Source organism: Phycodurus eques, chromosome 6 (genome assembly GCF_024500275.1).
Source record: "Phycodurus eques isolate BA_2022a chromosome 6, UOR_Pequ_1.1, whole genome shotgun sequence".
Lineage (NCBI taxonomy): Eukaryota > Metazoa > Chordata > Actinopteri > Syngnathiformes > Syngnathidae > Phycodurus > Phycodurus eques.
This window is the reverse complement of record NC_084530.1, coordinates 15,964,445-16,108,623: the sequence shown is the minus strand read 5'-3', so window position 1 is coordinate 16,108,623 and position 144,179 is coordinate 15,964,445. Positions and strand designations below refer to the sequence as shown.

The 144,179-nt window shown below is 41.5% G+C and overlaps 1 protein-coding gene and 2 long non-coding RNA genes across 9 annotated transcripts; 1 reads left to right on the top strand and 2 right to left on the bottom strand.

Annotated features, from left to right (window-relative positions):
* Positions 1-37,597: 37,597 nt before the first annotated feature.
* LOC133404271 (axin-2-like) lies at positions 37,598-59,413 on the bottom strand. Of its 7 annotated transcripts, none has more exons than XM_061680015.1 (11): positions 59,388-59,413; positions 51,129-52,067; positions 49,296-49,436; positions 46,775-46,877; positions 45,312-45,452; positions 43,845-44,260; positions 43,573-43,722; positions 43,254-43,487; positions 43,034-43,135; positions 40,948-41,073; positions 37,598-37,860 (listed from the first exon to the last, which is right to left on the bottom strand). In XM_061680015.1, the coding sequence occupies exons 2-11, from the start codon at positions 51,959-51,961 to the stop codon at positions 37,734-37,736; spliced, it is 2,373 nt and encodes a 790-aa protein (XP_061535999.1). In that variant the 5' UTR covers positions 51,962-52,067; positions 59,388-59,413; the 3' UTR covers positions 37,598-37,733. The 7 variants fall into 7 exon arrangements, with proteins under 7 accessions (XP_061535999.1, XP_061535994.1, XP_061535996.1 ...); XM_061680010.1 differs by lacking the exon at positions 59,388-59,413 and adding an exon at positions 53,468-53,689; XM_061680012.1 differs by lacking the exon at positions 59,388-59,413 and adding an exon at positions 53,088-53,186.
* LOC133404281 (uncharacterized) lies at positions 48,477-84,566 on the top strand. The gene is made up of 3 exons (XR_009768797.1): positions 48,477-48,689; positions 64,036-64,169; positions 83,473-84,566. It is a non-coding gene; the product is annotated as an uncharacterized LOC133404281 (long non-coding RNA).
* Positions 84,567-107,324: 22,758 nt separating this feature from the next.
* On the bottom strand, positions 107,325-135,556 carry LOC133404280 (uncharacterized). The gene is made up of 4 exons (XR_009768796.1): positions 135,285-135,556; positions 121,814-122,046; positions 107,592-107,775; positions 107,325-107,411 (listed from the first exon to the last, which is right to left on the bottom strand). It is a non-coding gene; the product is annotated as an uncharacterized LOC133404280 (long non-coding RNA).
* Between the last annotated feature and the right edge of the window lie 8,623 nt (positions 135,557-144,179).

Genomic DNA, 144,179 nt, shown 5'->3' with positions numbered 1-144,179 from the left:
GTATAACAGTGGTCTAGATTGTTGTTTTCCCTGGTAGGACTGTCAATGTGTTGCTTGTATTTAGGGAGTTCGTGGTTGAGTTTAGCTTTGTTAAAGTCCCCAAGAATAATGAGGGGTAAAAATTAATTTGGTAATTAGCTCTATTACAATATTTGTGTCTCTTTACTGTAATGCATAACAATACTTCTGTGTTACTTTCCTCAAAACACCTGCAAAAGTATGACAGTTAATCACTTCGGTAAACACTGTCCCTGAATGTAATATTTTTTCTGGGTGCTACACCGACAGTGGGACATCATGAGCAATCAAAGTGCTACAAAAAGGATTGACTGTTGATTGCTCAAGGATTACACAAATCAACCATGGAGTCAAAGAATACATGCTGAGTGAGATAATGGGATACTAGATGATTTGGAAATGCCTTTTTGTCGGTCCTAAAAAGCAGAAAAGAAAAAGGGTGCTTGAGATAACCAAAATAATTTAACATGTGGTCCTGGGATTGTATTGGGTGTAATGTTACAAACATTGGTGATATTTCCAAACATAACTGCATCACATTATTTCCAGCACTGTGAAACTGAGACTTTTGGGCTAGTCTGGAACCTTGGGTATTTTGTGCCATATCATGTGTAAATGTGTGTTGGTATGACAATTTAAGTCCTTGAACAGTAACAAATGTGTGTCTCTGTGTAAATTCTGTCCACTATTGCGTGTATGACAGATTAAGTAAGGCTAAATTAGGCAAGATACTTGTAGAAGTTCACAACCTCAACTTTACAGTTCTTTGCCCGAACTCCAATTTGCAGGGAGAAAACTGTAAAGTTGTGAAGTATTTTGAGAAGACTCTAAGTGGGTTATATGCTTCTCTGACGTTGGAACATGGGGGAAAGAGGTGAAGTATAAGGAAAGAGGAAAGGTATGCATTGGGAGGGGGGTATAGGAGGCCTTTTGTAATTTTACATGTGACAGCAGTGAAACGAGGGATGGAAATAGAACAATGGAAGAAGTGCTGAGCTTCTGAGGAGGCCCTCAAAGGCTCCCATCTTAGAAGCTGATAAAAGCCCCTCCACTTCATATCGCTGCGCTCCTCTTCTTTGGCTCAGACACATGCACACATATATACACGGCTCTCTGAAGAGGAAATCTTCAAGCTTTGTATCCGTGTGGCTGAGCGACAGATCGCCAGGATGTGACAAACATGACGGTTTAAAGCCGAATAGATGTCTTGAAAGAGAGTCACGGCAATGTCACATCCTGATCGTGGCACGATAAAAGTAGAGTAAACATGGTAAACATACCAGGGAATTTTGGTCAAAACTCTCAGTTCATATCAATTCTATCCACAGTAAAGTTGACTGCCTATTTTATTGGTCGCTTCAATTTTATGGTTTTACCTGACTCCATTGGAATGTTACGTAGTATTTTATTTTGTGAGCCATGCTGGGAAATGTAAACTATTCAGAACACGGGTTTTATTATTTAAATAAACTTTGAACATTAACAATGCAATGTTGACAATACGAATCTGGCAGGGGACTCAAACACAAGTCACTAATTCAATGTTTTTAATGTTTCAAGCAACAATAAATTGCAATTTCGCATTTGGATGGAAATAAAAAGCACCACAAAATTTGTCTATATTATTGGTGGACCAGTGTAGAGTCTGGACTCCTCTCGTGTTGTGTTATACCAATGGTGTTAACATAACTGTTGTCTAAAGGGTTTGAATTTTGTCTTAACTCAAAAATGATTTGACTATGTCAGCATTTGTGTACAGTCAAGGGACAAACGTATCCAAAAAAAAATCTTGGAATGCTATTTCATTGTGTACAGACTTTATGATCTTTTGTTGACCATATTCATCCATCCACCCATCCATCCATCCATCCATCCATCTTCTATACTGCTTATCCTGTTCAGGGCCGCGAGGAGCTGGAGGCCAGAGCCTATCCCAGCTAACTTCGGGCGAATGGCAGACTACACCCTGGACTTGTCGCCAGTCGGTCGCACATACTGTATAGAGACGGGCAACCATTCACGCTCATATTCACATTGCCACGGAGTGGGAGCTGAATCCGTGTTGCCTGCGCCAAAAACAGCCAAATTAATGTACCAATACACCATCAGCGACTGAATATATTAAATCTGATTCAATTCATTGTTTTAACAGGATTAAATTAAATTTGTAAAATCTGGGCAAAAAAAAAAAAAAAAATCATTCTTTTGTGCAACCAAAATGGAGGTCACTGATGGTACACCAGTGCCCCATCAGTGACCATGTCAATGTGAGTGTGGTTGTCTATCTGTTTATGTGCCCTATGATTGTCTGGCAACCGGTCCTGGGTGTAACCCACCTCTCTCCTGGTGTAAAAAATGGATGGATAACTAAAATGGATTTATTGTAGCATGTAAAAAAGCTCGTAATAAAACTTTTTAAAAAAGAGACAATTGTTGTAATACTATGAATTCTCAAGTCAACTCCTTCTAGTAAGTAATCTACCGTTGTGCAGGTCTCAGATCAATTATTACACTACGACCTGATTGGAGACTGAAGGCAGACAGTTTAACAGTGATTACCTACCTCATTCAATGTGAGACATCTTCTGAATAGCACTGTCATGTGAGGCTAATCCACACTTTTTGATCTTAAAGACGAAAAGGGGAAAGTCACCTTACTCGTCTCATATCGCACACTGATCTCAATTTTTGTAGTTCATCATTAAAAACTTTTTTCACGGTTAAACTAAAGTTAAACTCAAGCATCTGTGACTGTCTGTCTATTTGCAGGTTTTAAACAGTTCGTGGTCACTAGACGACCCGTTCCACCAACTGAGCCACAGCTGCCCAAAAGAAAGCTAAGAAAATAAGCAGTGACATAACCTCTAACCTTCCTTTTAGCCTGTCAAACAGAAGCTTGAAGAAAGTCATTTCTGACAGAGCACTATTAAGGAAAACCTTTCAATTAATAGCGAAATGCAGTTCCCATACTCCAGCATTACATTAGAAAAACAATAAACAATCAAAATAATGAAATGCTAAATGGTGTACTGATGCATTACAAAGGGGACACGCCCCCCCACACAGACACACAAAAATAACAAAAAATAAAAAATAAAATAAAAATACTACAGTACCAAAGATGAGACAAGATTTTCCTAAGTTATATTTTAGTCTTCTAAATAAAGTAAACTAAAACAAGATTCAATTAGCATCTTAACAAAATGCATGGAAATATATTTTTGGATGTCATTCCATTAAAAACAGCCGCTTCTTAGCTCTCACAATCAAGCCAATTAGCAGGGACTAGTGAGAAGGTTTAAACTAGTGGAGTTGGAGGGAAAATCATTGAATGTATCAGTAAGAAGGAGACATGCTAAAAAAAAAACAGCTGAGCAGAAGAAAGTATTTTCTTCTGCAGTGGAAAAGGGCCGGCCATAAGTGCACTCAAGTGTGTCTCTATTCGCTGATAGTATCGTTTCTGTTTCTTAATCTTTTTTTTTAAATTCTGGTTAACCATCTATTTGACATGATCAAATTACATTATATAAAACGAAATAGAGTATTTAGTATTGGCTGATTGGTTGCCTAAACTCTGGAAATATGATTTAGAAATGTTGTTGCTAATCAGGTTTGTTCTTTCCACGACCCAAGATTTCAAAGCCTAGAATTTCCATCAGGATTAATAAAAAAAATCTACCTAAACCCAGGTTCAGGACTCCATCAGGATACATGTGTTGACTCATTCAAGAAATGAGTAACAATTTAAATAATATAATCTATAATCTAATGTGTAAATCAATTTAACAAACAGTTGTATTCTTCTCGATTGGTATCCTCCTTGTAAAACACGTTGAGAGTGGCAAGTTGGAAGTTGAGTAATGGGGGGGGGGGGGGTGGGGAATAGTTCACAGTCGTGCTCGTGCTTCAGTGATTTATTTGGACTGTCACAGCGCTCGGCTGGGTGTCATTGCACGATGACAAATAAAGGATTACATCGTCTAGCTCTAAGTCACCCCCCCCCCCCCAGCAATGCAGACACAATTGCCCGTCCCACATCAAAGTACAAAAGAGGTACATTAGCATTTTTAATCAGAGGCGAGGGAGGTTGCTGTGCAGGCTGTCACCCAGCGATGGATTGTTTCTCGATTCATTGGCAAAAGGCGGATCTCACCCACGCCCCATCACTACACCCACATTCACTTGTATGAAAATGTCATGGGAAAAAAAATTGAATTGGTGGCTGAAAAAAACAAGTTGGCAACACCTCATTCACCATTTCAGTAGTGACGTTTCGTTCGGAAGAAGAAATCTTTTTAGTGAGAGAGAGAGAGAGGTGATTACTTAGCTTAAGTTTTTTTTTTTTTTTTTTTAAATCTCGCGCCTTTCCTAGTTTACAATACGTGACAGCAACAACACATAGTCCTTCGGTGAACGTGAACCTCAGGGATGGATCATTAGCTGAATGAGGAAGCACTTGAATGATTTGGTGAACAAATCTTTTGAACGAATCTTTTTAAAGAACTGATTTGAATGAATCAAGCAATCTAATGTGTTACTATTTAGAGATCAGTAATCTGACTAAAGTTACTTTTTAAATATCATCGTGCGTTACTACACTGTATAAAGGATTCACTTCAGAGATGCTGAAGAAAAATTGACATCAGCTGAGGCCATTGCAGACAATCGCCGCTAATTTGCAGAAAAGAGCAACATGTGGCAGGTCAACAAACAGGACACATCATTCACTGACGGTACATATCGTAAGTTGAGACCGACCTTGTTATATAGCCAGTCCCCTCCAAAGGTATTGGAACGATAAGGTCAATTCCTTTGTTTTTGTTGTATACTGAAGACATTTTGGTTTCAGATCAAAAGATGAATATGAGACAAAAGTTCAAAATTTCAGCAGGAGTAGCACGACTGACCCGTACAACACTCGATTCTAATGTGTCACTGTACTAGGTATATGATTTACTTTCCTCATCTTGTTTACAGCTAGTGCTTTGTCTTCTGTTGTCTTCTTTTCCTATATTATTAGCTACCTTTCACTCCTTTTTGTTGTTTCTGTCATCAAAAATGTTGAAATGTAAAATTTTGTCTTATTTTGCTGTTTCTTTTGGAGTAGAAGTAATTTAACACTCTTATCACATGCAGGTCCAGAAGTAGTTGGACAATGACAGAGTGTTAAGAGTTTGGCTTAATACACCATCACAACAAATTCGAGACCAGGGTTTGAAAAACTATTTCCACTGAGGGCCACCTAGAGTTGTTTACTATACTAAAACCTTGCCGCCTCATTGGCCACCGTCGTCATGCATTTTCTTTGTTTTTTTCTTATCCAGAATTGCATTATTATTATTTTTTTTTTGAGTGGTACAATTTTTCTCAAGAGCCGCAAGACAACATGGAAATATTTTACCAACACACGCACACACACCCACATTCACGCAGGGCGCAATTTTTTGTTTTCGATGTTTCTACCGGTAAGATGATGGAATAGATCAACAAGCTAGTGACAACTTGACAAGGAGAACTATGTGAGTGGAATTCAAAGCAGCTGGCAGCAAATGAGTGGATGATTACAAGAAGGTTAATTACTACACTGTGGAGGTCGATTTTTCGCATGTTTAACTGTATCATTTCAATGCAAACTAGAACTAGTAGACATTCCAACAGCTTCTTCCCTCTTGCGATCAACTTCTTAAACACCTAACCTATAATTCCATTACAATAAGATGGCAATTTTTTGACTTGAGTTCGTTGTCACATTTCTGTGGGGCCAATTATGTATTACTCGTGCACTCACTGTAGTTGTCTCGCCATGCTGCACTATTTGCATATACTGGCCACTCATGCCAGAGTCGCACCTGCTCCATTTGCACACTGATTGAGGAGTATCTGTAACATTTGCACAACCAACATTGTCCCAGATGATCGCACTACTCGTCACTTTAAACCGCATACACTCCTTGATGTCTCAGCGCCCTTTGCACAATGGTCATTCCACCGGACTATTGCAATATTAGTCGTTCGAACTGCTCTAAGTGCTAGAGGACTCTGCATCATTTTGCACAATTGTTTTTTGTCAATGTCTTTATGTCTCCAAAGTGTTCTGTAAATTGACTGTCTGTTGTACTAGAGCGGCTCCAACTACCGGAGACAAATTCCTTGTGTGTTTTGGACATACTTGGCAAATAAAGATGATTCTGATTCTGATATACAGTACATTTAGACATCTCGTGCTGGTCATGAATGTATGGAGATGGTTCGTCCACCATACTGGATGTGGCAGGTCTGTCTGTGAACTAATGCAAGTAAATATACTGAACTTCATAAAGCGCCAACCTACTGTACATGTTTACTAGCACACATTTATTTTATTAACTTTGTTAGGGTCTATTATAATGATAACACCTTTTCTCGTTTGTTTGTTTTTCCTCTATAACCCTCATCATTTAATATCAGCTATGTTATTACATTTCCAAATTCAATATCCAAAGTGGTTGTCACAAACAACTATGATCCCCACACAATTCAAACATCTCTCACCACCTAACTGTGTGCAAAGGCATGCGGAACTATAACCCGAGAATGTTTCACTTAATGACCCGGAATAGTTGACAGCTTGGCTTACTTTAGCTAAAACAGCATTGACTTTGCCTAACATTATCCTCATGGCTAGATAGCGGTTCGAGGCTATTCCACTAATCAAAGAATCCTACATTTCTTACGTACTGTATATGTATGTATAAAACCACGGCAACAAACGACCAATATCCAACATAAGATATACTGGTATATTTTATGAATCTATGTAAATTAAGAGTATTGAACTAAAATGTGAATATTGAAAATGGAGACAATCAAGTGTTCAAAACAAACACGGAAGTTGGCTGGGTGTCTGCCTGGAGTAAGATCAACTCTTTTGATTCATGAAAGCTACAATTTTCCTTGACGAATGTTCCATCTCCTTACCCTGATTCCAAATCGGTGCTGGTAAATGGTGAAATAAGACTTTTCCCCTCCCACCTGTATTTTCTCAGCCAAACACCACACAGTAATTCAGAATTTTTTGACAATGGCTACCAGATTTATCTCAAACACTCAGTGAGCAAAGGAACAAAACAATCCGTCAACCTCCAGCATGGCGGCTGCTGCCGTGTCCAGAGGTGCATAACGTCAGGGGAAAGCGATGTGTGAGTAATGTACACTATATTGCCAAAAATATTAGCTCACCTGCCTTGACTCACATATGATTTTAAGTGAGATCCTATTCTAAATCCATATGGTTTAATATGATGTTGGTCTATTTGCGGTTATAACAGCTGCAGCGCTTGTGCGAAGGCTTTCAACAAGGTTCAGGAGTGAGTTGATGGGAATTTTTGCCCATTCTTCCAGGAGCATATTTACATGCACCTCACATACACAATGAAAAGTGCAGGTCAACGACGCACAGAGCTGTGCGAAGCGTGGCTTCCTGCAATGAGAACGCTCGATCTTGTCTGATCTCACAAAGGGCCATAACCAGTGTTGTACCCGAACGAGTTCAATGAACAAAAGTTCATAAAGTAGTTCATATTTTGCGCCAACGTGAAATGCACTTCGTTCATTTCTGCCCGATGAACGTAATTGAGAGCATGCTCATTCTGGCGTCAAAGAACGTCCAAAGTTTTTGGACAAAAGTTCATTCTCATTCTAGAATGCCAGCTTTCTTAGGGACTTCCCGGACAAAACTACGGTGGCCTGGAAGTGCAAAACAGTATAACAAATTGTGAAACACACATTTCAGAAATCAAATTAACAAAAGCCAAAACATTTTGACATTTCCGAAAACAAATGAACAAAAACCAAAACACTTATACATTTCAGAAAACAAATGAACAAAAGCCGAAACACTTTCACAAAAGGCAAAAAAGTTAGGTTAGTTAAAATTCTGCACGATCACACTGTCATGATATGGAATTTATTTTGTTTGATAATATAGGAATGGATACATGATTTTAAACATTAATTAATTTTTTAAAATTATGAACTATGAACTGAACGAGTTTATATTTGTAACGATGAACTGAACTTCGAACTAGTTCGCATAGAAAATGAACTTTCCCAACACTGGCCATAACAGTGTGGAGGCCTCAAATAGTTGGCAGGTAGGCCGGATGAGAGTCATCTTAAGTGATGAGTTGTGGATCTTAGACTATGACCCAGAGACCAAAAGGCAGAGGCTTAAGTGGAAGGGCCCAACGTTGCCAAGGCAGAAGAAAGCAAGGCAGTAGAAGTCCAAAGTCATGTTGATCACAGTCGAGTTCTTGCCACAGAGCCAGACGATCAAGCAACCCATCTACAGCAAGGTCCCGTGGCATTTGCTTCATTTAGTGTGCAAGAAAAGGCGAGAGTTGTGACAAGACAATTTGTGGCTTCAACATGACAATGCGCCTGCTCACACAATGCCTAAGCATCTGACAGTTCCTGCCTGAGAAGAACATCGCTGTACTGGAGCAGCCTCCCAACTTACTCGAACTAGGTCTGTGTGATTTTTCATCCTCTTTACCAAGCTCAAAGGAGTCATCAAGAGGACTTGTGTAAGATGTGCACGACATCAAGATGCTAATGACGACGGAACCGTGGAGGATACTGGAAGAATTCTTCAGGAGTGCATGAAGGTGCGGCAGAGCAAGGCTGGCGACCAATCCAGTGCGTAACCCACCTTTCACCCACAGTCAGCTGGATAGGATCCAGCACACCAATGACCCGAGTGAGGATAAACAGTATAGAATATGGATGAATGGATTGAGTCCTTTCTACACTTACTCTTGTGTTTTTCGTCTTCACCAAATGATTGCTGAATGATTGAAGTACAATGTAGATAAGCCCAAGATTAATGTCTACCGTTTTTAATGTTAATGATAGAATATAGAGTAGTTGTTTTCTTTACATTACACACACACAGTTTTCACTCAAAGTCGTATTGATATTTTGTCCTACCATTAAATCAGATTGTCGAAAAGTATTTCATTCCAAAAAATGGTGGCTTTTCAGTCACAGCATGTCGTACAGTGAGCTACGGTGTGTAACCAGCTTCCATATTGTTTCGATTAATGATGCATTGTTACCTCATGAAACATCAAACTTGCACTCATAGCATTGTTATTAAACAGTACACCACTTTGTCTCCTGCAAGCAAGGTAAAAATTGCAGATCCCTTAAGAAATAAAAGCAAAAGAGTTTAGTGGGACAGCAGGAAGAAAAGAGGTCTAATCTGCATGATCATCACTATGGCACGCACTAGTGATCTGATGTGGAGGGGGGCTAAATAATAGATCACAATGATACTGTCGCTGTCTTTTATTTTGATGTGTGCACTGTGATGAGGCGCAGAATGTGCTTTGCTGTTTAACTTACACAAGGCTGCTCATCCACAGTTGTGTGCCACATTTGCCCTGTCACCCACAGCACAAGACTCGTTTCAAGAAGAGAACGTGTGGGATAAGAGAGAGCTGTCACACAGACAGACGATGCGATCGCTGCTAAATTTAGCTTGTGATAACGCTTTCTGGCGACGAACTGAATGAAAGTGAACACACCGAGGCAAAGGTCATCTCACCCTATTGCAACTGGAAACAGTGACTGTGATTCTGTCTGAAATGGAAGTGGTGAGAAATAAAGGCGAGAGCAAAAGGTGCCTGATTACAATGATGAGAAGAAGGAGAGGGAAGGGGAGGGGAGACAACAAACTCGAGTCATCGTCGCTAATCTTGTTATCGTACCTTTGATGTGTCAGTAGCGCACACGCTATATTTCTATCATTTATGAGTTTCGGCGAATATGTGATGGTAGAGGATCGCATTTGTTATGGAGAGGGAGAGGAATGCTTTGAAAGAGATATGCTAATTTAGCAAAGGAGCAAAAGAACAACATCAAATATGTCCCGATGAATAGCCAAGAGACTTTCAAGTCTGCATATCCTTCAGAAGTTCTTTATCTCCTCACCACAACCTACATTTAGAGAGCAAACAGGAAAAGGAGCTTCAAAGCTCTGTTGGTCCACGAGTTTAATTCCAGATCAAGCTTCATGAAGGTTATCAGCTGGTCCACTAATGAAACAAAGGCAAGCGCACATATGTAAACGCTGTGTGTTTCATTGTCCTCTCTCTTTTCTTCTCCTTTTTCTCCCTCCTTCTTTCATCTTCAACGTTTGATTTCTCTATTTTTTTGCAAGCTTTTTAAGTTCGGCATCAAAGTGAGTGGAAACAATATGCGACCCGTCTGACTCTGACTCTCTCCTCACTCTCCTGCAGTCAGCGTTTGGAATCGTTGGCAGGGTGGCGCTCATTTGGTAGCGTGATAGTCATTTGTTTTGATCTGTGACTCCTTTGTCTTTTTTTTTTTTTTTTTTTGTAGGTTTGAAACAATAAACGATTAGAACCTTTGACTGAGAAAGCATGCGCGGAAAAAGAAAAAATGGCATCTTTGTTGTTTTACTTTCAAGTAGACTTTTTTTTGTTCAAAATTGTGCAAACTTTCTTTTTTTACCTCTGTGACTTTATGTGCCCCCAAAACTCCAAACAAAAAGCTCGGCTGTAAGCCTTGACAAATGAAATTAATTGTCTTGAACTGTCGCATAGGCCAAAATGTTTCCACAAAGACAACAGGTAAAATAAGTTAGCGATGGCGATAGAGAGGGAATGCAAGATGTCAACGTTTTGAGATTTGTTTTAGATAATCGAACAGGGACTGTATAAAAGATCTTTTTCTTCATCTGCACCACGGAAAGACATCGGGGCAAGAGACAAAGACGAACAGGGGAAAAAAAGTGCAGTCAAGGTCTTGACTGAAGATGAAAGCTTTCTAGGAATCAAAGAAGTCCAATCGCTCATTATACTTTGTGGGTTGCCTCAATCCCCATTTGCTCCAGTCATGGCTCAGGGTGCCTCATTGGAGAGGGAACTCGAGTTGGAGGGCAACACTCCATGTTGGCAAGACAGAAGTCAAACACAACATTTGAAAACTTTTACAACTTTGTCGAATGTTTTTCAACCATAAAAATGACATAAAGGAAATTAATTTGAATTCTATTACCGAGATATTAGGAATCATGCACGGGGCCACAACCACGGAGGCTACATATAGGGAAAGTAAAACATTTTAATTTACCATTTGATGTGCTTTTATTCTTTTGAGTATGTTTTCCAATGCACAGTGGTACCTTGATTCATGAGATAAATTCATTCTGTGACCATGTTTGTAACTTAATTTACTTATTCTACATTAAAATGAATTGAAATGCCATTAATCCATTCCAGTCCCCCCACAAAAAATACCACATTTTCGGGTCATGTGTTTTTAATAAAGACAAATAGCACTATATTGTATAAAAACACAATAAAACATAACAAAAGATCACCCAAAGAAATTAACTGTCCTTATATAGTGTCATGACTGTACGTGAGAACAACCCAAAACTTACAACAACTAATGTTTTATGTGTGCCTTTCAGGGTGTGGCCTCCTCAGTGACATCAGTTAGTCTGTGTGAGCGTCTGGACTTGAATTTTGGCCTCTTGGAGCTGCTTGCGAGTGCTTTCATTTTGTATTTGTGTGCTTGAATGTTTTTCAATAGCTGAAAGTGCAATAGTGACTGGAGCTCACTTTTTTTTTCACTTCACTTGAGTGGCGGCGTATAACAAAAATCTTTGCTCACAATGCAGAGAAAAAAACTCAGTCAAGGTAACCCTGTACAAAATTCCTAGGACAACAAATAGTGTGAATGAGTATTTCTCATCCAATAAAGGACAGTGGACAGCAATTTAAAATTAGATTCAAATATTTGTCTTGTAGTTTGAAAAAATGAGTTTGAAATTTTTATACATGTACAGTAGCTGTCATGCTCTTTGGTTTGTGCTAATATTGAGATAAAATTTGAATATTCAATTTTGTGGCCTTATTTTGTTTAAGACCATTTTAAAATATGCCGGCCACGCACACTATGCTGTTTGAATGGCTGATGGCACCATGTACTTGGATAGAGAACCAGCAGGACAGTAAGTCAGACATAGTATGGAACGGACCACAGCGCTGCCCACACCACTGACTCCATCGACTGAAGAGAGGCCTTAGCAGCAACATCCTCTTAATTTTAATAGGCAGAACATACAAGTTAATAAGAACATGACTCCAAATTGACATAGAGTGATCATTGCCTTTCTGGAGAGACAGCTAAGACTCTTACCATCCTCGCACTCCCGACTTCCTTCTGTTGTTTCATTTTATTCCCGCGAAAAAATAATGAAAGCAAGCACTTACAACGGCGTTTCCAGTGATGTTCGAATATACAACCAGTGAATTCAAAAACAAGTTCATGGATCAAAGTAAAAGGCGGGGGCGAAGGGCAAGGGGCTGCAGGGGCGTCTTTCCTCCAAATGAAATTATGAACGCAGAGCAGTATGGGTTGCACAGGTCATTTGCTAAGACTGTAAGGCAAATAGTCGTGATAGACTATCCTATAAATAGGAATTAAATGGAACTTCTTGCAATTCCTAAGGATTAGCATAACAACCTTCTTTTGCCAGGCCAGCTAATAATAATCATTTTGAATGAAAACACAGAAATTCAGTTTAAAAAGTTGCGTTAATGCACATATTTACTGAGAAGGGCATCAGAATGAAATAACAGAGAATCGCAGGTGCTCAGAGGGTTGTGGACTAAAAAATCTTTAGAGCTTTAAAGTTGCAGCAACTGTAAAATCCAAGTTTTTACAAAAAAAACATAACAAAAAATATTTTCTTTTACTGAGATGTCTTGGAAGGAAATGATTGACCACTGTTGGTAAACAGTAATCTTGTTTGTCATGAATGTGCCACACAAGTAGAAAGCATTCCCGAAAGTTTTAGCAGTTACAATACCGACTTCTTGTTGGACGACTACGAGGTACAGTTCTACTACCATGACTTTTTTTTGTCGGATTCAGCATGTAGTACTTTCAGGAGTTGTTAACCTTAGCAAAGTCTTAAATCAGCAACATGAAAACACCACAAACCACACTGAAATAAAACCAAAGACATCAGGCCTGTTGCTCGGGAGTTCTCCGAAGTCCGTAGGTTGGTTGGCCAACCCAATTAAAATGACCCCTTACCCCCTAAAGACAAACACACATTCACACAGACTCTTCCACGGGGCTTTGTTTATACACTCTGTGTCAACAAATTGTGTCAATGTGTGTCCTGTGTGCGGCATTGTCTAATGATGTTGGCCCATCACGATGGTACATTCAGACACTAACAGCCAATTGCTAGTGGACGAACTCCAGCTGATTTTGTAGTTACTTGGGAGTTCAAAGACGACCGTCTTTTTTTTTTTTTCTGTACAAAAAGTAGAACGAAGCCATCACAGAGCAAGGCAGCAAAGATGACCTTCAAGGTTACTCGTCAAAACTGAACCCCCTTGACCAGAGACCCTGGCAGCCACCCTCTCCCAGTGGTGCAAAGGCATCGTCCTAGGATCTGTGGCGGGACTGTCAGTAGCCTCGGTGGAGGTCAGCATGGGCCAGGTACTGATTCTCCGATCAGTATTATATTAGCCCACTTTCTTAAAGCTGAGCCTTTGAAGTGACACCAAAGTGGTGTTCCAAGTATCTCTCATCTTATGTCCTTTATTCAGAAAAAAACAGAAGTGTCGACGCTTCAAGAATCTTTTAACGTGTAATGTTGGGCCTTTGATTTTTTTTAAGACACTAATTTTAACATCTTCAAGGGAGAAGTGAAGTCTGTGCTTTTGAGTCCTTTTGTCTGCTGTCTCATGCCCTTTCTTGATCTTGATGATGGCAAAGGATCTTGAAAGGAGACTTATTATTAAAAGGAAGATTCATGAAAAGTAATTCAGGATGGGCTTTTTAGTGACATCTTTGCTACTTGACCAACTTGGCCGTTTTAACACATTGCTTGTCACCCCGGGGCTACTTCTTTTTTATTTAACATCGCATACCCGAAAAAGATCTTTTCACAAGACAAACAATATTTGATTTGGAAAACTTTGATGGAGCATCATGGGAAGTTGAACAACAGACACCTGGAGAAAACAACAACAGAAAGCTTTTTTAGTTTGACGTTTGAAGATTCCGCTGCACATGAAGGTAACAAAATGAAAGATTTTGGTAATGAAAACAAACGTGGAGCGATATCTCATAATATTTAAAATAGATATCAACCCATTTATGTAATCACAATCCAATTAAGAAATATTCATTACAGAGAGTACTGTGCAAGGGCTGGGAGAAATAAGTCATTCGTAGATGTCACTGATGTCAATACATTTCAATAATCAAAGTGGAACATAGAAATGTAGGGAGCCAAGAACACTCCTAATGTGTTTGGCATTTAAAATACAATTTAGCATTGGAGAAAATTGTGTATTGGCACTGAAAAAAATTCCCTGGAAAACGAACATTTTTGTACGGTCACAGGGCTTGGCTGACCGCAGACATTGATGGGCACGGCTGACTGTCATAATGATGGACACATAATGAGGATCTCCCATCCCAAAGCTCGACATCGCTTAATGTCAGAAAAGTATAATCAACCGTCAACAGAAATTATCTGTACATCTCTATTTTTGCCCACTTCCGCCTCTGAAAATATCAGAATAATTGGCCGGATATTTTGGATTTTTATGGACATTTAAGCGTTTTCCTCTCCATAGACCCGCAACAGAGAAAAAGGAACACACTTTAAATCCATCCATCCATTTTCTGTATCCCTTATCCTCACTGGAGCCTCTCCCAGCTGTTTTCGGCCGAGAGGCAGGGTACACCCTGAACTGGTCGCCAGCCAATCGCAAGGCACATAGAAACAAACAACCATTGGCACTCACATTCACGCCTACAGACAATTTAGTCTTCAATCGACCTACCATGCATGTTTTTGGGATGTGGGAGGAAACCGGAGCACCCGGAGAAAACCCACGCACGCACGGGGAGAACATGCAAACTCCACACAGGCGGGACCGGGATTTGAACCCCGGTCCGCAGAACTGCGAGGCAGATGCTCTAACCAGTCGTCCACCGTGCCCCATTTTAATCAGTGACATCCTAATAAAGTAGCGATTTTTCAGCAGATAGCAAATAAGCGATTGGACATAATTTTCGGGTGCTATAGCTGTTGTGTTCATATCAGAGTCTTGCAAGGATGTGTGGCCCTCACCTGCTGTGTTTGTATCATTTTAATCATGACACCCTAATAAATTAGCTATTTTTCAGCATATTAAATTAGTGATTGAACATCATTTTGGGGTGCTAGCTGTTGTTCATGTGAGATAGTTGTTGGTCATATGAGAGTGCAACAATATACAGTATCTCCAACAAAGCAGTGTTTGCAAACTCAAGCACGTTGTCTTTTTTTTTTTTTTTTTTTCCTGACAAGTTGTCATTTTGGAGGTGAGGGTATTCCGCCTGACAGCTACGATACGTAAAATATGCGTTAATACTGCCACTTTATAGTATAGTACATTCCTTTGTCCTATGTAGTGAATTTGGTCTCCATATCTGCCACTAACATCACACCAAGACATGCGGAGTGTGTCGATTTTGGCAATGAAAAATGTGCGTTCAAAAGGAAATTAGTTATTTACCAATTGCTGCAAAACGGACTGATATAATTGGAAATGACTGCCAGTTTAATTTTCTTAAGCGAAAAAAAATACATAAAATCAACTTGGTCGTGAAATATGGACCGTTAAGACCCCATACCTCCTTTAATGTAATACCGTAGTCTTGCAGCGCTTCATGATAAGCAAAGTCTTTGTTGCACAATTTGCACGCAACTGCGCTCTTCTCCAGGCTTCAGGCATTTTACAAAAGAAAACTTATCATCCAGTCTTCCAAGGAATGTGGTGCCATCTTTCATCATGTCATTAACCTGATTTTCTGGTGTGTTGATGCTGTCACTCATTGCATGCTGTGCTGTGCGTGTTATCGAAAAAAGTTCTGTGTTGCCAGGAATAGAGAACAAGAATAGTATTTTAGAAATGGTGTTTCTATTGATGTCAGTTCATAAAGAGTTTCAAAACCGACTGAAAATATTAATTGGCATACAATGGCAGTATCACGTGCACGCACCAACTGCCGGAATAAGCCGGAAGCGACGCCTGCGTTATTTCCGGTTTAGCGTAATTTTAAATTTACCGTATTTTCACGACCATAAGCCGCACCCCGTATTAAACGGCGCAGTCTCAGTTACGGGGTCTATTTCTGTATTTAACACATACATAAGGCGTACCGTATTACTGGGCACAGGCATGGTAAAACATACGCTAGCTTAAAACATATGGTAGCATGCATGCACACTAAAACAATGTTTTTAAAGAGGCAGCGGGAGCAAAACTGAGTTCGGTTGTACTTTATTGAAGTATTTAACAATGTACTCACGTTATTTTTGTATCAATCCTCATCCACAAATCCATCAAAGTTATCATGTTCCATATCCAAAATGAACAGCTGGGCAAGTTCTCCATCAAACACGCCAGGTTCCCTCTCATACTTGTCGGAGTCAGTGACGTTGCCGGGGGGCTGTTCAGGAATGATGCCGGCTTTCGCGAAAGCTCAGTCAAAGCAGATACCTCAGCCCAGGCATCCACTTGTGAACCATGAATTTGTTGATCTTGAATTCTCTCGCGGCTGCTCGATTCCCATGTTCCTCCGCGTAACTGATAGCTTGCAGTTTAAACTGCGCTTCGTAAGCGTGTCTCTTCGCAGGTGCCATTTTCGGGGGTCCTTTGCCAAACCCATGTTGTTTTGCACAATGCACATACTATATACCTAGTGGGGGCATGCCTTTCGCGTCCTCCTTCACGCGCACCCTTCCCCCTTTAATGTCCGCATGCTGTCCTCAGTCACGTCCACCTTTCCTATATATAAGCAGGGTGTCGGCAGGAAATGCTCCCAATCAGTCAAGCGGAGCGCTCATCAAAGTCACACAACAACATTTACAGATTTTGGAACTCGGTGCACACATAAGGCGCGCTGCATTATAAGGCGCCCCGTCCATTTTCGAGAGAATTTAAGACTTTTAAGTGCGCCTTATGGTCGTGAAAATACGGTAATCGTTAAAATCAAGCTAATCTGTCTCGTAAAGGGGCACCACATCACTTTTTCTATGTATACAATTTAGGGAAAGTGACGAGAAACCTACCTATCAGACTCGTAATCTGAAGGTTGCTACACTTAATGAAATTTTGAGTTCTAGATGACAGAGGCTCACTTAAACTCAGAACACATACAAAATACAAACAAGAGGGGAATTTTATAGAATATTTAATGACATCTACAAGGGATCTAGAGGGAAACACACAAAGGGGTCTAACTCAAGAAAGAAAATAACATTAATAATGATAAAGAGAAGAAAAATGGGGCAAGAAAGGGAAATAGAACATTGTCTGTTGGACTAAAGTTGAAAACGCGAGCATTTAACGTGTCCATTCTGGACGGGGGAGAGAGAGAGGACAAAGTGGAGATTTTGTCTGGAGCTAGTAATTTCCCCGAAATTATTAGGCACTAATATTATACAGTCTGGCAAACACTTGCAGTGTCTACTCACGAAGTAGAGCATCTGGTCTCTGGGAGTGGTCTCTCTCTGGGCGTGTCTCAGGAAGCACAGAGACAGGTTTCGTTGAAGAAGAAAAAGATGTAGAAAAATTAAACAAAACAAAGAGGCGGAAGATTAAAAATGGTTGTTCGTCAGGCCTCCTTGGGAGAATATCCCAATATATCTCTCCCCGCCTTGGGTCCGGGGTCCGCTAGCACATTCGGAAAACTCACGTTTGGCTGGGAGCGTATCTGGGTAGCTCAGCAGCCACTGTTCCGGAGGCTTAGCAGCGGGGGTCCACGGAGGCTAGGGACCCGGATCGCCATCCCCAAAGCCCGCGGTTACCGAGGCGTGTGCCCGAACAAAGAAAAAAGGGCAAAGGGGGGAGGGGTGGCCGAGGCCAGACAGAACACGAAGAGAGCAAAAACAAACGAGAGAAAAATACAAGCGAGCCAAGAAGGCGGGAGACAGGAGTTAAATACCCCGGGGGCGGGGCGTTTTCAAGAGGGACGGAGAAACCTGGAAAAGACGACACCTATCAGCTTGAATATCACATTTTTTTTTTTTAAATCACATTTCATGCTGCTTGGAGTCAAATCAAGACAAACAGTTCTCAAAATCTCGCAATTGCGCTTGTAAAGTTGACACACTGACATAGACATCAAGGCATACATTCGGAATATTTCTGCAGACGTCGTGAAATATCAAAACAGACATTTATCCTTGGTTAAACATCAAATGAGAGTTCACGGGTTGCAGTACTCTCAAACGCCATTGGGTGGCACCTTTTGTGCACATTTGGACATTAAACCTTCAGGCACTTCTGTTTCCTCCCACATCCCAAAAAACATGCATGCTAGGTTAATTGACGACTATAAATTGCCTGTAGGTGTGAATGTGAGTGTGAAAGGTTGTTTGTTTGTATGTGCCCTGCGATAGGCTGGCAACCAGTTCAGGGTGTACCCCTCCCCCTGCCCGATGTTAGCTGGGATAGGCTCCAGCACGTCCTCGACCCTGGTGAGGAGAAGCAGCTCAGAAAATGGATGGATGGATAGTTTGTTTCTGTATTTGCATTCCATCGTCGATCGGTCCCTTTTGGCCTGTTGTGAGTTCAATCAAAGAAAGGACTGTTTGATGACAGTAAACCAAGATTTCGAGGGGACCTGCAAATTAATTTAGGGTCCTTCTTGTGGGAGTCTCACAGCAGGGCAGCTTCGAAGGATGCTGTTTATCAAACCGTGGGGAGTCAGTGTGTCACCTCAGTTTGCAGGGAGCATGTCTGCTACAACTTCAATGGAAAAACATTGCAGTTGGCTATAAAGCTCATTATTTTGAACGGCACTGCTCTGTATCCTACTGTCATGAATGTATGTTATATGCTTGCGCATGCTCACTTTGGAAAAAAAAAAAAATCATCTGGTGGAGACTGTTGGGTCTACTGCACAGATGATGTTACTGGGAAACAAGGATGGCTGTATGATGCAAATGTCCATGGTTATTATTATTATAAGTAGTAGTAGTAGTAGTAGTAGGAGTATTTTACACACATCCCTACATGTTTGAGGTGCAAAAATACATCTGCTTAAAGCCGCCTGTGGCTGGATTATATTACACCCAGTCGTCGCAGGTCTTTCTACGCCCTGACGAGAGGTGCTTGACATCAGTTAGCTTTGGAGCTAACAGGCTACAGGAGGCTCGAGCAGTCAACAGTTTATTAACAGAGCGACACACGTTATTCAGCCTGTGGCTCACACGAGCTGACAGATATTTGAGCACATATATCCAGCTAAGTTACATACCAAAAAGTTTTGCGTAACACAAAAGACATAACTCATAGGAATTTAAATTATGGCACACAGCCGTTCTGTAAATTGTGGCATCCGGGGATGTAAAGCAAAGCAAACCAAATTTGTTGATACGGCGCATTTCATACACAAGGTAACTCAATGTGCTTTAGATGATTAAAAGCATTTGAAAAAGAAAGAAAAAAGAAAAGAAAAAAAGCTTATAAACATTTAAAACAAAGAGAAAAAAGTAAAAGTATAATTAAAACAGCGTACAGTGCGAGAAATATCATTTAAAAATGGAAATGCTCTAAAAAGCATGAGAAAAATAGGAGTTTTTAACCTGGACTTAAAAACATTCACACTTGGTGCTGACGTCACTTCTGTTGGCAACTTATTCCATTTGTGTGCAGCATAATAGCTAAATGCTGCTTCACCATGTTTGCTTTGAACTCTTTGCTCCACTGGTTGACCTGAGTCTATCTATCTCATTTAGTGATTTGTAGACCAGTAGCAGAACTTTGAAATCTATTCTAAAGCTGACCAGGTGCCAGTATAGAGACTTAAGAATTGGAGTAATATGTTCTGACCTCTTTGCTCTGGTCTTTAATGCTCTTTTGGTGGAGTCCAGTCAGAAGACCATTACAATAGTCAAGTCTACTTGGGATAAAAGCATGGATGAGCTTCCCCTGGTCTGCTTGGTACATGCAAGCCTTCAATCTGGATATGTTCTTCCGATGGTTGAAGGCAGTTTTTAGTAATTGATTTAATATGACTGTTGAAAGTCAGGTCGGAATCTACAACCCCAATTCCAATGAAGTTGGGATGTTGTGTTAAACATAAATAAAAACAGAATACAATGATTTGCAAATCATATTCAACCTATATTTAATTGAATACACTATAAAGACGAGATATTTAATGTTCAAACTGATCAACTTTATTGTTTTTACCAAATAATCATTAACTTAGAATTCTAGGGTTGCAACATGTTCCAAAAAACCTGTGACAGGTGGCAAACAAGACTGAGAAAGTTGAGGAATGCTCATCAACCACCTGTTTGGAACATCCCACAGGTGAACAGGCTAATTGGGAACAGGTGGGTGCCATGATTGGGTATAAAATGAGCTTCCCTGTATTGCTCAGTCATTCACAAGCAAAGATGGGGCGAGGTTCACCTCTTTGTGAACAAGTGCGTGAGAAAATAGTTGAACAGATTAAGGACAATGTTCCCCAACATACAATTGCAAGGAATTTAGGGATTTGTGTTCTGTGGTCCGACGAGTCCACGTTTCAAATTGTTTTTGGAAATTGTGGACGTCGTGTCTCCGGGCCAAAGAGGAAAAGAACCATCTGGACTGTTATGGACGCAAAGTTCAAAAGCCAGCATCTGTGATGGTATGGGGTTGTGTTAGTGCCAATGGCATGGGTACATCTGTGAAGGCGCCATTAATGCTGAAAGGTACATACAGGTTTTGGAGAAACATATGCTGCCATCCAAGCAACGTCTTTTTCATGGACGCCCCTGCTTATTTCAGCAAGACGATGCCTGCGTGGGTTTTCTGCGGCTACTCTGGTTTCCTCCCACATCCCAAAAACATGCATGGTAGGTTAATTGAAGACTCTAAATTGCCCGTAGGTGTGAATGTGAGTGCAAATGGTTGTTTGTTTATATGTGCTCTGCGATTGGCTGGCGACCAGTTCAGGGTGTACCCCACCTCTCGCCCAAAGATTGCTGGGATAGGCTCTAGCAGGCCTGCGACCCTAGTGAGGATTCTGTAAATTGACTGTCTGTTGTACTAGAGCGGCTCCAACTACCGGAGACAAATTCCTTGTGTGTTTTGGACATACTTGGCAAATAAAGATGATTCTGATTCTGATTCTGATAAACGGTACAGAAAACGGATGGATGGATACTTCCATTAGCACCTTTTTTCTGTCTGGTTTAACTTTAAGCACACTTTTGGCATCTTCAACTTTTTATTGCAACACGTTTTGACTTTTTTATGTTTTCCTCAGGCACAGGCAAGCAAACAAAGAAGCTTGTTGGAGCGCAGCTATAAAGTTGCTGCTTACCACAGTCTCAAAATGGTGCCGTCTTGGTTTACCCTTCACTGCCCGAAAAATAACCTTCCCACTCGGTTTTTCTCCTCATCAAAAATAAAGTGCTGTCCTTGGGGTTCATTTCTTTTTAAGGTCGTCTTGCTCCATTTTTTTTTTGTCCCCATTTCATTTTTTATAAATCTGCTTTTTTGCTACCTTCCAATTAGTTAAAATCTGGGTTGAGGGCAAACATCCCTTGGTTAAGATCAGGGGAGAGGGCTAAATAGCAATAGGGTTAAGGCTCGGGTTAGGGTTAATTTACCCTTTGGGTTATTTGATGGATGGCACTGCCTCCGAGTTTTGTGTGTGCAGTCAAGGTTTTTTCAGTCAGTCGTGTTAGAACTTAAATTGCTACCATTTCATTTCTGCCATGGGTAAATTTCTTGACTGTTGTGGTTAAAAAAAAAAGAAAAGAAAAGAAAAAAACCACACAGAAGTAGTATATACACACACACGCACACACACCTTTGAAGTTCTACTGTACAGGTGGTCCTCGGTTTACGAGGGTTTAGGATGAAGCTCTGTTCCTACGTTACTAATCTTTGCTGATGCAGTAGTAAAGTCATAATTACAGTAAATATTTGTGTGAAAAACCTTCTAGGCCTTGAATACTCAGTAAACAAATGAAAAACAGAACAACTGTCATTGGCTTACATACTGAACGCGGCGGAAACTACAATAGTTCATTTCACACCTTTGGCAACCACGAAACGTCCTAAGTCGAGACCACTGTAAACCGAGAACTCCCTCCCTTTCCGCTCAACAGTGTTGTGTAACAGGTAAAGTAAAGCTGCTGTATGATGTCAGTGATTTATTTCGTGCTCTCGCTTCAGCTTCTTCTCTCCGTCCTTTCTCGCCAAGGACACCAGATTGTATCTCTGTATGGAATCATCAAACAGAAGTAAGCTTCAAATCACATCAGGTAAAGAAGACATGCCCGAACACTTCTAACAGCCTCCCAAAGTGTGTGTTTCAAGTGCTCACAAGGCTGCCTCTCATTGAAGTTCAAATGGATCGCTCTTGGGCACGAGCTTTCCAAGGGGTGTGGGGGGTGGGGGCTAGGGGCTGAGGGAGGGATGTAGGACAGCTTGCTCACCTCTGTACCAAACCTACACATCCTAGTAAGGCATCAACATGAGAGGAGAACTAGAAAGAGCAGCTCAGACCAGAGCAGGAACCCCCACCCCCCTAGAACTGTCTTCCAATGTCAAAGGCAAATGCCTTGTCGAGAATCAGCTTGCTCCATAGGATCCTCATGTGACAAGAATATCCATAACTATCATTAATCGTCTCGTTATTGATGCCTCGTTATCCACACTGTGCTCAGGCTGAATGGTCTTGTTGCCACGAGGAAGGTCCATTTAATAGAGACAATTAAACTACAAAGGCCTCAATTACTGTACAACCCCGATACCTTGTTGATGGAATGAGAACGCCGCCATTATCATTTTTTACGATTTCCTCAGGGTTAAACATTTTGGGGGAAACAGTGTTAAGCTGTATCAAATTAAGTCCGATGGGGGAAATTAATTTATTAGCTTCGAACTACTGATCTTAGACTATCATTTCCCATGTGGCTTTGCCTTCTGTTCTTTTTCACCCTCCCTGCAATAAGGCCTAAATTTCTGTTGTTTCCGAAGAAAATTTCACAGTTCCGAAGATCAAAAGCTTGTATGTGCTCTGTATTTGTTTCCGTCCGAAAAAAAAGCAGAAAATAAAGCAAGCAAGCAATATTGTTGAGAAATCTTTACTAGTTTATATCCAGCTTACAAACGAACACTTCTTTTCACTGTAACTGAACCACTATTTTCCCCTCCCTCCATCACTCTCAGGTAGTTGACAGGAATCAACACCCCCGAATCCAGTTTCATTTTATAATATGGTCCATATTCATGAAGGGATTGCAAAGAGCTGACAACCAAAGCTTTCACTACACTTGGATGTTGTAAAACTGCAGAATCCATCCGTGTGAGCAGGCAATGACAAGTTCTTGGTGAATGTTGTCACTACCCAAATGAGGTCCTCTGACATTTGAAATGCAAGTATGACAGGGGGGGACAAAAACAAGCACCAAAGCAACACATGAATAAATAATCAGCTTGCCTTTTCAGTGTCCCATTTTGACAAACCACAGACCATCCTCTCCAAAAGATGCCTGTGACTCATTGAGTGCTCAAATGTTTCATATCAAAATCTTTTTGATGCTGAACTGAGTTGTGTAATAAGTGAAAATATTTTTGTACTGGCTTTATAGTTTTGTTTCTTAATTTCCCACTGATGAGCTCACACGAGACAATAGAGTCAACGCATGATGAGAATAAACATGATCTTGTGAAATGTTGCTTTTTGTTTCAGTCTTATATTTACTGTAAATCATGCCAAATCCCAGACAAATTTTACATTTAGTCAAGAGCAGAGGATGTTTTTTTTTTTTTTGCCCTGTCAACCCTGCAAAACTGCTGGAATCATACACAACCAGTCCACATCTAAGTATCTGAACATAAAACTTCTGGCAATGGTTAAATACATATTGGGTCTATCAATGCTTCAAATGATCCAACATCCAAAACAGACCAGATGTTTTGTTTTGCTTATTGATTATGTGGAAAATATGTAAGATTTAATTTGCTGCTATTATTTTATTGAATTTAATTTCTCATGTTTAGGGCAGGTCAAGGTCTATGCTCCTTACATGCTCTACACAGTAGAGTGCTCATCCCATCTATACTCAGTTTCTGCTTAAACATGTCAAAATATCTTTGAGCGAGAGACTGGTCATCCTATTTGTGCTGGCGATGAGTTCGCTGCATGCGCCACGTACACAGATCTGCACATGAATTGACAGGAGTAATTGTTTGACTTAGCGAGGAAGTACTTACGCCACAAGTAAAAGAACAACCGATGCTGTCTTTATGGGAGCTCACGTGCTCTTCACAGCAAGGTCAGAATAGTTTTGACATTCTTCCTTAGTTTTAATTTGTATTCCTTTAAAACTTTAGTTTTTCCAAATTTTATGAGTTAATATGTTTTAAGATCGGGTTTGCTAGTTTTTAGTTTTTATAAATGATTTGTTTTAGTTTAGTTTTTATTAGTTTTGGTATAAGTTTTATTTTAGGATTTGTTGGATCCAAGATTAAAAAAGGTCTAAAAACTCAACTTAAGATACAATTTTGATGAATGCATTGACTTACTCATGACTACCAGACGGACAACAAAACCTGAAGTTTAATAAATGCAGTGCATTCAAGTAACAATGCTTTTAAGTTTAGATGCAGACAGTGTACCGGTGGTCAAAACCACAATTAGAAATTTGTTTTGTAAACAATGTCGTTTCAGTTATGCCGAGATCAGACTGGAGGATTTTAGCCCCGATATGGACCCGATTAGCTATCGCGGGCAATCAACATATTTTGTCGGAAATGAAAAAAAACATATTTATCCATTTTATTTTATTCATGAACTGCAACTATTTTGTCAGTGTTGATTTTCTTTGTTCTGCTCATTTTCACTTTGCTTCACAATTCACCTTTTTAGAATCAAGGCTCAACAAGTAGTCACTTAGTCGTAACGGCAACACTAAGACGAACTCAACGTTGACCCCGCAGTGGATGGGAGCTGGGGCGAGCATTGTCTCATTTGTATGAAAGTGGACAGCCCGCTCAAAAGAGGCTAATCTGAGCAAGGCTCAAAAAAGTAGAATCATTTCAGTTTTAGTCCAATTCAGTATTCAAACCTGAAATTTTTTTTAAAATTAATAACGTTTTCATAATTGAACATCAGGCAGCTACAGTATCAATATCCCATGAAAGCCCTCTTTGACAGAGATAAACTTGTACTTTTTTTAAATTTACATGAATATTTTATTTTAAGAACAAGTTGTACCACACAAACAATGTCCTTTTCTCATCACAGGAAACAAACAGTCCAGCACTGAATTTAACTCAGCAAACCAAAACCATATGCCTAACTTGCTTTTCCGATCATCCTCTTCCACCACCCTCTTTTCCATGAGAAACACGTAAATACAAAGACCTAGGAACACATGTGGTAACATAAAGCTGCATATGTGACCCCCCTCCCTCCATTTTGTTCCTCCCTCTGTTCTGCCCCCAGCCTCAACTCCCTTGCCTGAAAAACAAAACCGCAAGAAAGAAGTGAGAGGGGATGAAAAGCTAAGGAACAGGAAACAACAAAAAACAAGAACAAAGGAATGGAGGAGGGGATCACAGCACTGGGAAAGTGACTTAATTGCCTCTGTGTGAAAGGCAAAGGAAGAAGAGGGACAAGCTGGCGACAGAGAGGCAAAAGAAAAAACACACATTGCCTCCTGGAGACTCCCTCGCCATTTCTACAATGGTGGCCCCTTGTTTAGGGAAGGCTATGAAGTCTGAGTTTCATGCAAGATACACAAGATACACAAACAAGAAAGAGAGCTTTTTTGGGGGGTAGATTGACAGCTTTGTTTTGAGTCACTTTTTGTCTCAAACATACTAGTTTCTCGATGTTAAGTCCGATTCCCATCATCAGCACTGTTTTTTTCCCCAAAAATAGTTATGATTTAGGGGGACTGTGCACAGCTGTGCACAGGTGCTGGACCACGGAGTTGAAATGCACTGTGATTGTTAAGCCCCTTGTTTTGCACCCACAAACAAGTTTGGTTTTCAAAGACTCTTTCATCTTACAGTTGTGGTCAGAAGTTTACATGTACTAACCAACCAATGTCATAATAATTTAGGGCCTTTATTGATTTATTTGAACCATTTTTTTCCCATGGTGGAATAATCCTATAACAAAAATTGGGTGCACAAGTTTGACTTTACTAAAAATATACATACAGGCGCAGATATACAGTATGTATACATTAACCTAAATAATTGAGTTAGTGGTGCTGATTAGTTGTTGTAGTAGTAGGCTATCCTATAAGCATATATAACTATTTAAAGGTACTGTTGTGCCAGTAAATAATAATAATAACAATGGGCAGCGGGGTGGACGTGGAGTGTGTGGTTAGCACATCTGCCTCACAGTTCTGAGGACTGGGGTTCAAATCCCGGGCCCCGCCTGTGTGGAATTTGCATGTTCTCCCCGTGCCTGCGTGGGCTTTCTCCGGGTACTCCGGTTTCCTCCCACATCCCAAATACATGTAGGTTGATTGAAGTTTCTAAATTGCCCATAGGTGTGAATGTGAGTGCAAATGGTTCTTTGTTTCTATGTGGCCTGCGATTGGCTGGCGACCAGCTCAGGCTGTACCCCGCCTCCCGCCCGAAGATAGCTGGGATTGGCTCCAGCACGCCCGCGACTAAGCGGTACAGAAAATGGATGGATGGATAATAATTTGCACTTCAGTGACAATCATTAAAAATTCTCACTCCTCATGGTCTCATTCATAAATTGAAGTTTTTGAATAAAAGCAGTGTTTTCCTCTCTCCATATGATTGCAGTACTATACAAGCCATATGATCCTGTCACATGACAGTTTTTTTTTTTTTTAAATCCCTGTGGTCGCTGGGAGGCCTCCAAACCTAGAGTGGAGTCACCACATTTCCCACAGCCGTCTGGGGAATGGACTGTAGACCTGAAGGTATGTGTGGGGCACAATACTGAAGCCCTATGCTGTCTTTAGATAAAAGTGAAGTGAAAATTAACATTTCTAAAAAAGAGCTCAGTTAGATGTTATTTATGGCTGCCACACCCAAGCCTGAAAACATGGATGACAATGAGTCGTTGCTACTTCAGGTCAGGGAAGTGAATGTTACATTAATTCTTAGCAGTGCATGACAGGCTCTTACACGTTTCTTCCAAGTCAGCTAGATATGTGATGTGGGCTTTAAAACTGTGGCGCAAACAATGTTGCTGGCATAGAAACGAGACAAAGGGTCCTACAGGGTGCTTTCACTCTAACACCCTTTGGTTCATATTGAATCAAACTCTAATATGTTGTCAACCTTGGTGTGGTCCCTTTGGACAGAGGAGCCAAACTCAGGTGCAAACGGGGGTGTTGTAAGGCATAAAGGCCTCTTTATACTCCCGCACTCACGCGGCTGACAAGGCCCCCATTGCATCACGTGACCGACGCATTGGCCTGTGCGGCCCCTCTGCGTCACTTGACGCGCACACGGCAAAAATAGTTGCTACGCGTAGTATGCCGCGGAGATCATCTCTCGTGATTGGTCCGTTTTAGTCACATGCTGTGATGACGTATTCAGCGTGCCCCTTGGTTCTACATACCATCTACGGCGCCGCCTTCCTGATCAATTTTGCAGCATAATTAAACGTATCATCTGGTCATCTAGGTCCATTTGTTCTAGCAGACACTGTTCCACGCTCGCCATTGTTGTTGCTTTGTTCCTTGTGACGGAAAGGCAAGTAAAAACCACCGTTTGGCGTCCTAGCCAATGCCAGCCAGAGTGACACCCCCGACTTGGAGGAGAACTGCAGTACATTTTCAAATCATGACCCACCGCTCATGACCATAAGTTAGTGTAGAAACGTGGAACGACCGGCAAATTGAGTGCTTCGCCCGACAGACTTATCCAGAGTGCGTATGACTGCAGACGCTACGCCAATCCGCCTGTTGATCTCCTGCTCCCTTCTTCCCTCACTCGTGAGCAAAACCCCAAAATACTTGAACTCCTCTACTTGGGGCTGGGATGTCATCCCCGACGTGGAGCGAGGACTACGCTCTTTCGCAACAGAGTACCATGGTCTCAGATTTGGAGGTGCTGATTCTTATCTCAACAGCTTCTCCAGTGAGAGCTGAAGATTGATGCTTCTGCAAAAAGCAGAGATGCGATAATCAGGCCAGCAAAACGGACCCCCTCAACGCCTTGGCTGCACCTAGAAATTCTGTCCATAAAGGTTATGAACTGAATCGGTGACAAGGGGCAACCTTAGCGAAGTCCAACCCTCTATGGAAACCAATCTGACTTATTGCTGGCAATATGGACCACAGTCTGAAAGAACAGTCCGTATTAAGTGGTCGGGTAGCCCATACTCCTGGAGCACCCTCCACAGGACCCCCCCGAGGTACGAGATCGAACGCCTTCTCCAAGTCTACAAAGGTGTAGACTTGGAGAAGGCGTTCGATCTCGTGTGAACTCCAATGCACCCTCCAGAATCCTACCAAAGGTGTAGCGCTGGTCTACTGTTCCATGGCCAGAAAGAAAACCACACTACTACTCCTGAATCTGAAATACAACTTCCTGATGCACCCTCCTTTCCAAAAACCCCTGAATAAACCTTACCAGGGAGGCTGACGAGTGTGATCCTGATAGTTGAAACACCCCTTTTTAAGTGGTGGTACCCCCTGGTGGTCCCCCCACTCAAGAGGAATGTTACCAGAGTCCAAGCTGTGTGTGGAGGTGAGCACGACTATATTCAGTCAAAACTTTAACCTTGCACACCAGCTCGGGCTGCTTCTCTGCCAGAGAGGTGACTTCCGGGTCTTTAGAGCCAGCTTCTGTAGCCGGGGATCGAACCGTCAAGGTCATTGCCTTCAGCCGCCACTCAGCTCACTACCCATGGGAACGAGGACCGATGTTGCCACCAGGGGCTCCCCATCAAGCCCCACCTCCAGGCCTGGCTCCAGAGGGAGGCCCAGGTGACCCGCATCAAACCAAATTAATCTAAACGGGCCAGTCTCAGTACAGTTCCAAATGAACATTATGGCGAAAAAGTAATCCCAACATGATTTTCTCCAATTAAACTGAAAGGTTTGACCCCAAACATGATAATAGTGACGAAATTACAGGTAGCTGCAGACTTAACAAAAACAACATTTGCTCATCATGTATGGTTAGCAAGTTGCAATGATGCCTTGAAGTGTACTCATCTATTTGTCTATACACCAATTTAGAATGTTTTTAAAACATAGGTGCCAGGATACTTCCAGGTAGCAGAACGCAAGTGGCTACCACTGACCTGAACTGAAACAATGACAAAAACATGTGTTTGGGGTTGCAACCCCCCGATATATCCCAAAGGTCCTATGTTGTTAATTTCCTTTAAAAACAATTGAAATTAATCAAGCAGAACCTGTTGTTGAGGAAGTTAAGACGAGTGAACGTTGTCAATATTTCTGCAGAGAAGATGGCAAAACTGCCCGGTGGTGTGGAAGCCACTTCTAAAGGTACAGACTAAGAACCAAACCTCCATAATCAGGCTTAAGGAAGACATTTTCTCACAGGTCTGTATAAAATGTTTGGTTTGGTTGTCTTTGAGTATTTTAGAAAAATATAATATTTAGGCAGCTAGCTAGTTTTGTCAGTGCTAATGCTAGCTACCGTTTGACCAGCTCTAAAATAATCCACTGCCATTAACTCTTATAGATGCCAAATACATATTTCAACAGGGAGGGATGGCAGTGAATGAGTTTAGCACAATTAAGGTTTAGGCCCAGACTTGACAGAGTACATCGGTGCCATTAATCCAAGCAACACTCGAGAACAAGCGAACCTAGCCTTCATAGTTAGATAACTGGGAAATCGACCAACTACTGTACCATATTTTAACTATACAGATTGCAAGTCAAACAGCATCAGTCACCAAAAGAACTACTCAATGATAGGCTAGGCTCATTTAAAAATGATGGTAGTATGAAGCCTTTAGGCTACATCTAACCACAATGACAAGTTCTGTAAGTGAGGCTTTAGTCAAACCCAAAAATGTGTTTTTCATCAATACATGTAAACCTACTGATCGTTATCAAGAGGTGTCTTGCATTGTTCCGACGTGTGTACTGTCCCAAGGGAAGTTATGTTTGCGCATTCATGTGGAAAAAACCCAACGGCTTAATTTTTGTAGTCCGCGCTTCACTCGAAATACACCCCACAGCCTCCATCTGAGGCCACAGACGAAGTCTTTTGAGTGGCCACATTCCACTCGGTCATTGTGGAATTTGAACAAGAACATGTGCCATGACAATCTTGTCTTATCAGACCAATTGGACTTTCTCAAAGTTAAACAATGGTGATCCAGATGAACAACACTGAATCCCAGATGAACAACATTGACCACCTTTGGACCATGAGGCATGCATTAAACCCTGTTGCTCCTCTTGTGAGCTGAAAAAGATGCAGTCTTGTGGTGTTTACTGACAAAAGAACTCAGCTAAATTCAGCTGTGGTTCACCAATCTGTAAATATGGCCCTTACCAGCCAAACTGTTCCCCTTGTTGACAGTGGTTTGGACCCAAAGCTCCATCTTGCACAAAGAACAGAGACTTTCCTTGAGGTTGGTTTGAGACTCAACAGGGGGTAGTTTAACAAAATTGGCGCCTGTCTACCACTGTCACAATTTGGCACAGTTACAGACAGAAAAAGAGGCAAATGGATGCTTCTAAAATAAATGAACCAAAAAGTGTTCTCTTCAGGTAGGAGAAATGACCAGAAGGAAAATCCAGTGCATGCTTTTTCACTTAGCAATTTTTGAGAATAATGAAATAGTTGTTGTTGGTGATAGGCATACCGCTCAGGAAATCCTGAAATGGAAAAAAAAAAAAAAAAAAAAAAGAATAAGTACTGATTCTTGAAACAGGCCGCTTAATGCTATAGTTCAAACGCAAATATATGGATACATATACTGCAATACTGCACTTGCAATGGCAATTCAATGGCCTTTTCTGATTCAGTGTGACTTTTATCCACATGCTGTAAATGAAGCCTGATTCGGATTTGAGGCATCCTCACACGAGGCAATCCATGACGTGCCGTACCAAAGAATGCTTTGAGGGGGAAAGGGAGGTGATATTGCACCAAGTCGCATGGTTCAAATGGCCCAGTGTGTGTTTGCTTTGAGGAGATTGGACTACAAACATCGCTTCTGCCTAAACGACCAAGATGTATATCCAAACTGGGAAACGTGAGGGGTAAAAATGGAATTGTGCCACATACATACTGCAAATCCAACCCTTTAGGTGAAATACCTTATGTGGTATTCACTTGAAATGTGCATGTAATAGGCAGTCCCAAATAATCTGAATTTACTGGAATTTGGCACTTTCGGTCATCTGGTATTTAACCTGCCAGCCTGAAATGAGTCCAATTGAGCCCATCTCACAAAGACTTGCGTCATTATAAGAACGCAAACAACTATCACTTCTGGGTCTGACTTTCTTCCAAGTTGTCTTTCTGGCACCGGGTTCCACTGTTTATGCCTTTACTCAGATTGCTGGCGGGACTGTCAGAGAAAAAGAAGGGTTTATTTTTTCCATTCTTTTGTCTCTTTCTTTTTCCCCTCTGCAATCTCTTGCCTTCAGAAACCATTAACGCCCATTCAACATCAACATCAAGGCCCAGCTTTGATGTCTATTCTGGCAACAGACTTCTTTCTGCCTGCTGCTCTATCTCTGCCTCTCGCCTTCTCCCTATCCCCATTCATCCCTTCTTTTCCCCTTCTCACACTCTTTACGGTTACTGTACAATCAAATAATTAAACGGATTGTCGACAGTGATTTTACCTGGCAATTAAACATGCAAAGCGAGTCGACAGGCGGTGTATGGGAAGGCGATTCAACGGGGTCCCGCTGCAAATCTACAAAGGCTTCAGCAGCACAATAGGCAGCAGCCCCTGCCTGCCTCACACACGAGCTTAGCCTGGGGAGTGACTGGTGCCGTTTTATGCTCACACCGCCATGTTTACAATAGCACCAACTACGGCATGCCAATTACCACAATGCATGGCGAAATTAGTGCAACTGCGTGGATAAAAGGCAAAACGAAGGTAGTGGTGTAAGAGACGAGGCTCATGTGGGGCAGAGATGACAGAATAACTTGTTCCTCGTTGATTAAAGGACCTGCGACAGAATTGTGTGCTTCAAATTCAAGTTTGAGTTGAAGAAGTCAAAAGCATGGAATGGAAGTCAAGTTTCCATGAAAGCACAACCTGAATAGAACCTGCATGTCACCTCAACAAAGCACCAGGAATGCCACAGAAAGGCAGACACAGAAGGAAGGCGAAGTGGGAATATATGACTGTCAATGTCCATCTCTCAACACTTTGGTGGGGAAAAATGCGAGCAATTTTCCTGGATAGGGTTCCTTTCAAAGCCGGAGCCCCAAGAGGCTGTGAAAATCGAGTCGGGAAAGTGGCGGTGGAGGGTTACACCTGCCCCATTCCAGACAGTTCAACAGCAACTAGCTGCTTCAGTCTGATTAAACCCTCCCCATTGTGCTGATAAATCCATGCACAAATTGATTTTCGGGTTTCGGGGGTATGTAATACACCGATTATGTGTTGAGGTTTCACCGAACCTGTGCCTTTGATGAAGAGTCTGGGAAATTAATGTGCTATTTGGGGTGTTAAAAAGACAACATTTAAAGGAAATGCTGCAGTAAAATTATGTTTGAGGCTAAATTTGTAAGGTTACGTGCTTTATGAAAGAGAAATACCTTTCGTGTCATGTTGCCACGAACAACAAAAAGGAAATTATTTTGCTCCGAGTGAAAGCTTTTCACTAATGACTGCTTATATCTACCACGGCTTTTTACCAGTCGCAGGTCTTTATATATGACCTCAATTTGAATTATGAAGTACAAGTGACTCCCAAACGCTGCATTATTTCCTGGTATTAAATGCCCCCTTCTGCTTAAGGAAAACAAGATAATTGAGGCAAGCATGGCTAAGCTCTGTGCTTGGTGCTTCATTAATTTTGGTGTTGACTCTCAGAGAAGCGCTGCTCCTTATTGCTCTTTAATAGGACCAATTAGCCTAGTGAACCAATTTCCATGCTTAATGGCTCTCATTTAATTGCTAAATAAAGAATCGGCCAATTGAACCACAGAGGCTGCAATGCATCAAAGGGACGCATACTCTGGTGATTTCTGCTAACCTCGCGAAACAGTTTACACTCATGAATTGTTTTTCCAGCAATGAGTCACTTTTCATATTCGGTTTTCTGTATGTCTTCAAATCCTAAATAGTCACTATAATTTATGGAGCTAATTCTTATCGCAAATTTAGTTCAGTCATTTCCCCAGTTTGCCTTGACTCGTGTCCTCTCAGCATTGCTGTCGCGCTTGAACAAAGACAAGAGGATAGCAAGTACCTATCATGAAGAATTAGCTGTACTCTTGGATAATATGTGTACATCTCTTTACAAGTGGGACTGTAAGATGGTGTACACAGCTTTTCTTATTTATCACAATGTAAATGACTAAGGTCACATTACAAGAAAAAATACAGCAAAATTACAAGAAATAATTTCAATCTTATGAGAACAATGACATTGTTACATTGAAAAAGTCCATGTCACCACACCACTGTAAACAATCTCAAACCAACACTTACTGTTTGTCTTGCAAAATGTTTGCAAAAACAGATGTCTATTTTTTTTTTTTTAATTAAGTAACATTTTTTTGTTTTTTTATTTTATTTATGGTTCCAGGTGAAAGTTCTCCTTTTGGGTATTATTAGTTAATATGTATGAAGCAATGAAGAGGCTAATTTGTAAAAAAAAAAAAAAAAAAAAATATTAAAAAATAAATACAAATCTAACTTTACGACACATTATGCAACAGGTCACGTAAAACTCAACCCGCCCAAAGTGGCAATGAGAAGCAATGTTACCTGCCACAGCTGAAATCTATCTGAATTTGGCTAGTTGGTGGCCGTTAATGTCAAGCCCTGGGTGTGGCTCTATATTTGTCTAAATGGCACTTTGAAGGCTTTTGCGTTTGAATTTGCATTTGTAATTGAATTTGTTAAAAACACTGCTGGTCAGATATTTCAACAAACTGTGACTTCAGCCGATGTAGTTCAGGGATGGTCAATGTGGCAGTGCAACATATGGCTCTTCAAGTCAAACAGTTGTTGCTCCGTCATGTGACAAGCGGTCCCACTGAAGTGAATGTGTGTTCTTACAAGAACGAGGCAGCAGAAGGCAGCGACAGGGCTTTATTTAAAACCTCAGGCTAATGCAAAATGACAGGAGTCGCATTCAGGTCAACTCACCACACAAAGTGAGAACTCTTAAGGTATCACAATAATGCAACGAGGTATCTGTTGGATAAGATGTTCATTAATGTCTTTTATTGTTGTACTGTATGTGTGCTCCAATCTGTAGTAACACACCAACACTACCGACTTACTTGCAAAGGGATAACCATTTCCCACTCCCATGGTGCACTACGGCAGCCCCTCCATGTGGGATGCCACAATATCCATCAATCCATTTTCTAGACCGCTTATCCTCATTAGGGTTGCGGATGAACTGGAGTCTTTCTCAGCTGCCAAGAGGGAGGATGAACTGGTCGCCTGCCAGTTGGCACCCAGCCAATTGCAGGGCACATAGAGACAACCAACCATTCACACTAACATTCTCACCTATGGACAATTTAGAATATTCAGTGAGAAAACATGCATGTTTTTGGAATGTGGGAGGAAGCTGGAGTACCTGGAGAAAACCCATTCAAGCATGGGAAGAACATGTAAGCCCCCCACAGAATACCGCTCCTGAGGTATAGTATTCGTTTAACAATGTCTATAACAGTGGTTAGTTTACAGTGGTGTCAAAAAACCAGTCAGTACCTGGTGTGACCACCATTTACCTCACGCAGCGCAACACATTTTCGCATAGAGGTCATCAGGTTGTTGTGGCCTGCGGAACGTTGGTCCAATCTTCTTCATTTGGCTGTGTAAAGTTGCTGGACTGTCGTATACGCCGACCCAGCGCATCCCAAACATGGTCAATGGGTCACAGTATGCTAGCCATCCGAGAACTGTTTTTTGCTTCCATTCTAAATGTGCAGTTTTATGACACAGCGCAATGCCACAGATGTCAAAGTTTTGAGGGAACGTGCAATTGGAATGCTGCGTGCAGGAATCAGCGCTCTTGGCGTGAATTGAATGTTCATTTCTCTACTGTAAGGCGTTTCAGAGAATATGGCAGTACGTTCAACAAACCTCACAGCCGCAGTCCACGTGTCACTAACCACACCAGCTTAGGGCCTCCACATCCAACATCTTCACCTCCAAGATCGTCTGAGACCAGCCATCTGTTCATCTTTAGCAATAATTGGTTTGCATAACCAAAGAATCTTTGCACAAACTGTCAGGAACCATCTCAGGGAAGCTCATCTGCATGCTGGTCGTGGTAACCGACTTGAGTGGACAGATTTTCACATTGGATGGCGTCTTTCACTTTGGAAAGGTGTTCTCTTCACAGATGAATTCCAGCTTTCACTGTAGATCCCAGACGGCAGTGATCGTGTGAGTGAGCGGTTTGCTGATGTCAATGTTGCGAATCAAGTGGCTCTTGGTGGCAGTGGTATTTTGGTATGGGCAAGTTTATGTTATGGACGAGCACAGATGCATTTAATTGATTGGCATTTTTAATACAGATACCATAATGAGATCCCAACGCCCATTGTTGTGCCATTCGTCTATCTACAGCAATGATAATGCACAGATGTAGTAGGGTATCCATTTGTGTGGCTTTTTTGTGATGTTGTGAGCTACTTTTCTCTCTCTCTTTATGACCATAGTGTTTGCCACCCCATGGTTTTCTGGAGTACACTTTTGTAAAGGTCACTGGTCAATCAATAAAGATCATATTGCTAACATATATATTTTTTGCTCTTTCGCTTCTCTAGGCTGCAAGAGCCAGACTTGGATTACACAATCCCTTCCTTTTTTTGCCACATACATTCCTGATGAGAGTTCAAGTAAGAACTGAAAATAATTATTAACTGTGAAAGAAAATTCTCCACCACAGATTTCATTTGAAAAATATAAAACTTTAATAAAGGCTACATCTCTCAATAATTACAATAATTATAGGTCCATGTAAATCTTTAAATGAAACTCTTTATATAATGTATAATTTACAGTTTTGATAGAATGAAAAAAGGCTGTGGTGTAAAAAAACAAAAAACAAACATGATTACATGATATCATTAAAAGCATAAAAATATATTTTTGACATAAAAACCCTTCTGAAAACCAAGGGATATATATTAAAACCCTGAAACAGGGTAGCACATGGTATGGCATCCATTTAGGCACAGGCGCTGTACTCCTAAAACATCAGCAATAGTGTGTTCTTTTAAGTGTTGTTTTTGAGCGTATACTCCTGATGTGCAACACGTGTGTCAGTATCCATACTTTCCAATGCATAATTACAATGTACACAGGAGTTCTGTTAAATACAAAGTCACTATAGCAACATTCAAAGGATATCGGGCGCCATTGTTCTTCATTATTCACTTTTCCCCCCTCTCAAGCTTGTTCTTGCTCAGCTCAAATAATTTTGGTGTGTGAGCTGTAAACACGGCCATTATTAGATGGTACAACTTGTGCACCAGGTCTCAGCTATGTGTCTCCCCCTGTGCAAAGCCCGGTTCACAAACAAAGGCACAACACAAAAATCGAGCTCTGTTGCCAGACTAAAGAGACGGAACGTGAGCTCCGGCAAAGGGGGAAGGAAACGCTAGTGTGACAAGACTAGCGTTTCACACTTTCAGCAGCATATAAGACTGGGATTGACTATTAGAAGCCTTGACCAAGACCAAAAAGGGATGCCAGTTTGGATCAGAGGGGTTAACAAGGCGGTGGGAGGTGCTAGGCTAGTGTCACATCCTTTGTGTATAGAGTAATATGAGACAAAACAAAATACTAAACAATTTCACCACAGTATTCTCCCAACATTCAAAGCAGCTTGCCTTTTGGCTGGAAATGGGGAGAGTGTAGGAACAAGGTTGGGAGGGGTAAGGATTTTTTTTATTTTTTATTTTTTTAAATAAATACTCAATAAAAACCTTCAACTCGTGACAAAACGCATCTAAATACAATACATGTATATATACATATATGCAAGTATGTATATGCACATGTATAAACACTTTAACTATGTAGTAAGCTGAAGCGCAGGCTGGCCGGCGTGCTGCGTCTCCAGTCATCCTGCTAGTCCGCTGTACTTGACCCGCGTGTCAGTGTAAACCCACAAGTCTCTCCTTATGCATCACAACAGTGGTTATATATTCAAGAAGCTGTAAAGGGTCCCCCCTCACCTTAAATTGGTCTTTTAAAGTTTCTTGAGTCGTTCCCTTGTGTTTCTAAGGCTGGTTGGTTGAGAAAATCAGGGAGGGACAGTCCCTCCTCTGGGTTAGGCATACTTCATTGGCTCGTCTTCCTTCAATCACTCCTTGTGCTGGATATATTAACTCTTTTTTTTTTTTTTTTTAGCTTAGTATTAATCATTTCTAGAAATCAAGTTCATTACAGACTTTTCCTCAAGTTTCCGGGACTAGCTTTTGGTGTAAAGGATGTTACTAGTGTTTCTAGTCCATCCTCTCCACCTTACCCAGCACCTTGCCATCGTACATGGGCAAAACCGTGGCATCCTCCCACACCTCCTCGAACACGGCACCGCACTCAAACTCATCGCTGGCCTTCTTAAAGTAGTACCTGCGGAGGACACAAAAAGACAGCGTGACAAAATGCACCGCATGCGTTTTTGGTGTTGAAAGAAGGAAAATAAAACCTGGCATGATCTGACTTACGAAAAGGTGCCAACGTAACTACTTCCGCTTAAACACTGGCGCTAAATTCTTTTTAGCCCAAATCAAACACTAACAGACACGCAGAGCGCCAGAAAGGGATCGTGCTCAAAGCAACTTTAGTCATCGCTTTCATGGCATGCTGCACACTTCAAAGGCAGAGAGTGACTCCACCTCACACCGCCGCATCAACACAGCTCAACCCCCATTTAAACACAATCCAAGCTGTGTGTGTGGGGTTCTGTTCATCCACTTGTTCGTCATGACTGCTCGCCATTCAACAGATGCCTATCTTTTAGCAACCTCATATTAAAGTTGAAGGGTTAATTAGAAGCTGTCTTAAATTCTCCCCACCCCCCTTTCCAACTCTTCAGCTTCTAATTGGACAGGCTGTCAAATGTAGGCCTTTTCTGTCACATAGGTTGACATTTCAGGTGCCTCCGAGTCTGCATAAGCACACTCCGCTGCTTGCACATGAGCACATATGATCCCCATGTTCCTCTCTTACACACACAAACACACTTGGGAGCATACCAATGCCCAGCAGAGAACTGAGGAAAAAGGCTTGGATGTGGAGTGGAGGCTGTCCTGACGCAGCGAGTGGGAGCAATTCATCGGATTTGGGCAGAGCCCGAGGGGCTTTACCCAGGGAGGTGGGAGGTGTCTCCTGGAGGTCAAGGGTCACCAAGCTTTCCCACTCTTCTTCTCTCAAGCTGCGATAACTCCCAGGGTTAGCTTGCTCCCAGTTATTATGAAGCCAAGGCTCCTAATGACGTCTCCTTTTTACTTTCAAGCCAGACTCAGATCAGCAGGAGGCGATTTAATGATAAGCTTTCTAATGTAAAAAAAAAACAAACTCATTTTTACTCTATTTTACATGTGCCATAACTCACAATACAAAAAAAAGTTAAGGCTCTGTATTTTTATTAGCCATTTCTCACCTCAAAGTCATTTAATGCCACATGTACATGGGTGAGGGGCATGCAAAAACTGAAGGTGGTATGAGCACAACTACAGGGCTCTTGTGCAGCTCTGCGACTGGTGTGAAAGTTGTGATTGTTTTGTTAGACTTCGCGGCCCATCTTCATTAATTAAAAAAAAAAAAAAAGATCTGCTAAATGTTTGACCTCTCTACGATTGCTGGATTTAACGTAACGCTTCATTGTCACAAACGCCTCAAAGTAATCATTTTTTTTCAGTGCACAAGAGAGACAGACGGAGCCTTTCCATTGGAACATGTTTTATATGTGGTAGAATTTTTTTTCTCTCTTTGCAACATCTGGCACCAATATTGTCTGGCAGAGCTGCAGCATACTGTTCTCTGTTGTACCAGTGCCATGTCCAAATTAACCAACTCCACACATTCTGCTGCCATTGAAGCCAAACTCTTCATGTCCGCCTCCCTCTTCTTTGCTCTTGCTAAAGAATTTTGCGTTAACGGGGGTGCAACGACTTGTTTCTATCTCCTAACAAACAGATGTGCCTGCAACCTCATGTTGATGGCACAGAGACAAAGTAACTATTGATAAATGATGCATTTATTCATGTTTTTCATTGGTTGGCCACTACATTTAATGAAACAGTCAAATGCATATTTCTTTTAAGGATTTCTTTATCTGACGTTGGCGGGAGCTACAGAGAATGGTGCTTACACCATTTGATTTTAATGCCTGATGCAATAATGGGGGAAGAGGAATTTGAAGGCCTCTCAGTCTTTGTGCACGAAATAAAATGGATCAGGCTTCAAAGACATTTTATTAAGGCTGCCTTACCATGGAAATTAGTACCAGATGTGCAAACAAAATTGCTGCCGAACCCCCACCCCCTTCAGTGGATCAGCCCAGTTTCTTTTCAACTAAAAGGCTCCAGTACTTCACACTCCGTTCTCAGCTTACAAGCACATGACCAATAACAATCAACGCAGCAGACACCTAACGATGGATTTACACTGCACGGTTCGAGTGACACCATCCTGAATTTTTGCTCTCAAATGGCACAATTCTAAAATGTGGCATGGCAGTGTCCAGACAAATAAAATGCAGAGAATTGGACGTCCTCAATCATCCTCAATGAAATCAGGCCTCTTCCAAATATAAACAAAAATCTAAGCTATTATCGGCTCTCAAATATCTAATCTACAGTGAAAGTGCAGCCCTTTAAATATGGTCACTAGAGGTGTCTCCATTAAAAATAGTGACAATAATTGAGGCCAGTGGAGTACAGTTGCGGTTACCTTCATTTAAACCAGAGGGAGGAAGAGTCAGTCAAGGCCAACTAAACTTATGTAATGTTTGATATTTTACCATTTACTAATAATTTTTTACTTCAGTGCTGTCACTGACCAGTTTTGAGTCATTTATTTAGTTACATACGTGCAATTTGGACATCTGCACATGTGGATTGTTTCATGTGTTCCATGAATGTTAAAGTAGTGCACTGGAAATGTCCATCCATCCATTTTCTGAGCCGCTTATCCTCACAACGGTCGCGGGAGTGCTGGAGCCTAACCCAGCTATCATCGGGCAGGAGGTGGGGTACACCCTAAACTGGTTGCCAGCCAATCGCAGGGCACATGCAAACAAACAACCATCCGCACTCACATTCACACCTACGGGCAATTTAGAGACTTCAATTAACCGACCATGCAATGTTTTTGGGATGTGGGAGGAAACCGGAGTGCCCGGAGAAAACCTACACAGGCACGGGGAGAACATGCAAACTCCACACAGGCGGGGCCGGGGATTGAAGCCCAGTCCTCAGAACTGTGAGGCAGACGGTCAAACCAGTCGGCCACCGTGCCGTCGCACTGGAAATGTATTCCCTAAAAAGGCATTTTATGGGCATTTGGCAAATCAGAAGTGGGTACTTGGAACTGCGGTGAAAATACAGCCTAAAAGTCCTTTTTACTTTGAAGGATCGTGAAGGAGTGTGAATGAGCATGATTACATATTGGTGTACAGTGCGTACATGGTTATGGTGTCGGTGGTGTATTTACCGGTAGTTGCCTTTCTTGCTAAGCTGTTCTTTAAAGTGTCCCAAGGTGAGGCAGTGGATCTTCATCACACTCCGGTAAGGAATCTCCTCACCACAGAAGAAGTAGGTGACCATTAGTTCATTTGACCTGTGTCGAAAAAAATAAGACATGCTTTAAACATCTCTACTATTTGGTGCTATTTCTTTTTCGTAGACGGTGGCATTAAACAGATGGCAATACAAACGTTTTAGAAATTGAATGGGCAAGCTAACTGGTTCACTTCCAGTGATGAATATGAGGTGGATGACTTTGTAGGTGGGTTAAAATTCTACATTCAATCTTAATCTTCAATGGTTAATAAGAAAGAGAGGGTTGTTCAGGGACTAAGGGTCATGGGTCAGAATCCCCTGTGTGTGCAAGTCAGAAAAGGCTGTGCACATTTACCTGTCCACTCAAATCTGTCATTTACGCACCCACAAGCCAGGTGCGCACCCTGGGTGGGGCAACCCTAAAATGCGGGCATTCCATTTCCCAAATCTAGCACGGCGTGCATGCTCCTGTGGAATCAAGCCCTTTCCGTCTTCCGCACTCCAGAGGCTGTAGTAAGTCAAGCGCCCCGTGAAGGTGAAACATCATATTGCGCATTTTGAGACAGGTAACTGCTGCCGACGGCTGACTCGTGCTGATGGTGCAGGACACAGCTGACCCATAATATTCACCTACGCTCATCGATTGCCCAACGGCCGTAATGTGTCCCTACCACATTATGCAGACTGGCGAATGTCAGCATATCATATGAATGAATATGAATAGGATGAAAAACATCCACGCCCGCTGACATTTTTTTTCACCAGCAAGGAGCTTTTCGCTTTAAATATGCTGCTGGTGGGTTTGATTTTTTTTTTTTTTTTAAAGCGCAGGGCTCCCACTACAGTCATTGTAATGGTGCAATGGTGAGTTTGATATTGAATCATTTGTTAATTTCTTCTATGTCAGATGTCAAATATGTTAAAGTGACTCGCACGGTCCATGGTTGCGGGGCACCGATGTTCTACAGAATGGCACGTACGCACTTTTTTATTGATGGACCTCCAAAACATGCATTCTTTCATGACCACAGTATTATGATGAAATTACTTTTACTGGATTTATTTCATTTAGAATAAAAAATAAATCAATGCTCTCCTTCAAAGTGTACCATGTTAGACAGAGCAGTGCACAGATCTCATTGGCGATGGCACATTTGCTATGGAAGGTATTTTCGTATTTAAATTGTGCTATATGTTCCAAATGGATTTCTATGATATTCAAGAGTCTCAGGAGAACTCCATGCTCCATGATTTAAAGCCAGCCACAGACTTCAATGGGTCACGCCTCTTTGGTGGCTGTGCACACATTTCCATGATACGCACAGTGGGTGCGCAAGCCAGGGGCGGAAAAAAGAAAAAAGACTTTCGCACGAAATATGGCCCTAAATCCTGGCTGAATGTCTACATGAGAACAAACAAGTTGTAAAGTTACACATATAATGATTTTAAGACAATCCCAATTCACACACAGCTGCAAAAACACCCCAAGGCACTGTCATATGCATGTGTTCCTACCACAAGCGCACACCAACTGCTTACATCTTTGGCCTTTTCCAAGAGTGTTTTCTATAGTGTACTATATTAGGGTTGGGTTCAGAGTTATGGGGGTAAGTGGTCTTCTCTAGTCACAGTAAATTTCTTCATCTTGAGCGACACACGTGACTAACTTCGACCATTCGTGAATGAATACAATGTGCTTCCAATGTGCACGTCCTCTATATTAGAAAAGATGCATCTTTCAGTCTTTACATATAGTAAAATCAGTTTTTAAAAACTTTCACTTTGAGCCACATTTGTGCGCTTCCTCTCCAAAATGCAGTCATCGTGTGAATGAGCAACCATACAGTTTTTAAAAGTTCCTATTACAAGCAGTGTTGTGTAAATGGTCCCTGAGAGGATGATAATAAAGACTAAAGAAATAGAAATGAGGAGCAAAAAAAAGGGGAAATAAGTTGTGAAAAACTTCAAGTATGAAAGAAAGTTAAGACAATCGAATTTAACAAGAGCAAAATCCTTACTCGTCCGTTTGTAGTCCAAGACTGGCAAGAGAGCTTCCTCCGGCAGGGAAGGCTGTGGCTGGATGGCTCTGATCTCTGAGGCCGACGGCCGCTGTTGAATGCCTTTTAAAGTCATTAGATAAATTGGTCATGAGTACTCAAATCTGTTTGATGAGAAATCACTGGACACCATTTAGATGAATTTATTTCATGTCATATCTGAGTGTTAGCGTAGTCCTACCTCGGTTTTGGTGGCTTGGAGACCTCCTCCAGTCTACGGCAGGCCTCTTCAAGCTGCGCTAGAGTGTTTGGTGGGGGCAGCGGCGGCATAGCTGGGTCCTGTATAAATGGATGCCCAGGGTGGTGCCCACGAAGGTTAGCCCCAGAACCAATGCCACCCCCACCCCATAATGAGTGAGTTCGAGCAGGCAGGGTCTTGAAATCAAGGGGGTTGGGTTTCTTAAGGCCGGGGTAACTGTGAAGAAAAAAAAGGCCCACATGAGTATGAACTCATGATAGTACTGTTCTGTAGAGGCCCTAGTGGTTTGACAGACACTTACCCGTGAGGCTTGTGTTTGCCCTGTCTCTCACTCTCCAGAATCCACTGCCAAACATTTTGAGACCGGTCAGTGGTATCAAGCGGAAGGCATGTTGACGACAAACCCTCATTGGAGGATCTGACTTGCCGTCTTGACAAAGTGCTGCAGCGACTAGTGAAAGAGAGAGGAGCATCAAGAAAGAACTTCAAAACTAAAAATTTCAAGATACCGAGGACCATTAGGTGAAATGCAACGGTGACAATAACTGACTACAGGTTCTGATTGACACTCACATAGGGGTAAAGTCTGAGTAATTGGCGCCTCCTGAAGGGCAGAGGCACTGTACACGCTGAGCTGCCTCAACCTCAATCTGCTCCTTCGTCTTAGGCCCAGCATGATGATGGTGGATATAGTGGTGATGGGTGTGTTTTGTGGACTGCCGGCCAGACATCAGAGCAGCACCAGGATAAGCACCGAAGAAGGACCCATGGCCTGAGGATACCAAGGCACCTGTCCGTTCTGGGGAGTGTGAGCGCGGTGACTGCCGAAGCACACCGGGTGACTGGCAGCCGGGTGTCTTCAGGACCCGTGATAGATGATCATCGAGGATAGCTTGGGGGTCCTCCTCACATTGGTTACCAGATGGAAGAAGAGGGTGATGGAGGGTAATGTTGCTGGAGAGATCTGTGCTTTCCTCTTTTTCCTCCTCCTGGGCAGGCAAAAAATAAAATAAAAACAATGATGCGTTTAAAGAAACATTTATACACAGTCGCACGTGGGGAAGGCAGAAAGCTGAGAAATGTATGTTTCAACTTACACCAACTTATATCTATAATCCTCAGAAGTCAGCGAGAGTAAAAGCTTGCATAACTTGATTTGAATTTCCTTTTTGCCAGACTGTTATCATCGCTAACAGGCTTTGGGTGTGCTTCATCTATAATGCAGTGCCTATGCATAACAAAGAGACTGGCACTACACATATTCAGCAAACGTGCCACTAGAGAGAAGCTAAGTGCTAACTATTTGAAGAAACTTCAAGAGTATCTAGAAACCTAAATTTTAAAGTTATACTGGATGAAAAACTAGGGGACATAAATCCCTAGGCTTCATCCCTGTTCTTTGACATGCCAAATCTGGCATAACGGCTGTTGTACCTTAAACACTAACTACTGTTGTGCAGATGGGATGTAACAGTTTACAGTTTCCCAATAAACTCATAGCATTTAAGACAGATTGCATTACTGTTTCAAATTGTAATCATTACTCCCGTCTTTAGCATCTTGTCTTTCTTTATTTTCTCCACCACAACAAACAAACAAATAAAAACTGTAGATAGAGAGGGTGAGACAGTCAAGAAGAGGGCCTCAGACACATATGCTCCAGTGTTACGAAAAATTGTGATTTGGCTTCTCCTACGAAAAAGCATTAGGGCACAAGTGTGGCCGTATTTCAGTTTTTATAACAGCAGACGGACAATTATTACAAGATAATTGACCTGGACGAAGAGAATGAAGGGAATGAGGGAGGCAACATATGAGTTCTCATTTTTATGTGCTTTTGCATTCAAAATAAAATACAATTGTAATCCTTTCAGTCCGTTTACATGTGATTTTTTTTGGGGGGGGGGGGGGGGGATTTCTTTTAACAATATCATAACACAGACAACCGTCATAATTCTGGTCAATATAATTGTGAATTGCAATTATCATACAGACGAATCTCTAGAAGAAATGTAGAGGTGTGCGTGTGTGTGTGTCTACCTCTTGGATCTGCTGTAGCCTCTCCGCCAAAGAGCTCATGGTTTCTTGCTCTCGCTTCAGTTTCTCAAGCCGCGTTATGAGTTGGGCAGCAAATGATGCAGGCTCAACAGGGGTCATCTCTTTAGGCAGACGATGTGTCCTCTAAAGGATAAACAACACAGTGGAAAGGACACTTTAATATATAACTGCGACGTGTTCCTGACAGATGCAATATGGCACATTAATCCGCTGCCCTTGTCCTAATCCAGTCTTGTTCCAAAAATCCTCCAACTATTCCAAAAAGCATGATCCAGACGCCCTTGCCCTCACAAACCTGAACCCTCTTTACTGCCCATCACACCCCAGATTTCCCCATGGCCAGTGCCCTTGGCAGTGCCAGACTGCTGGGTAGCAGTTGGTTCATTGCTTGGAGGGGAGGCCCCCTGCCTGCACCCTCTGTAGCCCAACCAAGCCATCAGCTAGGCAGCGTCTGAAGTCAGCACACTTCAAAGGGCCCTTGTCAAACATCAAACGCACATCAGGGGTGGGAGGGACACACAGCTTCAAACCTCCGAATAAAAGCCAGATATTGACAGAAAAGAGGGAGCGAGTAAAGAAGGGACGAAAATGAGAGACGTGCGACAAAATTAACAGCATGAAAATAATAAGGACTGAGAATGTGCAATTGTAAGGTGGCAGTGGTGACAGTGAGGGAACGGGACAAAGGCAAGGAGACGACACAAGAGTCAAATAGCGGGAAGATCTAAGGCAAAGTAGTAATTCATTTCCAAGTTGCATGCAGGGCAGCTCAAATACTCTAGTCACATTATCCTACTTTCAATATATGCACCCCCTCTTTTCTGTTATTTGGAACACTGGCTTTCTTGATTTTGACTTTTTTTTTGTTTTTCTCTCATCTCTTTGTATACACGATGAAGGGATAAGAAGAAAGCCGAGTGAAGCTGCTGGCAGAGGAGCACCAGTCCTACATGCCCCCCCCCCCCCACCCCCCTGCCTAGGGCTGGTACATCATGGGAGTCAGAGCCATCTCCAAATCAGGAGGGAAACATTAAAAGAGTGCAAGTGGGAAAGGGAAAAAAAAGATTGAAACAGAGAAAAGCGAGGAGGGGAAAATGAGGACCAAACAGCACTGTAAAGTGCACGTACAGAAAGCACACAACTCGTCCACTAAATTTAGTTATTTTTATTTTTGTTTCAAATAGATCCACATCGGAAAAGAGCAGAGGTTTTGACCTTCCACCATTTAGGTAGCTTGTGTGTATTTAATCTTTTCTTTAACACTTGCAACAGCAGGGCAAGAATTTGCGATTAACGTAAAAGTGCTCAGGTGGTGGTGAAAAGGCCTCCCTCCAACAACTATCTATGATTTTTGCATGTTGCGGGACAGAAACCATACTATAACTTCAACAACATCTTCTAACGGTACGACATGCTACAAAAAGGGAATATTTAAAAAGACTTACTGGAAAGTGGGGAAGTGTAACCTGGCCATTGATCTTGACACTGCGATTCATCTCTCGCTGGAGATGCTTCTTGGGGGCCAGCTTATAAGGAGGGATTCCATCTCTGTAATGTAAAACAAAAAAATACATGAACAGTCCCTTTAAAATTAAATAAACTAAACTTATCTATCAGATGCCGATTCTCTGCTACTGACACCACAACTTCCTTGTCAACTGCTGGTATCTAGAAGCATTCGTCAATCTTTGTTGTGGAAAAAGAAACAGCTGGGCAGCAGTTCATCAGCAAAGTAACAAACACAACATCCCCCAATGGCGTACCACTAGTCACACTACAGAAAAAGTCAAAAGGCCTCACATCTTTCAAGCCAAGGCAACAAAAACACACATCACAAAACCCAGAAGAACAATGGGTGCGATATGCTAAACACCCTCCCGGGGACGACTTCAAAAGAGCCTACTGATAAGATTAGTCCTTGTCAACTTTGACAGCACTCCTTAATAAAATGAAATACTATGCACTAATCTCAATAGCTGGTTAGAAGACTTTCTGTATCACTGACATTAGGAAGACATTCTAGCCTGCTGACAATTAGGTAATTATTATGGGAATTTGAGTTTCTGCGGTTTTCTACCCTTTTGAGTCAGTTGCCACTTAAGATGAGCCAATTATCTTGGCCGTTTTGGCTGCTCAGAAGTATCTGACCTAGCCCAAGCGCTACTTTTCTGCTACTGCTTTGAAATCTCACAGTCATGCACATATGCACCCACTGCCATCTTCGTTTGGCAAGCGCTTTACTGTGAGCCTCTGATCTGAGCAACATCAAAAGGCTGGTTTGTAAGATAAGGTAATGTTTGAAGTTGGTGCTGCAACATTCCCTAGCGTCCAAGTAAATCCATAAATAAGATATAAGCAAAAACTGAAGCCCTCCATCAAATCCCCCCACCCAAAATCCTCTTCTTCTTGTTCTTTATCTGGGAAATTAGATTCAAATTTGCAGAGTGCCTTTTACCCACTAATCAAATTGTTCCCTCGAATGAAAGAGCACGAAGCTGTTTTTGAATTACTGAAATCCATTTGGGTGGATAGACAAAAGAACTGTAGTCCATGACAGGAGAGATGTGTATCGCAGACCTTGGTGAGAACTACAAGAATATGACATTTGACACACAGTCATATTCATCAAGCGGTATAAAAAAAATCATTATTGAAATCGTTATCATCCATATTACAGCCAGGCGGGCATTATTACACAATCATTTTTTTTTAAGGTAGATGAGTGCCCCTCTCGCAGAACTGTTCTCTCTCCACTCACCAACAAGTCATCCTTCCTCAAAGAAAAGTGAGGAAAAGTGAAACTAAAAAAGATAGGGTGACAAGAAACCTACTTTTATCAACGCAATATCGAGCAAATGCCCTACTCGCTGTGTTTTTAATCAACACAAACAGTCTGCACACTGGTGAGACAATTTGGCAGCTTGATGCTTTGTGTAGGTTTTGGAAGAGAAAACAGACATACTCTTTCATGGGTTCATGGGCCCTTACTTTATGGGGATCTCCTATTCAGTTGTGCAAGTCATTTTCAAAGCAGCCAGCCACCCTTTTATCCCCCTAAGCCCCCCTCACCCAACAATAGGCTGAAAGCGATTCAGTTAAGCCCTTTATACTCCACGCACTTTATTTTCTCACTCTCTTGCACTTTGAGCCCTACCACTCCCGCAACGGGCTCTGGAGGGTGGAAGGGAGACGCTGTGGAGGGCTGGGTCAGGATGGAAGTGGTTTTTGGGGGTGCACCAGTCTGGCCAGGGGGGAGTTCCTCTGTCCCAAGGTCTATCAATGAGTAACCCCTGTGAAAGCCTTGCAGACACATGATCTCAGCACGCCACAGAGGCCAGTGGCAGGAAACCGACCCACCATGTGAGTAAGCCTCCTTTCATTTGGTGCCAACATTTTTCAATGAGTTTGTCTTGAGGCCCAAATGGCCATTTCCCTCCCCCTCTCCTTTAGCTCTTCAAAGAGAAGAGCGATTAGATAATACGAAGGAAAAAAATTGGTCTGTTGTAGCAGAAGGGTGGGTGGGAGGGCTGCATTTCAACTTTGAGGAATATGAAGCAACGTCCCCACCCACATCAAGACAATCATATTTTCGTCCTTCTCCCCCACATGTAATGCATCAGAAAATAAAACCTCAAAAAGGTCTTTAGACAAAATGGCTCAGGCAGTTCTCTCCATTGAGGCCATGACAGCGACACATTAATTGTATTACCTGTTTAATTAATTTAATTATTCACTGGCCATTTTTTTGGGAACATGCTTCAGCTGCCAGCTACAAAGAAAAGTTGAGTCTGTTGATCTACAAGACCAATATTACTCTTCATACCCCTGGTTGATTTCCTGGAAGTGTCTTGAATGTGTGTTTCCAAACACATTGAGAAAATGGAAATAACATCCACAGAAATTTGACCAGTTAGTGACTTGCTACATTATCTCCCGAGGAGCGCATATTCATTAAAAAACACTTACACACTACTGTCTGTCATCGACATCGAATCATCAGTCGTAGCATCACTGGAGATCTCACTGTCATTGGCACTGGTGGCAGGAGCCAAGATGTACCCAGAGTTGACGAAATACGGGCTGGCATTGTCTCCTCGCCGGTGTGCCCTGTGAACAAAAGGAGAATTGACATTTTCAATTTTGCACTGCGAAGCAATGTCTGTGAGAACATGTCACAGGATTGATGTTGGCTTCTTGATGCGCATTCAATCCAATTAGGAAGATAAACGGGACAACTTGAAGTTTGTTTTGTTGACATCCTCAGTAGATTTGTGTAATATGAGTCATTAGCACAACACTGTCATCCACATTAAGAGATCTGTCTCTCCCTTTTATTTCATGCCACCATTCTTTCTAGCATTTGCTCCCTTCAGTCTGGGAATCCTCCCTTTCCCAAACTCCCTCGCTCTCCTCAAGTCTTTCTGTGTGACTATCTACTCTCCTGCTGTGTTGCATTCCAGTTGTAGTGGTGAAGGGGGTGGATGAGGAAGAGAGGCAAAGAGGAGGAAGGGGGAACTTGAGCTTTTGCAGAGTGGGGGAGAGGGAAAGGGGGTAGGAGGGCCCCTTTCTTTATGAGAATCCCTTCTGCTGGGAGTGCTGAGAGGAGAACCCCAGCATGACTAAAGCTGTAGGCCCCAAGCACAAACCTGACCTTTGGAAGGTCCGCGCAAAGAGTCAGGTATTTAGCACAGCTGGGCTTTCTGCACCCCCACTCTCTTTCTCCCATCTCTTTTCTTCCTTCCACGACCCCCCTTACTGTCTTCCCCCTTCCCCCCCCTCTTGTCTCTCCCTGCAAAGCATACTTGGTTTCACTAGCAATTTATTTCCCAAACAAAAAAGACAAAGTATTGAATTGTAGTTGCACACCAAGTAGTGGCAGAAACTGGAACTGAATAGAGGATGTTTTGCCACTCTGGAGATCTAAGAAGAAAAAAACAACAACACTAGAACAGAGAATCTGTGCAGTGCCAAAATGAGTTCCACATGTTTAAAATGGAAACGGGTCGACCTACAGACAAGGGAGAAAATGTGGCTTTGTGATTGGTATGTAATTTTTCACTAAAAACTAAACCAAATAAGCTACTCGCATCAACAACCTCTTTGCTTACTGGGTCCTAACTTAGCATTGACACTGACATCCAAATAAACTACAACTTTTTAAATGAACGCTGATCATGGCAACAGCACCACGGACGGGACAAGTGCTGTTCTATGTTTCTGTATTCCTTGAAGAATTGTTTAACTATTAATACAGAGCACAGATTATTGTCAAAAACACATTTTCAACAAAAACATTATGTCTCTAGAAATAAATAGTAACTAGTGACCAGTATTTGTTTTGGTGATAGACATTTGATGATTACGCTTGCTGAGTATTTATACTTAAAACTGTCGAAGAAAGAAAACCGTACTGCTGAATTGAAGAAAACTCCCCCCCGCCCCATTTAGCTGTAGTAGTCTGGCACTCGGTATGTGAAGTCATGCCTGGACCGGAGGAAGGCTTTCAAAGCACAAGAAACTTGAGTAAGCCAGCAGAGAGTTACCTGCAAGACACCATTGATTTAAAAGGAAGGCTCAGCTCCATTGATGTTTTTGTACCCAATACACCCCCCACCCGCTAACCCCGTAACTAACTGCATGGCAGGAGGGCACAAACATAAAGAATGTTATTCCGGGACCCTTTGATCAACCTGTCTCTTCCCCCCGCTCTTTACAAGAACTGACGGTGAGTAAAGTATCCAATGAAAACTTCTGAACAAACACGTAAGACGCACATCCTTGAGGAAACATTGTTCTTACCTGCAACTGTTCTCCAGAATTTCAGCTGTTGTCCGGCTGGTAGCAGTCGCCCTCAGGGATTTAGCAGAAAGTCCGACCACAGAACCTAACGCCTTTGCCTTCAGGTCATGACAGCTCCACTCCTCTTCCTCCATAAGAGGTGGAAGGTATCCACACATTAGCTTGAGGCTGCCGAGCGTGCCGTGATTCGCGTAAGCTGCGTTCTCACAGCCAGTGCGCACATATTCGCGGTATATGTCAGAGGTCAAAAACATCTGGTAAGCGTTCTCTTCCATGTTGGACTGGATCTCTGTCTGTGCCTGGTCAAACATGGCAGAGTCTATCTGTTGCTTTTTAATACTATCCTTTATGAAGGTCTTGGTGGCGGGTTTGAGCTGCTTGGCAACGATGCTGTTGTTCTCGATGTACCGTTTGAAAATAACTTTGGCTACTCGCAGTGTTTTGGTATCCTTTAAGTCCATTTGCCTGAAGCCGTTGCATGCGAACCAGAAGTCCAAGGTGTCCACGCAATTGTCCTGCTCCAAAAAGGTTCTAAATAGGTGAGCACCGTCTTGATCGCCAAGAAGAAAATGCAAAGACTTTGTCCATCGGATCAGTGGCGAGTCTGGGGACGCACTTCCCTCCGGCTCCCCGAGTCCATCCTCGTTCCTCCTTGGAGTGCAGCCGGGGAGCGCGGCGGCAGCGGGGGTATCTTTAACCTTGTTAAGGGCTTTCATTTTTCCAGACCGGCTGGGTATGTAGCATGACGACGCTCCCTCCTCTCCCGGTACCGGAGGACGAGGAGCATCTTCTCGGAAGCTACTGCTGATGTGTTCCGTAAGCGCCCCGCTCATGGCTCCGGTTGCCAAAGTGAGAGTGCCGTGGTGCCTCCACTGAGCTCCAGCCTAATCCTACTCACTCTCTAAAAGCAGCGGGGGAGCTTCTCAGCTCCTCTTCACTCTGAAACACACAAAGTATTGATCTAATCAAAGCCATATCCTGCTGAACTTCAAAGGAAGACATCAAGTAAACAGTCCCTCTTTTTTTTAAAAAAAAAAACACAAAACAAAACTCAATAGGTTCAGAAAATGAAAAGCTTTTTTCCCCCCCGTTTCATTGGTCTATTTATAATCTAAACGAGAGATCAAATGAAGCCCACATTCTCAACGTGCAGTGATCTGTCACATCCAAACATTTCGGAAGAATAAACAAACCAAAGAATCAACTCTTCACCATAACCGGATTCTGGCATCTGTGCCTCACACGTGTTTCCACGGCGCTGGCTTCATTTCGAATTAACTCCCAGTTGCGACCGTACCTCTTCGCCGGTATCACACGCACACACGCAAACTCACACGGACTCGTTTTGTATTCGGAGCCCACACTTTTTGTCGGCACCCCTTTTCACCAGGCACGCGCGGACATCAGAGTACGGAACATCCCACGTGACCCGAAAAGGGGAGTAAAACTGGACTCGGGCTAAGCAGCCCTGCGGGAAAATCGGCTCGTTTGCGCGTAAACGTTAGCGATCAATCACCCAAATACTTGTCAATAGAGGCTATTACGGCTTTATAAAGGCTGCCAGCGTGTCTGCCTGTAAAAAAAATAAAATAAAATAAAAAAATGGCCACATTTCTTTATTCGCTTCAAGTTGAATTTCGCAGCCGGATGTACGAGAAACTTGTAGTTTTAAACAGGACGCACTATAATATCAACTCGTCGTAAAAGCAACATACCATCGCAGGTCCTATCCAACGGGAGTCCATTTGAAAAGTTGAGCCATTATTCCATTTATTTGTTTGTTTTTTTGTCTTTTTTTTTTTTTGTCTTTTTGCAAAGCTGCAGTCCGCAACTCTCAGGGCAAGTAATCCAGCAGCAAATGCGAGCATGCAGCGCATCCGCGGCGGTGGCCGCGCGTGTCCTCGCTCGAAGCAAAACACCGTAACGTCGCCTTCCCCCCCATTCAACAACTCAACTGACCTCACAAGTGGCACGCTCGGTCCCTATGTAGCTCTCTGGGGGTGTCCGAATGCGGACGAGGTAAACCCAAGGAGGAGGGGGCTCCGCTTGTGGAATACATCCCACTTTCCCCCCCCCCCCCCAGCTATAGGAGACGCACAGACGGGAAAAAAAAGAAAAAAAGGTCGGTTTAAATGTTTTTTTTTTTTTTTTTTTTTTTTTTAAATCTGAGTCACGTGTACGCGCTCGCGCACACAGCCATATAAGCTTCTTATCTCGCCCACAAACAATAAACATAGCCCCCTACCCCCCCTCGCGCGTTCTCAACTTCAAAGCTGAGCAGCAGCACATCAAAGCGGCCGAGAGAGGGGGCCTGTGGAACAGCTTCGCTCCCAACTTACCATCCATGTTCTCCGACAAGCAGCCACATTCGAAATCGTTCAAAGTTTGCCCACTGAGTCGCGACACGCAGCCGGCGCGGCGCCTTCGTCCTGTCAAGCTGGACGAGTCATAGCCGTACATTCAACTAAATGGCTGTCTTGCTCGACTTGTTCAGCCTCAGCTCATAACGTGTCAAGAATTGAGAGAAGCCGTTTCTAAACCAAATGGGTTTAAGGTTTAACTGTGCGGACTTCAAAGAAAAGAAGAAGAAAAAAAAAAGGCTGGCCTGGTCCCGGAAGATACATAACAACACGCGAAAGTTCCTCACCTCAGAAATGGCATACGACTTAACCCTATGAAATTAAATCGTTAGAAACGGTCCCGTTCAACGTATTACGTTGATATGGGAGCAAACACGTGTATTTGGGAGTGAACTTTATTAAAAATACATTTTGTGGGCACGGAATCAATTCACTCGCATACTAGGACCTTATCAAAGGCAGACAATCGCGCTAACTCCCTGAGGCTTTGGAACGTTAGGAGGAAGTCAGTGACTCGAGTACAGTGACGCGAGTACAGTGCTCGATTACTATATTTGCATCGCCTCCAAGTTTACACACCTAACACGAACGCAGCGAAACACAATTAGACTTTTGTCGAATATGGTTTTACACACGCTCGTGGTAGGCGTTTATACTGGCATAATTGTGCTTTTAGAATTCACCCCATGAGAAACTTGCAAGGCATAGTGTGGGATAGACCACACAAGCAATATACACTTTTGTAAACATTCTTTAAATTAGAGCAATGCGTGTATCATTTGTTCTTTCAAGTTTCAATTGGCAATCAATAATTGAAAAAGTGCAAAAGTAGTTTGTATTTGTATTTTAATGTAAAACAAAAGTTTTTCATAACTCAATTTTAGGCTCACAAAAAAAAAACGTGCCACAGGAGTGAGTTTGATGCTAAATAATTGTTCTCGTATATATGACCCAGAAATTTGGTAATGAGTATTAGTAAAGATATCCATCCATCCATTTTCTGAGCCGCTTCTCCTCACTAGGGTCGCGGGCGTGCTGGAGCCTATCCCAGCTATCATTGGGCAGGAGGCGGGGTACACCTTGAACTGGTTGCCAGCCAATCGCAGGGCACATACAAACAAACAACCATCCGCACTCACATTCACACCTACGGGCAATTTAGAGTCTCCAATTAATGCATGTTTTTGGGATGTGGGAGGAAACCGGAGTGCCCGGAGAAAACCCACGCAGGCACGGGGAGAACATGCAAACTCCACACAGGCGGGGCCGGGGATTGAACCCGGGTCCTCAGAACTGTGAGGCTGACGCTCTAACCAGTCGGCCACCGTGCCGACTAGTAAAGATATGTTGTCAAAATAATAACACATGACGCGATGGATGTGAGAGTGGGGACTTAATTCGTTTCCTCAAAGTTTATATATCTTAACGAGTAACACCTTAGATATCTCATGTACAAGGATGGCCATTACGCTAGAGACTGGCAGCAGTCACCCTTGAGGCAAACGGCAGACAGCCGTTTCGTACTGGTCATACCACAGTGGTAGCTTGTTAGCCGCCACTATCAGTCAATACACACAGGTCCCTGCTGAATACACACAGGTCAGCTGAAAGAAGACCAAAAATAATGTTGTTGTGAGTCACCCCAAGTCCACGTGGAGTTTTGTGATGACAAATGAGTTTAAAACAATGCAATCAGACAGTCCAACAGTGAGATCATATCTTCAATATCAGACATAACACATTATTTTCCTGACTACTATAATGCTTCAAACACTTTTGTCTTTGATTTAATATGGTTAATGGATCATTTGATGGCTTGCAGTCCGGACAGATTGTGGCAGCTAACAAGAAAATGTATCTTCAATTATGCTTTTGATTAAACTTCTGGGTTATAACTCCATCCATCCATGTTCCATACAACTGATCCTCCTTAGGGTCGTCCATTATATTAAAATCCAATTCAGTCCTCTGACCCATTTTTCTATTTAGTGTTTTTGAGCTGAGCCTACAATTGAAATATGAAAAATCTTATTTTTTCTCTTTTTCGTACTTTGATTTTCGTTTACCAATTGAAAATGGAAAGAAGAAATGATACATGGATTTATTGCTAACATGGATAATGTTACACAGTACATCTGTCAAATAGTATGTATATTAGCTACAGCTCTTGCAGCAAAGATGTTACCCTAACACAGTTACTTGTTCCACGTTCGGGGAAACAGCATAGCATGACATTTTGACAAAAATTGGACAGAGAGCAAAGACAAGAGCTGTTTGCTAGTCTTTTAATTCACATGACTTTCCTAATGTCATTGTGACAGACTCTTCGAGAGTGGGTTAGACAGTGATCCAGTCCCATGGTACTTCAAAGGTCCTTTTGATGTTGAAAATCAACTTTATGGGAGAATATAATTATGTAAGTCAGAGGATTCAAATTCGCAATACTCCCCTGATGGTACAGGACAAGACAACTAATGAAATCCAGCTCTTGACATGATTTCATGTTGCGTTATGAAAAAAATGCTGTCTGGCAGTTCCTATGTGAATTTCTACAGTATGGACCTGATTTACTAAGATCCCAAATAGCGGGTGCTAAATTGTGTGTTCACTCTAACAGATTGCACACACTGTTGTTTGATATCTATAAAATTGCAATCGTTTACAAAAATGCCAAATAGAGCTGTAAATTGTCTGTTTACGCTCTCTTTACATATTGTGTGTGCTGTTGGTAACAGGTGTAAATGAGGCGGAGAACACTGCTTCTTAAAAAGGGGTTTGTGCTTTAAGTAGCTGTAATTGTTTTCAACATGGAACATTTGGGAAAGCACCAGCAAGGGTAAAATTAAGTTTAAAGTTATGTACCGTAATTTCTCATGTATAATGTGCCTCCCCCCAAAAAACAATTGTCAAAAGTCAATAGTGCGCATTAAACATGGTATAGGAGAAAATAAAAAAGACTTTCCCATTTTATAAATGTATTCCGCCATCTAGAGGTTATGAAAAAGCTTTACACTTGCATTCCAATGTGCTACCACCACCCAGAGGTTATGAAAAAGGTGCAGCCTACACTTTCATTCCAATTTGACAGGGGTCCATATGACTGCATATATGTACAATTGTGCTTGTAAGTTTACATACCCAGGCAGAATTTGTGAAATTATTATTATTTTTTAATATCAGAATCAGAATCATCTTTATTTGCCAAGTATGTCCAAAACACACAAGGAATTTGTCTCCGGTAGTTGGAGCCGCTCTAGTACAACAAACGACTGATGACTGAACAACAACCATCATTCATTTCTTTATGGTTATGTTTTGTTTAATGATGTTTTTCTGAAATAATTGAAAGTTTAATTTGAATCCCATTGAAATAAAATTCAATGTATTTCGCCTGGTCCTTCATGTTTTCTTTAAAGAATTGTACACATCTTAAAAATTCTGCCTGGGTAATCACACATATTAGCACAACTGTGTGTTTTTCCATTGACTAAAAAAAAAAAAAAAGCAGGGCTGTGAATTTCAAAATAAGGGCAAGTAAATCAAAAGAAAGTATTATGTGTTCAAATAAAGTGCTTAACTTCAGAATAATTATTTGAAAAAACTAAAAAAAAATACAGATACTTCGTTTTGATCATGGGGAGAAGCAAAATCACGCATTGTAAAAATGTATTATACATAGGTAGAAGGGTTTTCCAGAATTTTAAGGTCAACTTTGGGGGTGCGTATTATACGTGGGTGCGCATTATACACGACAAAATACGGTAATTGGAAGTGTTAGTGGAAGAGGCTAACATAGTACTGAGTTACAGAAAATAAATCTATCACATTGAAAATTTTGCCAAAGCCAGTAACCGCATAAAAACCATGATTTCTTTGATTTAAGAATGTATCTGCCAAATCCTGCATAACACTTCATTTAAAAAAAAAAATAAAAAAATAAAAAAATAAAAAACTGCTCTGGGAGAGCACCAATTGAAATGACCCAGACGCAAGGAAATGCTGACTTGTAAGGAGTTATGTCAGGCGATATGGTACAAATCCTTCTTGTGATTGGTTTAAGTCTCTCCTCAGATCATTCAGAAGATCCAAAATTGCATTTCTAAAGACACAATATGTTACGATAATTTTTGTGTCTGGCATTAAAAAAATAAATACAAATGTTGACACGAGTGGAAAAGATCCATTCTCCCCACCACCTCTCATTTTTCAAACATGTCATACTCGCCACAGTAGCGCAGTCATCGTTACGCACGCACAGTTTGCAACTTCCTTTTAGACACGGTATTTCAAGATGAAAAAGCAGCCACCACAATTCGTCTCAGGGCAGCATGCAAAATTAACTGTGTGTGCAATATTGCCCATTTGGCAGGCACAATCTTCAGTGCGCCTGGTTAGTACGTAGATCCCCTTCCACATCTGTTTTCGTGAGCAATCAAGTTTCCGCCCGTTTTTGAACACACAAAACTTTAGTAAATCAGGCCCAATGTGTCTGCATCTGTCCGTTTAGTGGTGTGCATTAGGGTCAAGTTGGGCAGTGCCCCTCCAGGTCCAGCAGATGGCAGTTTGGTGGAGAAAAAATATTTATGACAGTGCAATGACTCAATTGTGTGTACAAAAGAGTAATGTATGTTTTTTTGAGAAATTTCCTCAGTTTGTATCTTTGTTGGACGTTCCTACTGGTTTATGCTGTCTATTCTCTGCCTTCATAACCAACACCCGGATGAAGGCCAGGGGGCTGATAGGCATTGGGGTTTTTGAATGCTTGAGCTCTCAATAAATAAGCCTTTTTACATTTATATTATCCTAACTGAGTGCCTGGATCTGGAATTCTTTGCAACCTCTTTTTTTTTTTTTTTTTTTTTTTACAATTAACTGTTTACATGCACAAAGTAATCAGGTTGCTTCAACGTTCCTATGTTCGTTCCTTTCACCTTTTCACACTTCTCTGTGTATTCCCTGTTTACATGCAGTGACTGCAATTCGATCTTTGGTGAAATAGCTGCCTCTGCTACACTTGGTAGCAATGGGGTCCATGTTATGGCCAGTTCGTTCTGTTATGAACGAAACAGCAGATAAGACCCAAAAATGCACGACTCCAAAACAAATGGACAGTTTCCAAAAAGAGAGGTTTAATATACGGGCATAGGCCGGTACACAGGCAGGCAATCCAAGAAAGGCAACAGTATCCAAAAACATGAGGCAAAGAGGCGAGGTCGATAATCGGAACAGGGTCAAGTCTTACTGTGAGTCTGTGACGTGGAAACAAGGACTGCTGAAACGCGATGACAAGGTACAACGAACTGGCGACGAGAGGGAATGAGACACGAGGTTAAATACAAGGGGTAATTAGGGTGAACGAAGCACAGGTGGTGAAGATGCGCACAGGAGCAGGTGTGTGTGAAACAGGGGGAAGACAAAAAACGGAACACACACCCATGACAGTACCCTCCCTTAACGGCCGGCCCCAGATGGCACCGGGGCCCCTGGATGCGCAACGTGGAAGTCCCGAATGAGCGAGTCATCCATGATAAACGCAGACGGCACCCATGAACGTTCCTCAGGCCCGTAGCCCTCCCAGTCCACCAGATACTGAAACCCCCTCCCCCTCCGACGAGACGACAACAGCCGCTTAACAGAGAAGACAGGGCCCCCATCCACAAACCGGGGGGGAGGAGAGGGGGGGGCTGGAAGGCGGGACCAGAGGGGACTCCCGGGCTGGCTTGAGTAGGCTGACGTGAAAAGCAGGGTGGACCCGCATCAACCTTGGGAGCCTAAGCTTCATGGTGACAGGGTTGATGATCTTTGTGATGGGGAAGGGCCCAATGAACCTGGGAGCGAGCTTCTTGGACTCCACCCGGAGTGGAATATGTTTGGTCGAGAGCCAAACTCGCTGACCCACCTTGTAGTTCGGGGCCGGTGTCCTCCGACGGTCAGCAGCGGCTTTGTAGGACCGTCCCTGGCGTAGCAGCATCTGGCGGGCTTGCTCCCAGGTCCTCCTGCAGTGTCTCACCAAGGTCAATGCCGCTGGAACTGTGGACTCTGGGGCTATGGCAGGAAACAGAGATGGTTGGTAACCATGCACAACGTGAAAAGGCGATAGACCAGTGGATGCAGAGGGGAGGGAATTGTGGGAGAATTCGACCCAAACCAGTTTCTGAGACCAGGATCGCGGCTCCTGTGAAGAGAGACATCGGAGCCCAGTCTCCAGGTCTTGGTTCAGCCTCTTGGTTTGACCGTTGGTTTCAGGGTGAAACCCAGATGACAGACTGATGGTAGCACCTATGAGATTGCAAAACTCCTTCCAAAATTGCGAAATGAATTGGGGACCCCTATCAGACACCACATTCTTGGGGAAACCATGGAATTTGAATACCTGATTGATCATTAACTCTGCAATATCTTTAGCTGAGGGGAGTTTCGGGAGTGCAATGAAGTGAGCCATTTTAGAGAACCTGTCGACAACGGTGAGAATTGTGGTATTTCCTTTCGAGGCCGGTAATCCTGTCACAAAGTCTACGGAAATGTCTGACCAAGGACATTGTGGTATTGGCAGGGGTCGCAACTCCCCAGGAGGACGTTGAGAGGTTTTGTTAGCAGCACATACCTGGCAAGCATTGACGTAATCTATAACATCCCTCCTAACATTAGGCCACCAAAAGCGCTGTTCGACCACTGATTGCGTTTTGGCAATGCCTGGGTGACATACAGTTCGGTTCGTGTGAGCCCAGTAGATGACTCTTCCCCTTAAGGTCTGAACCACATAAAGCCTGTTTTCAGGGCAATCTTCAGGGCTAAGAGTGTCTTTCAGAGCCCCTTTAACCGCAGTTTCAATGTCCCAAACAAAAGCGGAAATGAAACATGACTTGGGCAAAATAGTCTTAGGGTCGTACAAAGAATTCTCTTCGCAGAAAATACGTGACAAAGCATCTGGCTCACCATTTTTAGAACGAGGTCAGGTAGGATAACATGAAATTAAATCTAGTGAAGAACAGAGCCCATCTAGCCTGCCTCGCATTTAATCTTTTAGCAGATTTAATATACTCAAGGTTCTTGTGATCTGTCCATACTAAAAACGGAGTCTGTGCCCCCTCTAGCCAGTGCCTCCACTCCATCAAATCCACCTTGACTGCCAGCAGTTCACGGTCACAAATGTCATATTTTTTCTCAGCTGGGGTCAGTTTTTTGGAGAGAAAAGCACAAGGATGTAATTTATCATCCTTGAGAGATTTCTGGGAGAGTACTGCTCCTATTCCGGCATCAGACGCATTGACTTCTACCACAAACTGCTGTTTGAGATCTGGCAAAGTAAGGATGGGAGCGGAGGTAAAGCTCGATTTAGGTTTTTGAAAAGCTGCCTGACAAAGCGGGTTCCATACAAAAGGTCTGTGTGGCGAGGTAAGATCATGCAAAAGAGAGGCTATAGAACTGAAATTTCTGATGAATTTTCTGTAGAAGTTTGCGAACCCTAAAAACCTTTGTACATCTTTGCGTGACGTGGGAGTAGGCCAACTAATAACGGCATCGACTTTGCAAGGGTCCATTTTGACTTCACCTTGAGCCAGGACGAAACCCAGAAAAGAAACGGACGCCTTGTGGAACTCACATTTCTCAGCCTTAACATATAGTTGATTCTGCAGTAACCGCTGCAATACAGAGTGGACATGAATAATGTGAGTCTCCTCATCCGGGGAGAATATCAAAATGTCGTCCAAATAGACAAAACCAAACATTCAACATGTCACGCAGGACATCAATGACAAGGTTTTGGAAAACAGCTGGAGCATTAGTAAGTCCAAAAGGCATTACCAAATACTCATAATGTCCCGTTGGTGTGTTGAATGCCGTTTTCCATTCATCCCCCTCCCTTATCCTGACTAGATGATATGCATTTCTTAAGTCCAGTTTGGTGAAAATCTTGGCTCCCCCCAGGAACTCAAAGGCCGTGGAGATGAGAGGAAGAGGGTACCTGTTTTTTTTACAGTTATCTCGTTGAGACCCCGGTAATCGATACAGGGTCACAGGGTCTTGTCCTTTTTGCTCACAAAGAAAAATCCTGCTCCCGCAGGGGATGAAGATGGGCGAATGATCCCAGCTGCCAGTGATTCTTCCACGTACTCCTTAATGGCCTTGTGTTCCGGCCCTGAAAGAGAGACCAACCTCCCTCGTGGGGGTGTGGTTCCAGGCAGCAAGTCAACAGCACAGTCATAAGATCTGTGAGGTGGAAGGGATTTGGCCTTGGACTTTGAAAAAAACTTCTTTAATATCCTGGTAACAGGTGGGCACTTGAGATAAATCAGGATCCCCAGATGGGGTCTGTGGCTTGTCCTTAGAAACATAGCCCTGAACATCACATAGCAGCTTGAAACAGTTCCGGACGTAATTGCTGCCCCATGACATAACCTGCCCAGAGGACCAGTCAATGTGGGGGTTATGTAATTTCAACCATGGGTTCCCTAAGGTAAGGTCATGATTCATGGCATCAAAAACATGAAAACTAATGCGTTCCGAGTGAGAATCACGAAATGTCAATGTGAGTGTTTGGGTGCGGTGAGTGATCTTGCCCATAAAACTGCCGTCTGCAGCATAGGTGTTGCGGTGGCGTTTTATTTGAAAGGTTCTAAGGTGCATACGTCTAACGAGGAGGGAGTTAAGTAAATTAGCGTCAGAACCAGAGTCAATTAATACAGGTGTATGAATTTTTGATCAGGAGAGCATAGTGTCACTTTAGGAAGAACCAGTGTAGGGTCTTCCTTAATGAAATTCAGACTCACCTCTCCCGTGCCCTTGCTACCGGCACCGGCAACTTTGACGTGACAGTTGCTTACGGAATGACCCAACTGACCGCAGTAGAAGCACCGCCCTTCCCTCAGCCGGCGTTGACGTTCCTCAGGGGAGAGACGGAACCTGCCCAGTTGCATGGGTTCATCCGTGGGGACGGTAACCAGTGGCTTTCTTGGTTTGGCTGGTCACCGAGGCTCGTACTCCAAGTGTGCGGTGACGCAGCCCTCCACCGATCTCCATCCAGCTCGCGATCCAAAAGCCTCGTCGATTTTTACGGCGAGAGCGATGAGAGTGTCCAAGTCGGTCGGCAGGGCTAGCGGGACTAAATGATCCTTGACGGCGGGGGATAGTCCTTGAAAAAAGGCATCGAGTAGCGCCCGATTATTCCAATGACTCTCAGCTGCTAGAATGCGAAACTCAATCGCGTAATCTGACACCCTGCGCTTGCCTTTTTGTAAGGTGACAAGGGAGCGAGCTGCCTCACAATCTGGTGTGGAAAATTGAAAAATTTGCTCCATAGTCTTTACGAAAAAAGCCCATGAATGACACGTGGCGAAATTGCAGGCTCCATTCAGCAGTAACCCACGCCTCCGCACGACCATTCAGGTGGGAAATGACGAAAGCGATTTTTGCCCGCTCGGTGGGGAAGGCAGCTGCCTGCAGCTCAAAGTGGAGTTCGCACTGCGTGATGAACGGCTAAATGTTCCCAGAATCTCCAGAGAACCTCTCCGGTCGAGAGAGCTGTGGGCAGACAGCAGCGGAGGTGGCAGGTGCCTGCTTCACATGGAAATGCTGGTACAACTGGTTCCTTCTCTTGAATCATTTTCATAAGAAGTTCAAAATGCGAAGGCCACCTGTCTCATCATATTGTCCTGATGCCTTGACAGTCCCTCTAGATGAAGGTGGAGGGCAGCAAGCTGCTCATTCTGCTTCGAGAGGTGTTGACCCTGCACTTGAAGGGCTTTGCGCACCGGGTCTGAGTCTGCTTAATATACGGGCATAGGTCGATACACAGGCAGGCAATCCAAAAAAGGCAACAGTATCCAAAAACATGAGGCAAAGAGGCGAGGTCGATAATCGGAACAGGGTCAAGTATTACTATGAGTCTGTGACGTGGAAACCAGGACTGCTGGAACACGACGACAAGGTACAACGAACTGGCGACGAGAGGGAATGAGACACGAGGTTAAATACAAGGGGTAATTAGGGTGAACGAGGCACAGGTGGTGAAGATGCGCACAGGAGCAGGTGTGTGTGAAACAGGGGGAAGACAAAAACCGGAACACACACCCATGACAGATTTGCTCAGTCAGAATGTTGCAGTTTAAAAGAGACGTTCCAAAGATTTGACTTTTTGAACAGGTATCTTTTTCTTCCATCTATAAACTTTAAGGTACAATATTTACTTGTTTAAGCTGATGTAGCACATATTCAGTATGGGTTCATTGTTTTCTTTTTGCACATAAAAACATATTGAATGGAACAATATAGATTAGAGAGTGTAGCTCAGTTCTGACGAGGAACAAGTGGCCACGCAAAACCAGTAAAAGTCATTCATTTTCCGTACCACTTATCCTCACTAGGGTCGCGTGCCTGCTGCAGCCTATCCCAGCCAGCTTCGGGCGAGAGGCGGGGTACACCCTGAACTGGTCGCCAGCCAATCGCAGGGCACATATAAACAAACAACCATTCGCACTCACATTCACAGTTACGGGCAATTTAAAGTCTTCAATGAACTTACCATGCATGTTTTTGGGATGTGGAAGGAAACCGGAGTACCTGGAGAAAACCCACGAAGCCACGGGGAGAACATGCAAACTCCACACAGGCGAGGTCGGATTTGAACCTGGGTCCTGTGAGGCACATGTGCTAACCAGTCACCACTGTGCTGCCAGTAAAAGTAAGTGATTAATTCAATTGATCTATGGCGCTGTGCACATTTATAAAAAAAAAAATCTAATATACTATCCGTGCACTTTGACACTGGAAGAAAAGTCAACGATGGAAGGAAGGAAGGACACAAAAAAAAGCACATGAAATCAACCTAACTATTAAATGCCCCGACCCCAGCACTGTTTTTCTAATATAAACAACTTGATTGCTGGAAGGATTCAGTCTTGTTTTTAATCCACTATAGCCATTACCATTATTTAATATCTTATCGTTGCTTTGTCAATATCTCTGTGTTTTTGGTATAATCCAGACTTTTTTACTAATCCCGAAGTTCTCAATTACAGTTCTCAACATTCCGTTGAGAAACATCCCGAGTTACTACAAAAATATGATCTTTACCAAGCCTTTCCTGTTTTCTGGTAGACCAGTTGATTCCACTGACATTCAGCCAACCACACCCTGCCTACTGTGAGCTTGTCTGGTGGTTAAGGCCAGCTTGTTTAAAATATATTTTTAAAATAAATTTTCACTGTAAGGTGTTATCATAAAGTGGTGCAACAACAGCTACGATGTCTGTTTAGGTGTGTGTGTGTGTGTGTGTGTGTGTGTGTGTGTGTGTGTTGGAAAGATGGAATATTAAGAGGTCCTAGCCTCTGTTTACTCTGGAGGTCTCTGTAAAACAAACACTGCTGCCACAAATCCAAACAATCCACCACCCAAAATGCAAAAAGCTTCTAACACTTCTCAAAGCAAAGTGCCTGCTGACTGCAAGATGGAACATTATATGACAAAGTGGGTCAGCAGCATAAGCACTGGGATGTTCAAGGGGCACTACACAGATCTGGCCCAATTTCCGGCCCGTCGCGGCACTGATATCTGTACGCTAACTACATCATAGGCATCTTTGAAAAGGGGATGGGATTGATGTACATAAGTGGTTATAAAATGTGACAGACAATCTTAAAATGTGTGTTATTTTCAATTCAGAATAAGATTGTATCTTTGTCAAAATCAAATTAGGCTGCAGATACAGCTGCAAAGTGGGAAAAAAAAGAAACCACAGATAGAATAATTTTTGCTGACAGACAGGAAGGAGCTTCATGCCTTCCTCAGTCTGTTTTTAATGACACAAAGTATAGACTACTTTAAGATTCTTTGGTTTTAATCAGTTTCTATAACCAGCTATAACTGCCAGACAAACTCATCACTGATGATTTGATTCAAATTAATTTTTCAACCGCCACAGGATGCCAAATCCTTGAGACCACACCTGTTGACCCTTGAATGCCCATGCTTGTCCTGTGCTGCAACAAAAGAGGGTGCTGTAAAGTAAGTCACAAGAAACTCCTTTTTTGATGTTGACCCTGCACTGACCCCTTTGTTAGGGCCCTAACCATTTCACAAAAAGATCCAAACGCTTTCAAAGTACAATTCAGGACAGGAGTGCAGCCACTGACTTGCAATAAAGTCCCAATAAAACAGGGTGACCTTAAGGCTAATTGGGTGTTTGTGAAGGAGAAGAAATTAAGCACATCTGGCGACCCTAGTGAGAATAAGCGGAACGGAAGATGAATGAATGATTGAATGGTCTGTCACAAAAAGATGGGAAATTAAGCTCTTGTTTGATTAAATGCCGGATTTACAACACTGACAAAGTGAGCAATTCACTGTTGTCAGCAGACTTTACACCGATCTGATCGGCTTGATCGGCATCGGCCGATCCGATCAATGACATCATTAATCGGCTCCGCAAAAGGCATTTACTCCATGTCGCCATTGTGTACAGTATATTTGAATCCAAAAGCTCGTTTATTTTTTAGCCTTGTCACGTGTCTTTTGACATAGTACTGTAAATATCTGACAACCAATAAAGTTATTTAAAGAAAAACATGTGCTGGTGGTCACCGGTGCTTGGGAGATGACTTTAATTCAAGGATTGCTTGAGGTATGTTCACTTACTTTTAACACGATACGGCTTGCAAGCAGGCAACAAAACGTCATGTAGCCCAGCAAGCTAATGCTAGCACTAACGGTTGTTCGTCAACATGCCAGCGTTCTGTCGAATCATGCTCTAAAGTTTCGGTCTGTGTGAAGTAATTTAATAACAATAAAGTAATTTAAATACAATAAGTTAGCACCCGTGAGCACCTATTACTCCTGTCATGTTGTAATGTTGGTTTGACCCGACTAATTAGAATACATGACCTGAATAGAGAATTCTTTTGAAGACACCCAATATACAGTACAAAAGTATATGCAGTAAATGAACAAGTGATTTAAATAGACACATTGCTCCGTCTTGTGATCGGATCGGTGATTGGTTATCGGTTTTGTAAACTCTGTGATCGGCCCCAAAAATCCTGATCGTGTAAAGCCTAGTTGTCAGCATAGGTGACATATCAGGACATAAATAAAATGGCACAGGACAATAATGTACAGTGTAGGAACTGTTGAAATAAACTTTGCTTCTGTGCTTGTGCTCTTGGGTATTGTAATGCGGAGATCTTTGATGGCGCACCAACAGAAACGTCAATACGGCAGAAGGCCTGTTGTCACATTTTCTTAAGAACATTCACATTTGTTCTGGCATAAAAAGGTTTACAGATCCTCCATTCTGCATGACCGAGCAGCCGAGCAGGACAGATTAAAAAAACAAAACAAACAAACAAAAAAACTTTCATATTCGCATCAGCCCGCAGTTCCCACAATGCAAACAATACATTCTGTGCAGCCTGTTCTATCACTCTTTCCTCAGCACAAATACTACACTTGTACTAAAGTGGCAAAGAAAAAAAGTGGAGAGGGTGGATAATTGCAAATAACCCAATATTTAGAAGTTCAAAGGCTATGGTGGGTTTGGGTGATAATTTCGGCTGAGGCATCTTTATAAACACTAATAAAATTAAGTGCATCGGCGGGGGCGTGGCCAGGCATCCCTTTGAAGAGACCCTGTGATCAGTTCCCCCTCTCAATTAGCGTATTGTCCACTTCTCCTTTCAGCATGGGAGGGAGGGGACATTCTCCCCCTAGCTTCCCTTTGAAGTGATTATCCCTTTATCTCAAGCCTGAGCGAGGAATATCTTGGGGGACAATGGAAAATTAAAGCCCATATGGAGAGAAGCGTGAATGGCTGTTTGTAGGCTCAGAGAGAAATAGTACGGGGAAAAAATGCGGGGATAAAAAAATAAATAGAGGAGGGAAAAGGAGGGAAAGAAGGGCAAATAGCATCATTCTGTTTGCATGAGCTGAGGGGTGAGTGCTAGATGTCAACACTCATCCCAAAAAGTAATTTCGGCCTCGTGCCTGAGTTGACACTTGTAGCGGCTGTAGTGACTTAAGAAGATCTGTCATGACAGATGGGGAAAGACTGGGAAGGACTGGGGAGATAGAAGGATGAGCATGAAGAAGGGAGAGGAGTGCAGTTGTCAGCAGAATCAGATGGCGGTCAGGCAGACAGGCTTGAAGAAGATACAATTAAAGTGTGGAGTTAAGACGGGCTTTGAAGTTGGACATGGTGCATAACACCCTTAAAATTTGAGAAGCCAGCTATTCATCTTCTTGTTATGGCTAGTTAAGGCTATTCCTTTTAAAAGATCCAATTTGAGAAAATAAACTTTAATTCCAAGTTTGGAAAAGTAACAAATAAATCAAGAGTGGTAATAACGAGCGAATGAAGGTTTTCAACAAGCCTTAAAAAAACGGATTACAAAAAAAAAAAAAAGAGTAGTCATCTTTTGAAACATGACGGAGGGATTTGTTCACGAAGGTTGGAGGCGGGGGGCACTGAGGATGAATAATTACTTTCTCTGCCCACTCCCTTGCCTTTCTATTACGATCCTGTTTTTTGGTGGCTTAAAAGTTTAATAAATGTATACAGACAATGTCTGTGTTGTTTGGCCTAATCCGTTTAGGCTTGGCAAACCTGCATGGTGAGCAAAATCTATCTGATGTTCACCAAGCCAGCCTGTACTCATAATTCTTCCATGGAAACAGCCTTCTGCATGAGTTCATGTGCTGAATGTAGAAAGTGAAGTTGGAGCCATGAGCGCACTTCGGTAGACCTGATTTCAGCCAGCATCAAAGGATTAACTCTGCCTGTGTGTTTTGCTTTTTCCTTTGATTTTTTTTGACACTTTTTATGAAAGGACAAAGGTAAAAAGGGAAGAAGAACGTGAGAAAATATGGCCCACTGGCTACCTACCCTAAGCGTGTTACTTTTGATCAAAGGGGTAGAGTGTTTTATGTGTGTATAATGTTGAAATGTTAGATTTATGTGACAGCTAACGTTAAAAACTGAGATCTGTGAGGTTTATCAGTGATAATAAACGTGTTTATTCCCCCTTCTCAGTTAGATAGTTGTCATATTTTGTCATATGCAAAATAATGTTCTCTTTTCTTATTTTATATACTTAGCATGCATACTTAGTATACCGGTATATTTCTCACATTACTTTATAAACTTTGCCTCCTGGTTGTCCATCTCAGGGCCGGTGAATTGCCATTGTTTAGTCTGAATGTGTGAACATAAAAAAAATAATTAAAAAAATTGTCCAAATAATGTAAAAATCTACTAACAATTCAAAAATCTGTGAATGGTCCCATGTTTGGATATAAACACATTTTATTTGGTTCAGGAGTAAGTCACAATAAAATGTTCAAAAACAAAACAAAAGTAAGGAGAGAGAAAAAAAAATAACTTGAATACAAGCAACGAAAGAATTTTCTCAGTGTAGCACCCATAAACATCAAATCACTTGAAGGGTTCATTCGTGCGCCACTGACCAACTGTCAAAGTATGCAAAACTTGGAGCGAGACCAGGAAAAATGTGGTCTGTGTCCCACACATGGCTCTTATCTGTTGGTATTATTGTTAGTTTCCGTCTTGCGCAGTTGTCACTGTGTTGCCTGGTGACAAGACATTTAAATAGCAAATGCGCATTTGTGGGTGTGTTGATCATAATATGAGGTGTGGTTAGACACATTTTTGGCACGTGTTGGATGCAGTGCAATGTGTCTGTGCCAATGACTGACAAAACCCTACCACCTTTTCTACATTCACTGTTAAATACATCATACATTTCTACAGTTGGGGGTTCCTTTTTGTTCTCTCTGCTTGTTCCCCAATCAAGCATGTAGTGCAGAATACAGTACACAGCTAACTCCCACCAGATAGCTCCAAGCACACCTTTGTACAAATATAAATTAGACATAAGATTCAATAAATTGCTGCAAAGATCCCCACAATTCACTTTTAAATTAACCATTGTAGTTCGGGATGTGATTAGCATCAACTTTCATCACAAAGTGTGCCGTTTGCAGGTTGTCCTCAAAAGGAAAAATAAATACTGGATATGTACATTTCACTGCAGCCCTCTCCAAAAAACAAACAAAAAACATTGTCATGCAAAAATATCATAGTAATAATATCCATCCATCCATCCATCCATTTTCTGAGCCACTTCTCCTCACTAGGGTTGTGGGCGTGCTGGAGCCTATCCCAGCTGTCATCGGGCAGGAGGCGGGGTACACCCTGAACTGGTTGCCAGCCAATCGCAGGGCACATACAAACAAACAACCATTCGCACTCACATTCACACCTACGGGCAATTTAGAGTCTCCAATGCATGCATGTTTTTGGATGTGGGAGGAAACCGGAGTGCCCGGAGAAAACCCACGCAGGCACGGGGAGAACATGCAAACTCCACACAGGCGGGACCGGGGATTGAACCCCGGTCCTCAGAATTGTGAGGCTGACGCGCTAACCAGTTGGCCGCCGTGCCGCCATAGTAATAATAAAGCAAGCTAAATTTTTTCATGATTGTATATTGTAGACACCAGTGACAGCATAGTCTGCTGTTTAACAAAACATGAGACAGCGGCATGGGAAATGGCTCTTTGTTTTCAAATGATGTTGTTACTGTAGCTATGACAACTTGACCATGATGTAACCCTGACCATGTTTTCGACTCACTAAACCCGACCAGAAAATGCCATGATGGACAACATCAAAAAGCCTTATGCTGTTTTTGAAATATTCAATGTCAATAATTTTCGGGAAGAAGTTGTGCAGTAACACGCATGCAAGGGGGAAACAAAAATATTTTAACACTGTGTCATGTCTCTGCTCAGAGTTTGTGTTTTTTTCGTTTCAGTGCCTTTGTAATGGGTGCCTGTCACAAATCACAGTCAGCAGCTTTTTAGCCGGTATTGCCAAACTATTAAATTTTCTTACCGTCATGCGCTCAGTAATTGCTTGCGTAATCTTGTTAATCTTCGGTATACAGTATTTCGTCCCCGTTAACATCCTGCGTGCTTACTGTTTTTTCATCTCCTGTTGCTTCAGTTAACAGTCATTACATCAGTGTTCTTTAGTTTTGTGTCTTTGCTTCTCCTTTTGTATTTTTTGAGGTGAAATTTTTTTTTTTTTTTTTTGCTGTGGCTATGTCTTCCTACCCTGTGATAGGCACCAGTATGAGTATTTGAATTATTGGCAGTTGTTATCCTTCAAAAGCTCATAATTGTTTATCAGAAAAAAATATCTATTATTGAAAAGGATTTTACAGATCTTAAAAGATTATTATTTTTTTGAAACCTGTGAGAGACCTCACACATAAAGGTAAAAAATTAGACATTTAACAGTTTTGGTCATATTGTGCGTGGTGTGCTCCGATAGCCTCAACATACAACACCACACGCAGAAAGATTCTGTTCCCCCACCGATCTCCGATCAAGTCCTCTGAGGCAGAAATCCCGCGTGATCACATGTGATCTCACCAAAGCGAAGAAGAAGAAATACTTCCAGATATGTGCTGAACTTTGCCAATTTTTTTCTTAAGGTTCCCGGCCGGGAGCCTTGTAAAATGCCAATGATGTCTCAAAAAGACTTGCTTTGGAAAATACTTCTTGCCATCTGGAGAACTCACTTTTATACAAAACCACGACATCGGGTAAGACATTTTTGTTTCATTTAAGGCCGCTTCGTTGTTCCTCTGTCAGGGCGCTTCTTACATTGGCTACATTCTGTTTCACGTCACAATTCACGGCATCGTGACTCGGGAAACGTCGGCTTTCCCCACACAATTAAGACTTTTGGTCGTAAATATTGAACACGTTCGATATTTAAGCCCCAACCCATTTCGGACCCTATTATCATGACAAATCCACTCTTAACACACCTCAGACCTAAGGACACTCGTATAGGATAACCTTATAAGAGATAAGCTAGTCTGGCATTTGACGTGCTCGGTCGGGAAGAATCGGGAAAAAGACAGCTCGATTGTCTTTATGTGTGTACCGGGCCTTAGTTTAATGTTAGATCCATTCACTTCTTTACCGCACCTAACCTTTTGTGGAGTACATTTTTGTTCATTTATTTTTTGTACCCTCGTGTCATGCGAGTGCTTTTTGTTGTAATCACGTTCTATGTCCTCTTTTATTTAACAAACCTTGTTTTCCGTACTTTTTGTTTTGAGTCTGTTTTTTGGGATCCACATTCATGGCTTAGCTGTCTGTTCGTGACACACTGCATGAAAAAGCAAGGTTACAATTAAATGAGTGCAACTATATCGCAAAGCTCGCTGTAAATTCCAAATAGTTGTGATTAGTATCAAAGAATCAAGTATCGACTAGAAATAACAGTTTCTGGTGCTGTCACTGAGCCTCAATTGAGGAATACAACATTGGTAAATATGTCGTAGCGTATCAATGCAGACACTTTGAATATATGACCCGTAAGAGTTGTGAGCAATATAGAGGATGGCCCTGCCATGTTGTACAAAGTTTAACTAGGAACTCTCAACGGTTGTTCTTTACATTGTTGTCAAAATGATCCCTGTTCACACAGAATTACAGAAATTACAGAAAAACTACTGCAAAGAAAAACTATACTCGGGCCCAACAACTGCTTGCCTTTCCAGGTAAAACCATCTTTTAATACCATTTCCCGATTCACATGTGATACGTATGTTAATGAAGAATTTTTACAAGTCATGCAACTCTGTCAGACACATCGATGCAATAAATGTACACATTGTTTTACTATTACGCTGTGTTCAGTTATTATTGTTTGAACTATGCATGCCGAGATTGAACGCCTAACCACTGTTTTTGTCAACTACCATTTTAGTAGCTAAATGGAAACCGTATGTTATTAACAAATAATAATAATTTTTAAAAAAATCCATTTTGAGTTCTGTTTTCATAGGTTCTTTTTGGATTTTTAGGCTCCCAAAACATTTTTCATATACAACCCTTGTTAAAGGCCCCTCAGTAATGAGCCCTATGTGCAGTATTGTGCGTATCACAATCTTCCAGCCATGAAATCATTGCTCCAACATTGCTTTTCTGTCTGTTTTCTCAACTTTCGTCTTCGGTAAAAATCATATATTTTTTTGGCTTGATTAAAAATGATTATTTATTGGGTCATTTTCATATAATTTGATCAATCACAGTAACGACATGGCTCGCTGAATTTCCTTTTGAAAACCAATACATTTTACTGATACAGTATGAGTATTTGAATTATTTGCAGTTGTTATCCATCAAACGATCATAATTGTTTCTAAGAAATTTCTTCACCATTAGGTGTCTGAAATAAAGTTTCATGATTTGCTTTTTTTTGTTTTCTGAAGATGTTAATCACATTTTTGGATCAATAGGATTTTTCTCCAAATGCTTAATATGCCTTTTCCCTGAAAACTAACACAAATCCATCTTAGTGTATTCCAAGTTCCTTGTTTTGGTTCTTTCATCCTTCTTTGTCACTCAAGCTGTCTTTACCATGAATGCCAATGGAGAGAGCCTCATTATGTTGTTGCAATACAAACTGAATGATAAACTGAAGTGACAGGATGAGGCAGCCATTTTGCATTCACACAATAGCAGACAGCAAAATAAATTGCGTTATTTCTAAGATATGAATGAATATGTATGAATTTTTGAAAGTGTCAGAACTATTGCATCTTTACAGTTATTTTGATTTTATAAAGACAAGAGCGTAATGGTTTAAGGAGTAGTTAGGATCCGGCACGGTGGACGACTGGTAAGCACATCTGCCTCACAGTTCTGAGGACCTGTGTTCAAAGCCCAGGCCTGCCTGTGTGGAGTTTGCATGTTCTCCCCGTGCCTGGGTGGGTTTTGTTCGGGCACTCCGGTTTCCTCCTACATCCCGAAAACATGCAGGGTAGGTTGATTGAAGACTCTAAATTGCCCGTAGGTGTGAATGTGAGTGCAAATGGTTTTTTGTTTCTATGTGCCCTGCGATTGGCTGGCGACCGGTTCAGGGTGTACCCTGCCTCCCACCTGAGGATAGTTGGGATAGGCTGCAACAGCCCGTGACCCTGGTGAGGATAAGCGATAAAGAAAATGGATGGATGGAGTAGTTTAGATCATTTATGCACTTTTATCTGAAGGGCATTACGTAAATCGGGCAAAACACACGATTTTTATGAAGCTGTTCATGCCTTTATGTTTGATAAAAAGAAATGTATTTCAATGGGCTGCCACCATTTGCGCTTCCAATCAGGATTGCCTTTACTATAAATTCCTAAAAATGTAAATCATTAATAACTTTTTAAAAATAGGACTTTAAGTGTGGCTGTTTCAGCATGGGAGACATTTACCCACTAACCTGTAAAACCAAAGTGGCATTAAAAAAATCGCTAAATTCGTTTTATTTTATTTTATTTTTTTTACGTGTTTTCTTTTATTGATCACATTATATGAAAACAAGACTCATATTTTGCCCTTTGCAGCACTATACACCAACAGTAAACACGACATCACACTCAGTAGTTTCCTATAAACAAATTCATACATATACATCAAATGCAGCTATAAATGCAAATGCGAGTATTGTGGTTCACATAGCTGATGCAAGTGCTGTAAGTGGGTTTTGAATGGCCACTGAATGAGCATTGCATCCATATAGCATTCTATTTTCTATACAGCTTGTCCTCATTAGGGGCACTGGTAAGCTGGAACCTATCCCATCTGACTTTGGGCAAGAGGGTATGCATACTGGACTCGTCACCATTCGCAGGGCACATATAGATTAATAACGTTCATAATCACATTCACACATTTTAAGAATTAGTCTTCAATTACCCTACCATTCAGTAGTGCCCAGAGAAAACCCATGCAAGCATTGGGTGAATCTACTGTACACTCTCCATATAGAAGGCCTGAACTGAGATTCAAACCCAAAGCCGAGCCAGTCATGCTAACCATGAGTGCGCTGCTGAACATAGTATCCATTAGTAAATTGTTCTCACTGTGAGAAGAACTGTCATCAGGTCGTGACTACCTGTATATTATGCCTTTGTTCATGTGGAACCTCCGAATCCAAAATCAAATCAATGATGACCCATTGTGGGAGAAGGGCCCAATTCCAAATCACACATGGCAGGAGATAGAAAAAAAAAAAAGTAACATTAAAAGGCCCTTGATCTTAAAAAACACTCCTTAAAAGAAGAAGAAGAAAAAAAAACACGATCATGGAAAATAAGAGCAATGAAAAAAAGAGTGAATGGAGAAAGCTAGGTGGTGAAAGAGAAATTGAAAAAAAAAATGGAATAATGAGAGAAATACTGGAAGAAATCCAACAATAACCCGGATCATTTTTCAGTGGCAACACTGAACAGAATGGCACTTTGAGGTCCATTCACAAATGTTGTTGTTGGGCTCCAAAATGCTCTTATGGTGTATAACAAACTAAAGCAAGCCATTTTGACCCAATTGTGTCACGCCACATACACAATGTCGACGCAATGTCTGAGCAAAAAACAAGAGTGTATTTCAACTGTGAGGAAGTTCAAACAGTAAGGAGGCGAATAAAACTGTGGGACTGAAAAGGTCGGCAGAGTTCAGCAGGCCTTGTATTAATGAGTAGCGCCTCCTGGAAGGGAAGCAGAGGCTCTCGGTGCTGATATATGTCACCAAAACAATGTGAAAGGAGCATTCTTCACTGTTTACCCTCCCACACCAAAAACAACAACAAAAAACGGGATAAAGACTGTGAGAAGAAGTGAAAACTGAACCATCCCATTTCCATTAACCCTCTCCTCTTTATTCAGAATAAATCAGATGCTGTAAATTGTAAGCGCATGCAAACAGCTCCTCCCTTGCTTGTTTGGAGCGTTTGTTTTAAAGTGGAAATGATGCTGATGGCGCACTTGGCGATTAGCCCCGCGGCTAACATCAAAGGAGAGGAAAAAACAGCTGCTAATTTTCTCCTTTGACCTTTGGCTCCCACTGATTGAAACACTGATTTATGGAAGAACCTAACAGCTGACTGCTACTGGAGGGACTATGCTTATGGTAAGAGAAGGAGGGTAAGGAGAAATGGTGGGGGTAGCAGCCCAGTTACCATTATAGCCCTTTCTTTAACACCTTTACCTCATCACCTTTTTTTTTTTTTTTTCTTAGTATGTTTTATCATTTACTATCAACATATTTTTTTCTATTTCTGTATGTATTTGTGGGTTGTTTATTCTCTTTGTTAATATTCTAATATTATGGCTAAAATTACAATTTATAAATACATACACTGAATGTTTGTTACAATAAAATGAGCAGTATAAAACAGTATAAAAAAACAGCCCATATGTTCCTGATTTCCTGTGTTGCCAAACAGAGAAATTTACATTTTGCTGCTGATGATCCACTGTAAAATTGTGAATAAGAATCACTTTTTCCGTGTATTTCCATTTAGTCTGACGGAGATATGTGAAAGCATCAAGCAAATTCTACGCATCAGTGGCTCGTCTGGAAGAGGGCTATCAAAAGGAAATTTGTCTGTACAGTCTCTTCCTTCCCTGCACCTCTCTGTTATTGTTCTTTTTCCACCATTCCAGTACCCGTTTAGCGGGTTTAAAAAGAAATTCCATTCGCCGAATGTGTCAGTCAACGTCATTTCCGGTCTCTCCTGCGGCGGCGAGAGTAACCGTATAGGCCTGGCCCCCCGTCGATAGGCCTAGGTGGCAGCGTAGGAGAAGCAGCAGGAACCGGAGGATTCTCTCAGACTGGCTTGATTCTGAAGCCATTGAATGTTGGGTGGACGCTCATTGACCTGAGCAGTTTTAGCCTCACAGCCACTGGGTTGATGACCTTCTGGACCTGGAACGGGCTGAAAATCCTGGTTGCGAGCTTCTTAGAATCCACTTGTAAAGGGAGGTCTTCTGGCCGGGGCGATAGCTGGGGGCCCTGTGTGCGGCGATGACTGGCGGTGGTATCCCCAAAATACATGTTTCTGAAATTTTGTGAGGAAGCGCTACGTACAGAAGTAGCTGTAGGAGAAAACCCACCCAAATATGGGGAGAACACGCAAACCCTAGACAGAGGTTTGAAGAAAGAGCTTCTCGACCGCAAGGTAGACATTTTAACCGCTACAACGCCATGCTGCCGTGTGGCAATCCCATTTTTAAAAAGGGGAACACGGTCAGGTTAAGGTGTTTATATGCCTTTTTAAAATCACTTGTGTTAATGCAATAGTTCTGTATGCAACTCTGTTTTGTTCATTGGCAAGCTGTCTTATGGTTGCAATGACATGCTATTTACATACATATTTACAACTCACAAGTTATCGCCATCCCACCTGCACATCCTGTGATAGAAATGTAAGCCTGATCAACATTTAGAGAGCCAAACCACGATGTAAACCAAGCTTAACAGCACCGCTTGTCACTATCTGGCAACCTTGTGGTGCTGACTGCAGCAATACTGTACTGTAAAGTAGTAATGGGTTTGAGCTCGACTGACTGTTGTCCACTCATTCACAGAGAATTGTCATCAATTGTGCCACAAAGGTAATGGAATGGATAAAAACATGAAACAACCTGTATTTTCCTTTAACAGAACTTTTTTTAAAAACATTAAATACATGTTAAATGTTACATTAAATATTTTTGTGAAGGACTATAGAACAAGTATGCACATATTAGCAGCTGAAGAAAAAAAATCATTAAAATTGTTTTTTTTATCATGGTATGCTTTTTGACGAGAACGGTGGCAGTGTCGTGTTCATTAAACCACACTAAACCTGAAATTAATCCTTCTTGTCATGCTTACACAGTGCATGGCTTAAATGTTCTCACCCTGGGTTCCATTTAGGAAAGGCCATTATTAGACTGATTATAGTCCACCAGTCTGATCAACATGAGAATATGTGCATGTGGGCCTTCACTGTGATCACATTGTGTATGTATGTATCAATCACTCGAGTGTCGGTGATGATGTTGAGCTGTTTGTCTTTCCCATGAAAGGGAACAGGATGAAAGGGGCTGGTCCACCAGCTGGACCTTCAATCACTTTGGGACATTGACTTCGGAGCAAGGGCAGCTTGGCCTGTTTGTATGTTGAACAACTGTTTATCATGGGGCCTCCAAATGTTCTGTTTTGACAACATAATCAGGACTTTGGCAGCAAACTATGAGTAGATGCTATTAATTACACATCAGTAAATACTACAGTTTATGACACAGAAGGCTGAAGTACGGAGAGGTTGGAGGTTATTTACTTAAAATTACTCGACGTTTATTATTACGTTTTTGAGTTTGAATTCAAGTTTACTTAATTAATGTTTTTAACAGACCTAAAAGGTAGTTTCCAATGTTAAAACTGCTAGGAAGATTTGAATGTAGCCTCACCTCACTAATTCCCCCCGTCCCAGAAGTCTTATTAGTTCTCATTAACGTGTACGAGACGTAGCATGCACCGTAAACAAGCCGACGTTAGCCACGGCTGCTATGTTGGTACCATGACTTATTAGTATTGCAGTGTTACTCTAACACTGAATGTCATCAGTTTTAAGTGTTATTTTTGGGAATGTACAATCAATTAAAAATCCAAAAGAGGTCATGAATGTACCCACGCACAGAAATGTTGGCAGTAATTCCATGTCGCTTCTTCTCTGATCTCATCGGTACAGCACTAATATTAGTAGAGGATACGACTGAGTACATTTTTGTTGTCTGCCTACAGTTGTTGCTGAACCATTTGTGTTCAATCCATTGCTTAAATTGTTAAAGCATATCACAGATGCTAATTAGCATAAAACAAGCGGGGCCTGTCTTCAGGCAGTTGTTTAACTGTTTTAAATACACAAGGTGCACTTCTATGTCTTTATGTTTATTTTGACAGTCAACCTCGACCGGCAGTGGCATTAAACAGCTTGAAGCCTCTTTTTGATGAATTGTTCACAATTGGTTTAACAGATTGTATAAAATTAGATGGAACTTTGAAGAGCCTACTCATCATTGGTTCTGCAGTAGAACAAGTGGTGTGAACAGTATCTCATTTTCATGAGACAAGACCTCAAAACAAGCAGGCTCAAATAATTCTGTGATTCTTGATCATTGCGGTATTTTGATGAAAGCATGTCTCAGACATGATAATAATCAAAACATGACTCTATTAAGACATATTTTAAAATGTGAACAAAAATCATTATTTCCTTTAAGTTGCCAATGCAATATTCATTTGTATTGGGGGTCCTCAGTTTAAAACAAAGTTCCGTTCCTACGTAGGCAAAGTCACACACATTTTAAAGTCAGAATGCAACATAGTCCACCATCAAATTGTGCTAACGCAGTAGTAAAGTCATAATTACAGAAAATATTTGACCGAAAAACACTCATAGGCCCAAAAAACAACAACGGGTTAATTGCATGTCATTTGTAACCTTGAAATATCATATGATGAGACCTTGGTGATGTTATTTTTGTACACTGGTACTGTAATATATTGTATTCTAACAGATAAAGGAATATACATGCTTTGGATTCTTTATATTGCGCTATAGTGGTCTATATAGACCGCATGGTGTGAAGCAACAAAACAACAACATCCACAATAATAAAAAACCTTGCCCATCTCTGCATTCTCTGAGTTTTCAAAACAATAGTAGCTGCATGTTGACAAAAGCAACGGAATGCAGATGAGTTGAGGGATGAAAAATTGTTACATTCCTGCATTGACTCGTAACATATGCAGCATACTCGTTTCTTTTCAAATCTCCTTTCCAAAGTTAAAAGTATCATCACACATGGCCATGCTACTTACTGTCTTGTGTGTGTAGTTTTTTTTTTCACTATTCCTTTGAAAATATAAACATTTCTTAAAAAGGGGGTCCACCTTCTGCCAATCTAGAGGCACTGTCCCTGATGTCAACGCGATGTTGCAGAGGGGTGTTAACCAGGATAGCCCTACAACATCCAGAGCCTTTAGGAACTCCAGGTGAATCTCATCCCCCCGGGACCTTGCTACAGAGGAGCTTTTTAACCACCTTGGTGTCCTCAACCCCAGAGATAGGAGAGCCTGCCTCAGAGAACCCAGACTCTGCTTCCTCATGGGAAGGCGTGTCGGTGGAGTTGAGGAGGTTTTTGAAGTATTCTCCCCACCGAGTCACAACGGCCCGAATTGAGGTCAGAAGCGCCCCATCCCCACTATACACAGTGTTGATGGTGCACTGCTTCCCCCTACTGAGACGCCAGATGGCGGACCAGAATTTCCTCAAAGCCGTCTGGAAGTCTTTCTCCATGGCCTCACCGAACTGCTCCCATGCCCGAGTTCTTGCCTCAGCGACCACCAAAGCCGCATTCCGCTTGGCCAGCCTGTCCCCATCAGGTGCCTCAGGAGTCCCACAGGCCAAAAAGGCCCGATATGACTCCTCCTTCAGCTTGACAGCATCCCTCACCATTGGTGTCAACCAATGGGTTCGGGGATTGCCGCCACGACAGCACCGACCACCTTACGGCCACAGCTCCGTTCGGCCGCCTCAGCAATGGAGGAGCGGAACATAGTCCACTCGGACTCAATGTCCCAGCTTCCCCCGGGACGTGGGTGAAGTTCTGCCGGAGGTGGGAGTTGAAACTCCTAAAAGGGGATTTTGCCAGATGTTCCCACCAGACTCTCACAATACGTTTGGGCCTGCCAGGTCGGACCGGCATCTTCCCCCACCAATCGGAGCCAACACACCACCAGGTGGTGATCAGTTGACAGCTCTGCCCGTCTCTTCACCCAAGTGTCCAAGACATGCGGCCGCAAGTGCAATGACACGACCACAAAGTCGATCATTGAGCTGTGACCTAGGGTGTCCTAGTGCCAAGTGCAGCATATGGACACCCTTATGGTTGAACATGGAGTTCGTTATGAGCACAGAAGTCCAAAAACAGAACACCAATTGGGCTCTGATCGGGGGGCCATTCCTTCCAAGCACGCCCTTCCAGGTCTCACTGTCATTGCCCACATGAGCATTGAAGTCCCCCAGAAGAACGATGGCATTCCCAGCGGAAGCGCTCTCCAGCAACCCCTCCAAGGACTCCAAAAAGGGTGGTTACACTGAACTGCTGTTTGGTGCATATGCACAAACAACAGTAAGGACCCGCCCCCCACACACCCAAGGCGTAGTAAGTTCACCCCAGTGACTCTTGTTCACTGGGGTGAACCCCAATGTACAGGCGCCGAGCCGGGGGGCAATAAGTATACCCACACCTGCTCGGCCCCTCTCACCGTGGGCAACTCCAGAGTGGAATAGAGTCCAACCCCTCTAAAGAGGACTGGTACCAGAGCCCAAGCCGTAGGTGGAGGTGAGGCCGACCATATCTAGTCGGAACTTCTCGGCCTCACGCACCAGCTCGGGCTCCTTCCCTGCCAGAGAGGTGACGTTCCACGTCCCTAGAGCCAGTTTCTTTAGCTGGGGATCGGATCGCCAAGTTCCCCGCCTCCGGCCACCGCCCAGCTCTCATTTCACCCGACCCCTATGGCCCCTCCCACAGGTGGTGAGCCCATGGGAAGGGGGACCCACGTTAGCCTTTTGGGCTGTTCTTGCCATGCCCCATGGGTGCAGGCCCAGCCACCAGGCGCTCGCCTTCGAGCCCCACTTCCAGAGGGGTACCCGCGTCCGGGAAAGGGAAAACGTCCTCCTGAATTCTTTAACAACATAGGGGTTTTTGGAGCTGTGCTTTGTCTGTTCCCTGACCGAGGACTTGTTTGCCATGGGTGACCCCGCCAGGGGCATATAGCCCCAGACAACTTAACTCCTCGGATCATTGGGACACACAAACCCCTCCACCACGATAAGGTAACAGCTCAAGGAGGAGGACACTACAAGCAATAAGCAAAATAACATATTTTAGACTAGAATGGCTTTCTGTGAATTGCTGTCCTCCACCAAGGCCAAACTGTTAGCAAAAGTCAATGAAAAATATGTTTCTTATTGTGAGCAGGCTGTTTTTTTTGGCTCATTCTGCATTATCATTCCATTAAATATTGATTTCTGAACTCTCCCCAAGTTAAGACATTACTATTGTGCTGTTAAAGGATGAATATGAACGTCAATAGTTTTATTTTGAATTTGGGAGTCATGTTATCGTTACTTTAGAATAAAACCAACATGTTTGTTTTACTCAAACACACAACAATAAATAGTAAAATCGGAGATTGAGAGTTTTTTTGTTCCATTATTTCTTTCAAAACATCTCTCAAAAGTAGTTATATATCATGTGTGATAAAAATGATGCCATTTAGTAGTTTTGTTTTTAACTGCCCCTTTGAAGGAACTCGTAATATTGAGGTGGCCCTGAAAGAAGTCTCCTTTTATTTGCTTTTTATGTGCTCTGTCACTAAACAGGGTGATGGATTGACATTGAGCAAAGCAATGTATAAGACATTTGGTGAAATTTAAACAAGGGAACAGATCGCCAAATTCATTCCTTCTAAGGTGGAACATATTACATTGAATGGTATCATGAAACAAGGTTGAAACAATGGGAGTATGTTCACTGTGAAGTTTGTGGCTTAGTCTCTTCTTGTGTGATAGCAAAAGTGCATTGTCACTAAATACCGAAAATATTGACAAGTTGGTAGAGGCAGCAATAGTAGCTCCATTCATGGGAGCAGCTTGGGAAGGATTTCAGAGACATTCTTCAGGAAGCCTAAAAAAAGGTTGCTTTTTTAAGTCATTTTGGAATTTGAATGGTATTTCAGTTTAAAGGACAGAGCAAAAGGCTGTGGTTGTGTGGGTGGAGTACAGATGCCATCCAATGTACAAAGCCTTGAAATACGTATGCCACACATTGTTAAAGCAATTCTTTTCACAATTTACAATGGATAAACATGATGGCTTACAGAGGCCCTTTGTGATTATTTGCGCAGTGGTCTAGTTTCAGCTATTTCTGGCCGCCTTGAGGCTGCTGCTCAATGCCACCCAACAAAGTGATTCTTGTTGGGATGTTGTATAAAATGTAAATTAAAAACTGAATAAAATGATTTGCAAATCCTGTTCTACATGTACGCAGTTGAATACACTGCACACACATTTTCAAAAAGCTGGGACAGAGGTAAACTTACTTATTTTGTATTTTTGCTGTGTTTTTATTGTGTTGTACAGCACTTTGGGAACCTAGTGTTTGTTTAAATTGTGCTATATAAATAAAGTGGATTGGATATATACACTGTACATATGTGTGCGTGTGTGGCCGTCTCCCAACCGCCATAAGTTCGCCCAGCACAGACACACAGATGTTTTGTCAGCAGGCAATCCTTTTATTAAATCATTTACTTCACAACAAAACGGCAAAATGGCCACAAAAAATGGTATAACGAAAAAAAAGGCCTCACAAACAGTGTGGAAAGCTACTGCCTGGGCACCGTACTGCAGGCTCTCTCGTTTCTGATGGCTTGACACAAACCGCTGGCCGAAGTCCTTCTCTTTGTTTCACCAAAATCAACACTCGACACCAGCACCCTACAGCATGAGTAAAATGTGCGCGCCATCAACTAAATAGTCACCTGTCACAGCCAACTCACCCAGAATACTCAGGTGAGCCTGCCCAACTTCTCTCTCTCCTCTGTAGCCAATGGTAAATCACGCCCACCTCCACATATATATTTCTCCTGTTACTTCAAAAACATAGACTATTTTGTGCATATCCATCAATTAAAGTTCAGATAAAGAATTTGTTTAAATGAGAGGTTGTAATCTAACAATATGAGTCAAAATTCAAAGGCGTGAATGCTTTTGCAAGACACTATAGGAACTGAATTGGAAGTGCACCACTGCAGGGTAAATGCATCCAAAATGTACGTTCTCTGGGTCATGTATTCATGGCATGAACTATCTTGCATATACTGAACATGACTTTGCTGTCAAGAGCGCTGATAAAACAAGTGAGAATGCACCAATTTCTTATTTTTCAAAAGTTGTAAAAAACCATGCCGAGCAGCGGCTCTGCCAGGGCCTCACTGATGTATCTTGAAAGCTTGTGACTTCTTACTTTGCATTTGATACAGTCTTTTTTTTCTTCTTCTTGCAGCCACACGAGAAAACCAGTTATGGGAAAACTGCAAAAGGGAGCGACAGGACGAGCTCCTGGGTCTTCAGAACTCTTGACAAAAGCTGTTCCTTCAATACTTTGTCCCACAGATATTCATCTTACCAGTTGAAAAGTGAAGACAGCAAAAAGTTGGGGCTTGAAAATAACTTTTCAACTACAAAGAAACACCTCACAACAGGGTAGACAAAAAGAAAGTTTAAAAGGAAAAGTGAAATAGTAGGAAAGGAGCGACTTCCACATTGAGGTCGCATGTGAGAAAAATGTATTGTATGTGGATAGACCAAATATAGAGCTTGTGTATTCATTTACCAGCTACAAAAAACATTATCATCTTACAGTATGCAACAAAAAATCAATCGCTATTGAAAATGTTTTGATAGAAGATGAAATAATTTATAATCCCAAAGACACTAAAATGGGGTCTTTCAAAATTTGCAGAGCAAAAGTTTTCATGCCACATCCTTTTACCTTGTTGTCGCATCTTTTAAAAGAAAGCTGACTTCATCACTGCACCACAAGAGTTTGACAAAAATGAACACTAAAGCTCTTGAATCCTTTTTTTTTTGTTTGCTCAATGGCAAAATGAATAAATGATATTCTTGCCTTGTTTCAAGCTCAGCTATAACACAGAGATGTTCAGACACTTTGAGGATGCCTAACATTCAGAAATATCAGGAGGTGCTCCGCGTTTCTGTTGACGGACAGGAAGATCAAAAACCAAACCCCTTAAATGCTGCTGCCCTCGAGAATAATTTAGTTTTTTCCCCCCTCCCTTTTAAGATCATAGCGGAACGTGACAATCGTGCCATCTTTTCTGTGTGCTCTAGTTTCATTTATTTTGCTAATGATAAAGCACTGTATTGACAACTTTCAAGGCACTTTGTCTCTTGAATAAACAAATATGCACACACCCACACACACACACACATATATATATATATATATATATATATATATCGGAACATATCTTGTGGTGATGTTGATGACAGCTGATGGTTGAAAGACACGGGAAACCTATCAAAGATTCAAATGAAGATTTTGCAAAGAAGACAGGGGTGGATGTATGCTAATCAATTGATGGGGTTAGGAAATATAGTTAGTGGTGAAGAGAGAGGAAAAAGGAAAAGCAAGTGGAAAAGCAAGTGACACAAACTTGTCAGATGGCACTGACAGAGATATCAAAAAGTAAAGTTTGCGTCGCCACGCAAGTGCCCAAATCACAAGTGGTGTATGCTAGAAAAGGTTTGACTTGAAACGCCTTCACATTTGTTTTAAAGGAAAAGAAATTGGAACAGTTCTCCATATGATGTGTAACCCAGCAAAGTTTGTTCTTATCGTTTGATAAGGTAGGGTGCAGGCTTTGCTTCTGTGACACCTAAGAGGAGGAGTTGTTCAATTGTTCTAAACTCAACAACTAAAAATATAACGCATGTTGACATATATGTCATTGTTTATTACGTTTATCCATCTTTCCATCCATTTTCTATACTACTTGTCTTCAGGGTGACGGGTGAGCTGTAGCCTATCCCAGCTGACTTTGAGTAAGAGACGGGGTACACCCTGGACTGGTCACCAGCTAATAGCAGGGCATATACAAACCGCCAACACATTCGCTTGCAGTTAACCTAACAAGCAAGTTTTGGGAATGTTGGTGGAAATCGGAATACCTGAGAGAGAACCCACACAAGCATGGGGTGTAAATTCCAGACAGAAAGGCCGGAGCTGGGATTCAAACCCAAACCTCAGAACTGTGAGGCAAACGTGCTAATCAAACATTCACTGTGCTGCCCCGTTTCATCAAGCTTCAAAAAGTCATTGACAGTTGTTAAAAGAAGCTTCCTAAGAGGTTATGAAGCGATATGTTGAAGTCATATTGTAGCCAGATGCTTACAGGTTTAACATCTTGAGGCTCCCCTCCACTCTTCTTGACTTAAAGGCTAAAACTTCTGAGCTGCTGCTGTTCCTTTCAGCTTTTAGCTCAGCAGCAGGAGCTTTCATAACACAATCAAAATCCTTTCCAGATGTGGATCTCTATGAAATTCGAGGAAACAATTCCTGATCTGCTCATCGATATGTATGTCTTACATATGTTCAAAAAAAACACAAGTTAAAATGGCATACACAGCATGGCAACACTGTGAAGTCTCCAAAACAAGACCTGCATAGAGTAATCATGCATGCTTCCAATATTTTGGTATACTTCTTTATCTAACTACTGCAAACTCCAACCATGACAACAAAAATCTCTCTGGTGGTAACAATAAAAAACAGCGAAACCTCTCAAACTTTGAAATGGCCCTCTGGTAGTCCAATTTAGAATACCACACAAAATCACAAACCTGCCACCGTACGTGATGTCACGCCAGACGTCAACCTATTGCACAAGAGCTTACAGGACTCAGTTCGGTTAACAAAACAGGAATAACTCTGGGTGTGTTTTTGGGCTTCTTATGGCTTTTTCATTAGATTTTTCTCCTTAGAAAAAAGGGATCATACTTAACAAGGGTTGTTATATATATATAAAAAAACATGAGTAAAAAATACACTCCTGAAGTCACTTGAAAGCAGTAAAACTTGGCCATGTACATGAAAGTTAAGTTTTTTTTGGGGGGTATTTAATTTCTTTTTACACTTGTGAGACGAGGAACAATAGTGAAAATATTTGAGGTGCATCTTCTATTCACCCTTTCATTATTTGCCACCAAGGTTAAGAATTGTATTGGTTTTAAGTTATTACTTATTATTACATTGTCTGCCAGTAAAGAATGTGGCTTAAAACATTGTGTGAACGGTTAATAAAACCTCCCTATTGTTACAGGCTGAGAAAATCATAAACGAGACACTTGTAACTTGTAAATTACATTAAAGGAAAGTGTCCATTTCTTTTCACAATTTATAACAGACCAAAGTAACCTAAGCATCAACTATTGTAGCCTAAATTACACACCATATTTTTTTCGCGCTGAAAGTCTCATACAACTGTATTGTGGGCCATTGACAAATCTAGCTTTCGTTGCAGTGACGAGCGGTGGTAGAGCCTGGGTGTTGCGACGAAAGCGGCTTTTACTAGCTGATGCATTGATAGCACAGCTAGTGCCCATAAAGACAATCAAAGCATTCTTCTTGTTATTATTATTATTATTATTATTTACACATGCATTTCATACTCTTAAATGTATGTGGCACATGGACACATCACCAAACGCAGTAAAATAAAACACTATGTAGATGTTTTAACGTGGAAGACCACTTAATTATTTCAACAGGTTAACATGCATGTTCAACACACAGTGACAACAAAAAGATGTTGCACACAAATTCTCGAATTTATGGATGTGGGAAGATAAGATAGAGAAATCCCGATTTATAGTTACTCATTAAGAATATATCTGATGGAAGACAAATGTGAAATGATTGACCCCACAGTATCTATTCACATCTAGACATCAAACACACTTCTTGCTGATGAAAGAAAGCCTACAAACAAAAATTACTTTGGGCAATATTACTTTGGAAATTTAGTTGGTTACAATTACAAGTTACACTGTTGAAAATGTAAAAAGTGTAACTATTTAATTACGTTCTCAATGTAATAACTACATATATGTTTGTGTACAGGATATTAAAATACCATGTTAACCTAATGACAAATGTGCACAATTTAGACTTCATATGACAGACCAGATAAGTGAATGTTCCATAAAAAGTCCAAAATTATAACGATAAAAATGCTTGAAAGTCAGTGTTCCTTTATGTGTTCAAAAGTGTAACTATGAGACTTAACCCTTTCAAAATCTCAGATAAACTCATAGATTGAAACACAAGATGGCTCTTCAAGGCCATATTTGGAAAAGTATGTTATGTTTTGAGACGAGAGCAGAATTGCACATGACCAGAGAGAACCAATCACAAGTGTCGGCTTTAGAAGGAGGAAGTGTTACGAAAACAAATCTGAGCTTTTGTGGGTATTTTTAAAATGTAACTAAACTAGTAATCTTGGAAATTTCCAAAAGCAACTGGAATTTAATTACACATTTTCTCCCAGTAATGTGATGGATTACGTACATTTTGTAATTAAATTACGCAGTCTCTTCACAGATAATTAGTTACTCCCCTGAACTGGGTGTGGTGGTACACTTGCCTGACTTTTGTGCAGGCAGGATGGGTTCAGTTCCCACTTAGTGATGGTGTGAATTAGCATGTGAATAGTTGTGCATTTGAACATGTCACTTGTGACTGACTGGTGAACAGTCCATTCCCGACCACCCTGAACAGGGTAAGTGGAATGGAAAACGGATGGATGGATTAAAAAAAAAAGACTGTCTCTGTTTTGCTAGCAACATACTAAAGAACTCTTGAGGCTCCCTGTGTTAATGTTCTCATTTAGCTTAATTTTTTTTTTTCACAAATACATCAAGTGTCATCAGGTTTAAAAGTAGAGTAGAGTAGTAATCTACAACAAAAAGACATGGTAGCACACAAATTCTCAAAGTTACTGGATGTGGGAGGAATAAATCACATGCTAACATATACAATTCCCTGTTTGTAGTTTCTCATACAGAATACATGTGCTCGCAGACACACGAAGTATGATTACCACTGTGAAATAATTGCCATCACAGTATCTATTCACCCCTAAGCATCAAAGACATTTTCTTGGTTTTGGATCGCAGAAGATCAGTGAAGTTATTGTCAGAGGAGAAAGGAGCCTTCCGATCAGCTCAATGTCCAGTACACACCCCTAACTCCCTCAAAACCCTCCACCCCCAAAAAAGGCCCAAGCTTTGCAACCGTACTCTCGCCCTCTTGCATCATTTACTGAGGGAACGTGCCATGTCAGCCCTGTCCTGCCTGCAAACAAGGACACTCACTGTGAGGGTGACAATGGACAATAGAGCCGGCGGTGGCAGTGGACTCATTGTGATGCATGATGTCATGAACATCAGACCCGGACATCACCAGCAGTGTCAGCGGGTCAACATGGAGGGTGGACAGCTGGGGGAGGGAGGTGACGGTTGTGGGTGTGAGGGGGCTGGTGGACTTGAATGGAGTGTGTGTGTGTGTGTGTGTTTGTGTGTGTAGGAGGGAAAGCGTTTGTATTCATGGTGCTGATGAAAGAAAGCCTACAAACAAAAAATATTGCCATGAGTCAAATGAGAGGAGCTGAAAAAGACTGACAGTGGCAATGGTTGTGGTGGTACTGTACACTCGCCTGACTTTGGTGCAGGCAGCCTGGGTTCAATTCCCATTTTGTGACGTTGTGAATTAGCATGTGAACAGTTGTCCGTCTTAACACGTCCATGTCTGGAATGGGCTCCATTTCCGACAACCCTAAACAGGTGAAACGGAATAGAAAAGGGATGGATTAAAAAAAAAGACTGGCTTTGTCTTACCAGAAACACACTAAAGAACTCTTAAGGATCCCTCTATTAATGCTCTCATTTAGCTTTCAAAAAATATCACAAATAAATTAGGTTTTTGATAAAAGTGTAACAGACTTGAGAATGTTGAAGACAGTTCTGGTTTTTGAATCGCATGGAAAATTCACTTGCATGTGTCCGCAGGCACACACCCCTTGGACTCTTTCACTGGGTGTGGGGCACTCACTTATTGCGACAAATAACTCATGAATATGAAAATTGCTTGTGTATCCCCTCACTCATACTCTCGTCCTATAGACTTTTATAATTTACAGTCAATCCCACCACACTTCAGTTGTGTAGCCGGGTTCACGACCCTTGTCCTGCATGCTTCTTCTCCTATCCTTGTCCTGTTCTATCTCGTCCTGTCCTTCCCTCACAGGGTGTAGCACTACAGCCCCATGAAACACTCATATTTAATATTTCATTGTCGTTGAAAATGTAACGACTTACTTTTCTCATCCTGTTTACAATTAGTGCTTTGTCTTTTGTCTTCGTTTCTCTCTCCCCTCTAGAAACTAGTATGAATGGAAGTAAGACAGAAACATCGATCCATTTCCCAAACTGCTTATCCTCACTAGGGTTGGAGGTGTGCTGGAGCCTTTCCCAGCTACTGTATCTTCGGGCGAGAGGTGGGAGGGGGGGTACACCCTGAACTGGTTGCCAGCCAATTACAGGCCACATACTGTATAGACAAACAATCATTCAAACTCACATTCACACCTACGGACAATTTAGAGTCTTCCATTAACCTACTGGAGTACCTGAAGAAAATCCACATGGGCATGGGGAGAGCATGCAAACTCCACACAGGGGAGGCCAGATGTGAACCCGGGTCCTCAGAACTGTGAGGCGGATGTGCTAACCAGTCCTTCACTGCGATGCCCAAGACAGAAACACACTTGGGAAAATTATTTCATAAACAGAACTACTCTACAAGGATAGGAAATTCATAGATAGAGGAAATCTTATTGTTGAAAATGTATTTCAAAATGTATTCATTTCTCTGTATTGGATATAAAATACATATTGGAATGCACCAAAAACAGCACCATCTGTTGGATCTGGTTGGACACTGCCCACTGTCGCATTAAAAACTCTCTACTGGTTTAGCTCCACTGACTATACTGAGGATGTGCCAAAACCAAAAATGACAAATAAAAGCTGCTATACAATATTATATTTCTGTGGAACAACCACTTAGACATCAAAACAGTTTTAATTGTAACTAATCCGAGACTGAGATTAATTCTGATGGGAAAACTCCAATGCAGATGCTCTGACTCAATTTTCATCTGGGATTATTCCTCTCTTTCATTCACACAGGCTTATACTCACTGTGGATAATCAGCCTTTAATGTTTTGGCATGCTATAAAAACAGAGAAACATATACCATGTGCACGTATGCCAGTGCGCACAGACATACCCTTTTTTTTTAATCAACTGTTGTATGATGATAATGTAACCAGGGTCGTATGTAACGCGAATTTGGGTTGTGTTCTTTGTTACTCTTTAAGGCAAAGTGAGAATGACCACGGAGGTCAAAAAGAAATCCTGCACCTCAAACTGGGAAGTCTGAAACGTCTTTGAGCATGCGACTGGAAGGAACTGGAGGCCTGAGGTTCTTCCAGGTGTTTTTTTTCACAGTGGTAATCCTGCCACGGAGTGACTGTGATTTTAACAGCGAGGCTTTCCAAACAGGGCCCAGATGGAGGGAGTTAGAAGCACGAACACAGCAAACACATTCACACACATGCACACACGTATAGACACAGGTGCACTCGCCTTATAAAGCATGAGGCTCCCTCACACACACACACACACACACACACACACACACACACACAGAATAAAGGTGAGGGCTAACTTGTCACTCCTTGGGTGGTCTCGGTGTGAAGATAAGGGGGGTTGGACTAAAGCTGTTTGTTCAGTTGTTCCAGCTCAGATCAAAAGCATCGAATGCCATAATTTGAATAATAAAAATGAAATGAGAATATTTCAACTACAGTTTCAGTACTACAGTACTTCACTGTAATTAACACATAAGAGTGTCAAATGTCATATTATATATGCTTGTTTCCTGTGTGGAATTTTCCTTTGTGTTGCAATTACTTGGCGCTTGTCAGTGGGCGGAGTCTCCTGCGACGCACCTGCCGGTGCTTCGTCATCAACAGTACATTTAGGCGGAGGAGAAAAATGTCGAGAAATTGTACATTGCTTGTTGCCATTGTTACTCTCTCGTGCATTCTTACTTATTTTCCGTCGTGCCAGTTGCTATTTTCGTTGCTTGTAAGCACAACTGTGTTTTTCTGTTCTTGTTCTTTTGCCTTGTTTAGGTTATAGTTTGTTTTAGTGTTTTCCTCCTGTGGTTCTCTGCCTACCTTCCTTATTTAGTACCTGTTTGTTAGATTGTTTTCACGCTGACCTCACAGTCAAATAAATGGGACGCGTGAGGTGTGCCTTACAATGATGTCGCTGAGGATTTTGTTTTTACATTTTACAAAAGTTGTGGATAACTCATTTTAAACTTGTATGGTGGTTAAGATTGTTGAAAAAAAAATGTTACGTGGAATTACAAATTGCCTGTACACTCTGCAAGCATCCTAGAACGTACAGGGTTATACTAGGGTGTTCACCGACTACCCGTATATGTGCATACCTTAATCGGGTTACTGACAAAGTTTGTTTTCTACACTTTTTCACACTTCCCTGTGAAGTCCGGCTTTATATGCACGAGTAAAATAAACGATCCTTGGCCAAACTCTCAGCTCCACTACGCTAAGTAGCAATGATGTGCTCTCCCGCTCATTTAGCAGTGGGGGGTTCAACAAGGAAGACTGGCTTGGTGCCATTTCCTCATTGCTAACTGGTACAAGCTGAGAGGTAAAAGGACAGATATGGATCGGTAGATACAATACCCTCGTTGGAGTTGGGTGCCTATGGTGAGGCTAAGCTAGTGGGGTAAAAAGTCGGGGCATTGCGTGTTTGTAGATGTCCCGAAACAAAAATAACTAGGGTGCCTGCACGTTGGGCTGCATACGGTTGCACACTACGCCATAGAGTTGAAACAAGGAAACTGGGAAGACCCTTTCATAGGTAAAACTAGTTTTGGGTCATTTTATTTTCATTGTTTATTCTTGTTATCCACAATGGCCAATCAGAAGCTGTTGTAAACGCTTAAATTGAAAAGATCAACGATCCCAAAAAAGAAATGCTTATTCACACTATAAATATTAATGAGAAATCCGGCCGTCTCAACAACCCGGTGGAAAAATACTAACTAGAATAGCTTGGAAAAAGGGTATGGCGTGAAGATTAAGAGAGTAAATTTGTTTTCCTCCATAGATACGCATGTACAACCCCAATTCCAATGAAGTTGGGACGTTGTGTTAAACATAAATAAAAACAGAATACAATGATTTGCAAATCATGTTCAATCTAGATTTAATTGAATACACTACAAAGGCAAGATATTTAATGTTCAAACTGATAAACTTTATTGTTTTTAGCAAATAATCATTAACTTGGACTTTTATGGCTGCAACACGTTCCAAAAAAGCTGGGACAGGGTCATGTTTACCACTGTGTTACATCACCTTTTCTTTGAACAACATTCAATAAACGTTTGGGAACTGAGGACACTAATTGTTGAAGCGCTGTAGGTGGAATTATTTCCCATTCCTGCTTGATGTACAGCTTCAGCTGTTCAACAGTCCGGGGTCTCCTTTGTTGTATTTTACGCTTCATAATGCGCCACACATTTTCAATGTGAGACAGGTCCGGACTGTAGGCAAGCCAGTCTAGTACCCGCACTCTTTTACTACGAAGCCACGGTGTTGTAACACATGCAGAATGTGGTTTGTAGTGTATTCAATTAAATATCGTAGGTCGAACACGATTTGCAAATCATTGTATTCTGTTTTTATTTATGTTTAACACAGCGTCCCGACTACATTGGAATTGGGGTTGTACAAGGACGGAAGTGGAAAGCAACTTGGTTCATCTCTCCCAGCTTTTCTCCAGCTCTCTCTCTTTTATGTGGATGCTGGAACAAGAATGTACATTCAGAGAGCGAGGCCTTTGATGTTGCTACATTCACCAAGTCGTCTTAAACTAGAAGAGAAAAGGGAGTGTGAAAGAGATGCAGGAAAGATTCTGTGGTGTGCCTTTGCTCTTTCTATTTCTCTCTCACTCTCGCTCACTGGCAACGCATCAGACGTCTCTCGCCAAAAGACAAATTCGGCTTCGCTTGTTAAGTCGCCAGTCAAAGATGCATATTTCTTTCTCTCTCTCTCTCGCTCTTGCTCGCTGTCTTTGCTTCACTTCCATGGATGCGGCATTGTAATGGTCGCTTACACGCTTTGCAAACAATAACAGTTCACCCCCCCCCCCCCCCACCCGCACAACTACCACAAGTTTCCTCTTTGCCAGAGCCGTTTGCACATGCCAACACATCCTTTAGTAAGCCTTGAACCGACAACAAACACAAAGCATCCTCACTGTTGAGAGAAAAGGGGGCCCAGCCACAAGGCCCTGTATAATTAAACTTGATCTAATACTGTTATATTGTATATTTCTTTTATAGTGAGTAGGACCAATTCTGGGCCTCTTTCTCACAGCAGTGAATAGTTTTATTTAGGGTCAACACAATAGCCTGCAAAGACAAGGGATACAGAAAAATTGTGCGGGCAATTCTAAAGTAAGATGGAGATATGCGTGACAACAATGTGAGGACAAATCCTGTGATGATATTGTGGTTAAGATCTTTTATAATGTCTAATTAAACTGCCTGCAGTTATCCTGACTTAGTTGAACTTGATCTAGTTCAGTGGTCACTGACCCTTCTGAAAGAGAGCTACTGTACTTTTTGGGTACTGATTAATGTGAAGGGCCACCAGTTTGATACACACATCTGAGATAACACATTTGCTCAGATTACCTTTAATTATATGTTATTAGTAAGATTTAATGACATTCATCTATGTAAAGACACTGATCATGTTAAGGAATTCTCCCTATAATTATCAACAATGAATTAAAGGGAGAATATCCACTTTTAAAACTGCTAGCAATATTTGAATGTAGGCTCATTTCAGTCCCCGCCGACAGTATTAACATTGTGTTCCCTTGCTATATCGTGGTTCATCTATTGCGGATTGAGTGCATTGCAGATTTTTTTTTCACATTCATATCGAGCATAATTCTCGATATTGTGGGATTTTCAGTGTATGCTGCAATTTTTTTCTGGTAAAATAAAGGCTTCCTAGCCTAAAACATGATAACTGTAGAAAAACAAAAGAAAAATTCATTAAAAAACATTGCAAGGAACAAAATGTACAACCCGAATTTCAATGAAGTTGGGACGTTGTGTTAAACATAAATAAAAACAGAATACAATGATTTGCAAATCATGTTCAACCTACATTTAATTGAATACACTACAAAGACAAGATATTTAATGTTCAAACTGATCAACTTTATTGTTTTTAGCAAATAATCATTAACTTGGACTTTTATGGCTGCAACACGTTCCAAAAAGCTGGGAAAAGGTCATGTTTACCACTGTGTTGCATCACCTTTTCTTTTAACAACATTCAATAAACGTTTGGGAACTGAGGACACTAATTGTTGAAGCGCTGTAGGTGGAATTCTTTTCCATTCTTGCTTGATGTACAGTGTTTAAGAGTGTAGAAATAGTTTATAAGAGTATGGTAGAGATTAATAGGAGTGTGGGGAAAATTAATGTGGGGGGAGTGGGGAGGTTCATACAGATTCACAGTATGTATAAATGGGACGGTGGACGACTGGTTAGCACATCTGCCTCACAGTTCTGAGGACCGGGGTTCAAATCCCGGCCTCGCCTGTGTGGAGTTTGCATGTTCTCCCCGTACCTACGTGGGTTTTCTCCGGGCACTACTGTTTCCTCCCACATCCCAAAAACATGCATGGTAGGTTAATTGAAGACTCTAAATTGCCCGTAGGTGTGAATGTGAGTGCGAATGGTTGTTTGTTTCTATGTGCCCTGCGATTGGCTGGCGACCAGTTTAGGGTGTAGCCCGCCTCTCGCCCGAAGATTGCTGGGATAGGCTCCAGCACGCCCGCGACCCTAGTGTGGAGAAGCGGTACGGAAAAAGGATGGATGGATCTAATAATAATAATAATAATAATAATAATAATCACAAAAATATGTGGTCTCTACTTCCTGGATTTCACCTATTGTGGGGGTGCTCTGGAACCTAAACACCGCGATAAAGGATGGATTACTGTTGATGACAAAATGTTTTTTTAAACTTCAAATTGTGCCTTTAAGGTAGGAAACAGACAACGATCAACATGCAACACTCATTTCTATTCATTTTTAAATGATCACTTCTACAATATTCCTAGAAAATCAAAAGGCCCCATCACTGGTTAGCCATTTTGAGAATGGGCTACTACAACAACTACACATTAATCGTAATGGTGATTTGTATATTTAATCTTTTTTTTTTTTTTTTTTTATTTTTTTTTTTTTTTTATGCCAGTCCTTCAAAATATATCTTCGTGAAACCAGTCTGTGGTTGGGGACCACTAATCTAGAGCACAGTCGACACAGCCCCTTTTGTAGTGATGGACCTCCAAACATGCATTCAGTCACAAGCACAGTAGACAGTATTCGGATTAAATAACTTTTATTACATTTATTTCATACAATTAAAAAAAAAAGTGTAAGTGTATCCGTAGTGGTCCGCACGTGCCAAATGGCCGATTACACTTCATCCATTACATAACGCAAATCTTTTCAAATTTAAAGTGTGCACAGATGTCAATGAGTTTCCCACGTCTCAGGAACAATACACGGTCCAGGATTTGTAGGCAGCCTCACCTGTCAATGAATCATGCCTCTCTGGTGTTTTCACAGTCATTCACAGCCAACACACAGTGGGTGTGCCGGAAAGCCGGATGGTAGAATCCATGCAGATTAAAAGTGTGTAAAGTCAGGCGCTTAAAAAAGGAGTAACGCGCAAATGGGAGAATATGGCCCTATGTAATGAAGAAAACATAAGAACTGATCGTTGTTACTTAGTTTGAATAAACCAAGTTAGTAAAACTTTGATGATGAATGGAATGTTTGGATCAGATCATTCGATTACTCACCTGACTTAAAAGAAGCCAGTGTGGTTTCAATTATATGCATAAATGCATAACAATGCAATGCTTTGATTGCATTGAGTGCTTTTTTTTTTTTTTTTTTTTTTAATGTAATATTATGCCAAACATGGTTTGGTAGATACCTTGGTTCTAAAATGACTGTTCGGTTCACATTCGGTACAATAAGGGAACAAAAGGCCAAGCATAAAACTGCTTTTGTGTGAACAGGAGCAGATTTAATGAACTTGAAAAATGAAACAACGTGCAAACTGCTAGCAGTAAATTATCTTCTCTTTTATAAATGAAATATTCCTAAATTAACAAAATAATTGATACAATAAAATAGATTTTTTTAAATAGCCATACATTTTTTTATGGGGCTTGGCCTCATTAGGGTCATGGGTAACAGGATCCTTGGAGCCTGTCCCAGCAGACTTTGGGCAAGAGGCGTGGGAGCATCGGAAGGGACTGGTCTCCAGGCAATTGCAACAAACAATTGCAACAAACAAACTATCCACACTCACATTTGCATCTATGTACAACCTACAGTCTTCAAATACAATTACCTAACATGCATGTTTTTGGAGTACCCAGAGAAAGCCCACGCAAGCTCAGGGAGAACAAGCAAACTACAGACACCGTGCGTGACAATAGGATGTACAGTAGCTGAATAGACAATATGTAGACATATGTAGAATAGACAACTTTTTGTGTCTGCCATTTCAAAGATGTTTACACGATCAGAAAAGTATTTCCGCTACCTCTTGTTTTGCCTGCGCTAAGCTGGTAAACACTGTGTGTGACGGTTTGCACCTGCCTTTCAGACGCGGAATTTAAAGATGCAAAATCTGCCATTGCAATTTGTCTCAAGTTTGATCAATTAAAATTGTGTGTACTCCTCCCACAATGTGAAAAATTAACTGCGAAGATAGATTCACCGGGTCTGATCTGATGACGACATTTGCTTCTATTAAGGTAAGATGGGGAAAATGCTACCCATAACGTTAAGCAGTCCTACATTCTCACTGTGAGCTTTTTCATGCTGTACCGTTTGGGTCTGAAGTAGATAACCTATACACTTCCCGTGTCTGTCTGTCTTTAACACTAATAATGCCGAACACATTAAAAAACAAGAACCTAAAACCAGATAGAACACAATGTTAGATATATTCTGTTTAGATAACTGGAAATGGTCATACAAACATTAATACAATATCACATGTATATTCAATCACGAACCAGGAATCTTTATTGGCATATTAATAAACTTTATCCAACATAAGTAACTACAGCGTAAACAAACATATTGACTTACACCATGATATCTGTAGATGTGAGACAAGCCACACATCTTAAAGGTCCCATATTTTGGCTATTAAGATCTCCATAGAGTGACTAACATGGACTTAGTATAAATGTGTCAATTTCATTTCCAAAGACACATTGGTTTTGTCCAGAAAAGGCCCTCTGACAGCTACTTCTTTTTTATCCAAATTTGTATCCGCTTTGTCCATATTTGGCTTAAACTGCCGCCTTTCCTCTGATTGGTTGCCTCTGTGTAGAAGACACACTTGTGCGAGCACACGTGTTTGTTATGTCGACAGTGCTGGCTCGGAAGGGAAGAGGTAGACAGAGATCTTGGCTAGTGACGTCGATAAGCTCAAGAAATTTGAAGGACCTGATTTCAGGCCTCTGGGCAGAAAAACTCTGGAACTCAGGAATGCGTGGATGATTTTAATTCATATTTCACATGTTCACTGAGGCGCCACAGATACAATATTACATATCCCAAATACTAGAAAAGTTGGTTTAGTAAAATATGGCATATTTAAAGCTCTTCTCTAAATTGCTGCACTGTGCTTTGGAATAGGACTTAAAAAGACGAGCCGTAAATCGGCTGCGTGGGAGATTACGAGCAAAGAGCCCATTCTGCGTGCGCTCGGTTCGTGGGTCAGCTTCCACATCTGTTTGCATAAGCATTTAAGTCTGTGCCCGTTTTTGAACATGCAAAGTTTTAGTAAGTCAATAAGGCCCTTAGCAATACATGAAAACCATCTTGTGATGACTGTAAGAACATTCCTAGTGGTAACGATGTCTAATAACTTATACATTTGTGTTTTTATGAAATGCTAATGATATAAACTCATTTTGTAGTGGTACTGAAAACCCTCCCACAAATGTGACACACATAATTGTGATCGGATGCTATCCTACACTTGACTAGATTGTACCACCAGAGCCTTTTGTGTATCATTTCACAAAAGAGAAGTCCTATCTGGATGCAAATACCTGACTGCTTGTCTGTCAAAACAGTGGAAGTGGATCGCACGTCACTCTCTCTCCACTGCGGTAATCCGCTGGCTATCGCTTCACCTCCACCTCTGCTTTGCTGCTTATTGGGAAGGTGGGAGGAGAACATTAAAGGGACAATGAAACACAGGCATCAGAGTTGTCGCCGGTGCCTGCAGAATGCAAAGTGTTATCAGAAATGCATCTGAACCCGAGCACTGTCCTTCCCACAGGCAAAGTTATTCTTTCAAGTCACTTTGGCTTTGAGTAACATACAACAAAAAGAACGCCAGCCTCAACATTTTCAGAGATGTTAATGTCTTACAATATTCAGACTATACAGATTAGTATCATTTCTTGAAAATGTGATAGAAATGACATAAAATCTAAACATTACATGAATAATATTTTAACCTAAAACCAAATAATACAATTTAAAAATATTATTAAACAAAATAGTAAGAGAAAAAAACACAGCAGGCCAATAGCCATTTTGAACACAGTGGCGCTATTGTCACACTTACAAAGTGCAGTGACAGGATGCAGAAGCCTTCCCTGTCGGTGCAGATGAAAGGGTCCCACTAAGTCTAATTACCTTATCCGCCCAAGCAGCCTCTCTCACTGTGGGATGACTCTCAGATGTTGGCTGTTGAGATGTCACACCACTAATTGAGAGTTGCAAATCAGCACCCTTGTTTGGCCTGGTCTAACGGTCGAGTTTCAGCAACGTCTTTCCCAAAACATCAAATGATGACGATGAAGGGAAGTGCAAAGGAATTTGCTTGGCCCTCTTTGAAGTGGGAAGTTTACACAACATGGAAAAACGATGGAGTCATTTTTCCCATTTGTTTACATTAACTGCATTTTTGGTATGAAAATGCAAATATATATATATATATATATATATATATAAACCCTTTGTTTTTAAAGACACTAGTGGTTCAGTTTAAATGCTGAAAACATAATCTGTGACAGTAACATTTTCAATGTTCATCACATATAAAAGAACGACCGCTCTACTCGCTATTTTACACTTTTCATAGACAAGCACAGGTCAGCCTTGGTTCCAAGCACACAAAGCCAACACTACATAAACTACAGTTGGTTGCTTATTTGCCAAGTAGACTTATCATTAACTTGTGACTTGTGAGAATACATTCAAGAAGTGACAAAAATAAACACTTGCCAAATGTGATTTCAGCAGTGACATAACCAAATTCTATCCTGGCATGCATAATAAGGTGTCCTCAGTACGATGGTACAGATATATTTTATTTTGAGGTTACGAGCGGCACACAATAAACTACCGTTTTTCATTTGATTCTTTTATATTTACGACAAGTGACAATACGAAAAGCCGTGCTCATGTTGGCAACATTCCTGCACGGTGGAGGGAAGAGGGAAGGGGGGGTTACCCTGCTAATTATTTGGAAGTGCAAACAAGGAATGGCTGGTATGCGTTAGTGGCTGGTGCCCATAATGTCAGCACACTTAACAAATACTGAGAAATTGATGCACGCTGTTATTTGTAAATGTTGATTAAATAGTGACATAATGTTAAAATGTAACAACTGCAATTCTGTTCACCATTTTCATGTCCTAATTATACAGTAAAAACACGTCATATATATACACGAGCAGCATGTTATTAAACAATGCTATTTAATGCATTGAATAAACACATTCAATTTATATGGAACACAATTGAGGTTAGCATGATAGCGTGACCCTTTCTTTGACAAATGTTCCAGTTTCTCACATTAGTTGCCCACCCCTGCCTTAGATAAAATGTATTTCATACTGTAATAATGGTGAGAAGGTTCTTACATCCTGTTGTCCCTGGTTTGCCTCTCATTCCTGGGACTTTTAAACCACCTCTATTACTGTAATTATTTGGGCTCCAATAAAAATAGTGCAAGAAAGCCCACCACACCACAGGTTTGATGCTGGTTAATATTTTGTACACATCATGAGACAGACATCATTAGTGCTTTGAGGTAAATACCAATATAATAGCACTTAAATATTTACATGAAATTGTGACGAGCATCAAAAAGTTAGAAAGATATTGTTTACCAAAACACCATTTTGACTATTTTGAAGAAAATGAAATTTACCCAGACAATTTTAACATTTTGCAAACATGAATTGCATCACTTCAAAACAATTAATTTGCTCAGTCTGAACATTTTCAACAAACTATAAGAGTCTGCACAATAGCGAGGCTGCCCTTTGATTGGCTGACGACCAGTCCAAGGTGTACCCCACCACTCGCACTAAGTCAGCTGGGATAGGTTCCATCGACCCTAATGAGGACAAGTGGTGTAGAAAATGGATGGATGGACAAATTCATGGCATGTCAAGATCAGTTTTTTTCAGATGTTGGATTTCAGAAAACAGCTCTTTCAGATAACCATTGTTGCTTTGTTATGATTTTAGGAAGCTGGGTACAGTTACAAAATGAAAATGATTCCCAACCAGTGTGCTTTGGCACATTACACTAGTGTGCTGTGGGAGATCATCAAGTGTGATCATGGAATTTCACTCAATTCTTCCCAAAACTAATACATTTACTACAAATAATATAGCTTTGTACATCTATGACCATATATACCGGCGTGTGAAGTGACATCCAGAAAAATTAAATGTCACTCCACTAGATGGCAACTAACCTGTTTCCACTTTTTGTGACATTTTTATTTGGTGCTGTGCTGTAAGATTTGTAAAACATGCATTGGCTCAACAAAGGTCCGGAAACACTGCTTTAAAGAAAGAAAACCCCACAGTGGTCAATGCTGCAACTTTCAATTGTCGACAGGTATCTTGACACCTGTGGAAGGAGCTGAAACATGCAGTCTGGAGTAAGCACCCTTCAAAGCTGAGACAGCTGGAACCGTTTGCTCATGAGGAGTGCGACAAAATAATAATATTATTTTATTATATTATTAATAAATAATATTATGAATTCTGTTGGATCATGGAAGTGAAAAGCAATGCCTGATTTCTATTTAACATTATTACAGTCAGTTGCGTGTAAAAGTTTTTTCAGTGGCCATTGTCACGTTTTGTTAAAATGTGTACATAGTGTGCAGTACGTGTAAAAATGACTAAAGAAAAATAATATGTTCTCCAAAGGCCATAAAATACCACCATTTGATGTTTCAACAAAGAGTTGTTCAATAGCAGCCAGGATCCAAATACAGTGACAACACAATCAGCAAACAGTGCCAGAGTAAGACACAGACTAGCGCACTAGAATAAAATATATTTTATGTTGCTGTATCAGTATTCCTCATCTGTCGTCCCAAGCTCCTAAAAGATGCAGAGCACTTGACTCTGATTTGGCTGTCTGCAAGTGACCTCATCTTCCTCTGTAGCCCCTTCATGAGATCTGACAGCTAATCAACACCAATTAACCCTTGCCTCCCTTACTGGCTGTGGAGTGAAGAGATCATGGCAAGAGTTGTTTTTTTCCACACAAACCTTTTGTCATGGGGGAATACCTTTTTCACGGTCGACTGACAAGCCAATGTGATGATCCAGCCTAGGAAAGTGCACCCATGTACACAATCGATGGCCTTCTGATAGGGAACTGTGCAAGAAGTTCCCATCAGAGCCTCACAATACGTTTGGGTCTGCCAGGCCCGACCAACTTCCTCCCGCACCTTTGGAGCCAACACACCACCAGGTGGTAATCAGCCACAAAATGCAGAAGCCTCGGTAGATGTAGCAGGATGACAAAGAAGTCCAGACCCTTCCACTAAAACAAAGATCTCCATGGAAGGAGGCATCAGGTAGCTGAGCCCGAGGTGCCACATGGCCATTTACGGCAGTGTGATGACCGAAGCTGCAAAGGGGCAAGCACTGACGGTGGAATGCGACCATGACAGATGAACGGGAGAATGTTGAGCAGAATCCGGCACATTGTGGCAGATAATGAGAGATAGCTGTGCGAGAGAGCTAATAAATGACGTGCGGTGAGTTTTTTTTGCTGGCTAAGCGCATAGGTTTACAGATTTATGAGCTAAACAGAGTTTGTCAAGCACCCTGACAACTGGAAAACATTTTATTTTCTGACCTGATATTGAAGCAGATCTTTAATCTCCGGTATTGGTCTTCCTTTCTGTTGGTAGTTTTAAGAAATTGTTTTATGGTTACCGGTAAATATAAAATCTTCCACATTTGGCTTTCATTTGGAGCAAATTTTAGAAAGTAGGGACTGCAGCTGTCACTTCCTCACAACCACGCTAAGTTTGTATCTTCTTCCTGAATCAAGTCTGCACATGTGCAGTAAAAAGACGGACTAGCCCACTGATGGAAAGGGAGGGGGGAGCAGTCAAAACCATCATGATAGGTTAAGCATTTTTTTAAATCAGCGGTTCAAAACAATAATAATTGCCTTAAATCAAAGAAAACTATGAATCTGTTTATTATGAAATGTTTGGGGGGGGGGGGGGCCCTGAAAATCTCAGGGCCCCAGGCCATTGACTGAGTTTGTCCTCCCTTGTGAGGCATTAAACTGTCTCCCTGACCTTTATGATTTTATCTGTGGTTTTATGCGCTCAGCAAAACTAAATATGTAATATAAATAGTAGCCTGACTGTGGAAAATCGGATAGCATATCAAACCATGAACAAAATGTGACAATAGATCAGTAATCTTACGAACAGCTGGTGCTGTGCTATTTCTGCTCTTTAGTGAGGAGATTGCGCAATCTGAGGTGAAGCTGGCTGCTTTCTGCCGCACTTCATTTCTCGCCCATGTATTTGAACAGGCAATATGCAAATTCAGCAATTTTCACTCTGAAATCATTATTCGATTAAAAAAGGAAATCAATATAAAACACAGACCAGAATACTGAAATAAAAAATATATATTTAAAAATTATTTGCGCATTTTTTACTCTTCGTGATGCAGGTGAGGCTCTGGCTCCCCTGACAGCATATCCCTGGAGCTAGTTGCTGAGCTGAGCTGTTTGCTTTATATCATACCACCTTTTCAAGCACACAGTATTTGGTAAACTCACCAATATAAAAGCAAGAGGACCATGCAGCAATTTTAATGCATGTACCACTCAAAGTAAAGCCGCGTCTCCCGCGAATGACTATGTACGCATCGTCCATCGGTAAATGAATGTGTTAGCGAGTGAATGTGAACCTCAAGGCTGACTCATGAACGGAATGACAAAAAACTCGATGCAGTGAACGGATCGTTTTAATGAACAGATTTCTAGTGAGTCAATATAGTCAAATGAACTGCCGTTCCCATCACAACGTAGTATAATTGGATTAGTCACCAAATTTCCATGTACTAATCTATAGCAAATGACAGTAAAGCACTCCTGTGAAAAGGCAATTGGCCTCTTGGAGTCTTCATTGCAAACTAACATGAAGCGAGACCACTCCTTCTCTACCCACACAACACCCTCTCAGTTCTTTGAAGAAAAATGTTGGGACTTGAAAAACTAAATGATCTATTTAAATACCAGGAAACAATCTTAAGATCATGACACATCAAATATTCCCCGAGTTGTGGGTGGATGTTTATATAAATCCTGTCAATCTGGGATAAAGATCTTCACACTGCTTCATTTATTTCTGTGGGAAGATGGGTGGGGGAAATCAAGAGTGAAAAACATTTTTAAAAAAAACTTAAAATGCAGCACCTCTCTCACCTCTCTTTTTCTTTTTTTTTGTCGCAACTCCCAATGTGAATGTGTCGGCGAGCTCGTGGTATGCAACAAAATGAAAAGTAAAGGCCATCCCTTTGAAATCCTCCTCAAGTCAAAATTACCATTTCATTTCAACTCCAGCCAGGAAACGGAAAGCGGGGCCACTGCTAACTGCTTTGGGCATAGTGTTTGTAAACTTTGGAGGAACATTGTTGCCTGGGAAAATGTGTTGTGTGGGTGGTGGAAGTAAGTAGTTGGAGCAACCACAAAGGGAGAGATGAGGCCTATTTTCTCTGTAGGAGGAGCACATAAAAGTGAAAATAATGTTCATTATTACAGAAAAACAACATTAGCCTGCGGTGCTTAGAATAGCATGCTGTCTAACTGGCTCGAGTTGCCTCTGCAGTTACACACTCAGGCAGTTGACCCTACTTGGGGAGTTGAATTGTTATTCCTCATGCTTTAATTAGTCCACTTTCAGTGTTAAAGGGGTCATTATCTAAGCTGGAGGTAATTGATTTTTCCAGGGTGGTCACATTAAAGCATCATATACTGTAGTTTTATTTAGTAGGCTTTATTGACCTTTTAACTGCTCGAGTTGACATTAATTGTATAAGCCCTATGTACAGTACATGGTACCAACTAGTGACTTTTTAAGCAATCAAAAGTCACCGTGCCGCTAGGCACCACTTATATTCTCCAATTACAAGAAATGCGTTAAGAAGAAAAGTGTATTCCCACTGGCCATGCAGGTGTGTAAGGTCATAACTGCATAAAGAAAAAATATGTTAAACAGATACTACTATAAAAGTAAAAAAACAAAAAACATTACTTAAAGATAAGCCAGTTAGAGTAATGTAAAATGAGTCAATTCTAAGGTTTCATCCCTTAATTCAATACTTTTTTTTGAGAATTTCTTGTATCTATTTTACAGGTCACAATGCACAACTCAGGTTCAAATTCTCTTTAAATAATCTAGCATCATTCATTTCATCTGGTCTCGACCAAATGTCAGTTTGGAGTTCTACGACCTCTAATTATGCACTGATGTACCTCAAACTTTAATATTATAATTGGTTTTCTGTATCACAACACTCATGCATATTTAAGTTGTCCTCGAAATTCTTATTTTCTGAAAACAAAAAGGCTATGTCAGTTTTGTTTGTTCTCATCGTTCGATCAGTCCTGCAGATATCTCTGAAACAAATGTTGAATAATTTTGGGTTTGACTCGATGTCGCTCAAAATTGTGTAAAATGAATTTTCTCTTTAAGGCACTATTAAAGGGTGTCTTTGTTCTCATAAGATAAACCAACACCGATTTTGGCCAGATCATACTCATTTTTTTTTCAACTTCAGCAAAGGCTGGATTTACACTATGAATTGTTTTCGATCACGTGATCAGTATTTGTTGGCCGCCATGTTGGTGGTTGAGATCGGGAGGATTCTCTATTCAAATGATCAATAAGCACAGGAGGAAACCAATACGTTGGTCTACAATATGGTGGTGCATGATGTCACGGGAGAAGTATTGATACTTTATCTCGAAGGAACTTAAAACGGTCAACTGCTAAATTTCACTTCAGACACACCATTAAAAAAAAACAATACACGTTCACACAACATACAATATGATATGCAATACTGTGCTTATAAATAATTTCAAAAAAGTGTAAATTGGGCATTAAGATGCAAAAATGATACACACAGAAGCATTGCAGAAGATACAGTAAGACATAATGCTGCTGGTTATCAGCATGTCAGCTCCCCGTCTTTACTGAATGTGGTGTTTTATAGTCTAATAACTTAGGGGCAAAACTATTTTTGGAATCTGTCCTAAAAAGAGTTCTGTGACAGCAGGTACCGAAGTACCTGACTCCACAACCTCCAAATCCACTCTGTCGGTGTTAATTGGCAGCTGAGGAGGAGGTGAGTGCCAGAAAGTTAAGCACCATCTTGGTTTTGAGCTGCAGCCGGTTAGTGTTGCATTATCCTTGCGTATTCTCCCTCCTTGCCCACGCCCCACCATACTGTACATACCGTGATTGCAGCCAGAACGTCTGCATGTGATAGCTTCTTCAATTGTAAAGGAAGTCTGTTGTGTATAGGGTAAAGTGCAGAGGTGACAGCACAGTCCCCTGTGGTGCTCCCATACTGCAACATCACCGTGGAGGAGAGACAGTCTCCCATCCTGATGAACTTAGATCAGATAGTCTGTGATTCATGTGTTGATCAACAACCATGCTGATCAACTTGCCCCTCTCTCTCTCTCTCTCTCTATCTATATATATATCCATTTTCTGAGCCGCTTCGCCTCACTAGGGTCGCGGACGTGCTGGAGCCTATCCCAGCTATCTTCGGGCAGGAGGCGGGGTACACCCTGAACTGGTTGCCAGCCAATCGCAGGGCACACATATACAAACAACCATTTGCACACACATTCACACTTACAGGCAATTTAGGGTCTTCAATTAACCTACCATGCATGTTTTTGGGATGTGGGAGGAAACCGGAGTGCCCAGAGAAATCCCACGTAGGTACGGGGAGAACATGCAAACTCCACACAGGCGGGGCCGGGGATTGAACCCCGGTCCTCAGAACTGTGAGGCAGACGCTCTAACCAGTCACACCACGTCACAGCCACATCCCATTTATATGAGGGTGTTCACACTTGTGAAAGCGCATTGTTTCAGTTGTTTATTTTTACTTTTCGTCTTTCAACTGAGCTGCACAGGTTATATGCCACATTAATGGTTATTATTTATCTTGGTCTCATTTTGAACATGGGTGTGCAGACTTTTTATATCCACTGTGCACATTCACATTATTATTGGATAGAGACACAACAATCCTAATTGGGCATTTGGACCTGCAATGTAAATCCAGTCTAAATGACCAAAGATCATCAAATGCATTATCTGTTTTTTATTCTTAAATAAAGTGTATCAACTGTTTTGTCACAAAAAAAGAGAACTCTCGAGATTAAACATAAATTAAACTGAACATTTATCATGTTAAAAATAAGCACTGTACTGTATGGTCCATCTAAGTTGCATGGTTCTAGATTGGCCTGAGTCATCAAAAACACTTTAAATGTGAATGTTTAACAGAACTTCTTTTGTACTTTGTAACTTTTATGTGATTCTAGTCCAACAGTCAGATAAACTGTTAGTTGAGTCTGTTGGGTGTTGCATAAATAAATATAGGCTGGATCATTTTTGTTTTATCAACACTCCATTCAACGTTCACCTCTATTTATTTTTACCAGCATTTGGGCATATTGTTGTAAAGAAGGGCTGTTAACCTGAACTGCAGTTGGTTGTCATTGGAGACATCAACTTGTACCTCAGCTTCCTTTACTGTCACTGTGCAGGCTGGCGGTGTCTTTGGGAGGCCCAATCCGGCCCCTGAGTTGCAAAGAAAATGCAAAAATACAGAGGAAAAGTATGTGAGAGATGTAGAAACAAAGAAAGGACAGTTGGAGTGTTAGAAGGGAAAAAAAGTGGAGCAGCCAGATGGGAACAAAAGGGATTCAGTGACTAGATCATCTTACAGGAAGCACACGCTCTGATAATTTAGCCACTGACCTCTTGTATACAGGCGTGTGGGGGGTGGAGATGACAAGGGCTCTGTTGGCCCCATCTGCATGTCTTGTCCCTGGTTGTGTGACCATGTGCAGCACCTGGCCCCACGCCAGCACCCAACACCCTTTTGTGGTGGCCACAGTGGCCCATTGGGATCTGCCTTTGATCCTAGGCCAACTATTCATCTCTAAAGGAAGAGGAAGAGAGAAAAAAAAGATAAACAGTAAAAAGAGGGAGGGGTGGAGGAATAAAAGTCAACCACTACTGCCAATTATTTGAGAATCATCAAGGTCTTTTCTGCCTGTGTAAAAAGAGCACAGAAGAGGGGGTGCTGTTTGATGGTTTGATTCAGGATAGTGGTGAGGCTGGCCGAGGTTGAAGCTGACTAACAGGATGTGATCGTTGCTGTTAAGGAGGTTTTGCATGTCTGCTGTGGCACTTTTTGGTTTTATTTATTCTTAACACAGGCACAAAATGATCTATGCAGTACATGCAACATGCACTAATGGGAAGATGTCCGGGTCACACAAACACAGTCATGTGCCACTGAGTTCCATATTATTTCTATCCATCCATTTTCTACCATTTATTCTGTTCAGGGTCACAAGTGAGCAAGAGCCTGTCCCAGCCGACCCGTGAGAGGTGGGGAACATCAAGTTTGCCAGTTAATCATAGGAGAAAATCCACACAAGCACTGGGGAATATACAAAGGGGCTTGAGCCAAGGTTTGAACCAAAACTTTTGTGTAATTCTGAGGCAAAAGTGCTGACCAATCTTCCATTTTGCTGCTCTCAACCTACAATTGTTGAAACAAATTAACTGATGCATTCATGTAAAGTAACAATAACCCGTCACACTTCCACCCAGCCATTACTTTTGAATCCAGCCTGTCAGACATCTATCTGGTGGGCTGAACACTTTTCATGCACCGCTTTTTGTACTTCCTGTCTTCCGTCGTCCTTGAGGACAAAGAAAAAGAACAGACAATAGCATACGCATTGATCACCAAGGACGAGTTTCCATTGTTTTGGCTCTTTGAGCCTCTCCCTCTGTTTGCCGCCATCATTTTCCTTTCATGGCCATTTTTTTCTGCATTCTCTTGAGACCTCCCCAGCCAACAATTGAATATACAAACTGAACATTAACTGAATCTCACCATTGTCCTATAAATCTAAGTCATTTGTCCTTGTCCTTTGTTGTAAGAGATCCTTGTGAGAGTTATTTTCCTATTCTTCTTTAATTATAGTTTCTGATCAGATAGCAAAACAGAGCGATAAACACACTTATATGCAAAAAAATGATAGAATTTTTCACCAGGATCAGGTGTAAGAAGAGAAATGAATGCACACTGCATTCTCTCTCACATACCATATTGACGACTGTAAAATTAAGATTGTTATCAGTGTTTAAATTATCTGAAATCACTCAATTTGTCAGCAACACTTCCTTGTATGTTATGTGACTGTTATATCCTCAGTACCTGTGTCCTGCCATATTTGAGCATGTGCCTTACTTCTAAAACATTTTATACCCCCTCATTAATCCCCACTGATTCAAACCCAGATCGCTTGATGTCTGCCAAAGAAAGTATTTGCATTAAATTACATTACAACTGTCCAATCTATTTCTGGCTCAATTTACTAAAGAAAAGGGGTGAACAAAGAGTCACATATAAGAGAAAGATGCTACCAGAAAAAAAAAAACATGGTGAAATTATGAATGTTTTTTTAATTGTTGAAAAGTTACAAGCAGGCTACAGATGATGTGTTGAAATGATGTATTTCACATAGACATAAATAACTACTGAATAAATAACTACTAAACAAATTGTTCGCGATTTAAAAAAAATTGTGTACCAGGCTTTTGAGGTAGGTGGACCCACATGCAGGACGCAGGATGTAAGGCAAGTGTGTGAACATAATTTAAAAAATAAATAATAATTTTACAAACAAAAAGGCACATCAAACAAGTGCGAATTCCCAAAATACACTATGAACAAGAGCACAAAGAGCACAGGGGGAAAAGACCACACCACATGAACCCAAACATGAAATATAATTAACCACAGCCCTCATCTAATCATTAATCCCTATACATTACACATAAACTAAGTCCGACACGGAAGTGTAACCTTGACATGTCTGCATTTTACGTCTCCAAAAATGTGTTGCAGTATGAAAGACCGGCCAACTGATTTTTAAAATATTTTTTTAGCTAAAAAGCACTGTGTAAACAGCCAGCAGAAATCACGCAATCTATCCATCCATTTTCTACCACTTATCCGAGGTCGGGTTGCGGGGGCAGTAGCTTTAGCAGGGACGCCCAGACTTCCCTCCCCGCAGCCACTTCCTCCAGCTCTTCCGGGGGGATCCCGAGGCGTCCCCAGGCCAGCCGAGAGACATAGTCGCTCCAGCGTGTACTGGGTCGTCCCCGGGGTCTCCTTCCGGTGGGACGTGCCTGGAACACCTCACCCGGGAGGCGTCCGGGAGGCATCTGAATCAGATGCCCCAGCCACCTCATCTGGCTCCTCTCAATGTGGAGGCGCAGCGGCTCTACTCTGAGCTCCTCCCGGATGACCGAGCTTCTCACCCTATCTCTTAGGGAGAGCCCGGACACCCTGCGGAGGAAACTCATTTCGGCCGCTTGTATCCGGGATGTTGTTCTTTCGGTCACGACCCACAGCTCGTGACCTTAGGTGAGGGTAGGAATGTAGATAGGCCGGTAAATTGAGAGCTTCACTTTTCGGTTTAACTGCTTCTTTACTACAACGGACCGATACAAAGTCTGCATCACTGCAGACGCTGCACCGCTCCATTCTTCCCTCACTCGTGAACAAGACCCTAAGATACTTCAACTCCTCCACTTGGGGCAGGATCTCATTCCCGACCCGGAGAGGGCACGCCACCCTTTTCCGACTGAGGACCATGGTCTCAGATTTGGAGGTGCGGATTCTCATCCCAGTCGCTTCATACTCAGCTGCGAATTGCTCCAGTGAGAATTGGAGATCACGTCTTGATGAAGCGAACAGAACCACATAATCAGCAAAAAGCAGAGATACAATACTGAAGACACCAAACCGGACCCCCTCTACATCTCGGCTGCGCCTAGAAATTCTGCCCATAAAAGTTATGAACAGAATCGGTGACAAAGGGCAGCCTTGGCGGAGTCCAACCGTCACCGTAAACGACTCCGACTTACTGCTGGCAATGCGGACCAAGCTCTGACACCGGTCGTACAGGGACCGAACAGCCCATATCAGGGGGTTCGGTACCCCATACTCCCGAAGCACCCCCCACAGGACTACCCGAGGGACACGGTTGAACGCCTTCTCCAAGTCCACAAAACACATGTAGACTGGTTGGGCGAACTCCCATGCACCCTCGAGGACCCTGCCGAGGGTGTAGAGCTGGTCCACTGTTCCATGGCCAGGACGAAAACCACACTGCTCCTCCTGAATCTGACATTTGACTTCCCGACGGACCCTCCTCTCCAGTACCCCTGCATAGACCTTACCAGAGAGGCTGAGTAGTGTGATCCCCCTGGAGTTGGAACACCCTCCAGTACCCCTTCTTAAAAAGGGGGACCACCACCCCAGTCTGCCAATCCAGAGGCACTGTCCCCGATGTCCACGTGATGTTGCAGAGGCGTGTCAACCAGGACAGCCCCACAACATCAAGAGCCTTTAGGAACTCCGGGCGAATCTCATCCACCCCCAGGGCCTTGCCACCAAGGAGCTTTTTAACCACCTTGGTGACCTCAATGTGATGTTTACTAATGTGTATAATATACATTTGTCAAATTTCACTCAGTCTCTGTGTGTGTATGTGGCCACTAGAGTGGGTGGGAAGCACACAGAGGACTAGTGTACATCATCAATTTGTGTGTGTGTGTGTTAGGGTTAGGGTTAGGGTTAACCCTAACCCTAACCCTAACCCTGTTCCTGTTTATTTGTAAATTTTTATTCTGGGTAAAGTAGTTGAATTGTCAAGATTATGTCAAATTATTTTTTACACTTATTTTTTACTCTTCATTTTTTGGGAGTTTCGTTTTTGTCTGTATTTCAAATGTGTTGCTGACTGTCATTATTAACACAATGAAAGTGCTATTTACAAATTTAGATTTGCTCATCGAAATGTGTTTAACATAAATAATTCTTATTATTTACTGCCTTGGTTTAAGTCTAATATTTTTTGTTTGTCATAAATAATTATCTAACATCAAATAATATTATGCTAAGTGTAATGTATTGTTTAATAGTTAATTCTTTGTAGACACAAGTGTCCGTAGATGTGTATCTACCCATTTTCAAATCCTATTTCAATGTTATTTGGACGTGCATTGGTAGGATTTACAGTGTGTTTTGTATTCGGTGATTTTATACCACAGATTACATAAAAAGGTTAGCACCTAATAAAATGTACAAAGCACATTTGTGTGAGTCCTTGCAGTTCTCGTCACCACACTGCTCCTCCTGAATCTGAGATTCGACTTCCCGACGGACCCTCCTCTCTAGCACCCCTGAATAGACCTTACCAGGGAGGCTGAGGAGTGTGATCACTAATCCAGAGGCACTGTCCCCGATGTCCACGCGAGGCAGAGGCGTGTCAACCAGGACAGCCCCACAAAATCCTTTAGGAACTCCGGGCGAATCTCATCCACCGCCGGGGTCTTGCCACCGAGGAGCTTTTTAACCACCTCAACCCCAGAGATAGGAGAGGCCGCCTCAGAGAACCCAGACTCTGTTTCCTCATGGGAAGGCGTGTCGGTGGAGTTGAGGAGGTTTTTGAAGTATTCTCCCCACCGACTCACAACGTCCCGAGTCGAGGTCAGCAGTACCCCATCCCCACTATACACAGTGTTGGTGATGCACTGCTTTCCCCTCCTGAGACGCCGGATGGTGGATCAGAATTTCCTCGAAGCCGTCCGGAAGTCTTTCTCCATGGCCTCACCGAACTAATCCCATGCCTGAGTTTTTGCTTCAGCGACCACCAAAGCTGCATTCCGCTTGCCCAGCCGGTACCCATCAGCTGCCTCAGGAGTCCCACAGGCCAAAAAGGCCCGATAGGACTCCTTCTTCAGCTTGACAGCATCCCTCACCTTTTGTGTCCACCAATGTGTTCGGGGACTGCCGCCACGACAGGCACCGACTACCTTATGGCCCCGAGACGTGGGTGAAGTTCTGCCGGAGGTGGAAGTTGAAACTCCTTCTGACAGGGGATTCTGACAGACCCTCACAATACGTTTGGGCCTGCCAGGTCGGACTGGCATTTTTCCCCACCAGCGGAGCCAACTCACCACCAGGTGGTGATCAGTTGACAGATACGCCCCTCTCTTCACCAGAGTGTCCAAGACATGCGGCCGCAAAGTCGATCATCGAACTGTGACCTAGGGTGTCCTGGTGCTAAGTGCACGTGTGGACACCCTTCTGCTTGAACATGGTGTTCGTTATGGACAATCCGTGATGAGCACAGAAGTCCAATAACAGAACACCGCTCAGGTTCTGATCGGGGGGGGGGTGTTCCTTCCAATCACGCCCTTCCAGGTCTCACTGTCATTGCCCACGTGAGCATTGGAAAGAAAGAAAAACAGATTAACACACATCAAAGAAGTAAAAAATCTATTTCTCAACAACTCAGGATGAAACACAGATACATATGCTCGACATACATTTTTGGATATGTTCGTATAAACACACACACACACACACACACACGTCCACCTCCCATATCCATTAAGATGTGATTTTAGAAACATCTTTGATCTTTTCTTTTCCTATTCAAGGGGATAGGCTGTCTGTACGCATAATCCATGACTGACATAATGTGATTTAGTAGTATCTCTAAATTGCAGAGAAACCAGCTGACAGAAATTAATAAGGTAGCAAAGTAATGAAGGAACAGGAGGAAGGTTTGGAAGAATATAGTGGAGGTCGTAGTCTAACCTGGCAGCAAAACATACAGATCATCAAATGATCTTTTTAGACATATTTTCATGGTAAAATGCACTGAGCTCACTCTGCAGCTGCTCACCACACAAGTCTGTCATCTGTAGTTAAAACACAACAACGCCAGTAAACCTGTTGCGACCTTCTTGTCTCATTTTGGTTAGTTCAGCCCAGATGTATAGTTGAAAGGCATCCAGTTGACACGACTCCACATGAAGCCTCATGACTGAACTGAGAAGGCCCGAGTTGCTAAAACACTGATTGCAGCACATTGGCCTAAAAACAAAATTTGCAGCTGGTGTCAAGGTGATGCGTACATGTGCATGTGCACATAGTTAGTCTCGTAGCTGCACACTAAAAGCATTCATCTCATTATATGTGTTGTGCAAACATACAAATATTCTGACATGCGAGTCATAATACAGTGGAAGCTCTGAAGTTATAAAGTTATACAATTTTGGGGGAAAGCACACCTTCTAAGTTATGCAAAACCGAATGTGGGCTGTTAATAGAAGAAAGATGGTAAAATAATGTTGTATATACTGTATGTGATGTGAACAGATTCCAATACCAAGCATTAAGACTCCACCTTCACCATACGATTCACTTTGTATCAAAGGTAAGGTCAAGTGTTGTATTGTACAATTGACTGAAAGACCCTGTCAAGTGAATTCTGAGATTTGTTTCCAAATTCTATACGTTTGAAGATATTTGCTGAAAACATGTGCAAAGATTAAGAACTCTGTAGTAGGGCCCACACAGTTTTGGAGATATAGCGTTAGACTCTTTTTCACCATTTCAGTTGTCCTGACTTTTTGGGCGTGATTAAAACAGCATCAATTCATGCACTTGGGCATCCGGCATGAGTCACCCGTCCCCCACTATATAATTTCTACCACTACAGCATGCAGTTAGCTAGCTAGCAATGACTACTCCTCAAAAATGTCTTTTCCCTGGATGTCACAATGTTGTTCAGTTCTAAGTGTGTTCTCTCTCTCTCTCTCTCTCTCTCTCTCTCTCTATATATATACACACACACACACACACACACACACACACACACACACACACACACACACACACACACCTATATCTAGATGGCACGGTGGACGACTAGTTAGAGCGTCAGCCTCACAGTTCTGAGCACCGGGGTTCAATCCCCGGATGGATGGATATATATATACATACATATATATATATATATATATATATATATATACATATATATATATATGTGTGTGTGTGTGTGTGTACACACATCTATGGTGTGAGCCACAGTTAACTTTCCCTGAAGTGTCTCTATCATGTCAACCTACAAACACCAACACAACACTCAGCAAGGAGGTGAAACAGTGTACAAGCCCGCCGCCGAGTGCGCTATCGCCATCGTCGGCTCCAAGTTGCCTCCTGGAGCTTGTTAGCTCATGAATTAAATCCTGGCATTATTATTATATTACCCAGGGATAACAGGATTAATTATGAGCAAATGTCTCTCCTGACTCAGATTGCTTTGTAGGAGGACTCTTTTGCTGATTTTCTTCATCCACAGTGAATCAGTCCATCATGAAAGCAGTTAAAGTCATCTAGTAAGTATTTGGATAACATAAAGACAACGCCTCGGTTTATTTTTAACAGATTTGACTGTTGTAGCCGCTGCCACTATTTTTTTGTATTTGCAAAGTTTGTCTTGAACCGAATAAGCACTAATAATTTGTTAATGCTGCTGTAGTACGTGTAGTGTTGGGATGATGTCATAATGCACTCACATGGTTTACGTTGCATGGAAGAAGTTGGTGGCCAAAAGAAAAATAGTTAATTAAAACTCAGCTTGCTCACTTGATTTGTACACAATGTAGTAACTATGAAATAACGGAGCAATTGAGAACAAAGATTCTTACGAAAATCCAGTTGAACCTGAAAGATTTATAAAATGTATTGACCTTTGAGGAATACGCTGTCCTTGCATGTATTTTCTTATTAGGGTTAAAAAAAAAAAGACTGGTTTGCGTATTTACATATTATATACTGTACATTATGAATAATTTGGAAAGCCGAAAGAGATCAAAGACCAACTCATAGCCCACATGGGGCACTGGTGGCGCCGTTTGTTAGGAAAGAAATATTGAAAATATTTTAAGACGCCCTGCATCAAATCACAGTGCAGGTGGACATTATAATTTCCTCTTTAGAACTCAATCAAAAGTACCATATTTAGTTCATAATTTGGTGCTCCGACAGCAATGTGCCAGTGCGAATGAATTACATGCACATCATGTACAATACAATGTCATGGACAGCTGAGCCAATCCATCATATACTACAGAAAGATGGCAGATGGCCAAAACAATGTATCTTTTCTTGATAATGCATAAATACATTATTTTAATCACTGCCAGCCTTCCCAGTTAACATGGATATTTGACTTCTTAAGCCGTCATTGGCAGTGAATGTGTTTTAAGGGCTCAGGGTCTCACAGTCGAGAACTGATCCAGCTATTATTCAGCTTCCTCCCACATTCAGAAAAAAAAGGCATGTTAGGTTATGTCAAGACTATAAACGGGTGTAAATGTGAGTCTGATTATTTATTTATTTTTTGTCTATATGTACCGTGCGATTGAATGGTGAATAGTTCCGGGTGTACCCTGCCTCTCGATGCAGGGAAAGTCAGCTGGGATCGGCTTTGAGATCCTGCCAATACGAATCACTTGCACCTACAGTAATCATAAATAGTGATAATTAGAAATAAATAATTTAATAATTTGTGTCAGAATGATTTAAAAGAATATACAGGTATAGGAGGCGCTTTAACCCTTGTCAATATTCCATACATCACTTTCACTTTTCACCTTATATACCGATAGTTCTGGGCTGTGACCTTGGAGACACACACACACACACACACACACACACACACACACACACACGCACACACACTTCAGATTTTCATCTGCTTCCACTTACATTGATGTTAGTCTTATTCTCGCTCGCTCACTCCTCTCTCTTGGTCCCCAGTTCTCTTCCTCCCTTTGTTGTCCCTGTTGTTGTTTCCATGTCTTTGAAACTTAAAAATATCCCACCCGATTGTGCTCTGTACATTTTGTTACCATGGTGATTGCCACATAGAGCAAGCAAAGCGAGAGTAAGAGCGTGTGTGTGTGTGTTTGCATCTATAATGTGTGTTCATATGCCAATTGCAGTGCTATCAGCTATGCACAGCTGAGTCTAATGCAAGAAACCACAATAAAAAGAAAAACAGCCACCATCCCGTCTCTCTGAGTTTGTCTACTCCCTTTATGCTTGTCTCATCTTTCTCATTTTCCCTCCTGACTCTCCTTCATCCTTATCTTTCTCCACTAACCCAGTCTCTAAATATCATCCATCACTCTGCTACACCTCAAGGTGACAAGGAAGGTGGCAAAAGAAGAACTAATGAAGAAAAAGAATACCTAGGGAGATAAAAAAAATTTTTCTTGAATTAAATTGTATTATTGTGACATTTAGGTGCCCTCATATATGTAGGTAGGTACAATGGGCTTCATTCACAAACCCTTTTGTCCCTCACACTTCTAAAAAATGTGGTGTTTTCTAAAGAACCCTCCACAAAATACTTTTGATGATGAGTGTTGATTGAGCAAAAATAATTGTTTATTGCATTTTATTTATCAATAATTTGTTTTAGAATTCTGTGAATAAACATTTTAAATACATATTGTGAATCATGAATGTAATTGTAATTTGTATGCATGTTATGTAATGTCATTTGTACATATATGTTAGGGCGGCAGTAGCTCATCTTTAGGGACTTGGGTTTTAAAACTGGAAAGTCAAGTTTTGAGTACCGCTCGAGACGAGGGGTGTAACGAGTCATCCTTTATATCGATGTATCGATTTACATTCTTACGATCCTACTGGATCGATCTGTGCTTGGCAAGTTATATATCGATTTAAATAGTTTTAAAATGTGATCAAGTCGATTGTATCGATACTAGGAAGTAACGCACTGGATTTACACACGGCGAATGGAGGTGTGTATGTGTTGTGTTTTCAAGAAAGACACTTGTAATTCCTTTTTCTTAGCTTCATTTTTCAGTTTGCACACAGCAGTTAGCACAACGCTACTTTCTTCTTCATGTTTTCTACCTTTTATCCTATTCTACGCCCCACATCTAGTCACTCCTTTCCATAGTGGCCCTAGTGGTTGGACGAGACACCGCAGTATGTATGTATGTTGTTTTTTTTAGCCAATTTTATTTATGTTTAAGGTGTTGGTTTGTCTGGTGGATGTCAGCTGAGAAGATGGCGAGCGAGAAATGATCAATATGAATGCATGTGTGTGACTCGCGTCGCCCTACATGAAGGCTTTCAAGCTCGCGAGCTTAGCTTAGCTCACTCGCCACTAACATAACATCGCTCCACCAGCGATGAAGTATGAGTGTTAAGTGTTGTGAATGTGATTATCGTGTGAAAATGTATAAAGCAAAAATACTCAGAGCATTCCTGAATGCCCAATCAAGTGCATAAACAACAAATAAATTACATACTCATAAGGTTTGTCTTCATACTGGAAGTGTAATGGAAACTGCTTTTGCCTTTTGGCAGACGTTGCCGGTTCAATTCCCTGGTCAATGCCCCACTACCTAGCCACTGCCCATTCTAAGCTCATATAAAAAAATGTATAGGATATGTCAGGAAGGGCTTCGGGTGTAAAAACTGAGCCAGAGGTCACACCATCAACTCATAAAGTGTCTTCAACAAAATAAATTTTGCATACACCTACTCTTACATAATATTTTCCCCACTACCCATACTTCAATTTCCGCTTGTCTTCATTACGGTCGTGGGTGAGCTAGAGACTATTCCAACTGACACCCATTTATTGTGGTTAGGGTCACGGAGAGCTGGAACCTGCACTTGACTTCGGGCAAAAAGTGGACTACACACTGGACTGGTCGCCAGCCAATTGCAGAACACATAGAGACGGACAACCATTTACACTCACATTCACACCATTACTGAGTAGGAACTGACCCCAAGCTGTCTGCACTGGTCAGCTGAATGTACCACTGGACTATCAGTGACCTTCTGCCATTGTCAGATTTTATCATTTCAGAATGCAATAACTCCGACCTTGGGTTCAACTCGACGAATCAACGGAACACATACGGTACACCTAAACTGCCCATTTCAATGAGGAAACGATATCTAGCTCCAGCTCAAATCTACATCTACTATTTATTGTGAGGCAGATGTGTTAACCACTCCAACACCATGCCGCCCATTATTAATTATTATTATTATTGTTATAATGAAAACATCCACATATTTTCCCACTTTCCCCACAAGCAGATGTGGTTTAAATGGGTTGGTGGTGAGTGAAGTGTGAAGGAGTAAAATCAAGAGAACCAAACAGATACAACAAAGTTAAATAAAGCCCTAAGATACAGTGGAGCGACGTACGTCCTGGGACGCTGGTCGACTTGGATTAGGAAGCAGTTTTTGTCGAGGAAATAATGGAAAATTGAAATAGTCCGTGGCGGCACGGTGGAAGACTGGTTACCACATCCGCCTTACAGTTCTCAGGACCCGGGTTCAAATCATGCCTCGCCTGTGTGGAGTTTGGATGTTCTCCCCATGCCTGCGTGGGTTTTCTCCAGGTACTCTGGTTTCCTCCCACATCCCCAAAACATGCGTGGTAAGTTGATTGAAGACTAAATTGTCCATAGGTATGAATGTGAGTGCGAATGGTTGTTTGTTTAAATCTGCCCTGCGATTGGCTAGCAACCAGTGCAGGGTGTACCCTGGCTCTCGCCCGCAGTTAGCTGGGATAGGCTCCAGCACGCCCCTGACCCTAGTGAGGATAAGCGGTGTAGAAAATGATGGATGGATGGATGGAGTTAGTCCGTTCCAGGGTCAAACTCTAATAAGTGTTTTTAAACTGTGCAAGTAATTATTATATTTTTTTAACTGTCAAGTCTGCATAGAGGAACCAAAACTTAGCCACCGTTTATAAGAATACATGTCACTTTTCAACATTCTTAAAAGTGGTGTAAAAAGAAGATAAATACAAAACTATAACAAAACCAAAACTCTCTACCTTAACATTGAAAACAATGTATAGTGTGTATGTTTAAAGTGGAGTCTTGACATCTCATTTCATATCATGCTTTTTTGCCAACTTTAGAGTTGTTTGGGGAAAATTCTGGTTTAATTCTGAATTGTACAACATTAAGGACGCAATACACTCTTGAACGTAATCCATTAAAAGTGATAAAACACCCTTCCGCATCTTAGTTGTAATGAGTGGCTTGTATTTCTACTTTCTACTAAGAATATTATTTTATGTGGTATGTTGAAATGTAAGCTGTCTTCTGCAGCTTGACATGTGTATACTTGGCGAAAGTCCTTTGTTTGTTTATTTTGTAATTACCTCTCCTAGAGACTGACAAGGATAAGAAACACATCGAGACGTGTGGGCTGGAGCAGGTGAGATCAAAACATATGGTTTTGGCGGAGGTGAGACACAAACACATGCACGCTCGCACACAAATACGCTACAGAAACACAGAGTGCAAAGGGAGAAATGAGAATGTGAGGGGAAATCTGCTAAATCGGCCAAACTCAGGAACGTATTTTCATTAGACAACTTTGTTTGAGGGGATTGGCTGCTGAAGGAGAAAGAGAGGTTACTCCAAGGTATCAGAAACTGTGACTGTAGTGGTGGTGTGGTAAATTGATTTGGGGGAGGAACCCAAGTTTATCAGCTCGCTGAGGATGGCGGCAACACTTACTGTTTCAAATCCCTGTTCCTGCTTGTGTGTGTTTGTGTGTGTGTGTGTGTGTGAGTGTTGAGTCAAAGTGGTAGAAGCCCATATTAAGAAATGCTGACGCTGGAGCACAGAGCATTTCTGTCTGCCTTCTCGGAATGTAGCTTGTACTGTATCTCCAAACAGCTTAGTGACAGTTAGAAAGAGTGGTAAATGACATATACGAAGAAAGGCAGTTGGATTTGGCATAGGGGCTAGGATAGAAAATGGATACATGGATAGAAAATAAGAAAAGGATGCTGGGAGAAACTAAAGTTTCTAAGTCACGTCATGTATTGCATCTTCTCTATAATCTATAATATGTATTGAATAATGTTATTGCGTGGATGAAAAGAAAAGGTCTGATAACCCATTCTTTCGTTTATGGATCCTGCAAAAAATTGGTTGGGTTTTAAACATCACACGGAATATTTCACGGCAGTAAAATAGGATGATGTCAGTGACCCAGGCAATAAAAATGATGGATGGAAGATAAGACCACCGGCATTTCCAGAACATAATAGTCCTCAGATGCCAATGTTGTCCATAAGTACAATAATGTTGATGGAAACTCTAACAGAGCTATGAATATAATCTGTCACACCTAGGGGTGGGACAAAATATTGATATCCTGATGTATTGTATCATATCTTTCACGGTTCTGTGTCGATACACCAGCATCAAATACAGATATTGCTGCTATCTGATGAAAACCAAATATGTGCATTTATGAGTATTTTAACCTTCATAATATATTGTCAGTTCCTGTGTTCCCCTCTATGTTTTGTCAACACAACCTAGCCCAGAGACCAATGAGGTACAGTAACTCCACTGGCCACCAGAAGCATCTAACACATACTTTTGCTTAAGCCACAGCAACCTGTTTATTTTGTTTATAGCAGAAAGAACAAACAAATTCCGAACAAATTCTCAACCATCAATGTCATGGTATATTTAAGAGCAGGGGCTACACTATAAATTTACCCCACCCCCTTTGTTTTTAAGCATTAAATGTCCTACTGTTACATTAATTACTGAATTGTGGGAAAACACATTTTCCTTTCCGTTTTTTTGCCATCTCAAATTCATATGCGAATAAAACAAACACATAACTTCATCAAGTAGCAAATTTAAGTTTAGTCTAATGTCAATGTTGTCTACATTCTGTTTCACAAAGGATGAAATCGAGAATTACGAATGGACATAGATGTAAATTACTGCCCAAAATGTTGCCAATCTGAACCAAATTGGGTTCTTCTATTGGACCACACCGGTACAAAATAGGACAGGAAATACAATGTAGACTGTTTTTTTTTGACTTACCTACCTACCAAACTGACTAACTAACTTTGTACCTAACTAAGTAACGGTCTAACATTTGTTCTTCCTGGTGCTTTTTGCTTCGCAAAGGTAATGAGCAATGTTATAATGTAATGCAGTGGTAAATGCAGAGCAAACCATGTGTCTTATTAACTTACTGAACAAATGGGAAATGGGAGGAGCGTCAACATCATTTGATGTCCGTCTTGAGTGTAGTCCACAGTCTTCGGTCAGACCTCCTCTTCCCCAGCTGTTCCTTGTCATCCTCCAGCATCGTGGAGCGTCCCCTTCAAACATCTCGTTCCCTCTTGGGAGCTTTGAGCATTGCCAGCTGAGCCGCCTTGTCGCCAGCTGGCTCTCATGGTCGGCTGCCACCACCTTGCTCTGTACCCTGAAACAGTCAGCAAGACCCCGATAACTCTTTAAGATAAGCATGGATAATAATCAATGGAGGTGACAATGATGGGAATAAACAAGCTAATGCATTCTTTAATTCACAGGCTCAGAAGAGTGTCAGATGTCCCATGTGGCAGCATGAAAAAAAGCCAACGTTAGATCCCCATTGAAGCAATTCCCAGATGTACAGCCAATGCCCCACCCCTCTGCACGCTCCAATGGGATCAGAAAAGGTCACCTGGCAACACAGGTCAATGCTTTGATCCAATCAGAGGAAAATCCAGTGACGGGAGTTCTTTTATGTGAGTGGTTGCAGGAAATGGTTGGCTGTCATTTTGTATTTCAGAGGAAACACTCAGGTAAATGTAAGCAGGTAGCAGCCCAATTATTATACACCCCAGCTTTAGATGCTTCCATCCTAAAAGCATGGTGGAAACAAAAAAGCAGCATAATGACTGTTATTATTAAACTGCATATTTAATGACCTCCCTATGAAAGCCCTTGAAAAGTCAATTGGCAGTTATGAATTCATGCGGGCATTGAGAAGGCACAGGGATCGACCCTCCAGAGTGACCTTGCACGCTTTGAACACTTTCTCCTCTACCCTTCAATGCCTCTTTCTCACTCTCTTTTTCTGCCTGCACTTGAATGAATGCTTTGATTTGTGCCGTCCAGATGCACAAGTAAACCACATTACATTTTAGGAATGTAAACAGCAGAGAGTGCTTTTGTAAAAACTTCTCTCGGGCAGGACCACAACTGTTTAGACTGTATATTGTACATTGTAACTACCTCTTAAGATTATGGAGGGATGTATACAATTTTCCCTTTCAGTGTCCTAGCCATTGATTTGGGTTGGTCTGGAGATAGGAAGCCACGAATATAAAGCAGAAGATATAGGAATGCTGAGCATGGCGAAAATTTGCTCAAGAGTTACTACTATTACAACTACAACTACTACTGCTATTACTACTACTACTACCACTACGACTAATAGTAACAATAATAAAAATGATAATAATATTTGTACAGCACCTTTCAAAAAACAAAGTTTCTTCACAATAAATAGTCCATCCATTTTCTTTACAGTTTATTCTCACTAGGGTCCCAGCTATCTTCGGGCGGGAGGCGGGGTACACCCTGAAATGGTCACCAGCCAATCGAAGGGCACATAGAAACAAACAACCACTCGTACTCACATTCACAGCTACGGGCAATTTAGAGTCCTCAATCAACCTACCACGCATGTTTTGGGGATGTGGGAGGAAACCGGAGTGCCCGGAGAAAACTCACGCAGATTTGAACCCCAGTCCTCAGAACTGTGAGACAGATGCGCTAACCAGTTGTCAACCGTGCCGGCACAATAAATAGTCAATAAACAAAATAGAACTATTGAGCAGTTTATACAAATATACAAATACCAATACACCTGCACGATTTTAATGAGATCCAATACAAAAAGTATATCAAAAAGGCTGCCTTGTATAAAGACTATTTTGAGTGGAAAATTGTTGAACAGGAAAGTGATGACTGATGACAGTATTATAAAGTACGTTCATAATATCAGAAATACAGTATCTTACTTTCATAGTATCAGAAAATGTGATGGTGAATAATGGTGATGAATGATGAATAATCATATGTTTAAATAATTCTCTACAGTTTATTGCATTACTGTTCATGGGTGAGCTGGAGCCTCTCCAAACTGACTTTGGGGTGGATACATACTGGACTAATTGCTTGGCAATAGCAGGCCACGTATAGACAGACAACTATTCACAGTCGCATTCACATCTATGAGCAATTTAGAGTTAATATTCATTTTCATTCATTTGATGATTCAAATGATACAAAACAGCAGAATAGATCATTTAAACCAAGGAAACTATGATATGAGGTGCATACACAGTATTACCTCTTTGGTTCAGCAAAATAAAGTTAGGATATCATGCAAATTTTGATTGACACTGTCAGAGGGGGATATCAACCTCATAATATATTAGTTATTGTGGATGTAGTTTGCAGTAGTCTTAAACTGCAGTCAATAATACCAAAGGTTCTGTCAATCCAAACAGACATTGTATAGGATTTCTAGAGATTATGCAAGTGTAGCTAATATTCTGGCGAGTGCATGTGAAGTTACCATTACAGGAAATAATTCTCTGATGCTTCATTTTTGACATTGTTGATGTATATTAAGATTTTTTATTTTGTACGGTGTAAACACTAAATACAAACAAATAACACATTGGTAAAGGTAGGTTCATGAGATAAATAAATAAATATTTGAAGAACTGTGGTGTTCCCCACCATTTTTTCCGAAGATTAGATATGACAAGACAAACAATGCATTTCAGCGATAAATGACGTTAGTGAGAACCTGATTGGGCAATGAAAATTAATGATGAGCTTGCAGCAGGGACTCTCCAGACTAGCCCGGAGTCCCCAAAGGGACAGAATCCAGCATCAATTAACTGACGGGCGGCCGTATTAGAATTTCTATCACGAGCCTTGGTGGCATAGCGAGATGGAGCGCGACAATGCTTTGAAAACTGCCGTGGTTTCCCCATCAAAAACGTCCTCCGGGTCCCTTGATCTGATGGGTGATATGTGTCCTTGGAGATACATGTCTACTTTCTCAAAGCTCTTTGTCGCCTCCATCTCATTTTGCTGTTTTTACTTTTACTGTTACAGCAGCTGCTGAATTCACAGTGTGTACAAACAATCAGCTCGTATAAACTCGGATTGCCATGATTGTACTTTGGTCAACTCGCCTTAATTCGGGGTGGTCAATTTTTCACTACTAAATAGGACTTAGTCATTGTCGGAAACTGCTCTAGCTTGGTAGTTTAAAAAATACTGAAAGAGTCACAGAATACAAATATCCGGCCATTTGGTTAGACCAACATTTAAAACTCATGTAGATACTGTACACTCACAAGTAAACTAAAGCAAAAAAGTTCAGAATTTTTTTCTTTTTTTTCCATAAAGGAAACGTGTAGTCAGTCTTTCTATTAGTTTTGGACTATAGTGACATTATCTATAGACATGGCCCTTTCTTCACACTAAAACCACCGGACTCTGCTTTTTGTTCTGCACTTAGGTTCATTACTAGCAACAGCTACTCCTCCCACCATTGTACTTTACCTTAGAAGGTAGGATGGGTAGCTTTATCTGTACGACAAGATATGCCTTTTGTCTTGAGAGTCTTGATGGGCAATATCCCACCAATCTAGTACTGCACCAAGTACCGATACCAGTACCGTACCGTAGAAAATAGCACGGTACCATTTTTTTTGTTTTTTATAGTACCGATAGGTTGTTTATATAAAAAAAAAAAAAAAAAAAAAGTTGGTGATTTAATGTGGCTTCAACTACACTAATATTTATGTTATTTCGCGTCATATTGATGACATCATTCTGTAACTTGTGTGGGATACATTACCAAGTAATGGGTACGGTTAAGGTAATGCTTTTTTTGTACTGTAGATAAGTGATATTCCTGCCACTCGACAGCTGCCGAAATTAACTAAAAAGTTACTTTTTCTAACTTTGTTACTTTTAAAATCAAGTAATCAGCAAAGTAACTAAGTTGCTTTTAATCTCAAGTAGTCAGTAAAGTAACTAGGTTACTTATTCAAGGTAACTGTGGCAACAATGGTAATTAGCAGATAAGCAAACCACGAGACAAGCTTTTTCCACTTCTACTATTGCTCCATCTTTTTCTTTATATTTTTTGGCAGTCTGGATGCCCTGTGGCCATTTTCACAGGTTGGCCGAGTATGTGGTGGGCTGTAGAGTTCATCTTGAGTACACCACACTTCTTCACCTGCTGCAAGAATCAAGGTTAAGTTGAGAGGGCAAGTCCAGCCGCCTTCTTTGTCTCTGCCGGAACAACCACCCGTTCTCATTTTCGTCGACAAGAATGCTTCCCTCTACCCTGAACTGCTGATTGGCTTTTCCACCAACCAGCCCAGGAACTTTGAGTTCCTGATAGCAAAAGGTTCCTGTGACCCGTGCGGTTTGTGCTTCCATCACACTTATTAGTTCAGGGTAGTTTAAGCCAGCGATTCTCAACCAGGGTGCTGGGGCACATTAGTGTGCCGTGAGCGCTTGTCAGGTCTGCCGTGGGAAATGCTAGCATTTTATGTAATTGCTCCAAAAAAAAATTATTTACAAGAGATAATGTATCTTTGTTCATCTATTTATGACAGTGAGGCATAGTGACAGACAGAACAAATACATGCTATTCTATTAGATGGCAGGAAGTACATACAGTAATTACTGTATCCACTTTTTGTGACATTTTTGTTTGTTGGTGTGCCGTGAGATTTTTCAATTATAAAGTATATGCCTTGGCTCCATAAAGGTTGGAAATCACTGGTTTAAGCAAATGAGGCTGATGTTGCTCAAAATTGACACCTACTGGATCTAAAAAATGCTTGTGTTTTAAGCTTTCAAGTTAGTCTTCTTTTTTATCTTTATTTAAATTTCAAATACTTTTGATACCTTTAAAACCTAACGCTTTATCCAGGTGAGAACTGATTCTCATGTTCAATGCCAACCTGGCTGCAGACATTTTCACAGGTCTTTGAGGTAGGGAGTTTTATTATATACAGGTACATTTCAATCAATTTGAATATATTTATTCTATTTTATTGAGATGACATAGCTAAAAATAGATTGTGCAACAGAAGCTTGCAGATGACTATAGATGTGATTTATTAGCTGGAAAATGCAATAGGGACAAAACCCTGAAGTCCCCACCGGCAAGCCTCACGCCGGTGTTCGTCTCCTCAGGCCCGGCCGAAGAAGACGCACATGCCAGCTTCGACTTGGTCCTCCATTCCTTAGCGGGGCCGAGTGGATCTCGCCGCTGAGCTTGTGGCAGCGGCGGACCCCAGGCTCAGTGAAGAAGTCCGCCGGCGCGGCTCGTCGCTGGGCCGAAGCCAGCTCAGAGTTTATCCAGCCTGCTCCTTGTCCACCAAGTGTGGCTCGGGAGGGGGAGGGGGATGAAAAGTTCCGCGTTTTGCTTGTATTTTAATCCTCTTATTTCTTGCCTTGCATAACGCCGCATAATGGCAGCTCTGTGAATTTTGTTCCCTGGTAGTTTTTACGGTGGGGACACAGGGGGATCTCAAGCTACCATAGAAGTTAGGGAAGTTCCTGCAAAGGTTTGCAGTGGGAAAGCCCCTAGCTACCTGTCCTGACACTGTATGCATGAATGATCCATGTTCGCACTAAGATTATTTGTAAAGTTTTGTTCAAGTTTTATTCCTCCTAGCTAAAACCTTTTGCCCTCACTATACACAGCAGATCTGTAAACTATTTACACTTCACTTTCCATGCCTGGAAGTGAGCCAAGGCAAATCTTGAAAAGGAAACCAACAGATAAGACCTTAGGCATTTGTGTCTTGGAATGGAATATTGGCTCACCAGGACCACTACCCACATTTTGAATTCTCTGACACTACAAGATCTTTGATCTGGACCTAGCCTAAAACTTCAGAGAATTTGGCTTCACCACAAAACTAAGAGTGGTCTCACTAGTCCATCCATCCATCCATTTTGGATGCCGTTTACCTTCACTAGGGTTGCTGTTGAGCTGGAACCTATCCCAGCTGACCTCAGTTGAAAGGCACATAGAGACAACCATTCATACTCACATTTGCAGCTAAGGCCAATTTGGAGTCTTTAATGAACCTAACATGCATGTTTTTGGAATGTGGGAGGAAGCCCGAGTGCTCAGAGAGAACCCAGACGAGGACTGAGGGCACATGCAAACTCCACACACAATCTCAACCTCTAAACTGTAAGGTAAATAAGCTAACATCCCAGTCACCATGCCACATCTCATTTGTCATGTCTCCTTAATATGAAGTCTTATCAGAAACTGGCGAAAGATGACCTACCAAATGCTCGAAACCTTTACAATTTGGTGTTTTTAATTAGAAGCTTATTTGAAGCTGTATTTAGCATCAACAATAAAATACGTCTATGCCAACATTGAGGCAGCTAACAAGTTAAACGGTGGGTTCCACTCCTGCACTGAAAGTTTTTAGTGTTTATTTTAGTCTTCAAACCAACGTAAGAGCCGATGACGGAAAAAGCTTAACATTGAGCTAAAACCTTACCAAAGGTCAAACAAGCAACTTTCATCACAATGAATTGGGACAAAATTCACATAAACGTTGTCTCACAGTTTCACAAACACTAACCTTGTGCCTCATCGGTGGGGAGGTAAAGGAATCACCATTTTATAGTATTTGGTTCCATTTATTACTCTTTTTCTTGCAGTCGATATATACTTTAATTTTCAAAATTCACCGGTGTTGTGTGAAGTTACCTTTCGTGACAAAATGCTGCGTTCCGGTGCGTACCCTTCATAATAAAAGGCTACAGGCTTAAAACAGGAAGTCAAGTTAAAACTCGCACATATAAACCTTTTGACGCGATAAAACAGTCGCAAAGAACTATTTTAACAATGCTATATTTAACTTTTAGCAGAGATATTAATTAATGAATATTAAGTCAGTTGGGTGACCTTTTGAGGTGATAAAACGGTCGCAAAGAACTATTTTAACAATGCTATATTTAACTTTTAGCTGAAACATGAATTAATTAATATTAAGTCAGGTGAGTTCTACACACATTGCCTGTTAGTTCATAGGTTTGATATTGCTACTGGCTATAAAGAACCCAGAGTCAAGAACCCAGAGTCAACTGAAAGGTTGAGGGAGAACACACTTGTGTGTTTTCCGTATGAAAAAAAATTAAACATCTAGCAATTCTGACGAAAAGGAGCAGGGGATTTCAGAGAGAGGCCACACATGCACACGATAATCTGAAAAGATGATGAGCACATATCTACATAATATGTAATATTTTCTGTGGACATTATTATTTGATGTTGTAGAGATCTACTTAATATGAAGGGGTAGTGGAAAAGAAATCAGAGGCACACAGAATTCTTTTTCCTTTTGTAATAAAGTTACCCTTAACCAAATCATTGTCAAAGATACATAGTATTTTCAAATGCATGACCCCAAAATAATGTTAAGACACCTTTAGTACAACCCTTGCCGATTAATTTCCAGAGAGTCCAATTTACTGTTTTCTCAGTGTGTCATACTTGCAAAGAAAGACATTTTCTAAGGCTGAAATTAGGGGACAGCTCGCGAGAGAGCAACAAATAGAGACATAGTAAAACTTGTAGTGCCAAACAAGCATGTCCTGCAGTGACATGTATATTGAATACCAATCAGAGGCATGGGGTTTTCCAGCCCCAGTGCAGCACTCATTTCCAATGCACATGCTGTAGCTCAATCAGAAGAGCCCTGGTGGATAAAAAGAGATCACTTGCCTGGCTCTCTGAATTTTAGCTAATACCACATTTGCAAGTCTTCAAGTGCAATGGGAGGTTTGGTGAAGGGGGTGAGGGGCAAAGAGATGAAGGCGATAGAAAGACATGAAGAAACAGAAGAATGTCAGAAGGGGGTAGATAAAGATAGAAACAGAAAGTAAGTGGGCGAGGAGCGAAACATCGAAATTGGGCTCTGCTTGGGAGAGTGCAAAAAGGGATTATTTATTGCAATAAATAAAACTGAATGGCTTTGTAGGGCACAAGTGATGGGGGTGATGCCTGGATGGGGATTATGCTCTTTTCATCATAAAGCCCCATCTGGTATACTAGCAAGACCACGTCTGTCCAGGCCTCTCGCCTTTTAAAGTGCTGGCTTGGGTTACACATCAATCCAGTCCCTGTGCAGCTGTGCCGGGAAAATAAAGCACACCAATCCCGCAATTGCATGGAAAAGCGTGCACTGACGTGTGCACAGAAATATACACAGCGATGCTCATCAGTTACAAAAGTGTGCGTGTTTGAACAATTTCACATTGGACCTTCTCGCATATGTGGCCCCTCCCCCATGTGCAAAGGACCATAGAAACAATGGTCAAACACAAAGCGATTTGAAGTATATTTGATTTTAAGTTGAAAGAGCCGGTCATAATTAAAACCAATGGGCAGTCATGTGAGATAAATGAATCACTGTGTTCCTCATCTTTTAACTAAACCACTGGTCCGCTGTCTGACAGATGTTCTCGTTCCAATTAATGTTTCTGTATATGTGTGTTTTTGTGTGTGCGTGTGTGTGTGTTAGGAATTGTCATTTCATTTTATCTAATCTTTAGTGCTCTATTATTGACAACAATACAGCTGATTTTTATTGAGGCCGTATATACTGTATACCACAAAGTGACATGGAAAATGTGACGTGCTCTACCAAGCAAAGTGCAGTGTTAAAACTACAGTGGAACATTCATATTTAATAAAATACCCTCCATCAATTAATATATAACAAGTTGGTCTGAGTCCAATTTAAATGTTCTCGATTTTGAACAATTCTACGATCGTTCCAGCGTTACATTTCTCCAGTGCACAAAACAAGGGATGGCCATGCATCATCCATCATGCACTAATGCATGGCCAACTCCATCAAACACCTTAGTGCGGAATGCTGTCATTCAATATCAGTGACATATTACTGATGAAATGTTGAGTTTTTAAACGGGCGTCATTTAGCGGGGGTGGGGTGGGGTGGGATGTTCGACTGACCATTGAAAATTTTTATTTACATCCACAGCGAAAGCTGTCCTTCAAAACATTCGCTTCACCTACCCCATTCAATCTGTAAATACAAAATTACCCATTAAACAATAAATTAGGCTAAATATGATGTGATGACATGGTTTATGAAGACTTTCTACCTTGTGTTGTTCTGAGCTTGTAAGTATCAATTCGAAGCCATTCATGTATTGCACATACCCTACTCAACGAATTTATTAGACCATCTGCTAATATTATCCAGGATCATAAACTGGGCTCTTCCGCTTTAGTTTATGCTCAAAGATAAGACAAAAGAAACATTATTATTCCCACAATGGGTAAATTTGAAAGTTTTACCATTTTGAACAGGAGTTACAAATTACAGACGGAATTCACATTTTTATACTGCCTCACCTGACTTTTATCTGAGAAGTCATCCAATAAAAAAGCATAACTTTCAACCACTGAAACATGTCAATGTATTGAGCATTACAGAAACATGAAAATATCATTGTTGTTAATTTAGAGCAGCTGTGGCATTGTGTGGTGGTGGTCTGTATAGACTGTATAGACTCCGACACAAACATTCCAAGGCAAGCCACAAGTCCGCTTTCAAAATATACATGTACAATAGATATAATAATATATTGAATTTAGCTGGACAAACTTAACTCTAATATCATTTAGCCAAAACTCAGGCAGTGGGTGGTAAATTTCTCTCACCGAAATAACAGTGTGTAAGTAAACTCAATACTAATTTTAGATGAAAATAAAGTTGGACTCATTAATGTCTTTCTCCATTACTTTCTAAGATATTTAAATTCTTCAAGGCACAAGAGATTCCCTCTCCTGCAAAGTATAATTACCTTTCACTGAGGAAACTGCCTTTCAGCCACAAATGATATTTGATGTCTCACATTAACTTCAAGGACACAATTCACTTTGGAGCAATGTTAGACCTTTAATTCTCCTGTCTAAATTAGCTGGGGAGGATGCCTCTTCATCTTTGGACCGTGTCATCCTCACTCTGGGCCTCATCATAGGAAGAAAGACCCACAATCATTATCTCATGATCTGCCTGCAGTTGTTCCAAGACCAGTAGGATAAGAACACAGAGGATAATAATTACAGTTTCATAAAGAACTCAATCTTACCGGAATGACAACAGCTTTTGAATAATTTGAAAACCAAATTATATCAAGGAATTAAATTTCATTAGTTTGGCATTAGAATGAGAGTCTGCTGCTTCCATCAAAAACATGTTAAAGAATAAAACAATGTTGCTTATCCCTTTGTGCCTCTAACTTATGAACAAAGATGGGAAGAAAGATACAGACAAGGATGGGATGGAGGGGAAATGTTATGACTCTATTGAAAATTGTGCTGTTAACAAATTGGTGGGTCTCAGCTGTTTCTCAAGTCTTCAGCCTCTAGCTGCATTTGTCTGCCGGTTTGTCTCCCTCTTTATCGTTGTACTTCTGTCAATGCAGGACCTTCACTTGTACCTAGACAGCTCAAATGACAATGCTGCTGGCAATAGAACGCTAGCTGATGTGAGAAATGTGAATAAAAGGAGCCCACATCATTGCTTCCCCCATCCCCCATCAGTCAGTCTGGACAGCCCTGAGGAGCTCAAACCGGTTTGTAATCCTGTGCTTTTATTTCATGTCTGTGTTTACAACCTGACCACACTGCTGCTGTTTACTTTCTCACAGGTCTGTCTGGGCTCCACGTCTCTCTTTATTAAATCAGACGGAAGTTGAAGATGAAATGGGATGCATTCATTGTCCTTGGCTGACAGTCTCTCAGACAACAGTACTAGTTTTTAGGCACTTCTCTGACAAGTGAGGGCAATTAATTGTGCCAACCCCAACCCGTATCATCATACTATACATTTCCTGCCAGGATACTCAAGTTGGTGGTAACGACTATTATTAATATGGTTTCTTCTTTGTGTTTCTCTCTTTTTAGAGAAATGATTTTAAAAATGGAATATCTTCTGGAGACGTCTTAGAGCCTTGTTTCTCATTGTCCATGTTTGGGTTCCGTTCGAATAGAATACTGTATCGAAGGGGAGTCCACTTATAAATCACAAACTCTGGAGATTTGCAAGACTTAAAGGTCCCATCCCATTGTTTTTTTTTTTTTTTTTTTGTAATAATCTCTGATGTCCTTGTACTGAGTTTGCAAGATAATTTGGGTTGAAAATGCCCAGGCTGAGCTTTTTCATGCTATTCTTGTTGGCCTTTTACACCTTAGTTGAGACATTTCTCATTATTGAGACATTTCTCATTATTTTTTTGACATGAAAAATAGTTTTGCTTTGATTGGCGCGCTGATCTTCTCAATTTAAATATGGAAAATAGTTTCGCTCTGGTTGGCTGCTGACGATATCTCGGTGGGGGGTTACTACCATCGTGAAGCAGAATTCACCAAGCGTTGGCTTGTTCACTCACTAATAGGGAACGTGCTTGGAAATGACAGTTGGCGACTCACAACCCAACATAGGAGGGGACGTGGGTGAAAATAAAAGAGGAGGATATTTTGAGAGGCTGGGCCGCTTTTATTCAATCACTTCAATGTAACCGGCACGTGGCATAAATATAGTTAAGAATTGTTGCAAACCACAACACAGCTATGCATTTATATACTTTATTTGCATGGCTTGGTGGCGACCATCCAGCAGTGTGTGAAAGCTTGTGATTACAAAGTCATCCTCCAGAAAATTTGCCCGAACACAGCACAATTCAAAGCCCAAATCTGATTTGGTCATTTTGCGAGCCTTACGCTGTTTATCGTCTTTTGTCCCACTTCTATCAACTGTGCTGGGGCTACGGAAGTCTATCAAGGCATACAACTCTCACATGAGTAAAAACTAGCTGGGCTGTAGGTGTCAAGCAAACCCAGGCACAGAATGAATTGCTACAAGAATGCATCATTCCTCGTGTAAAGACTCTTGTAAGAAAAACAAGGAAATTCTCACAATAATTTCTTACAATAAAGGCCCAAGATCAAAACATGAGCAAGCAAAAACAAATTGAGTAAAAGATAAAATCCATGTGGTACGGCCATCTGCTTTCACTTTTATTGTGTATGATGAAAGGACATTAAGCATTGGGGGTTTACTCAATTGCGCAATGATTGGTCAGATTATGACACCAAATGCTGAATTATTTATTTGACATCCATATACATCGCTCTGAGCTATCCTTTTTGTGAAAGTTGTTACGAAGTTGGTTTTCCTCTTACTGCAGTTTTAATTAAAATATATTACTGAATGAATCAGTTAACACTTATATCCCAATTACTTTCTAATAGACAAGTGATCTTCATGTTTCATATATGAAGATATACGTAGCATAATAGTGTAACAATCAACCTGTGACGATGAGTAATTTTGGGATCTTGTCCCAAATCCATTTTATCAATACAAAGCAATGAAATAGGACCTAGTAAATAGTAAATCATAAATATATCACCAGTAAAATTTTCAAACTGACAAGGACACAAGCAAAACAACCACTGAATGCCAGCATCATATGAAGCAGAGATTTTACATTAAATTCACTGGTGGTTTACCATTCCTTTCCCAATACAGGTCCCAAACCAGCTACCAAAGAAGTGATTGTTTTCATGGGGACAACATACATTTGATTTTTTAAGTTTTAAGTGTGAATGGTTGTTTGTTTGTATGTGCCCTGCGATTGGCTGGCAACCAGTTCAGGGTGTACCCAGCCTCCTGCCCGCAGTTAGCTGGGATAGGCTCCAGCACACCCGCGACCCTAGTGAGGATAAACGGCTCAGAAAATGGATGGATGGATGGAAGTCTGTCCAGTGGTATCCCACAGAGAACCCGTGACAGAGGGAATGGAGCTCAGCAAGGGAGGGGTTAAAAGACTGAAATGGGAAGTGCACAAATGAAAAGCTAAAAATTACTTGAAAATAACATTTGTTTTGAAATATATTATTTTAATGGCGTGTTCTTTGTGAAGACAGTCAATTTGATAGAATGCAATAATAAGCTTAAGAGGACGATGACCGTAACAGCTACCTGCAGTGTACTGGGGGGGTGGGGGGGGGGGGGGGGGAAAGGAATACACCCCCACCAAGCCCTCCATCTTTCACAGAGCAAAGGCTTCTCCTTTGGTCAGCTTCGAGAAAATGAATAGAAAAATCCTCCCCGCAGTTTGTGATAAAAGGCCTGACTCAAAATAACACCAGGAGAGTTTTTAGCTCCCTTTGCATTTTTGGAATAGTAGCCTTTCTTACTCTGGCAATGAAGTGAGTACCAAATGACATTACATTAAATTACATGATTTAGATTTGACTTAAGATTCATGACACTTCCACCCCTTTCATAAGATTTCATTTCACTTTTCATTGGGCTTATTGTTGCTTGATGCCAATTTGCAAAAACCACCTGCAGGAGTGTTTTACTATTTTAGCAAAGTGCTCCAAGAAGATGGATCGCTTCAACTCCTGTATGCAAACCCGATATAAGCCATATTAACACAAATGTTAAATTTATTTTACCACTATAATCACAATAAATATTGGATTAACACTTCGTACTAATAACAGAAAAGAAATACGGCTTTAACAGCATAATAATGGAGACCCCCTACCTGGCAGCCCCTGGATCCACGACCCCCGCTGATTACGTTTTGTCGTACCATGGCATTCCATTGACAACATCCCATAAATTGCCAGTTTTCCGTTGGCGGTCACGGATTTCGCCTGTCCTTTCTTGGAATTGTGCAACCGGAATAGGTGCGTCCTTAGCTGTTCACGCTGCGGTGGTAGTTTCACGATGTGATTGGACAACGTTAAGCGAGACTTCATCAGCAGAACATCCCTGTAGTCATGACAACTTGCCAATATCCCAATAGGGGTGTGTTTGTGGGAGGCTGGACTGGCGAGCCACGGTTGCTTTCTTGCCTGCGACTGGATTACGAATTGTTTTGTATCACGATTACCTCACCGCTTGCGTCCCCCTTCTCGGTCGTAGCAGGCTACGCTAATCTTTTTAGTGTGCCTCAGTGGGGAATATATGGACTACGATCCAAGTGTACGACCGGCTGTCCCATCACGGTTTAATAGCTCAGTGTCTTGCACCACAGGATGCCAAATCAGCTTAAAACTATTCAGGAGGGTGATAGAAGTCCAAAGAGCAATGGTAAAAAACTAAATGCTTTGTCCGATACACTAGAAAATGTAGCGCCTTTCTTTTGGGACCATGAACGTTATTTCACTTCCTTTCCCCAAAATGCCCTTGTAATAATTCCCCATCATCTCACAACCGTATCCCGCACAGAAATATCTGAAAACAACTTAGATACAATGAAAAATAAAATAAAATAAAATAATAGAACCAGTTTTTCCATCTATTGTATAACTTGGCATATAGTTTACTTCAAACATCAACAAACTAATTTGACAGACTGGAACAGAGGAAAAAGTGCGAGGCTTGCAAAAGGCATTACCATGGTGTCAGCCATGCTAACTATGGTACAAACGAATGAATGTTTTTTGGCTGTGATGCCTGCTGTGCTGCTAGCCTACTAGCACACAATTAGCAAGGCACAGACGGGCAGTTCCCAGAGTCTTTCCCAATTACCTCCTGCCGAGCAGCAGACTGTGACCTTGGCCGCTGCTGGAGCTCTTCTCACAAGCTAGAAGAGAATGGCGGGTAAGGCACAAGGACCTAGCCTCGGCACTCCTTTGATTGCTAATCCCCTAAACATTGTGCACCACTCGGCTCCCTACCTGGCCTTCAAGCCAGAGGCGGCTTGGCGGTGGCCATTGAAAGCAGGTAATGAATGGAGCGTAGCTGCTGGAAGCCAGACTCCCTGGGTAGCAGATGAGCTCTGTTGGGCCTCAAAGCTGTTTACAACAGTCCAGTGTGGTTATCATCAGTTTTGGTGGATTTTAAAAGAAGTCCGTCATGCCAATTCAGGTAATTTGCAGCTATGATTGGTATTTGGTCATATTTTTAATCAATGTAAGTGGCATAATAAAAGTACCACACACTAAAAATGTAAACAAAGCCTATCAGGACATGGAAATTTTAAATATATACAGGCTATGATTACACTGAGAAATGTATTCTTTGGTAGAGAATGACAAGGCAAACTATATATGGAGTGAGGCGCAGTACAAAAATGGCGATGAGACGCAATCCGGTCGATTCAGATTTTGGGCTGGTGACAAGGAATCCCGAAACGTTTCCACATACATTCATGTGATGATTGTGGTACAAAAAAGAGGGGGAAAAAAAAAAAAAAAAAAAAAAAATGGATGAAGGATATCATTGAGTCTGGAAGGGGAAAAAAAGAAACACAAACCTTTGGTAATGTCAGCAACATGTTCAGAAATGGCAGCTGGATGCCAAGCTCTTAAGGAGACCGGAGCTGAATTCAATGCCTCTTGTCAGGGGAGCTTGATGTGATTATTGCCCCCTGGTAGGGCAGGGAAAGTGAAGTTGTCTAGAGCTGCCAAGGATGCTCCAACAGCACTGCGGGAAGCCCTTTTCAGTGTCCCAACTCAAGGGACATCGCTCTGGAAGCAACAGGGGGTGGGACGCATCCACCATTTTTACCGGGGAAGTCTGTGTACGTGCATGCGCACTTGTGTGAGTTCTGCAATCCCCTCAGCGTCCATTCTAGTGATGTTACAGAAAAAATCAGGAGGGGCGTTTGTCAAGAAAAGATGAGGCTTACCTCACCGGCCTAAGATTTGGTTGAAGTTTAATATGCCGATGACCAGCCCTAGTCCTTTTATTCCCGATTATTGTATATCAGAGAAAGAAGCTGTTTTAAGGTGCAGTAGTCGTGTGTATACAAATATTTGTCTTTGCCTCTAAGTCCATAGAAAGCATTGTTTGATCTGGTCAAGCAATATCCCCATCCCCCATCCCTCCTGTGAGGAGTCCTTTGCTCAAGGCTCATATTGACAGACTCTCTGCTGACTATTGATTGTACAATATGAGAATAACAATGCCCTTTTCACTGGGATTGTGATGAGGCGATTCTTCTTTTTTCCTTTTGGTTTATCTTTATTTTATCTCCTTAAGACAGTTCTTAAGTGAACAATTTTGCAGTGACCAAATAAAAAACACTCTAGGGAAGTCATAGAATTTGGGGGTAAGGTTATGCTTGCAGAATGCATTAATTCATTGTAACAACATAGTAACTCCTACAACACCAGTGGGCCCATGCAATGTGTTGCAAAGTCACACACAAACCAAATTTGATTGGAACTACATTTCTACTTTGACCACCCAGGAACAAGATCAGGAGAGCAGAGAGCAGTGCCTTTTGGGATATGAGGGCAGATTTCCCCAAATCGTACCACACAACCTCTCCAACGACCCCCTACTTTCGGCACTATCCCCCAGAAGGCAAACAGGGTAAAATAAGACTTCAAAGCATCTCCAAAATAGTCCTGACACAAACTCATTTCCTCGTGATACATGAAGGGGGCTGGCAAGCTTACCAAACTGCTCCAAATGTGACGAGTTTCAGTCAGCTTCCCAGTGCTAGTGTACCTTACGGCATACAGTGGTGACGTGGTGCCATCTTGACAGAGCCATTATTTACATTCTGACGAAGATGTAAAAGAAGCCCAAAGGGGAGAGTTTTTACGAGGGCCTGTCTGTGGGACTTACTGTGCTTAAATGGGATGAGGAAATCAGATCTGATTTAAGAGGCTGCTATTAGGAGCGAGGAACCACAAATGACTGCAAATTGTAGCAATGAGGAGGAGGCAGTAAAGATTGGGTTAGTCTGTACATTCAGTGGGTAGAAGTGTTGTTTTGGTGCGTTAATGACAAAATATAAAAAAAGAAAAAGAGTATGGAAGGAATTGTTTGCCTCAACATCACATTGCTTACGAGACCTATTAAATAAAATATATACCAAAACCAAATGCTTCCCCTGATTGGCATGCAGGTGCACAAGATGATTTAGTTTTTACAGTGCTTGCCAATGTTTGATTTTTCCCAACTTTCAAGAGGTGGTTTCAGTACAGTGAGGCTTTTTGAATTAGAAGAATTCACTGTAACAGATTGTAGTTTTTCACTAATAAGCGCAAAGGATCAAGAACGTAGCACACAATACTATACATACAATACCACAGCATAGACCAGTATAAAAGTGAGATGGATTTGGATGTTTTTACGGCTTCATTTATACAAACAGGGGTCTCATTAAAATAGTTTGTGTTTATACAAAATAGGGCCTGGAAGTTGTTTGAAGTGAGAAGTGACGATTTATATAGGAATGTGAGTCAGTCAAATGACTCCTATACATATTTGAGATTTGATTATAATTTGAGTTATGGGAGTAATGGCATGGCATTGAAGTACTTGGTGATACTGGACAAAAGTCCTGGCACACTCTGAAGGCTTAAGGAATTACAGAAAGATTACTTGTTAAGGGGTGGACTGAGATACTTTGAGGTATATTTATGTCGGTTTCCAAATTCTTTGACCTTTGGGGAATTCAAACATTGACACTCCTCTGTAATTACTTGAAAGCGGATGCTAATTTCAAATGAACACAGTATGTGAAATAATTTTTAAAAATGTCCTTTGTTCACTTTATTGCAGACATTTCCTACAGATCTTTCATTTCAGGCTTGTGCTTGTTTTATGCATTCAAAATTAATGTGCAATGTTCAAAACCGATCCATCCATCCATTTGCCGCACCGCTTATCCTCACTAGAGTTGTGCAGGAGCCTATCCCAGCTGACTCTAAGCAAGAGGAGGGGTACACCCTGAACTGGTTGCCAGTCAATCGCAGGGCACAAATAAACAAACAAACATTTGCACTCACATTCACATCTACGGACAATTTAGAGCCTTCAATTAACCTACCGTGCATGTTTTTGGGATGTGGGAGAAAACCGGAATAAAACACAACTGCGAGGCAGATGTGCTAACCAGTCGCCCTATGTTTGAAACCGATGTACTGTATAAAACAAAAAACTAAAATAATGTCTTCACAAACAGGCCAGAATCTGCACTGAATTACATGACTCCAAATTGGAACTGGATAAAATCCAAACATTTAATTTGACTCACCTCTCATTGGGAAGATTAAAAACTGGCCTTAGATCACAGGTTTCATTTGGAAGCAACCAACAGTCTGTGAACGCCTTCCCATCTAAGACTTATCCATTTTGACTTCTTCATTTTAAGTCTATTGGTAAATTATGATGAACTGCGATAAATAATTTATCATTTGAAAGATACAGACTATTGCTAAAAATTCTAAATGCACCATTTAGCAAACAGGTATCTCGTTGTTGCTAGGGGGTCGCTCCAGCTACAGCAACAGGATAGTGATTGGTTAATCCAGTTTATTCAGTCAGGGTAGAGGTGCTGCGTTGAATACATGTTCACCCACACTGGCTCTGAGGTTGTGCTTCATATAGAATTTTAATAAGGAACCCCTTCCTAAGAAACCATTTACCAGCCAGCAATATAGTTTTTCTGCATAATGTTACATTGTTGTCATCTGTGCATTATCTATTTCATTCACACGGGGAAATGGGGTAAGATTTATAATCAAGATTAGGTGATACTAATATTGGGTAAATCCAAAATGTAATATGTCTTGCATAATGAAAATAGGGATCAGGCTGATTACATTCATACATTTGTAATTGATACAAGCTTTTAGTCTACCTAGATAGATATAGATAATAATAATAATAATAATAGATACCTTCACATTACCACCAGCGCCCACCGCCACCTCTGCATAAACAAGCCTGTATCGCTTCACTTACGATACAGGCCTATGGAAAGGAACATTTCATATACAGTCCAGTGAATTATGAAGTATCAGTTCAACAAATAATTAGCGACAAGTTATTGCTGAGATAATAATTTATGGACTTGGTAGCCACGCAAAACCAGGGATTGCGTCTTCTGCACCACTATGTATAGATGCTAAGAAAGCTACTGACTTTTTCACAGCTTAAGGATACAGTTCATTGATTTTTTTTTCCTTTCTGATTGTTCTTTGTACATACAATGCACAACAAAAGGTAGCTTCAGTCTGACATTCAGTACAAAAAAATAATCCAGCATCACATCATATCACATACCTGAAAGTCCCCTTTACACAACTATTTCAGGCCAGAAATATTGTGCTGTCCCTTGTAGGCTATAAACTGTGTAAAGATGAAGCTAGTAACAGCATAGGTTATTAAAAATTATGTGGATGCACATATGTAACATCTGTTAAAAAAATTCAACCCTATCCCCGAACACTGGCTTGGAATGTGTTCTCCATGAAACACGCCAGGTTCCCTCTCGTCATTGTCAGAGTCAGTCTCGTTGCCGTGCGGCTCCTCAGAAATTATGCCGGCTTTTACGAAAGCTTGAACAACAGTGCTAGCAGACACGTTAGCCCAAGCGTCCACAATCCATTCACAAATTGTGGCGTAACTCGCCCGGCGCTGCCTCCTAGTCTTAGTGAAGCTGTGTTCGCCATCAGTCATCCATCGCTCCCACGTCGCTCGCAACTTCACTTTGAACGCCCTGTTTACACCGATGTCCAGCGGTTGGAGTTCCTTCGTGAAGCCTACTCGGTGCACACATAAGACGCACCGCATTATAAGGCCATAAGCCATAAGGCCATTTTGTGAGCCGTTTCTCTTCACCAGGGTCGCGGGCGTGCTGGAGCCTATCCCAGCTGTCATCGGGCAGGAGGCGGGGTACACCCTGAACTGGTTGCCAGGCAATCGCAGGGCACATACGAACAAACAACCATTCGCACTCACATTCACACCTACGGGCAATTTTCCGTTTTCCAATTAATGCATGTTTTTGGGATGTGGGAGGAAACCGGAGTGCCCGGAGAAAACCCACGCAGCCACGGGGAGAACATGCAAACTCCACACAGACGGGGCCGGGGATTGAACCCCGGTCCTCAGAACTGTGAGGCTGACGCTCTAACCAGTCAACCACTGTGCTGCCGGATGGAGTTTAATAATTAAAATGTTTTTCCCCCAAAAACAGTTTTTTATTGTTTTGTTTTTTTGCATTTCCCAACCTAAAGAAGCTAGTTAATATCAGACAACTTAATAGATCAAACTAATGGGATTCGTTTGGATCCTCATCATTTCAGTTTACTTGAAATACAATTGCTTGCTATAGTAATATCAAATGTATTCAATCAATTATACAAATAGTAAAATAGGATTGTTGAAAAAAAATTAAAAACATTGTAGCGACGGCAGGAGCTCTGCTACTTCCCAACATGTTTTGTGGTGCCCTCTGTAAATAGTAGTTGTTAATCAAGCTAAACGTTGCTCTTTGCTTGCCTTTGTTACTCACGCATTATTATGAGTGTGTGTGTGTTTGCTGATATGTCAGGCTAGTTGGTGTGTAGGCATTTTGATTTTATGAAACCCTGACTGTGTTGTGTGGTGAACAATCACCTTCCGGTCATGTTTGATGTATCACAAAGAGTTTCATGGTAACTTACCAGCTGCATACTATGGCATTGCTCTGTTAGTAATTCAAACTGCTCTAATTGCTAGATGACTCTGCATCCTTTTGCACAATTGTCAAAAAATAAATAAATAAAATTGTACTGGCATTACCAGAGTCACTGATGGTGTAGTGGTACACTCGCCTAACTTTGGTGCAGGCAGCGTGGGTTCAGTTCCCACTCAGTGATGGTGTGAATGTGAATGGTTGTCCGTGTCCATATGTGCCCTGCGACTGACTGGCGACCAGTTCAGGGTGTAGTCCGCCTTTCGCCCGAAGTCAGCTGGGATAGGCTCCAGCGTCCCGTGACCCTAACCAGGATAAGCGGTGTTGAAAATGGATGGATGAATGGCATTACTAGCAACCTTTTATTGCTCAGTGACTGTTTTTTTCAATGTCTTTATGTCTCAAAAGTATTATCTGTCAATTGACTGTCTGTTGTCGTACTAGAGCGGCTCCAACTACCAGAGACAAATTCCTTGAGTGTTTTTGACATACTTGGAAAATAAAGCTGATTCTGATTCTGAATAAAATGTAATTGGTTCTTCATTAGTTCAGTGGCCAGGAATATTCAGTGTTTCTTCGATTTTTTTGTTTTTGAGTAATCGTGGCACAAAACAACCAGACCAATCATCGAAACAATACCTATTGTCTTCATAAAAATATAATAGTACATCATTGGATCTCTGGAGCAGTAGTTTTACAATTCTGGCTGATAGTCCTGAAAGACTATGTCAAACATAAATTTATAAAGCTCCTTTGTTTTGGTTGTTGATTTTATCCTCAATCCACAACCAATTCCTTACCTTGAAGAATGGGAAGTGAAAGCCTTCACAGCTTTGATGTAAGAATGTAAGACAGGAGACTGCAGAAAGTTCAAAGTGCATGTCAAGCAACAGAAAAACAGAGGGAATGAGCAGGAGGTTTGAGCGGGGTGGGATGACATGGGAAGGCTCTTAGCAGGCACCTCGAGGGAATAGCAGAGACTCTTAATCAGAACACAAGCTAATGAGGGACATTTAGTACACCGGAATTGCATATTTTATGCTGACTTGACCACCAAAGCAAACGTTATAAATGAAGTATTTCCTTGTGATAACCGGGTTAGAAAAACCAACCCCATGTAAGAAGCATGGTGCCATCTATATACAGTAGCTGGCTGAAGAAAAACCCTGCCAACCCTGCAAAGGAAAAGCATGGTTACTTCATGATCGGCAACTCATTTAGAAAGCTTGAGATGTCAGGAAATTTGCTTTTGTATGCAACTGAAAGGTTTGGCTGTTAAATATAAGGAGATATTTTTTTTGGGTCACTATTTTAGTGATTAATATCACATGATTAAATGTTACAGATTCAACATTTGTCATACCTCACAAACTAAATTATTGCATTTATTTCTTATTATCATTCTAAAATGAAAAGCCCATGAGGGAAAGATATGAGGTGAGAACTGACATACCAACATAGATCCATAATTTCGCCAAGTGCAGAGGGAAAACTGGTTTAGATTCACAAACATTCCCAAACTTGGCTCTCTTGGTGCATCTCGAAAGACCTTGTGATAGAAGCAGCATTCAACAGGAAATTGAATGCAGCTGCATCCCTGTTGCTTGTTTCAAAGAATTTTCTTCACTGTGCTTTCTGCTCCCACACACTTTAAATTGAGACAAGGTCAAAGCATCAAGACTTCACTGTATACCCAGAAACATCACAAGCATCATGTAAAGATTCTCCGCCTTTACAGTAACACGAGTGACATTTTGATGGCTTTGATTCCATGGCGTCATCTCCCCCACCTTGAGGAATGTCTTGGTCAGCCATTGGTGGGACAGTGGCCACTGCCTGTGGAAGTGGACATTGGTTCCTGGAAGTCAGTCAGTGGTTTCTCAGTGTGACGTTCTGAGGTAGCTTACAGGGGTGTATTTCATTATTTCTGTCATTACATTCTTATGTGGAGTTTGCCTTTCTATTACTATTACACTCCATCTGTGGTTTGACAGTATGATTAGACAAAGA

Excerpts from the sequence above, each read along its gene's own strand:
- LOC133404271 (XM_061680015.1), bottom strand. The coding sequence starts at position 51,961 with ATGAGCGGGGCGCTTACGGAACACATCAGCAGTAGCTTCCGAGAAGAT. Across the intron at positions 44,261-45,311 it reads GGCTACAGCAGATCCAAGAG|GAGGAGGAAAAAGAGGAAAG; the intron begins GTAGACACACAC and ends TTGCCTGCCCAG. Across the intron at positions 41,074-43,033 it reads CTTGGACTACAAACGGACGA|GTCAAATGAACTAATGGTCA; the intron begins GTAAGGATTTTG and ends TTTTCGACACAG.